This window comes from Peromyscus maniculatus, chromosome 6, assembly GCF_049852395.1.
Source record: "Peromyscus maniculatus bairdii isolate BWxNUB_F1_BW_parent chromosome 6, HU_Pman_BW_mat_3.1, whole genome shotgun sequence".
NCBI classification, from domain to species: domain Eukaryota; kingdom Metazoa; phylum Chordata; class Mammalia; order Rodentia; family Cricetidae; genus Peromyscus; species Peromyscus maniculatus.
The window spans coordinates 105,520,734-105,664,912 of record NC_134857.1 but is presented as its reverse complement, the minus strand read 5'-3'; the positions used below and the strand labels follow the sequence as shown (position 1 = coordinate 105,664,912).

The following is a 144,179-nucleotide window of genomic DNA, read 5'->3' as shown; positions in this document are numbered from 1 at the left end:
TTTCTTGACTCACTTAGAAAAGAAACTTGGGAAGACACCCACCTTTATATCCTTTTTCTCTGGTATTAAAAATATGTATCATTATATCTGTCTCTTTTTTTATATATGGTTTTTCGAGACAGGGTTTCTTTGTGTAGCTTTGCGCCTTTCCTGGAACTCGCTTTGGAGACCAGGCTGGCCTCGAACTCACAGAGATCCACCTGCCTCTGCCTCCCCAGTGCTGGGATTAAAGGCGTGTGCCACCAACAGCCGGCTTTTATTTTTTAATCTTTATTTTAGTGTGTGTGTGTGTGGGGGGGGTGCATGTGCATGTACAATTTGGTGTAGGTATAGTGGAGGCCAGAAGAGGGTATCAGATCCTATGGATCTGGAATTAAAGGCACGTTTGAGCTGCCACATATGGGTTTTGGGACCTAAACTCCAGACTTTTATAAGGACAGCAACTGCTTTTAACTGCTGAGCCATCTCTTTAAGCGCTGGAACTGGATTTAAATCCAGCCTCATATCTATTCATTAGTCATGGGATGTACATTAAATAATGACTCAAAATATGTATGATAATTTTGTGATCATATTTCTATCTAAGTTGCTAAATCCATATTAAAAAATAAAAGTTCTTAGGCCATAGATAGCACACAATAAATTCTAGCAAACAAGAGCTAATAACCATAATATTAGCAGAAGAAAATATCATTTATGTTTCTGTATCTAGTTAATCATTGATATTTTCATCACTACTAGTTTTATACATGTGTACTAAGATATCATTATGGAAATTATTAACTAATCTTACACCAATTTCTATAAAAATTCTTCTTTCAACGTGTATCAGCTCATCATAAGAAGACCTCCAGACAATGAATCAAGAAACAGAAATGTTGGTGAAAGTACATTTGCCAAGCATATCTCAAAAATTTAAGTATAAACACAGCTCGGCTGACTAAATTCTAATGCTAACAGTGAAGCAAACCCAGAGACATATAAAAACATTTGTGTGAAAATATACATTAACCCAGTAAAAATAAAAACAAATTGTTAACAGAAAATATGGGTAAGGATTATAGTTTCCAAGTATTGGGAGTATAAAAAGCTTTAGCACATCCCATTAAAACGCCCATCTCAAATTAAAATGTAAGGTGCTGTTTCTAAAACTTAGTTTATCTTACTGATTGCTGAACAATTAATATTATAATAAGTCCCATAATACATCAGAAGAATCAAATACAGGTACATAGTCAAAAAAAGAATCAAATGAAGTTACATAGTCAAATAAAGTTACACAACAAAAAAAAGATTGTTAAATACAAAAGAAACCTCCTTGCACTGGTTAAGATTTCTGTGTGTTGTTTTTATATATCAATAAATATAAAGATAAAATACCATCTGCTAAGTTAATCTGAATTAACCAAATTTTGAAACAAAAAATGTAAATTTATATTATGCAAACATTTGATAAAACAGTATTTATGTCTATACCTTGATCCGGATCTATCTACATATCATCTATCTATATCTATACATGATTCCATATATATATATACATATACATATGGATACATGTATTCATATAGAAATAGATATATCCTATCACTTAATAATTAAAACATAAAGAACACAATAAACGAGTAAAGCACACATAAAGAAATATAATTAGTAAATAAGAAAACTTCAAATTTCTAACATAGAATCTGAGAATAAGGTGTTTTCTTTGCTTATTAAAAAATTACATAAGCATATATTATAAACATGGTAGCTTGGGAGATTATAAAAGACCTACATTTTGTTGGATTTAAGTCCTGGGTCTTTCAGATATATCTGGTCTTATGTAAACTATTAGCCTGCCTCAACTTAATTTTGCGAATCTAGCCATAAAGTTTTTCTTTGGGGGATTATGGTAAGAAACTAACAACATAATTTTAGTCTTATCAGTAGCTGCCCGTATTCAGCATATAACTGAGATTCACACATTACACTTTGTAAAAATAAATGGATATTGCTATGTATTGAATCTATGTGTTCACTCAAAAGGCATTATATCAGAACTTGTGTTTTCTATAAACTAGACAATCTACAACTCCATAAAAAATCAATAGAATAATGTCTATGACCTAAATGAACTCATGATCTCATAGCACCCTTTTCTCAGTCCTCAGGCACCAACTGAGCTTCCTGACATCTTTAGATTTCCTATGGGGCTCCACATAGTACCCCTAATGTATCCAGGGGAAACATGACAAATAAGTTTCTCCTACTACATGGTTTCACTTCTTCTTTTGTCACATTTTTCTCTGTCAGGATTGTCTTGCAAAATGAATGGCTGTCTTGGTTTACAGCCAGTCTCAAAGCTTAACTGAAAAAAAAATATGAAAATGTAACAAAAGATAAAGTGATTGCTATGGGGAATGTTTCTGAGCAAGAAACTGTCTAAGCATATGTTCGTATATTTAGGGTAGATTCCTAAAGCTAGAGGTCTGCAGACCTGAGTTCAATCCTTTGGACCCACAGGCATAAGGGAAAAGAGACTCCTTCAAGTTGTCCTCTGGTCCCCATGTATGCACCACGTATGGCATGCATAAGCATACACATACCTAAACAAACAACTAACAAATAAATGTAGCAAAATTATCTGAATTTAAAATTACAATAACTATTTTATTACTGCACCCTGAATGTACCAACTGATTATAAATGGATCAACAATCATGAAAAATGTAAGATCAGTAAGAAAAAACATAATTCATTTAAATATTGCAAAAGAGAACATTGTTGATAATAATGTATAACCATATAATATTTTAATTTGTTATTAAAAATAACTTCAAATCCAGCAATACCTCCTATAAAAACTTTGACTTAAAATTTATCCTGAATAGGTAGTACTTTATATGAAAGCATATTCAATATAGAACTAAGCACAGCAGAGAAAAATTAGGCAACTTATACATCCATCAACTGAGAACTTACTAAGCACTGTTGTATGCAACCACTTGAACTTTTTGTAACCAGTTTGAAAGATATTCATGAATGGGATATATATATATATATATATATATATATATATATATATATATATATATATATACTATGTTTAGGTTTGTTCTTATTTGTCCATTTTCGGTAGCATTAGGGGGCAGCTTATTACACCTTATCAGCTTTAGTTAGAAAAATACAGAAAATGTAAAACACAGACATGGGCTTAACTATGATCCAATAAACATAAAATATGAAATGTAAAACTGATTACTTCACGTGCCACCTGCCTCTAAGGGTTAACCGAAAACCGCTTGAGAAGTTTGTAGACATCACTGGAGTGCAACATTGGGGATATTCAAATACATGTCTCTTGAGAGGGCTTTATGTGTATGTGCAGGCATATCAAAATGAGATCAAACCTTTGGAATGACGGAGATATGATGACTTCCAGACTTCATTCAACAAGAGTGATGATGGCTCTACTAAAAGTGCATAGTATACATAGCAGCAGTGCCAATGCAGACCTAGATTAAGGTTGCTAAAGTAATTAAAATAATATCAAATAATTCAGAATGTTTTTATAATTGTTGTTAAGAAATCAAAGGAAAAATAAGACAGCAAAAATTTAATTAATTTGTTCTTTGACAATTTCATATATATATGTATGTCATCATTGGTGTTGAAAGAATTAGTCTTAATTTCTAAAGCAAATTTACATTACTCAAATTAATGCTCACATTTAAATTGTATAAAACAGCCTCCCATTACCAGATATCAGGCTCTGATGAATCATTATTGATATGAATGTTAAAAGAGGCACAAGAATATCAAATGATATAAAACTGCCAAGGTAACATACTTTAAATAACATGCTAAACTTGCATGACTTCAGGCTATCTTTTCAATTGCATGAATTTCAATAATTATAACTAAGAAGCAATGTTCCAAGAGAGGATAAGTCTGGCTGTGGAAGATAATAGCAGACAAATAAACCATAACAATAAAGGGTGGTTTATCACTCAGGATGTCAGGCAGCATACATAAAAATGGGAAAGTATGTTGACATATCAAAGCAACAAACACCATCAGTACAACTCTTAGAAAGTTCCTTATGCATCCTAGTTTGTAAAAAGGTTGCTTATCACGTTTTACATGGTTAATCCACACTTCTATACTATAGTTATGACTAACAGTAACAACTGAAGATATTAAGACGCATGTTTTCTCACAGTGGATGTAAGAAAGGGTAACGTTCAGAAGCTTTTCTTCCTTTACCAGGGCAGGCTGGCTCAAGATTCTGAATATTCTCAATGCCTATCTCTGATGGAAACACTAAAAATTGCAGTGGGATTAGTGTTAGAAGTACCAGTCCCACTTTTAGAGCTTAGATGGTAGGAGAAAGAAAATAATGGGTATTGTTTAGGAAACACACTTGTTACAGTTATCTTCAAAAGGAAAGGTTTATGCTTTAATGTCCATTCTCAGATGGGGGAATAAAATGTACTATTCAAAGGTCATTTTCCAGTTGCATAGTTTATTGTCAGAAGTTGTGTGTGCTCATAAGTAAGGATTTCTAAATGACCACCTCTGTGGGACAGTGAGGACACTGTATGTTGCCTTTTAATCTAGGCCACCTTTACCCTCTTTCTCTATATGGTTCCTGAACGTCATCTTTGAGTACAGTTATCCATCTGATCACATGATCTGGACATTCTCAAACTTAAGTGATAGAGACATTTGGACCAAAAAGTATAACATGCACTGTAATGTTGGGTTCGAGGATTGCCTCTTTGGAAAAACATAATACTCCTCTTGGGAGCATCTGCTTCATTCTTCAATACCAACCTACAGCTTTGTAGAGGAAAGTTTCCCCACTCCCGGCCAGCCCTGAGGTCCAGATGAATCTCTCCCACCCACGGTCCCACAGTCGTTTATAAAATAATTACTCAGGTTTAATATTAATTATAAATTGTATGGTCTACGGCTCAGGCTTCTTGTTAGCTAGATCTTGGAACATAATTCAATTCATTTCTATTAATATGTGTATCACCACATATTCCGTGACTTTACCTGTGTCCCATTACATGTTGCTCCCCATTCTGCCTTTCTTCTCTCGCTATCTTTTGGATTTTCCTGCCTGGCTCCATCCTGCCCTGCCATCGGCCAATGCAGCTTTATTTATTACCCAACGGGAGCCACACATATTCACAGTATACAGAAAGACATCTTACAGCACTGCTTAGTGGATACGAATTTTCTTCAGAGCTGAAGAGATGACCAGGGTTCTATTCCCAGATAAACTACATGGTGGTTTATGACCATCTGTAACTCCAGTTCCTGGATATCTGATGTACTTTTCTCATCTCTGCTGTCACCAGGCAGGGATGTGGTGCTATACTTACAGGTAACACACTTGTACACATAATTTTTTTTTTTAAAAAAGAAGTTTATCCAGTCTTTTTAAAGTATAACATACATGTGATGGTTTGAATAAGATGGGTTCCATGGGCTATTATATTTGAAAGCTTAGGCACTAGGGAGTAGAACTCTTGGGATGGGATTTGAGGTTTCAAAGACCCATGCCAGGTCACCCCTCCTCTCTCTCTCTGCCTACAGATCAGGAGGTAGCTCTCAACTCCTTCTCCAGCACCATAGCTGCCATGCCTGTCACCATACTCCCACCATGATGATAATTGATTAAGTCTCTGATACTGTAAGCAAGCCCTGAATTAAATTCTCTTTTATAAGAATTGTTTTGGTCATGGTGTCTCTTCACAACAACATAACCATGACTAAGACAAAATGTGAAGGTCCCTAATCACTTAAATCTTGGGCAATTCTAGTAATACATAAATGGAAAACAAAATACTGACATGAGTTTATGTCAGTTTCCACTGACGTAATATATTATATGCCATTATATTAGCTGTATGTTATTTTTTTCTCTTATGTAACTGCCCAGGAATGGCAGGTAGACTGGGCTCCATACCACCCAGAGACTGACTGCCTCCTCAAGGATATCATACTCATCTGCATAGTGAAAGTTAATGACCATGCCTTATGCCCACTAGTGGAAAGGATGAGGAATACAGAGGTTCACTTGTGTCAGAAGGACTAGTCTAGAGGTGACTTGCTTTCATCACATCATGAGAATTCAGTCATGAGTTTACTATGACCTTCAGAGCAGTGAGAAAGAATATCCTGTGGCCAAGTTGCCCACCTTGGTTTTGACTTTTTATTTTTGTGGAGGAAGGCCAGGACCCATTTCAACAGACAGTCTTAGACACACCCCTTATAAATGCTGACATTTCAAGTTTATTTCACATATCTGAATGTAGGAAAGCAACTCACCATGAATATATGTTTGAGAAAGAAACAACAATGGATTCAATAATGGATTATTGCTGAATTTATAACCATTTTTCTTAGATGTGATAACACTCTTATGAATAAGCCCTAAGAAAATTTGGATGGTTATTGTTCATTTACAACATACAAGATCTCAAATCACTTAGGAAACAAACCTTTGGGCATGTCTGTAAGGGAGTTTCTAGATTGAATTAGTTGAAATGGAAAGACCTTCCCTAAATGCAGGTGATACCATTGCATTGAATGTGCATTGACTGTATAGGAAAGCATAACAAGCTGAGCACCACCGTTCATCTCCCCTTGCATTCAAGCTGTGCTTTGTTTGACCATTACTTTCTGGATTAATCAAGAACTGTATAGAGAAAGAAAAACTAGAACAAAAAGATATGCAAAATACAGAGGAAAGAAATTTAATAGTTCAGACAAGTCAGGTGATAGGAAAGTAGCTCTAATTGTCAAAGAAGTTAGCACTATTAAAGAAAATGCCCATCCCTACACTGAGATACTGGGAAAGGCTTTCTGAGGGCCAGACTCCATTCATTAAATCCTACCTTGTAAAAGTATTAATTCATTAGAAAGGAAAGAGGGAACCTGAGAAATGGATCCCTGCTGTTATACAAAGATCCAGGGCAGTCTGAAATGGGAACACAGCCCAATACGACTGAAGTTGAGTGAGGACAACGACATCTCAAGTTGGCAGCAGTGATGTCAATATGGTCCTAGTTTTACATTCATGATGCATGAAAGAATGAGAAGTAGTACTCATAGATACTGTTTCAGAAGGCCACTGTGTCCGACAGACATGTGGTAGGACCAGATTCTGCATGAAGGCCTGGAGGGACCACTGGATTAAACCATGAAGCCGAAACAAAGTTTTAATGGAGGCCCCACCCAGAATGCTGGAAATGCCAGAACCATGAGACATCTCACAATGAAAGCTGAGGTACAGAGTGGAATTGGCTGTGTGTCCTGTGCTTGGCAGAGCTGGAGGGGTGGACCTAACTAACTCAAGATCTTTACAGCCCACACGATTCCATCATGAACCCCAGATGACTGATGGGGAGCTATAAGATTTGGTATTTCACCTGCTGAGTTACAGTCTTGCATTGCTTCATTCTTTCTATTCTTTGCTGCCACTCCTCCATTTAAAACTGGAAATGTTTATTTACTCTGCTCCATTGACTGTCGAAGTTATACAATCTTGTTTTGACCTTTACAGGACCTTGCACTACAGAGATTGCCTGAGTTTGGGAAGAGAATATGCGCTTAGACTTTTGAACAGTTTAAGAACTCTTAGAGACTACTGAAACTTTGAAGTTGAAGTGCACACATTGTGAATCATGAGACCACCACTAGTCTACAACGACAGGGGAGGAAGGATATGACTTAAAAGTGATGTGATTGTGAATTTCAGAAATGGTGAACTTACAATATTTAATATTGTTAATTTGATTTGATTGAGAATAAACGCATGGGGGTATTTGGGGGAATAATTAATGGAAGAAAGATAGCCTTCCCTCAGAGAGGTAGCCCAGATATGAAGAAGTCCAAGGAGAAAAGCAGACCTTCTTATCTGCTTCCACTTCTTCCTTGTGGGTACATCTGTCTCTCCTGCTGCTGCTGTACAAGTTTGCATTCCCACCAACAGTGGAGGAGTGTTCCCCTTAATCGACTCTTTCAAAGGAGAATAGTTTAATACCATTCTTGAATATTTTTATGCTAGATTGTCAAGGAAAGGGAGGTACACTCAGACATTAAATCTTTCTATTACAAATGGCAAATACACAGTGATTGGTGGACACATTTCACCATAATAATTACCTTCTGCTCGATTTTACTGATGTAAGCTATGAAGTCATGTGATTTTCTCTGAATTAACCAATTTCCTTCCACTGAGTGGAGTCTTGTGGTGAGTGACTGTCCTCTCAGCTAAGCAACCACCATCTCTACTTCAGCTGTACCCTTTTGCAAAATGATCTTCCCAGCTGGTTTTGTTAACTTGTTACATCTTCTGATGGAGTGAGTATACTCTCACTTGAGTATCCAGCCACTCCCTACCACCAGTAGCACACAATCCTGCCTTAACTGCACATGGCCTGGAGGATGGGGGAGAGTACACACTCCAGGAAAGATTAGGGGATGGGGCTTCCATCTGTGTTGCTAAGTGAAAGCCATCATCCCTGCTGGGTAAAGACTTTCCAGGTTTGGTCTATGACAGGGAGTGCACCCATAATAAACCACTCCTCATCTATACTCTAAACTCTTTGGTTCCCCTCAGTAATCTTTCAGCAGAATATTGCCTCAATTTGTCATGAGGAACCTTAGGAGGAGAGTTAGACTGCTTATATCTCCCCTTGGGAAGGAATTTTAGAATTGCATGTTTATTGCTTATCTATTTTAATACGTTATTCATAACACATAGAACCTTTTTGAAGTATATAGTAGCCTCAGGTATTTTAAATGCTATTTTATTAATTCTTTGAGAATTTCATACAATGTATCTTGATCATACTCACCTTTGTCTTCCAACTCCTTCCATATGCATTCTTTACTCCTCCCTCCATCACTCAGCCAACTTTGACTTTTCTTTATATATACCCCCATCCCAAACCAATCTAGTTTGTTTTGCTCAACTAGTCTTGGATGTGGAGCCTGACTGGGAGTGTGCTCAATCTACCAGATGGTCAGATCATTAAAGATCATTGACTCTTCCTCTTCCAGCAGCTATGAGATGCTGATGGTATCTCAGCCAGTGCTAGGGTTTCATCTTGTTTTCACCCCCCAATGCTGAGGTTTTTATTATCTTCAGCTTGGTCTTATATATGTTGTCACAATGACTTTGAGTTTCTGTATGTAATTGCCCTGTCCTGTTGTTTCTAGAAAGCATTGTTTCTTCAATGTTGACACACATGTTCTGGATCTTACAATATTTCTGTTTCCTCTTCCACAAACATTCCTGAGTTTCAGGAGGTATGTGATATGGATATCCCATTTATAGCTGAGCACTCTAAAATTTCTTCTCTTTGTGTTGAACAGTTGTGGGTCTCTGTTAATTGACATGTACTGTAGGGGAAGCTTCTCTGATGAGGGCTGGAAGACACATTGATTATCCCAAAGTATTATTTAAAACATTCCTTCAAATAGTATAAATTACTTTTTAAATGTTTTCATTATTCAAATTATGTTCCAGCCTCTTTGGAGAGTCCACATTCCAATGGACAATAGGGCTACATTGCTCCTGATCTCACATGACTTCTGAAAATTCAGAATCTCTGTTTTGTATATACAAGGATGTGCCTATAGGCAGACTTGAAGTTCAGCAGGAAAAACCTATAGTTTTGTTGTATTTCAAGATGCTCTAGAAACCTTGGAAAAAATTCTGAGTAAAATTTTAGGGGGAGAAGAGAACTATCTGGATGTTTTTCAGTTCCCACCTTTTCTCTACACTTTTCATCACATTGGCCTCAGAATGAATTACCAGATAGAGGCTACAGTGAGCTATTATGATTCAAAAGATTCTCAAGCAAAAGATGGCTCATTTTAAAGGTTGCATCATTTGCTATTGTGGGTTTTAAAGGCTTTAAAAGTCACAAATGAAGATTGATTGATAGTTCAAAATAATAATAGTTACAAGCAGGATTTTAGGAAGGTGGGGCTAGCTGGATTGACAAGTTGGTAAGGAAACATTTGAGTGGGGATGCCTTTCCTTATCCCTTAAGTCTAACCACATCGACTAGTATTTCGTCTAGAGTGGCGCTGGCTTCCTCTTCTGGGAGAGCCACCTGACTTCCCTAAGGTGTGTCTGCGATGCATCACCACCACTCATCCTAAATCAGCTACAGGGAGAATAAAACTCCACTGGCTCCCAAGAGATCCTTCCAAAGCTCTGCACAGAAAGAAGATCCTGTGACTGGAGAGCTCTTTCAGTAAGTCTATGGGAATCCTGGCTAGGGGTCATATTGAATGTCAAGTTAAAAGAGTCAGAAAAGAAAGACTCATTCATGACCTTATAATTCAAGGAAGTACCTGGATCCATTTAGGGACGAGAATGGGCAGAGAAGAATAAATTATTTGTGAAGAACTGTTTTCTTTTGATATTGTAGAGAAGTTGTTTTACAGGTCAGAAATAACTATAAACAGAAATATCTGTGTTTTTTTTTTTTTTAAGGTTAGGGATACAGCCTTAATCAAGAAAATAGATTCCATCAATCAAGTCTTTTGTAAATGTACATGTCATATCACTAAGATGGGGTTTATATAAAACAAAAGATGTGGTAATTATAAAGACAGTTCATTTTACAGTGGCTGCTGACATGGTGGAGTCCTGGGAGGCAGAACCTCATAAATAGAATAAGGTATAGGCAATTCAGAGAGGTAACAGGGACCAAGACTCAAGCATCTGTTGAATCTGTTCTCCAGAGCTCTGAGAAGCTGCCTTGAGCACGTGGGAGTAGTGTCTGTAGCCTAGAGACCCTGGGAAGCAGGCTGTCATGGGTTTTGTACTAGAGTCACAGTTCATACTGGTGAAAATACTTCTGGTGGGGAGGAGCCTGTAGGCCCTGGCCAGCTCATCCTTTCCTCAAATTGTTCCATTTTCAGTACATGCTATACTTATTCTTGAGAATTACAAGTGGTAAAAAGAGGAAAGTATGTCAGTTAAAGCTAACTTGAAGTTAGTATTGTTAATATAAAAATTTGGAGAGGGCGGATAAATGCCTTCTTGATCCAGAATGGTTACTCTTCTTTCAGAGGACCAGAATTTGATTCTGTGTACCCACATCAGGTAGGTCAGAACTGCTGGTAACTCCAGCTCCTGGGGATCTGATGCGCTATTCTGACCTCCGTGGATATGGACACACATGAGTACAGACATATATGCATAAATAAAAATAAATCTGATTTCTATAGATTAAATTTGAGTGAGTTCGGAAGACGAGTCTAAAGCTAGTCATCAGATCTAGACTAGCGTGCTCAGCATGGCTTCTGAAGCAGTTCTCATTGCCGTGATAGGACCATGGCTTCTGAAGCAGTACTCATCGCCGTTATAGGACACAGGGCTCTTTCTGCAGGGAATAATGGGATACATGAAAGGGGACTGATGGATAAATAGCTGTACTTTTGAAAGTGCCATGCTAGCATCTGACAATCGATTGGAGTACTAGAATTTATACCATTACTTCTACTTCCATCTTTATTTTTCTTTGTCATTTTAATGTAAGTTATAACTTAATGTCTACATAAGTAAAAATGGGTAACCAAATTGTGTGCTTATTAAAATTCAAACTCTGGATCTTAGACTTAGGATTAGTATTCTTAAGCACCTTTTTGTTTGGAGATATGGCTCAGTGGGAGAACACTTGTCTAGCATGCACATTTAAACCATACATCTTATTCAATATAGGACTAACATCTAACTATCATGCTATATATTAAGTATATTATACACTGAATCGAGAATATAAGCTCAAAATCAGGATGTATATGACATAAAATATTGAATGATCTTTCCATACATTCCTTCCCTAAACATCATTCTCTCTGTTTTAAGCTCAGTGCTCTGTTAGAATCTGATCCTAAGAAAACTATTAAAGATAATTTTTTCTAATGTAATTTAGGGAGAATAACAAGAACTGGAAAAAGACAAATTTAAAACGAAGTAGAAATAAACATAGATATATGGATCAATGTTATAATAAAGTCAGAAAATGGCTTCTGAATGGATGAGTAGTTAGTTGGGGTTTGAAAAGAAATATGCATGTGCCAAAGCAGTAAGAGGAGAAAATTCTAAGAATTTTTTCTTAGAAAAAAATTTCTTAGCAAAGAAACAAATTGACAAAAAGTAAAATCAGGCAGAGGAGCTACGTGTGGTGCCAGTTGAGTATTGTCTAAATGTTCCCAGCATGGTCATTAAAGATTCTAATACTTATTAGAACAATTTTAGGAGGGTAGAAACTTGTAATAGAATTTATTTTTTCCAATTTATACAAAATTACCATTAATGTGAGTGGAGGTTCTGGTGAAAGTTTCTGTCTTCTTTTAAATGATGTAGCAAATTGGTATTTTAACTGTGCTTTATTTATGAGATTTTTTTATTACATAATTCTTCATTAATCCTTTGGGAATTTCACATCATAAACCCCGATTCCCCTCACCTCCACATCCCTCCATATCCACCCCTCACCACTGTAGCATCACTTCCCCCAAAGGAAACCCTCTAAAATTAATTAAAAACAAAACAAAACAAAGCAAGCAAACAAACCACCTCCCTCCTCCATCTTTCCAACACCTCTTTATTTGTCCTAGTGGCACATGGAGCTGCAGTGTGTCATGCATTACACCCTTTTATCCAATCGGCCCCACTCACCAATGTTCTTTGCAATGAGTAATTGGCCTGATTCAAGAACTCTGGCACACCTGTCATCACTGGATCCTCACTGAAACGCCCCCAGATGTCCTGCTGTTGCCCATCATCATGGAGATCTTGTGGTTATTGTTCTGCAGGACCAGTTCTTTCACATGCTCCAGCAGGTCACAGATAGGGTAGATGTTAGGGTGGACCACCAAGGATGTGTGTCTGGGTGGTAGCTGAGCTGGTCAGTCTGGGTCACTGGGATCACACCGCTCATGCAAGAGGTTTAGACAGCTCTCCTAGGCCCATGCCATTGGGGCTAGCTCTCCATGTACATGATGAGAGATGCAGCCATCTCTTTGGAGTGTGTGTTGGGGCCATCTCTCTTGCTGCAGTGTCCAGCAAGGGGCAAGGCCAGCTATCCCAGGGCCAGTGAAGGATAGGGCCTGGTCAGCACAGCCCTTGGATTTCAACATACATGGTTCTTATGACCTTTTGTGGTAACATGGGCTATGGACTGCTGTGGGATGTTCTGTATGTCCCGTGGGAGCCCCTCTTGGGTTCTTTGTGGCGTTACCCAGCAGGTCCGCATAGAGGATGATTAGGACCATGGGCCTGAGTGCAGGTGTCTGAGATGGTCTGCACTTGGCTGTGCTGGGGGATGGTCTGTATGTCAAGTTGTTCTGATTGATCAATAAATAAAACCTGATCGGCTGTGGCTAGGCAGGAAGGATAGGCGGGACTAACAGAGAGGAGAAATAAAAGGACAGGAAGGCAGAAGGACTGCCTGCCAGATGCCGCCATGACCAGCAGCATGTGAAGACGCCGGTAAGCCACCAGCCACGTGGCAAGGTGTAGATTTATGGAAATGGACTAATTTAAGCTATAAGAACAGTTAGCAAGAAGCCTGCCACGGCCATACAGTTTGTAAGCAATATAAGTCTCTGTGTTTGCTTGGTTGGGTCTGAGCGGCTGTGGGACTGGCGGGTGACAGAGATTTGTCCTGACTGTGGGCATGGCAGAAAAACTCAAGCAACAATGGACATCAATGCAGACCCCAGCTGCAGCAGGACCATGGACACAGATATGGCCCTAGGCAGCAGCTTGGGCCCTGGATGCCACCATGGCCCCAGGTGGCAGCACAGGTCACCCAGATTAGTTTGGCCCTGGTGGTAGCATGGCCCTTGGACGCCAACATGGTCTCAGGTGACTGACCAGACCCCAGGGATATACATGGCCCTCAGTAGTAACAAGAGCCAGGGACATCAATGCAGACCCTGGGTGTGATAGGGTCACAGACTATGACATGGCCATCGGCTGCAGCCCTGGCCTGGATGACACCATGGCATTGTGTGACAGCACAGACAACTTAGATCAGTATGTCCCCTGATCCACACAGCCCTCAGACACCAGCATGGCCACAGGTTGTGTCCTAGACCCTGAGTATCTGTGTGGTCTTAGTAGCAACATGGGCTACAGACATCAACACAGATCCTGACTGTGGTAGGACCACGGACTATGGGATATTTTTTTCCTGAGTAAGTTTCTAATGATGACTAGAGAATTTTCTTGACAACTTAATTTTCCATCTTCTCTGAAATCAAACCAAATACAGCTTGTAACAAAGCTAAGAAAGCCTGGAGGATGCAGAGAAATACAAATAGTCCTTATCAGCTTTCCATATTAAGTTACCGGCTCCACTTGGATGAAGATGGAATTTGGCTTACTTCTCCAACAGATCACGGCAGCCCTGCATCATGGAAGCAGATGGAGAAGAACGTACCCATCTATTTATCCTACCTTCCCTTTGGTTTGTTATAACCATAGATGTTTTAGTAGCAATGAAGAGGACTGGCAGACATTTCCACAGTGAACAAAATTGTTACAGAATTTTAACAAAATCTTTCCAAAATCATTCATACAAAAACAATGAGTTTTTAAAATCTTCTGTTATATTTTATAACTGTGTCTCTCTGTGTGTATATACATGGGTGTGCCTGTTAAAACACATCTTTAGTGGTGTAGAATAACATAATAGGGAAGAAATTAATCCTCATTTGGAGCCAAACTGCCTTGTCTAAAATATGCTTCATTTGCTGTGGGCAAGTTGTTTAATCTCCCTGGATATCAGTTTCCTTTGAAGTACAATGCAGATTAAAATAAATTGTGCCCCATAGGATGTTGGTGAAGACAAAATGATTGCTGAACTGGTACCTATCAGCAGAGGAAAACCAAACTATTGGTGTAAATGTCTATAACTAACCCCCATGCCCTGCAAAATCTGGTGTGTGTGTTTGTAAAACCTAAACATTAGTGTTTTATCATCTTCCATTTTTCCTGGAGTTACTACAACCACAGATGTTAAACCACAAAGCCTATTCCAAATTTTTTTTTAGGATTCTAACTGTGGTAATTTTGTTAATTTCTGTTTTTATTGCACAGTTTGTCTGAGCTCTTTCCAGTAAAGCATTCATAGGGAGCAGTCAGTCGAAATCTTTTCCTGGTTTCAGTGATTAAGAGATAGCATTTCTGTGATCTGGCAACATTAGAATGAGAGGCAGCACAAAACAACACTACCAAAGGACAATGTTTTTTAAGTAACTCAAGCGAAGAGTGATTTAGGAATTTAATGACAAATAATTAAATTTAATTTTTAAGAGAGGAAGCCAACAGAAGAAGTAGGAGAGAGATAAGAGAGACTAACAGGGAGTGAATTCTACCCAAGGGCAGCACATACGTCCTTCTTAAATCTTGATGGTGCTGACAGAGGATTGATCTCCACAATATATAAAGAACTCAAGAAACTAGACATCAAAGTGCTGAACAGTCCAATTAAAAAATGGGCTAAAGAGCTAAACAGAGAATTCACAAAACAAGAACTACAAATGGCTGAAAGACATTTAAAGAAATGCTCAACATCCTTAATCATCAGAGAAATGCAAATCAAAACGACTCTGAGATACCACCTTACACCTGTTAGAATGGCTAAGATCAAAAACACCAATGACAACCAATGTTGGAGAGGATGTGGAGCAAAGGGAACACTCCTCCACTGTTGGTGGGAATGTAAACTTGTACAACCACTATGGAAATCAGTATGGCGGTTTCTCAGAAAATTAGGAATCAAACTACCTCAAGACCCAGCCATCCCACTCTTGGGCATATACCCAAAGAATGCTGATACATACCATAAAGATACATGCTCAGCTATGTTCATAGCAGCACTATTTGTAATAGCCAGAACCTGGAAACAACCTAGATGCCCATCAACGGAAGAATGGATGAAAAAAATGTGGTACATATACACAATGGAGTACTACTCAGCAGAGAAAAACAATGAAAGCATGAAATTTGCAGGCAAATGGATGGAACTAGAAAAAATCATCCTGAGTGAGGTAACCCAAACCCAGAAAGACAGTTATGGTATGTACTCACTCATTGGTGGATTCTAGATATAAAATGAACAATCAGACCACAACCCATAGAACCATAGAGGCTATATATATAGCATGGAGGTCCCTAGGACGACTGTGGCATATAATAAATTTCAGTTTTACTCAATTATTGAAAAAAAAATAGCCAAATGAATGGAAACACATGAACTATGAACCAAAGACTGAGGGGCTCCCAGCTGGATCAGGCCCTCTGAATAGGTGAGACAGTTGATTGGCTTGATCAGTTTGGGAGGCATCTAGGCAGTGGGACCAAGTCCTGTGCTCATTCCATGAGTTGGCTGTTTGAAACCAGGAACTTATGCAGGGACACTTGGCTCAGTCTGAGAGGAAGGGACTGGACCTCCCTGGACTGAGTTTACCAAGTCGATCACAGTCCTCGGAGGAGGACTTGTCCTGGAGGAGGTGGGAATGGAGGGTGGGCTGGGGGTAAGGGGAGGGCGTGGGAGGGGGGAGAATAGGGGAACCCATGGCTGATATGTAGAACTGAATGGTATTGTAAAATAAAAAATATATATCACAAAAAAAAGAACACAAAAATAAAAAAAAATAATAATAAAAAAAAAAAAATCTTGATGGTGCATGATCAAAGACAGATGATATGATAGACCATAAAAAGGTCTCAATAAATTTAGTAAGATTAAAATCATACCTAGTATCCTTTTTAGTTACAGTGGTATATAATCAATAACAGAAGGGAAAAAAATCAGAAAATTTTAATCGCACAACACTTTACCAAACAGCCAAAGATTCAAAAAAGAGTTGTTTTTCAATCTAGAGACAATGGTGAAACATATCTAAGCAACACAAGACTTACTGAAAGTTTCCATAAGACAATACCTCAAATAAACAAAAAGGACCAATCTCAAAGTTAGAAGGAAAAAAAGAGAAATAATTAAGATAAGAGAGGAAGTAAATGAAAGAGAGACTAGAAATAATAATTAAAAAAAAAAGAGTTTCTCTGAGAAGGTGAAAACATTGACATGCCTTTATCTAGGCCAAGAAAAAAAAGGATGAAGACAAAAATAAAATCAGAGACAAAACAAGATATAAAAACTAATAATAAAATAGTTGCAAATGGGGCTGGGATGAAGGCTTAGTGGTTAAGAATACTGACTGTTCTTCCAGAGATCCCTTGATGGAGTCTGAACACCCACATGGCAGCTAATAACTGTCTGTAGATCCAGTCCCAGGCAATTCTGGATTCGGGTCCTTGGCCATGCAGGCAAAACATACATACACACAAAATTTAATAAAAATAATGATAAGTGATTACCATGAATAATGCTGCATCTTCAAATTAGATAATCTAGGAAAAAAGACAATTCACAAATGCCTAAAAGTAAGATAAAATCCATAAGAAACAGAAAATCTAAACACACTGATCATAAATAAGACCAAATCAATACTCATAAATTTCCCATCAGGAAACAAAAATAAATATAAGCAAACAAACAAAGGTCTAATGATTTCAATGGAGAATTCTAACAAACTAATATTTAGAGAGTATTTGCCAATGCTCAAACTAATCTAAACATTGAAAAGAAATAAACATTTCCAAATTCATTTTGCAAGCACAGCAGCCCCTGAATACCAATATCAGAGAAGCTGCTACCAAAAATTAATCATAGACCAATATTCCTAATAAAACACATATGTAAATATCCCCAACAAAATATCAGGAAACTAAATGCAACATCATATAAATGATTATACATCTTAATCAAGTAAGAGTTATTTCTGCTTTATTAAAAATGGTTTAATATAAACAAAATGTGAGTCACTATATCAACAGGAAGACATCATTGAAGGAGTGAGCTAAATCCTTGCAGCTCTGCATTGGTCCATGAGGGTGAAGGGGACAGAAGCGGGGAATAGGGCTGAATATGGCTGTTGGTACCAAGGGAAAACAGCCCTCCAAGAGGCAGACTTTGGTGAATCAAATCAACTTTATTTCAGAGTGTAAGGAATATATAGGATTGGAGAGCCTGGGGACAAACCCTAATTTACGTTAAGTGGCATGCATCAATCACAAGGCTTTGTATGTGGCAGTAGGCTCCAATAACAAAGCTCCTAGCACAAGTCAGGGTTTATTTCAGCCTATAGTTTAAGAGGACATAGTTTCCCACAGTGGGGAGTTATGGGAAAAGGAGCATGAGGAAGCTGGTCAGATTGCACCTGCCATCAGGAAGCAGAGATAAAGACATGCTGGGTCTCAGCTAGCTCTCTCTTTTTCTTCCTGTCTGGGACCCTCCTCTGTGGGGTGGTGGTGATATCTATTTCTAGGGTGGAACTTCCCATCTCAGTGAAATCTTTCTGGAAATGCCCTCACAGACAGGCCCAGAAGTATGTGTCCTAGGTGATTCTAGTTAATTATCAAGATTAAACATCATGGAGAATATCTTCACATATCTTCGTCTCTCACACATAAAAGGCAACTATGTAAATTGATCAGGACATCCATTATACATCACTAAATCTGAAAAGAAATCCACATGACAAATAATCATGTAAGAAAGAAGAATGCCCAACATACTATAGGAATTCAAATGACGAACATTTGATTTAGATGGTGGGTGCATAAGGATTCTTCCAGAGAAGGTGACCTTTGTAGATCTTTAAATTGGGAACTTGGAGTCTGAGCAAAGAAGGAATTGTTAGAATTAGCTATGAAGAAAATGTTGGGTCTTAGTCTAGAAATAAAATAATGGTCCCAGTGGTTCCAGCATCCCATCACACAGTACAATTTGGGTTTCAAGATGAGGAAGATGTGAGAATGAAAACCAAAGATGTGTTAGCTGTCCATCAATCTGTGGACTGGCCATACAGTACTGAAAAAAAGACATCATTGGTGCTGTGGACCCTTCTCACCCGCTCACCCTTCTGCTGGTGTGTTATTTTCATTCTTCCTGCTCCAGAGACTTCAGGCTCCACAGTGCTTCATACATATTGCACTCTTGGCAATGTTTCCCTTTGGCATTCTTGGTGATGTACAACAACTCAGGCAACACATAGAACCAGAGCCAAATTATGTTTTTTTTCTATGTTGATTTACCTTTCTGTACTACATGGATGCTTTACACACTTATAGTTACTTCTCTCCTGGTTGGACATATGAATTCACTAAAGTCAAGCTTATTATGTACCCAACATTTTGTTGGTTCTCCCTAAATGTTAAATATTAATCAAAGAAGATGAAATGTAAAAAACACAAGATGACAGTTATAAGGCTGGCCCTCAACTGTATTTGGGCTGTGCTGCAAAGGTCAGTTAAAAGATGTGGACACTTCTCATCAAAATACAACATGAAAATGTTTCTAGGAGGGCAGGAGATGCTCAAAAGCAACAAAGAGTTTTCAATCTAATTATTTAAAAATATACAAGAAAGTAGTTTTCGCATGCCCTTCATCCTCCCACTGAGAATATGAGATGTATTTCACTTATAATTTGGATTTTCATCAGTTCCGTGACCATATTAAACTGACACTTTTTTACATTGTTGGAAGTTATTTTTTTCTACAGGTAATGAATAGTACATGGTGATAAAATATTATACATATATCTGTATGTATGTATGTATATGTATCTTGATTATTTTTGCTTTTCTGAAGCCCCATTGTTCATTTCACTGACTCCTTGACTAAACGCCTCTGTTTGCATTCCGCTTCACACAAAGGCATTTTTAGGGACAAACCTCTCACAAAGAAGTATTGATGGGCCAGGAATCAGACTTTAAACAAATGAACATTTCATGATAACACAGCCTAATTGTTAAAGCCCTTCTTACTGAAAAGAATGAAAATTTCATTAGTCATCACAGTAGCTCAGCTCAAAGCCTCCCTCCTCTTCCCTACAATGCACAGAAAGAGCCAGAAAGAACAGCAGCTTTAAGCTCAGCACGGAACTTTTAGAAGCTTTGGTTTTTCTTTCAGCTCTACATGCACCTATGTATGTTTTGGTAACAACTGCACCATAACTGTGGTTATAATCTTAAGTATAATTTTAAGGATTTGTAATGGTTTAACAGTTTTAGAACCATGTGTGCAGCTAGTTACAAGCAGCCTGGAGTTCCAGCTGATGAAGGTCTTGTACTTTAGGTTTCTTCTGTGAAAATTTTAGAGATTTTTAGGTCCATCTAATGTTATACAAATTTAAAGAAATATATTTTGCATCGATGGCCATATTGCCACAGCAGTTTTTGATTTTAGTATCTTTTTCTGCATGCAACAAAGTTATATATGATTGATCTGTTAAATGAAAAAAAAATGAAGGGGAGGATTTCACAGGGACCATCTGTAGAGAAAACCCTACCAGACAACTAAGAGCTGCTGGGAGAGGCAATGAGGATAAGATTTGTAACTGATTATTTAATTCCGAGTGGTCAGCCCTGAAATTACATATACAAGCAAACTTGAATGGACTCAGTAGGTTGTATTCATATATTTATGTGTGTGTGTGTGTGTGTGTGTGTGTGTGTGTGTGTGTGTGTGTGTGTGTGTATGCAACAATAACAATTAAAGGAAAAGAGGCCATGGATTTATGAGGGAGTGAAGTTGGGAATATATGAAAGGGGCTGGAGGGAGAAAAGTGAAGGAAGGAAATGATGTAGTTATATTTTAATTTTTAAAAGAAAATGTATTTAAAAACCAAAAGAGGAAAGATACAGGAAGTAACTATTCAGGATGGAAAGCCTTGATGTTAATTAGCTAAAGTTGTTGAATATATTATGCAATCAAACAGCAGGAACTACTGTATGAGATTAGTAAAATGGTGAAGGAAGAACAGACAAGGCCTGGGAACACATGACACCCTGCAGCTTTCCACATCAGCAGGTATGCTCATTGATCTTAGAAGTATATGTGATAGAGACAGCACATGACTCACTTAACAGGTTGGGGCTCAAGATAATCTTTTAAGGTTTTTCTTCCTGACACAAGAAGTTTTAGTTGTTACCTGTGATTCTAGATAAACCATCTCACTCTTCTGCTCAAAGTCATTCTAACTCACAATCTTGTTCTGAAAAAAAAAAAAAAGCTGAAGTCCTTAAGCAGCCCACCATCAGTTCTAAATTGTTTCTGTTCCATTCATTCCCTTTCAGACTCAGCCTCTTCCATTAACTTGTTCACAGACTGTTTCTCAAACACAGCAAGCAAACCACTGTCTCAGAATCTTTGCAGTTATGAGCCTCTCTGCTTAGAATGCTCTGTTCCAGAATTCTGAATGTCCACTCTCCCTTTTTTGATGACTGAATTTAAATGACCTACAAGGCAGTTGGCAAAGCTGTAGTAAGGAGCAAATCTGGACCCATTGCCTAGTTCTGTATGGCTTTCATGCAAAAATAGTGTTTATGGTATAAATGGAAAAAGGAAAATCCAAGGCAAAATCACATTCTGGGACACACGAAACTCAAACTTCGGTATTCATAAATACAATTTTATTGGAATACAGCGGCCTGTATTTGCCTTGATTTTTTCCAGTATTAAGATATACCTTAGATTGGACAGTTTATAAGCAATAGAAATCTATTTCTTATGGTTCTGGAGACTGGGCAGACTCTATGTCTGAAGTTTTATACCTCATAGATGAGATGGTGCCTTGTTACTATAATGAAACCCAGGGGAAAAGGCGGAAGGATCATGAAGGTTCTATTATAAAGGCAAAATACATCACTCATGAGGATGGAACCATTATGACCCAACTACAGCACCAACGGTTCTATCTTTTAGTGCCATTATATTGATGGTTTTGGTAAACATTTGAATTCTGTCATGGAAAATGCTTACATTCAAACCATATCACCATTTGTGGGAAGGCAGGAATCCTGGGGACTGAGAAGAGCTAACACAAATAAACTCAGGAGGGGACAGACATGGCCAGCTCAGGCAGCAGCAGTGTTACAGTTGGAGAAGTGGGGGGGAAAAAGAGAAAGCTATAAAATCATGGAAATGTTCTAGTGTATAAGTTCAATTCTTTAGCTCTTTAGTTGAAACAAAGTTCCAAATAATATTTCCATTTCAAAATCCAAGAGTTTAACTAATGTTCTCAAATATTCACAACCATCCAGGTCTACCTAATTATGGAACTCATTTATTTATTCATTCAACAGATATTTATGAACAACTACCAGAAACAAACCCTCAAAAAATCCTTGTAATCACGTGCCTGATAGGTCCTAATGCAAGCAGGGAAAGATCATGTCTGTCTGAACAAAGAGAGAACGTTTTGTGGTGGGGTGGACCGTTGAGCTAGGGGACAGATATGATATGACACAATAGACACTGGAAGCAGCAGCGTGAGTAAAGGCAGGAGGAAGATCCTCCATGTAAGAGTGTGCTGTTTGTAATTCCCATTTTTAAATTTAAGAGACCATTACCAATGACTAAATTCTGCTTTTTCACCATGTTGTTCTCACTCCTTTGCAAGAAATTCTATTGGAAGTATGCAAGATACATCCTAGGCCTTGCACACACACTGAGAAGGAGGGAAGATGGTTTCCATGAGCCTTACCATGTAGCCATGAGTCTTCTGCTTGGAGGAGTACCAGCCTGGCCTGGGACCATCTCCAGAACTCCAAGGTTTCTAAGAGTGCCAGAGATATGGGTCATGTAGTAGCTTGGTACCTTGATAGAATCAATAAAAACAAGAAGTAATGCAAGAGAAATGGGAGCAGGCTGGCTTGTATTAATTTGTGTAAACTGCTGTCAGTGGGTAACATAATTTGCATGAGATGGCCTACTTGTGACACACCTGGATTCAAAATGAGTTATGAGCTTCATCTATTTCCTTTTACATAACTGACTTTACCTACCGACTCTTTTATGGAGGATCGTTCACAAATATTTAGTTAATACTTTCTGAGACACAGGCTCACTATATAGGCCTAGCTGGCCTGAAACTATGAGATCTGCTTACCCTTGTCTCGAGAGTGCCCCCATTATAGACATATATCACCATATCTGGAGTGGTTCATAAATCCTATCACTAGTCTCCATGAAGCCTCCTATTCAGAAGTATTTTCCAAAGTTAGCTGTGCACTTCTTCCATGATATAAAAAGCTTGTTTCAGAGTTATTGTACCACTTCAGGTTTATGAATTCAATACCAAGCAAATTATAGGAACATAAAGTTCTGGTTTTTTATATGTGAGTGGGGCTGAGACATCTACCACTGGATGCAAATAACAGATGTATGAGGTATCACAGTATCAATCTCCTTTATAGTCTGTCTCAGGAGAAGAGATAGATGGGCTTACTGGCTAGGCATAATTAACCAAATGATTAACCCATACAGGATTGAAATGTGGATACCTTTGGACAAAAAAGAGACTTTAAGACTTAAGCATTTGGTTCTGTCTGTGGCCTCAGCATTCTTTTCTTTATTGGTCAGAGATTTTTTTTTTTTATTAAGGATCTGTCTGTTACATCAGGTGTGTTGGAAGTCAGGGAACAAATAGAACAAAATCAGAGATCTTGCATCTCTGAACCATGGCAAAGTAACCAATAACTACAATGATAGGGAAATGGCATGGGGCAGAGAAATTTCAAGCCCAGGCTATGTGTATCAGAGACGACTTCCTAGAAGAAATGCTATACACCCTGAGCCACAAATGTGATGGAAGTAGTGAGCTAATAGACAAAAATGGACCTGTAGTCATGAAAAGGTAGATCTTTTTAGGAAAGCCGTACTTCAATAATGAGAGTGGAGGCCCTGATAATCATTCCAAACTATGTTATTCTCTAATAATCTTTCAAAATGTCCTCTAACCATTACATATAACAATTAAGATAACATGTGGCTATGTATATGACATGTGACTATGTATAATCCACTATATATGGAAGCAGAGAAAACTGGAATCTTGTAGGTTGATCAACAAGTCTCTGCACAGGGCAGCTAGATGAATCACATGGAAAAGTAATGTCTTTGTTTCTGACAATGCAGGGAGAAACGGCAGATTTAATTCTGAGAATATTAAATTTATGATTCCTATAGGCAAGGACTTGGATACAACCATGAGAAGATTCTCATTTGGAGATAAATATTTGTGATCTATCAGAAGACACCCGCTGAAAGCACACCTACACAACCAGCTTACACAGAATCTGAAAGGTCTCACTTGTAAGCCAATTCTAATCAGTTCATAAACTGAGAAATAAACCATGGGGGATGATTTTCAGTTCTGAAAAATCACATTTTTTCAAGCATCGTAAACGACAAAACTATGGGAAAAGCACCTAAATGACAAGACAACTCTACAGGTCTCTACATCTTGTGTTCATATTCAGCTTATTGCTGGGGAAGACTGTGTTGCTGGTTTTCTTTGGGTCTTTAAGAGATGGCTCAGTGGTTAAGAGCACCGACTGCTCTTCCAGAGGTCCTGAGTTCAATTCCTAGCAACCACATGGTAGCTCACAACCACCTGTAATGAGATCTGGTGCCCTCTTCTGACCTGCAGGGACACATGCAGGCCGAGCACTGTATACATGATAAATAAATAAATCTTAAAAAGAAAAGAAAAGAAAAAAGAGTATAAACCACACATAGCAGACCATGTGCTCTAACAAAATGGAATGTGTCTTACCACATAGTTTTACATGGACAATTGCCTTCCACTTCCAATTTGAGTTATTTTACTCTGGTGGACAAAGCTTAACAATGGACACATATTTTCCTCTAAAGGATCATCCTGTGACTATAGAGAGAGGACCACAAGTTCCTTGGGTGCATTTTGTTTGGCTGCTTTAAAATTCAAACAATGTTTTAAAGAGAATTTTAATTAACAGGTGTTTTATTTAGTTATAATATAACCTTTGGCATGAATCATCTTTCACTCTACCCACTTTTGATGTTTTTGTTAAAGTCCAGAGATTTTCTGCAAGTATTTGGTAAGTTGCTTATACTTTCTAGGGCTAAAGCCACACACACAAGGTAGAGAAGTAGAAAATGGGTGAATGAAAGGAACAATGCATTTTAAATGTTAGAAGGCTGAATTTTTTTTTTTTTTTTTTTGGTTTTTTTCAAGACAGGGTTTCTCTGTGTAGCTTTGCGCCTTTCCTGGAACTTGCTTTGGAGACCAGGCTGGCCTCGAACTCACAGAGATCCGCCTGCCTCTGCCTCCCGAGTGCTGGGATTAAAGGCGTGCGCCGCCGCCGCCGCCGCCGCCGCCGCCGCCACCACCACCCGGCTTTTTTTTTTTTTGGTTTAGAAGGCTGAATATTTTTATCAACCTTTAGGAAAAAGTACTTAATAATAGAAAATTGAATACCTATTTTGCCAGGTGGCAGAGGGAACTACTCAGTAAAAGGAAAAATATGAACAAATAAAAACACTTTTAGGAATGTGAGGCAGTATGCTAGCAACTTAACATTTTTTCCCCAAGAGTAGAAAAGCTTCGAATACCATGTTAAGGGCCTTAACATACCTGAGACAGCAGGGACTCAGAGATGTAATACCACAGAAAAACATTGCAACTTTCAGAAAGAACACCTTGTTCATAATGGCACTATGCAGTTGAGGGAAGTTAGGTTAAAAAAAAAAATGAGAATTAAGTCATTTTGATGGCACTGATATTTTACCCCAATTCAGAGCCTGCAATGATAGTGAAATCTCCATTCATTGCAGTTTTGAGCCATGCTCTTCTGATTTTGTGAATCTCCTAGTAAATATGACCCTCGCTGTTTGTAGTGTCTCACTCTCTCCGTCTGTGGCTGTGGTTATTCTTTCTCCTTATACTCAAACCAGCAAAATGGGCAATTCCAATAAAGATGCACCTGAGTAAACAATGCGCCATGTATTTTGCCAGTTATTTTTCTGTTGTTCCTTACTGGATTAGCTATGAATCCTTTCTTCCTCTAGCATATTGTGTCATGTGGCCTTTACTGGATGAACTAACCCTGTGAGCAAATGTAGACTGAGATTGGGCAGTGAGCTGAGAGAAAAGGCTGCCATTTAAATAGCATAGACAAGATAAAAATCAATTTTAAGTTCCCAAAATTTATCTTGGATGCCAAAAGATACATATCATTTGGATATTTTCTGGCTTAGATGAAAAAGTCCCATTCCCAGGATCATAAACCATCTTTATGGGGTTTAAACATTACTGTGGCTAAGACAGAAGCAAGATGAGCAGAAATTTTAAAAAAATATGGATCAAAAGAAAGGAAATTTTGTTTATAGTTAGAGCATAGCTCAGTAATAGTTCATGTCTTTATGTTTGAGACTTGGGCCTCAGTCTTACTCTCAAAAGAGTAAAAAAAAAATGGATAGGGAGAAAAGTCATTCTGCAAACATAGCACAAAGATATTTACTAAACCTTCAGACAAAAAACAAAACTCTATGCTCCAGATAGCATTGTATGTGGCTTTGTACCCATCTCAGGACTCCCTTCACCAAGGCAAATAAAGAAAGGTGTTTATCTTCCAAATTGTTTGTTTGAGCTCCCAATTTTTGATAGCAACTAGTCTAAATATGAGTCAGAGAAAGGACAGGAAAAGACACTGAATATAGAGAGCATTGGGTAAAATTCAGGAAGTATGAAAACTAGCTCTTATCCAATTAAGTGACTGGACTTAGAACAGTGATGTTTTCTGTGTACTGGTCTTCTCCTCTCTCAAATGTAGCAGCTGGATCACACCAGAAGCCTCTATTATTCCAATTGCAAGTAGAAGGTGAGATGATGTCTGAATATGGTGGGGAATGTGGAAAATAAGGTTTGAGGGACAAAACTACAATGTCACTCTGGCTGTGTTGCTGGGTATCACTGAGGTAATTATAACCCTGTGACCTCCTTGGCAGTATCGAAGATGTAATCTTTCAGTGTTCTTCATCATTCAGAAGAATATATATATAATATTCCTGTGTTTGTCTAGAAGATAGGATAAATAATTTTTCCCGTTGAGAACAAATTGCTCCATTTTGAAATTTAAAAGGCTCTCATTTAAAACAGGAAAAGAAATTTAAATCTCATACCTTGAATGCTCTTTCAGATAAATAATAAATCATTACAATGGTAAGGTACAAATAAATTAGATAAAAATAACTAGTCATTTTTATATTTAGTCATTATTTCATCACATGTTATAAATTCTCTGGTCTTTGTCCATAGGCAAATAGATGATCAATTTTAAATATAGAATTGACTGGAGTAGGCCACACCCAGACATCTGGAGGACAAAAAGTTATGTGTAGATGTGTTGACTGTGAAAGCATTTTTGGAAAAGGTTAGCAATTAGATTAGTGAATCATATGAAGAATCTATCCAAAAGAATAAGAAGGAAGACTGAACTTTATTTTGAACTAAGACAAGGTCCTATAGTGTCTTTTGGTTTTCTAGATTGTAGGTTTAGAAAAGGAGAGAGCCACGCTCCAAGTCCAAAGCAAGCTATAATTTTTAGTTGAACTGGGACTACATAAAGACCGTTTGTGTTAAGTGTCTGTAGAGAAGAGCAGAAACAAACATTTAGGAAGACTTTTGAAATTTTATCCTGTTAGATATATGATATACCAATAGATCAATTTACTTTTTTTCTTGGGACATTTTTTTCTGGATGATTTGTCCTTTTTCTTCAGATGTCTCATTTGTCCAGTATTCTTCAGATTCCTTAGCCTTCATTCTCCTGAAAGACAAAAGCAAAAACTCTTCCCCAATCCTAACTTTGAGGAGGTTCCCAATGTAGCATGAATCTTAACAGGTCTTATTAATAAAATCAAACCTGAGGCCAGTTATTGGGGTGAATGCTGGAAGATTGGAGAAGCAGAACAAGCCATAGCTACCCTCACCTTGCCAATTCCTCAGATGATCCTGTTTCCTCAGACTGGATGCCTCTGAGTTCTCATCCAAACAGATCTTAGCTGAACTGGGCTGCTCAAAAGCCTAAACGCTTAACTAGCTCTAGTTCCTGCTCCTCACGCTTTATATACCTTTCTGCTTTCTGCCATCACTTCCTGGGATTAAAGGCTCACTTTCTGGGATTAAAGGTGTGAGTGACCATGCCTGGCTATTTCCTGTGTGGCTTTAAACTCACAGAGATCTGGATGGATCTCTACCTCCTAAGTGATAGTATTAAAGGTGTGTGTGCCACCATTTTCTGGCCTCTAAATCTAGTGGCTGTTCTGTTCTCTGACCCCAGATAAGTTTATTATGGTGTACAATATTTTGGGGAACACAATACCAACACAGTTCCCTTTTGGCAAGTTATATCTGACCAAATGAAAAGCAATTTTTAGTTGTATACGTTAATTTAAATTGAAGGGTCATGCTGGTTGATGAGCTATCACCTCTTGTAGATTTTAGGAAGCTGCTTACAATGCATCTCCTGTTTACTTAGGTAATATTATATCCTTCTGGAGTCTTTGATGTAGTTGAAGACTAGATAGTCATGATTATAGTTTTTCTTGGTTATCATAAAAGATAAATTATATATAAAACTTTAGACTCAAATATAAGATAGATGATAAAATACTTTCTTTAATTTTGTCAAATGCAAATAGATTGATATTGTAACTGTAATTATTGCTTGATAACTGTTTGTTATATATAATATTATATGTAATATTACTATATTAAAGCTAAAACCTCCCTTTTTGATTAGATAGAAAAGGGGAAGTGCTGGTGGATGTCTTTCTGTATGCTGTGAATATATGTTGTTTCCATTAGTTAATAAATAAGCTACTTTGCCCTATGGGAAATCCATAGGAGAGAGACAGGAAAGAGAAAGGCAGAATCTGGAGAGACTGCAGCCTGCCATAGGCCATACAGTTTGTAAATAATATCTAGCCTCTGAGTGATTATTTTATTTTATAAGTGGCCATGGGACTGTCGGGCCAGCAGGGCTAGGCAGGACAAGAGGAACTCGCAACTTGAGAAAACTTATGGCTACAATAATAGGCACTTTTGTAAAAATTGCTGAAATGAGAGGCACACATTACCCTATGTGTGTATGTGTGTATGAATATGTCTATGATATATGGGAATACTGGTGTGTGAGTGTGAGTGTGCCCATGCACATATGTCTGTAACCCAGAGGAGGAGGAGGATTCATGTCCTGTTCTTTCACATTCTCCCTTATTCCTTTGAGATAAGATCGCCCACTTAACCTGGAACTAGGCTGGCAGCCAACAACCTCCATCTATCCTGTTTTGGTCCCCACAGCACTGGGGTTAGAAGCCTTTAAGTTTCTATGCTAAGAATTTTACATGGATGCTGAGAATTTTAATTTAGGACCTTGTGTTTTCTCGGTGTTCTGACCCACGGAGCCATGTCCTCAGCTTTCCTTAGACTTTTAAAAACTAAAACTGAAACACTTACAGAGTTGGTGAAATCAGTGACCATGGAGAACCAAATTGTTCAATGATAACATTTAGTCATATGTTTCCTTTCAAGCTTTGTAGGGAAATGAATGGGGTGCTGAATTAAAACAAAATCTATCCCTGCTGAGGAGTACAGTTCTATGGTTTTTCATCATTATGGTTCAAGGTATATCTATGTAATGTACATTATATGCATGAACTGTCATGTGCTGTTTGAGCTCATTGAGAATCTGGCTCTGAAAGTAGGATTGTCTCCTGGGCCCATTCAGATCCAAGCATGTTTATGTCAAGTGTCCCCTAGACTTCCTGTGTGGGGATGAGATGATCACCCTAACTGTGGAACAGAGAAGTAAAAGAAGTACAAAACAGCCCAAGAATAAAAACACCAAGCCCTTGAAAATGGCTAGAACCAAAACCGTTTGCAACAGACGTTAATGTTGCTTATGATATAAAAATGTCTACCATGGGGAAAAGAAGTTGGAAGTTCTCCCATAGGAAACTCATTCATGGAGAGAGAGCTCAACTAGGGACTCTAGTTAACTGACTCAAGTTTCTCAGTTGGTTTCTGCTGAATATTTTTAGGACCATGATTTGAAAATATTATAATGAGGACCGTTGGGGTCCTGCTGTTAGTTATTTGGCAGCGCTCTTACCCTGCGAGGAAATGTCATGAACCATGATAGAATCCACTAACAAGAGTTTTATTAAGATAGGAGAGAGAGAGACAGATGTGCTCAGGCCTGTGAAAAAGACACGTGCATAAGGAGGGGAGCCAGGAATATGGCGCCAGCTTATAAAAGCTGGGCCCGTGCATGTGTACACAGGCTCATGTGGCTACTCCAAGCATGCACCTAGATCACATGGTTGTGCTGCGTGTGTTACACAACTATGCAAAGCCACAGGGTCCTGGTCACACAAGACGTTTTGACCTGGAAATGGCTAGGCGGAAGTGTCTAGGTCTGCTGGGCTTGCGCAACCATGCCCAACCGTGGGGGTGTGTTGTGAATCTATCATCCCTGACTCTTTTTTTTTTTTTTTTTTTTTTTTTAAGAAAAAATGGCAGTTGAGTGCGTATGGGTCATTCCTCTCAAAGACTGCTTCTGGCTGAATGGTGGGCGTCGGTTAGCTCTTGGGGGAAATGGGGAGGGTAGCTTGTGAAGTCCTGGGATGATGGTGGGGGTCCTGGAATGCATTTCTGTCATCCCCTTGTTCTACAGCTGTCCACCCTTTGTGGTGTGGCTGAGAACCTTTTGTCTGATAAGATACTGGGGACATAGAAAAAGCTTAGAGAAAAAAGAATCATTATTCTGTCCTTAATTATGACATGAGCCTGATACCAGTGTCCCTAAAAAGTGGGTGGGCCCTCTGTGCATATCTCTCTTTCCTTTCTGCTCCTTCCTTCCGTCTGCCCCCCCTCTCTCCCTCTCTCTTCCCCGCTCCCAATAAAGCTCTAAAAAGGTAACCGTGGCTGTGATTCTTCAAATCAGCACTCTCTTCCACCAGCAAGGTTGCTGCAGGCAGAGGCCAGCCACGAGCAGCGTGCCATTTAACCAACACCTGCCCCTCTATAGTCCTCTCCCAGGGTCCATGAAAGAATCTATAACCAGCTGATAATCTAATCTTAGACGATATGAAAAGAGTCTATGTACACGAAACTCTTTAGTCCATTCAATTTATTCTTCCGAGTCAGTTCTCTCTATATACAGTTTCTATTCTGCTCTCTTACTTAGCTCTTTTCTTGCTTGATTTCTCTCTACATTGTTCTACTGTTCCCTCTAAGTTCTATCTTAATTCCTTCATCTAGTTCTGCCCTATCTAGGTTTTCATCTATCTGGTTCTTGCCCATCTTAACTCCTCTCCCATCCCCTCCTTTCTCATCTAGTTCTTCCTCATCTTCTTCTTTCCCATCTGGCTCTTCCTCATCTTCCATTTTGTTCTTCTAGTTCTCTCTTCTAGTCCTCCAATCTAGTTCTCCTCCAATCTATTTCTCCTCAAGTCTCTGAGATTTACAGTTGTATACCTATGCAATAGCAATGCTCTGGTTAAAGCAAAGTGACTAGGCTTGAATTCTCTCAGGGTTAAAAGGAGGGGCTATAAGATCCACACAAAAGAGCAGTAATTGTCAGCCATCATCTGCAACCCCAAATGGAAGTGACTAATAGGGAAATGAATCAACTAAGGGCTAAATTCAGTTAATGTCTAAGCAAAGGGGATTTTATGTGCTCAAACTATATTCTTAGAAGTGGTTAGGTAAAGTGTTAAGAGTCCACCAGTGACGAGTGAAAATAAAACTGCCATATTTTCCTTTGTTCCCTTATCTGTCCAATCTTGGCTACTGCCATTTTCTGGCAGGGCAGGAGAGTACACTACATAGCTGAGTGACAGCTTGATGTACCCATTGATTGATTGTTTCTCTCAGTGTTTGTGCTAGTGGTGTTATATTTAGGAAGTGATCTCCTGTGCCAATGCATTCAAGACTGCTTCCTACTTTCTCTTTTATCAGGTTCAGAGTAACTGGATTTATGTTGAGGTCTTTGATCCATTTGGACTTAAGTTTTGTGCACGGTGACAGATATGGATCTATTTGCAGCCTTCTACATGTTGACATCCAGTTATGCCAGCACCATTTGTTGAAGATGCTTTCTTTTTTCCACTGTACAGTTTTGCCTTCTTTTTCAAGAATTATATGTTCATAGGTGTGCGGATTAATATCAGGGTCTTCAATTTTATTCCATTGGTCCACATGTCTGGTTTTATGGCAGTACCAAGCTGTTTTTATTACTGTAGCTCTATAGTAGAGCTTGAGGTCAGGGATCATGATGCCTCCAGAGGTTGTTTTATTGTACAGGATTCTTTTGGCTATCCTGTGTTTTTTGTTTTTCCATATGAAGTTGAGTATTGTTCTTTCCAGGTCTGTAAAGAATTGTGTTAGTATTTTGATGGGGAGTGCATTGAATCTGTAGCTTGGTTTTGGTAAGATTGCCATTTTTACTATGTTAATCCTGCCTATCCATGAGCATGGGAGATCTTTCCATTTTCTGACATCTTCTTCAATTTCTTTTTTCAGGGACTTAAAGTTCTTGTCATATAGGTCCTCCACTTGCTTAGCTAGAGTTACTCCAAGGTATTTTATATCATTTGTGGCTATTGTAAAAGGTGATGTAACTCTGATTTCCTTCTCAGCCTAAGGGCTACTGATTTTTTTGAGTTCATCTTGTATCCTGCTACATTGCTGAAGGTGTTTATAAGCTGTATGAGTTTCTTGGTTGAGTTTTTGGGGTCACTCATGTATACTATCATGTCATCAGCAAATAGCGAAAAGTTGACTTCTTCCTTTCCAATTTGTATCCCTTTGATCTTCTTATGTTGTCTTATTGTTCTGGCTAGAACTGCAAATACTATATTGAATACGTATGGGGGAGAGCAGACGGCCTTGCCTTGTTCCTGATTTTAGTGGAATCACTTTTAGTTTCTCTCCATTTAATTTGATGTTGGCTGTTGGCTTGCTGTAAATTGTTTTTATTATGTTTAGGTATGTTCCCTGTATTTCTGATCTCTCCAAGACCTTTATCATGAAGGGGTGTTAGATTTTTGTCAAATGCCTTTTCAGGAGCATTATTTGTAATAGGCAGAACCTGGAAATAACCTAGATGCCCTTCAACTGAAGAATGGATAAATAAAATGTGGTACATATACACAATGGAGTATTACTCAGCAGAGAAAAACAATGACATCATGAGGTTTGCAGGCAAATGGATGGATCTAGAAAAAATCATCCTGAGTGAGGTAACCCAGACTCAGAAAGACAAACATTGTATGTACTCCCTCATAGGTGGATACTGGATGTAAAACAAAGGATGACTAGACTGCTACTCACAACTTCAGGGAGGCTACCTAGTAAAGAGGACCCTAAGAAAGACACAGGGATTGCCCATCAACAGAGAAATGGTTGAGATCTACATGAGCAAACTGGGTGTGAGGGGGATAATGAAGGGCAAGGGTCAAGAGAAAGAGAGCTTAGGGGAGCGGGAGGTCCCACCTGGATTAGGAACAGAGAGGGAGAACAAAGAAAAAGAGACCATGATAAAAGAAGACCCCATGGGAATAAGAAGAAGCAAAGTGCTAGAGAGGCCCACAGAAATCCACAAAGATACCTCCACAATAGACTACTGGCAATGGTTGAGAGAAAGCCTGAACTGACCTACTCTGGTGGTAGGATGGCCAAATACCCTAACTGTTGTGGTAGAACTCTCATCCAATGACTGATGGAAGCAGATGCAGAGATCCCTGGCCAGGCCCTAGGTGGAGCTCCAGGAGTCCAATCAGCAAGAAAGATTAGGGATTGTATGAGCAAGAATTGTTGAGACCATGATTGGAAAAAGCACAGGGACAAATGGCCAAACTAGTGGAAACACATGAACTATGAACCAATAGTTGAGGAGCCCCCAACTGGATCAGGCCCTCTGGATAAGTGAGACAGTTGATTAGCTTGAACTGTTTGGGAGGCCCCCAGGCAGTGGGACTGGGCCCTGTCCTTAGTGCATGAGCTGGCTCTTTGGAACCTGGGGCCTATGCAGGGACACTTTACTCAGCCTGGGTGAAGGGAGGAGGGGCCTGGACCGACCTCAACTGAATCTACCAGGCTGAGCTGAATCCCCAGGGGAGTCCTTGCCCTGGAAGAGATGGGAATGGAGGGTGGGCTGGGCAGAGGGCAGGGTGGGCAGGAGGAGGGAGGACAGGGGAATGCGTGGCTGATATGTAAAATTAAATTTAAAAAAAAAACCTTTACTTTTAAGTTAATTGTTAAAGATCTCTAGATCTAAAACTAGAGATAAGACTTTGGAAAGGAGAAGGTTAAGCTTAATTAGCTCATCTGCCAGGCCTTCTCAAACAGATAGTTTGGATGCTTAAGTCTATTCTTAGAGATTCTGGGAAATATCTCAGATATGAATCTTTCCTCCATCTGGAGATGGTCCTGGCTGGATGTTGCTAATGATGATAATTACAGAAAGGCCTGACATTAGGGAGTTTGTGTGTGTTGGAGCAGAGTTGGAGAAAGTTATACAAATGCTTTAATTGTATAGGGGAAATTGTGCCCAATGAATAATGGAAAAGTTACAATAGCACATGAGAAATTCATAGGAGGAAATGGCTAATAATCAAAAGCCAATGTCACCAAGACTCTTTGAGCCTTGGCCTCAACCTCTGCAAGAGTTCTTAACTCTTCAAGGTATAGCTTTGTTATAATCAGCTGAATTCCTACTTCATATATTTTTGCAGCTTGTAGGATTATTACCTTTATATTAATATTTTTCCTTCTTTTCAGCCTCACCTGAAATGATGTTCTGCTCTGTGTAGGACTCCACTAACTGCAAACTCCAGCTGACTGCCTAAATCACTCATATATAATATACTATGATGTACTTTTAGAATTCTGTCATATGTCATATATATGCATGCTGCATATATCATTTATATGACATTGGCTAAAAGCTATGCATTCCTGTGTCAGTAGCAGTGGGGTAAGTCTTCCAAACTGGTTGGACCTCATTTCTCCCTGTTGCCTTTTAGTTGTGATTAGACATCTTATGCTGCAAAGATGAAAGAACTATAGATACGAACATCTCTGCAGTTACCACTTCGGTGTTAAATATCTCTAGCATACTTTTTTGCTTCTTTCTTTACTAAAGTAACTATATTTTATTAATAGGTTAAATTTATGTGTTTTGTTTTCACATGCAATATTATGTTACATAATGTATAACGTATAACAACATTATTTGTTCTTTCACATTACTGGTGGGAAACTTGGCATCTTTGGTCAATTCCAGGCCCACTGGTACTTACCTCTTATTCTCTGAGCCAGTAAATCATGCTCTGACCTAGACCATCACCATTGTATCCTAGTAAGATACACATACTATTTTTTATCAGGCTACCATAAAAGATTCTGTAAGTAATTAGTGAAATATTGTTTCCAAAGTTGTCTAGATTTCACTAAGGACTAGTGTAGCTGGAGAGCTTCTTTCTGTGCAGGTCCCACCAAGCCCCGCAGTCCCACAACCCAAGTATAAAATAATCACTTAGATGCTTATATTACTTATAAACTGTATGGCCATGGTAGGCTTTTTGTTATCTACTTCTTCTAACTTGAATTAACCCATTTCTATTAATCTATAAGTTGCCACGTGGCTTGTGGCTTACTGGTACCTTACATCTTGTTTGTCATGGCGGTGGCTGGCCGGTCTCTCTCCCTCAGCCTTGCACTTCCCAGAATTCTCCTCTCTCCTGTCCCGCCTATACTTCCTGCCTGGCCACTCGCCAATCAGTGTTTTATTTATATAGAGCGATATTCACAGTACTTCCCCTTTTCTTCTTTTTCAAAAGGAAGGTTTTAACTTTAACATAGTAAAATTACATATAACAAAACAATTACCAAGCAAGAATTTTAGTTACAATATTAAAGAAGATATCCTATCTAGCTTATATTTGTGAGTTTAAGGTTTTATATCTAACTTATCTTTTATCATAACTAAGGAAAATTGTAACTATCTAGCTTCAACTATATCAAAGACCTCAGAAGGATATAATATTACCTGAGAAACAGGAGAAAGATGCAAGCAACTTTTGGGAGTCTTGCAGGGTAGACAGAGACAGCTGACAGCCTGGACAGTCATCCAAAGTTCTCTTGTAAAGTTGGGGCATCTGTTTTCAGCCCACAGGGCTAGAGTCTCTCAGTCATTTTTTTCTGTGTCCTGTAGAATGCCTGGCAGTTTCCTCTGTAAGGCAGGAACCTAAAAGACCATTTTGCCAAGCAAAGTTCAGTGGTCACCTTTCCATGGGTCCTGCATGTCCAGTCCATCAAGGAGTCCAGGCAAGAACACTTTCTTGCCCAAAAGGCTATTTTTGTCAAGGCAAAGATAAACTCCATATGGAGTGTCTTGGATGCCCATCCTCCTCTCTGAAGTAAATTGGTGCTGCCAGGAGCAGACATGTCTTACTGTCCAGAAAGTCTAAATTTTTAAAAAATATTTTAAGTGCCATATTTTGTAGGTCTTTGAAGTGTTTGAAGATTACCTGTCTATCTGAAATGTATCTGTGTATATCTAGAAAACTTAACTAACATGGTACAAGTTTGACTATCATAGAAGACTAATTATTAATCTGTATTTTTAATTATCCACTACAATCTAAATGAGTTACATAAACATAATACCTCAAACGAGAATAGAAATATATATACAGTATAACAAAATTAAGTTTAAACTTGCATCAATAAACTAAAATCTATACCAATGTAAAACATTTTAAACATAAACTAAAATCTATACCAATGTAAAACATTTTAAACAAGTTGTTGCTTTTTTTTTTTTTTTTTTTTTTTTGAGACAGGGTTTCTCTGTGTAGCTTTGCGCCTTTCCTGGAGCTCACTTGGTAGCCCAGGCTGGCCTCGAACTCACAGAGATCCGCCTGGCTCTGCCTCCCGAGTGCTGGGATTAAAGGCGTGCGCCACCAACACCCGGCCAAGTTGTTGCTTTTTAAAATTATCCTATCGTCTGTATATCCTATATATCTATATCATATCCCCCCTTATTTTTTTGAAAGAGATCGCATTTATAATCAACCTGTTTTAAATAAAAATATTGGTTTTTCTCTGTCCCACACCAGAGGGCTCTTCTGATTCGGGACACAAGAATCTTAACCTTTTTTTTTTTTTTTTTTTTTTTTTAGTAATGTGTCTGGGTTTAGAGGGAGAGTGAGCCAATTCAATCTCCAAAACCAGCTTGGTATATTTGGGAATTTGGGCATAGCTTCTCTTACTACTTCTTACGGGAAGGGGGCACTGTATCATATGGGGACACAAAGAAAATTTTGGGATTATGGAGTAGTCTGTGAAGGTGTATTGTCTGAGCCAGTTGTCTTGAAACGGTTCTGGATGTTGGATCATCTGGGCCTTGGTATCATTGGAGACCTTTCAGGGGGTCTTGGCTGGGCAAACCTGATGTATCTTAATCTGGAACAAATCCATAGCCTCTGGCTTTCTGTGGAAACAAAAGCAGAGCCTCTTTTCTAAAGCAACATATCCTTATATCCAAATTTTGAAGTCAAGTTACCTTTAAAATTTACATTTTGGCATAACTCAATAGGTTTTACAATCAAATGTTTTTCTTCAGTTACAAATATCAAAGAGAGCATAATCCAGATTTTCTGTGTGATAGCCATCTTTTCCATACATTGTAAACTATTTCATCTGAATCAGTCTTATTGTGAACCTATTCCTTTAAACTGCAGTATTCTAAGACTGAAATGGTGCTGTGGCTGCTGGCTCCGCCCACTTCAGCTTTCTAACATGGCGGTGGTACGTTTTCTGCCAGCTCTGGGAGCCATCAGAAATAGTGGATCTAAGTTTCTAACAAAGCAGTGTGCAGCCCAGAAACCTCTTTTTTGTTTTGTACTAGCAAAGGCTAAATCCACCAGACAGCATAATGCAACCCTTGTAGATACCTCATTTCCGCTATACTATAGGTCAAGAGCAACGCCAGGAACCCGCCAGTAGCTCAAATGTGTATTTTGCGGCATCTAGCTGCCCATATGAGACATGAAGCAGGAACCTAGTTTTGGCTCTGTTTAGAATTGGTTATTAAAAATTCTCAGGTTTAAGGTGGAAATTCCAGCAGATATATATATATATATATATATATATATATATATATATATATATATGTACACATACATATATATATACACATACATATATATTCTTAGAACATATTAAGTATTAGATTCAGGTTCTTTAGGATAGGACACCTTTTGGAATGATCTTTGTAACATACCATTTACCTACGCTCTACACTTCTCTAGATTTTAGTATATGTTTCTTGTTTGATATTGTTTGCATTGATTGTAGTTCCATCTTATCTAGGTCATTATCCCTCATTATTCCTGGACAATATTTGATAACCATTCCTTTGTATATAATCTTGTATTAAGTTAGAACCTTCTTATTTAGACAAAAAGGGGGAGATGTAGTAAGTAGCCATTCCAGCTTTGGTCTGGAAGTTCCAACCCCCATTGAGGCTTCGGTAACTATCACGCTACAAGGCAGGGCCAAGGGAGGGCCCTGAAGACCCAAGATCAGGACACGCCACCCTCTCTTGTTTCCTGGACCTGGACACTAGAGGTAGACGAAGGGGAGTTCTCCTGAGAACACCACTGGACTGTGCTTTGTCTTTTCCAGAACCTGCCACCTACCTATCCCTTCATTTGTAAGTTACCCACTAAATAAATCTTCCTTTTAACTGCATGGAGTAGCCTTAATAATTTCACCAATAGACTAGTTTATTAAATAATAAACTATATAAATGAGAATTAATATTAGTGGTCCTTCATATATTCAGTGCTCTTAAGCTTCCTTAAGAAAGCATGAACACAGTTTGTAATATTTTCTGTCAAAAGGGAAGGATGTCAATATATAAACATAGTTCCACATATGTGTTCAAGCACCTGTTGAGCAGAAACTAGCTTGGGATGAATAGCTCTAAAACACAGAGATTTTAAAATTTGGAAATTAGCAGAGACTGTATAAAATTGCAAAGAATAAGTCATTATGATATGCTCAGAATATACTAAATGTACTTAGTAATAAAATGCAGAAAAGTCTCCTAAAGCTGAAGGTATTATTTCCAAAGACAACTAAAGAGACAGATGCATAACAGGACTGGACTCATCTTCTAGCCCAGCAAAACCCAAGGCATGTGCCAAGGATCATTTTTAGAAAATGTAGTACGGGGTTTCGGTTCTTGGGAATGCACAATTTAGTAGAGCTGCCAACTCTTCATCATTTTATACTGTATTGTATATCCTTGTGGCAAATCTACACCATTCTGAAACATCCAGATTCATGGGTTATACAAAGATATGGTATGTTCCAACATACACAGGAAAGTTAAAATAACTGTGGGAAACCAATTCACAATACAATGCAAAGTCAAAGAAAGAAAAGTAATGCAAGAGAACCTTTTAAAATCTATTGTAGAAAAATGTTATGTTAGGATAGAAAAACCATCACATTAGAATAATGTGTCCAAATACTACATCCTTATACTCCTCAAAACTATCAGATTCCCTCCAAATATTATATCCTTATACTTAGTCCTAAAATAGCAGATTCTCTTTAATGATTTTATATTCACCTTTTGAAATATACATTTACTCAAGAACAGGAATAGCTTCACATCTAGGACTTATACTCAAATATAGTACCATCTCTTTCTCTGTGAATGAGTTTCCTTACTAGCAGGAGTATCTACAACTAAACTTAGCAATATTCTTAAATACAGTACACTTATTGTTCCTTGGTAAGTAAACATATTTGGTAAGGCTTGTCAATGGACACTTAAACTTCTAAGTAGTCATGGCTTTCTAATCACTTACTTCAGTAATTACAACATACACAGTTCAGAACAACGAATGCACTTAACTCATGAGGGCTTTGCCAAGCAGGGCTTTGATTAAGTATTCTATGATCTTTTTTATTGTTGCTACTCCTACATACCAACTCCATGCACATAAATGTAATTCTGGATGTCTGTGATCTATGTTGCTTATAAAAACCAGTGAATCTTCCCACAGAGAAGTGTGCATCTTGGAAAATGACAGTTGCAGGCAGGATAAAAGACAGGCTTATTGTAAGCAGACAAGATCTCCTTGACTGAGCTTCCAAATACTCTTGAGTTAATAAGAAGGGTACATCTTCTGTCAGGTAATATAAATTACTACTTCCAAACAAATGCTATAATCAGACATTTCTTTCCCACCCATCTGTTCCAAAATACCTGTCAGCTGCTTCCCAAATAATTGACTCAGAAGCTTAATATTACTTATAAATGATTGGCCAATAGCTCAATTTTGTTACTAGCTAACTCTTACATTTAAATTAACCCATTTATATTAACCTATGTATTGCCACAGGGTTCATGGCTTGTTACCTCAGTTTTTACATGCCCTACTTGTTCAGTGACTGGGTGGCATCTCCTGCAACTCCCCTGACTCTGCCCTTCTTCCGATCATTCTCAGTTTGGCTTTCCCACCTAATTTCCTGCCCAGCTACTGGCCTGTCATCTTTTTATTAACCAATGAGAGTAATACATATTCATAGTGTAGAAAAGAATTATTCCATAACAAAATGTTCTTTAATCTATTGCTTATTTTATGTCTCAAATATTTGTAATAAATGTATTTAATAATTGAGTATCTCACTTCACGTTTATATTCAAAAATACTAGTTTTCTATTTCATACAAAGTTCATATACAACAGTAAAAATGGGTTTAGTTTGAATATATATGTATTTAATTTCATAATGGCTTTCCTTTTAAGATTTATTTTTATTATTTTAACTTATATGTCTCTGTGTGATAAATGCTACATGTGTAGTAGAGTCTGTGGATGAAAGAAGGTGCTAGATTCCCTGGAGTTTTGGTCCCAGGTAGTTGTGAGGTACCTGATATAGGGGCTGGGAATTGTTCTTGGATTCTCTGGTACAGGACCAAGCACTCTTATCTGCTGAGCCATCTCTGTAGCCCTAATTTCATAAATATTTTCAAATATAACTACCTAAAACAATGTTATTATTCAACTATGTTTTATATGTCCTATAATTCCATTCCTCAAAATAGGCTTAGAGTTCCTTTTTAGAACTCTTTCTAGAACCATACTAATGAATAAAACATGCTAGTTATATACGATGTTTCTAGTAGTCATTACTTTTTGATTAAAAAACAGCCTTATTCAACATAACTATTTATCCAGTTTTTTTTTTTTTGAGTTGGCTCAGAATGGAATCAATTGCTAACAACCAAATTCACAGACAGAAAAGAGACTTTTTAGAAAAGAGATTCTTCTGAGAATCATATCACAGGCTCTGATGGCCAAAATTCTCAAAGATTAGATTTGGCTTTAATTTAAAACTAAATATTAAAATAATGAAGCATTTTCAGGTACTTTCACTAAGTAATGAAATCAAATCTGACTTTATCTACTGTCTTTCTCACAATTATTATGGACACTCATTTCGTATTATTTTAAGGACTCTGTCTTAGTTGGGCTTTCTATTGTTGTGAAGAGACACCATTACCATACCAACAATTATAAAGGAAAAAAAAATTAATTGGAGTGGCTTACAGTTTCAGAGGTTTACTCCATTATCATCATGGCGGGACATGGCAGTGTGCAAGTAGGCAGACATAGCATTAAGGAAGGAGCTGAGCGTTCTACATCTTGGTCTGAAGGCAGCAGAAGGAGATTGTGTGCCACCAAGGCATAGATTGAGCATATGAGACCTCAAAGCCTACCCCCACCGTGACAAATTTCCTCCAAAAAGGCCACACCTACTCTAACAAAGCCACATTTCCTAATAGTGCTGCTTCCTATGGGGGCCATTTTCTTTCAAACCACCACATTCTACTCCCTGGCCCCCACAGGCTTGTAGCCATATCACAATGCAAAAATGCATTCAGTCCAACTCCAAAAGTCACCACAGTCTATAACTGTCTCAAACCTATTTAGAAGTCTGAAGTTCAAAGTCTGTTTTGAGATTCATGCAATCTTTTAACTGTGATCACCTGTAAAATCAAAATCAAAAAGTAGATCACATATTTTTTATGTGCCACAACACACAATGACACAGAATATACATTACCATTCCTAAATGTAGGAAAAGGAGCATACTGAGGAAATACTGGACCAAAGCAAGACCAAAAAGCAGCTGGACAAACTCCAAACCCTGCATTTCCATGCCTGGTGTCAAAATGCTCTTCCGATCTCCAACTTCTTTCAGCTTTGTTGACTGCCAACATATCTCTTTCTCTTGAGCTGTTTCCATTCTCTGTTAGCAGTTCTCCTTGGCAGATATCCCGTGACTCTAGCATCTCCAACATCTTGGGGTCTCTAGAGCAATCCAAGCTACACCTTCACAGCTTCACACAAGGCCTCCATGCAGGAACACCTCTGTCACATGCCTGGCCTCATTGGCTTTCCTTAGTTTCAGAGGAAGTTTCCATAATCCCTTTCTTCTATCCTTGACTCTAAATTCAGAATCACATGACTAAAGCTGACAAATTCTGCTGCTTACTGAGGCTGGAACATGGTCCCATCGTAAATGGAGGCTTTTCTCTGTTCCATTCTGTCCTGCAGCCATTTGCAAATAATCACTCAGAGGCTTATATTAATTATAAATGTTTGAATGATGGCTCAGGCTTATTACTAGCTAGCTCTTACATTTAAATTAACCCATAATTCTTATCTATGTTTAGCCATGTAACTTGTGGCTTGTTGCCTCATTTTCTATACATCTTACTTCCTCAGCAACTGATAGGAGTCTTCCTGTTTATGCTCTTCATCTCCACTTTGATTATACTGCCTAACATTACCCTGTTTGGCTATTGGCCAAAACAGCTTTATTTATCAATCAGTGTGAGCAACACATATTCACAGCATACAGAAAGACCATCCCACAGCACCCCCTGTTCAATTACACCTTCATCAGCTTTTGTTTTTGATGGTTTCCTTCACTGCCTAAGCTTGGCTGTACTGAAACTGGATCTGTAGGCCAGGTTGGCCTCCAAATCAGAGATCCCTCTGCCTCTGTCTTTTGAGTGCTAGAATTTAAAGGCATATAGCACCATTTCTGGACCTACGCTGTTTTTGGTTCCTTTTCACAAGTTGTATGCTTAGCTGGATCGGGACTTGCCCTGAGGTCACTACTCCTTTTATTCCATGTATTAATATGTTTATCTCCTGGAATATAGGACTCAGTTCCATTCTACTTCCTGGTGCCCCTTTTCTCCCCAAATATTACATTTTGTATTTTTCCTTGCTCAGCTTGCTCCTTTTCATTATAAATATCCATTAGAGTTAACACTAAAAACCACACAACAGAGTCTATACTACAGTGTTTTGAGATCTCCTCTGCCAATGAAATTAATCAAAAACTCTTTATTTTAGCCTCAGGCAGACTCTTAGGACAAGGTCAACATTCAGCTACATTGTTTACCAAAATATCACAAAATCATAGGCAATACACTAAAATTCTTCTCCTCTGAAATCTCTTCAGCTAGGCCCCCACAGTTCAAATCACATTCAGCACTACTGTCTTCCATGATCCTGCTAGTATGGCCCATTAAAGAGCACTCAAAGCATCCACTGGTTTTCTAACCCAAACTCCCAAAGTCCAAATTCCTCCAGACAAAAGCATGGCCAGGCCTATAACAACAATACCTCAGTCCCTGGTATCAGCTTCTGTCTTAGTTAGTGTTTCTATGGCTTTGAAGAGCCACCATGACCATGGCAACGCTTATAAAGAAAAACATTTAATTGGTGGTGCTAGCTTACTGTTTCAGATGTTCAGTTTATTATCATCATGGCCAGAAATAATGGCATGCAGACAGACAAGGTGCCAGAGAAGGAGCTGAGAGTTCTACATCCTGATCTGTAGGGAACAGAAGGAGATTGTGTTCCACACTGGGCATAGCTTGAGCATATGAGACCTCAAAGCCTACCCCCACAGTGACACACTTCCTCCAACAAGACCACACTTACTCCAACAATGTCATCCCTCCTAATAGTGCCACTCATTTTGGAACAGTCCTCTTTAGTCTTTAGGAGGAGCAATCCAGGCTCAATATGAGGTGAAAAGAGAGCTCACAGACTCTCCCAGAGATGAGATCCCATTCCCAGTGCTCGAAGTCCCCATTATATTCTGAAGCCTCGGTCAGCAGGGCAGGCAAGTTTCCAAGTCTCTAGTTTGTAACTTGAAGATCTGCTGTCCTCTGCCTGGAGGTTCTGCTCTAGTCACCTTTGATGACCCAAAGTGGTTCAGCAGTTGCTACAACAAAAGGAATATAAAATTGACAAAGATGACTGCCCCCTGCAGGTGCAGGTCCAGACCTTGGACCTGCCTGTGGTGATCAACATTCAGGTGTCTAGTGAGCCAGGTAGCTACAAGGAGCTAGTCAGTGGCTTTCCTGCTGGCCTTAAGCTGAATTAAGAGGAGCTGCTAGACAAGTTGGAGATCTGAAGAGACGTTTGATATCAGACATGGAGATGTAGAGTTTGGAGTTTGCCCAGCTGGTTTTTGGTCTTGCTTTGGTCCAGTATTTTCTCACTAAGCTCCCATACCTACTTTTTTGGAATGTAATGTATATCCTGTGTTATTATACATTGGAAGTTTGTCATCTTTTTTTAATTTTGATTTTACAGTGGATTATAGTTAAGAGATTGCATGAATCTCAGAACAGAGTTGAACTTCAGACTTTTAAAGACGTTTGAGACTGTTAAAGACTATGGTGACTTTTGAAGTTGGACTGAATGCATTTTTGCATTGTGATATGACTACAAGCCTATGAGGGCCAGGGAGTAGTACGTGATGGTTTGAAAGAAAATGGTCCCCATCGGGAATAACACTATTAGGAAATGTGGCTTTGTTAGAGTAGGTGTGGCCTTTTTGGAGAAAATTTGTCACTGTGGGGGTAGGCTTTGAGGTCTCATATGCTTAAGCTATGCCCAGTGTGGCACATAATCTCCTTCTGCTGCCTGCAGACCAAGATGCAGAAAACTCAGCTCCTTCCTTAGCACTATGTCTGCCTACTTGCACACTGCCGTGTCCCACCATGATGATAATGGACTAAACTTCTGAAGCTGCAAGCCACTCCAATTAAATTTTTTCTTTTATAAGAGTTGGTGTGGTAATGGTGTCTCTTCACAGCAATAGAAACACTAAGACAGACTTCTTTCCAGATTACTTATTTTCCAACATTTACAACAGAATCATGATTCTGTTTACTGTGATATGCCAAGCCTAGGAATGGACTTCAGCTGGTGAAAACACACAATGACAATAACTTTCCTCTACTTGACTGAATGCTCTTATTTTCTCATTTGTCTACTGAAAAATAAGAAGAAATCTACTGAGAAACTTCTAATCCAGGTATTCCTTATGTAGCAACACGAGCGCCAAAGGATAAAGTATTGGTTTACATCTGCTCTGTGTGTTCTGGCTTGTTACCATGTATGCAGCCAAGGCAAACAAACTGGAACCACAAAGGCAGACGATAGAAAAGGCATTAATCCAGATGGCTTCTCTGAGTCCCTGAATGGAGGTACCAACCTCCAAGCTTCTTCCTATATGAGACAAAGATCCTATTGTTTTTGATATTATATAACAGAAATACAATATCCATAGATGAAAGCATCCTTACTGGTATGAGTGACAGGTATCAAGCTGCAGCTCCCGGAAGACCATAAAAATGTATTTTGATAATCTTTAAAGACATTGAGTTCATAGCTATCAAAAGCAGAAGTTTCCCCAGAAACAGATCTTACATAGATTCACTGCATTTGACTAAAGATGCCTTTCCTGGTATCAGTGATTGTTAACATTACATTATGACTTACATAACACAATTTTAGTATTTTCCTGTGTATTTTACCTAGTTTGCTTAAACATTTTACATTGCTATAATGAGCCATATATCCATAATATTTTATGGATTCTTCCTTGTTTTTAGAAAGTTTAAAGTCTGTTGTCTTCTAATGGATTAAGAGATGTTACTATTGGTGTTCACGAGGAATTCATATCCAAATTACAGACTACTAATTTAGGAGAAATTTCTAGCCAAAGAATTTTAAGTACATGAAGGAGGGGGAGAGTGGTGTGGGAAAGCCATCAAAATGCCAGATATCTCAAAGATAGCTAAGATTTTAAAAAATATGTTTTACAGCCTTATTTTATTTCTATCACACAGCACATGCTTAGATATTCCTCATCCTTGCTAAAGAGAGCACTGAGCAGTGGAATACAGTCAGTTCAGACTATAGCTCACGTAATATTAACCAAATGCTAACGAGCTTCCATTTTGTTCATTCTTTTTATGTCCAACTGGTGGAAAGAATGATACTATATGAATTTTGACCACACTGTGAGATATGTGAACACATATATTTCTGGGGAATTTTAGTGGAAGAACTGAGTCTACTTGCCTTTTCCTCAGTTTTGGTTATCAGTGCTATCTATATGTTTCTTGTTTTTATCATCATAGCCTTTTTATTCCTTAAAACTTCATGGAACATTAAAATGTCTAAGATTGAAATAACCTACTTAGTCACCCTAACTCGAGCTGCACATGACATCATTTGAGATTTGTCCTATGGCAAGAAGATAATATTCTCTAGGTAGTATGTGGTCTAGATGCTTTTCATTTTTTTCATCCATTTCCTCCATGTTTTAGCAGATGATGACCCAGCTAGGGTTCTAAGCAATAAAGATGTAACAGAGAATGCCCATATCCTTCTTGTGAAGATGGGATCTTAAAGGGAGCTCTTATTATCTTAAAAATAAGCCAGTTACAAAATTTTGCGAGTGTTACTTTCTCAAATATTCCATGGCTTTGTTCCCTCATTATTTAGTGTTTAACTTGACTATGTTGTGTCTGTGCATAAAAACTGATCTGCACAGTTCTGTATCTGTTCTCACCATTGCTCATTTGCTTGAGGAAAAAGAGCAGTACATTGTCATATTTTCTTTAAAAGGAATTTGTAAGTAAGTGAATGCAGGTAGTATTTGGTACCTAGTTGATTTGTGGAAAGTAGACGCCTCTGATATTACAGGAATTCAGTGTATAAATTTCCAGCAATACAAACCAAATGAGATTCTATAACACTTCATGGTCATGTGGTGGTAGATGTATAATTAACATTACATGTCTATATATATATATGTATATATATATATATATATTTATAAACACTTGAGATCGAATTGTAGAGAGATGTAGAGAATGGTTCCAAAGGTTTTAGAAGGTCCACTCAGTATACTGGGAATTTTCACAACTTAAATATTCACAGTTTAAACATAGCTGAGTAGCAGTAATCTTTTGTGATTGTACAGCATCATTTTTTTTTTTTAAAATTCAGCTTTCAGGTAAAGTATGTGGGAAGTGCATCAAGGAAACATTTTCTAGAAATGTTATTAAAATCCATTTACGTTAGAAAACAGCAGTTAAGCAATGCACTTCACTTTCATTTTTAAATCTACTGAGAAAGAGTAACATTTTGACTGTTAGTAGTAACATCCCAAAACACTTTAGGTTAACTATATCCAAAGTTACAATTAATGATTAATCAGTTTATAAAACAATGGTTTGGCTACTGGTGATAAATTAGAAGTGAATATATTCCCCACCCTGTAACTGGAAGGTTTCTCCGGTGCTTCCTGGCCCTATGGTCTCACAGCTGCTTATAAAATAATCACTCAGAGGCTTAAGATTATTTATAAACTGTGTGCCCTATGGAAGACTTTATGTTAGCTAGCTCTTTTTTTATTTTTATTTTTATATTTTATTTTACAATACTATTCAGTTCTACATAATAGCCACAGATTCCCTTGTTCTCTCCCTTCCTGCCCCCCTCCCCTTCCCCCCAGCCTACGCCCCATTCCTCCCTCCTCCAGATCAAGGTCTCCCCCGAGGACTGGGATCGACCTGATAGACTCAGTCCAGGCACGTCCAGTCCCCTCCTCCCAGATTGAGCCAAGCGTCCCTGCATAAGTCCCAGGTTTCAAACAGCTAACTCATGCAATGAGCCCAGGACCTGGTACCACTGCCTAGATACCTCCCAAACAGATCAAGCCAATCGACTGTCTCACCTATTCAAAGGGCATGATTCAGTTGGGGGCCCCTCAGCCTTTGGTTCATAGTTCATGTGTTTCCATTCATTTGGTTATTTGTCCCTGTGCTTTATCCAACCTTGGTTTCAACAATTCTTGCTCATATAGACCCTCCTCTTTCTCACTAATTCGACTCCCAGCGCTCCACCCGGGGCCTAGCCGTGGATGTCTGCATCCAGATTCCTCAGTCCTTGGATGGGGTTTCTGGCACAACTATTAGGGTGTTTGGCCATCCCATCACCAGAGTAGGTCAGTCCCAGCTGTCTCTCAACCATTGCCAGCAGTCTTTTGTGGGGGTATCTTTGTGGATTTCTGTGGGCCTCTTTAGCTCTTTGTTTCTTCCTTTTCTCATGTGGTTTTCATTTACCATAGTCTCCTATTCCTTGTTCTCCCTCTCTTTTCTTGATCCAGCTAGGATCTCCCGCTCTCTTTCCCTCGACCCTCGCCCTTCATTGCTCCCACTCATGTCCAGGCTGTTCATGTAGATCTCATCCATTTCTCCGTGTCTTTCTTGGGGTCCCGTTTTCCAGGTAGCCTCACTGGTGATGTGAGTAGCAGTCCAGTCATCCTTGTTCCACATCTAGCATCTTCCTATGAGTGAGTACATACCATATTTGTCTTTCTGAGTCTGGGTTACCTCACTCAGGATGATTTTTTTCTAGATCCATCCATTTGTCTGCAAACCTCATGATGTCATTGTTTTCTCTGCTGAGTAGTATTCCATTGTGTATATGTGCCACAATTTATTTATCCATTCTTCAGTTGAAGGGCATCTAGGTTGTTTCCAGGTTTTGGCCATTACAAACAATGCTGATATGAACATAGCTGAGCAAGTGTTCTTGTGGTATGATTGAGCATTTCTTGGGTATATGCCCAGGAGTGGTATAGCTGAATCTTGGAGGAGATTGATTCCCAATTTTCTAAGAAAGCGCCATATTGATTTCCAAAGTGGTTGTACAAGTTTGCATTCCCACCAGCAGTGGAGGAGAGTTTCCCTAGTTCCATATCCTCTCCAGCATAAAGTGTCTTCAGTGTTTTTGATCTTAGCCATTCTGACTGGCATAAGGTGGTATCTCAGAGTTGTTTTGATTTGCATTTCCCTGATGATTAGGGATGTTGAGCAATTCCTTAAATGTCTTTCAGCCATTTGAGTTTCCTCTGTTGAGAATTCCCTGTTTAGTTCTAAAGCCCATTTCTCAATTGGACTGTTGGTCATTTTGATGTCTAATTTCTTGAGTTCCTTATATATTCTGGATATCAGTCCTCTGTCACATGTGGTGAAGATCTTTTCCCATTCTTGTTGACCATATCCTTTGCTCTACAAAAGCTTCTCAGTTTCAATAGGACCCATTGATTGATTGTTTGTCTCAGTGTCTGTGCTACTGGTGTTATATTTAGGAAGTGATCTCCTATGCCAATGTTAACTAGCTCTTTTATCTTAAATTAACCCATTTCTATTAATCTATGTTTTGTCATGTGACCATGGCATTACCAATCTGCCAGCATCATGCTTCTCCTTGGGCGGCAGCTGGCGTCTCTCCCTTCTTTCATATATCTGCTTAGATTTTCTGCCTGCCTCTAAGCTGCCTTGCCAGAGGCCAATGAAACTTTATTTATCAGCCAATCAGAGCAACGCATATTCACAGCATACAGAAAGACATTCCACAGCACTTCCCCTTTTTTGTCTAATCAAAAAGGAAGGTTTCAAGTTTAACGTAGTAATATTACATATAATAGAACAGCTATCAAGCAGGAATTGAACTTTGCAAGACGAGATGGGTCTTCAGGTTTCTCAGAAAAAACTCCTAGACATTCTATCAGATATGGGGAGAAGCGACTGATGAACTTTGCCAGAATGGGAAGAATAGCCCTTAAAATTTCTTTCATCACTGAAAACTATGCCAGAGACTCTAGGACTATAGGCTGAAAATGGATGCCTCAATGTTGCAGAGGAACTTACAAAGCACTGGCTGTTTACTTAGGTAATATTATATCCTTCTGAGGTTTTTTGATGTAGTTGGAGACTAGCTAGTTATAATAATAGCTTTCTTTAGTCATGATAAAAGATAAATTAGATATAAAACTTCAGACTCACAAAATAGGAAAGATGATAGAATATTTTCTAATTCTGACAAATATAAATAGACCAGATATTGTAACTGTAATTCCTGTTTGATAACTGCTTTGTATATATAATTTTACTATCTTAAAATTAAAATTGATTAGATAGAAAAAGGGAAGTGCTGTGGAATGTCTTTCGGTATTCTGTGAATATGTTTTGCTCTGATTGATTGATAAATAAAGCTGCATTGGCCTATGGCAGGGCCGGATGGAGCCAGGCAGGGAAATCCAAGAGAGAGAGTGAAAGAAAAAAGGCAGAGGTAGAAGAGGTGCAAGCCCACAGCCCAAGGAGCAGATGCCAGCAGACTGGTAATGCCATAGCCATGTGGCAAAACATAGATTGATAGAAATGGGTTAATTTAAGATAATAGAGCTTGCTAGCAAGAAATATAAGCCATTGGCCATACAGTTTGTAATTAATATAAGCCTCTGAGTGATTATTTTATAAATGGCTGCAGGACTGTGGGGCTGGGTGGGACCTGAGAAACCCTCATCTACATCATCCCCATGGAATGGATGTTTTTCCTCAGAAATAGGAACACATTTTTAGAAATGGCATTTGACAATTTGCATTCATAAAATACTGGAGATTTTAGAACATGTTCTTATAATTTCCTTCACTTAATATTTATAACACATTTGTGAAGTAGAAATCCTGTCATCATTTTTGCAAGCTCCAAGGCTGAGCTATTGCTAAGTTGTGTGGGACAGGGTTAAGTGCACACAAATTAGTAGAAGTAAGAAGCATAATTCCAAGGCTCATTTCATAGAAATACCTGCTCTGGTGTATTAGTCTGTTTAATGGGAGCCTATTGAGTAGAAGGCATCCTAACAAAAGAAGAAGAATGGTGGGTGTGATGTTTTCTTTTGTCTACTTGATACAGTGTAGAATCATCTCAGAAAAGACTCTTCATAAATGATCATCACAGTCAGATTGACCTGTAGGCATAGGGCTGTAGGGGTTGTCATGATAACATCAATGTATATGAGAAAACCCAAGCCTACTGTTGGTGGTCCCATTCCTAAGCAGTAAAACATAACTGTAAATGTAGAGAGGATAGTTAGCATTAAGGAAACATGCATGAATAAATTCATTGTTCCTCTTGTATTGATCGTGAGGGTGAGTTGCTGCTTCTAGTTCTTCCCTTGACTTCCCTATTATGGTTAGCTAAAACTTGAACTGTAAAAAAGTATCAACCTTTTCTTCCTTAGAATTACTTTCATCATGGTGTTTTACCACAGCAACAGAAAAGTAGGTAGGTGTTTTGTGGCATTGGATTTCTTTTGTGTAGTGGTGATTCACTTCTAAAGAGTGAGGAAAGGCAGAAAACAGGAAATGCTGAAAAGGAGAGGACTGAATGAATGAAGAGAAATGCAGAAATAATTTTTATTCTTTAATTATGGATGTTTCTTGTTAACATTTATAATGTTAATGAAAACTGCATAAATGCTGCCAGATAACTGAAAAGTACTTCAGCATCAAATCTCAATCTTCTTTTGTATCAATGGAGGCAGAGTTTATAATCCATAATGAAAAGAATATAATATTGTTTCTGGTTTCCTCTTCATTTTACAGGCTTTAATATTAGATATGTATTGTCATCAAACTTCATCATGTTCCTGTGACGAAGTTAAAACTATCAAATCCAAATTAAAGTTAAATCTAAGGTATTTCAAAGACTCTTGTAATCACAACTTATACTACTAACTTAGCAACTGTTCTTTCCAAGAATTATTAGAACAAACTGAATGTTTATAATCTAAGTGTCTCAGTTATCACCTATGTAACATAAAAGTAAATGATTATGAATTTTAGCTGATGGTTAAATATGTATTGAGAGCTTTTATTTTTAATAGTTCAAAATTTTTGAATATTTTTAAGCTTACAGGAAATCTGTAAAAGCACCACAGAGAATTCTGACAGGTCCCACACCCACTGCCTCTTATTACTTAAATTATGTAGAACAAATGTTGACTAATCACTACTAATTTATCATTTTAACTAAAAGCATCACTTATTCAGATTCTCTTACCTTTAACCCAACATCCTTTTTAGTTATAGGAACCATCTAAGGCAAATGAGTTAGTCATCATGTCTCCTCTGTACTGTGAAAGTTTATTATGATTTATTTTTGATGACCTTGGCATATTTGAGAAGTAGTAGCATGATGTCCACCAGAGCATCCTTATATTGGATGTGACTTGTTGCTTTTCCCATGATTATACTAGGTTATAAGAGGAAGAGTATGTGTATGTGTATCTTTTTATCTCTATATATGTATACACTCATATACTATACATATATACACCCATATAGATACACAGAGAAAGAGAGGAAGAGAGAGACAGAGAGAGAGGAGAGAAAAGACAGAGGTATCTCTTTTCAAGTATATATTTCTGTATTTTTTTTCTAATTTGTTGTACCTGGCAGGGTGTCCTAATAATTGAAAACACTTTCAAATCTCCTCAGAAATCATTGATGACATTGGCTCTTCTTTAGATAACTGAGGAGATAGTCCTTCAATTCTGGAAACCTCTAAGCTACTCTTAAGCAAATATATTTTTATTTTTAGTTAAAATATAGTTATATCATTTCTCTCTCCCTCTCTTGAATCTCTCTCATGTCTCCCTCCAAAATTCATAGTCTCTTTTCTTTAATTATTATTGTCACATATGTACGGATACATATATATATGTATATGTATATGTATATATATGTAATTATGTAAATACAACCTGCTGAGACCATTTAGTATTGCTTGTATGCATATGTCTTTAGGAATGACCACTTGGGATTGGATAACCAATTGGGGAGCTTATTCCCAGGGAAGACTAATTTTCTCTCTCTCTCTCAACAGCCATTAATCAGCTTGGTTTTGGATGTTTCCTTTTACCTTTAGTTGAAGACAATGAGGCTTGTGGCATTCAACATGCATGGTAGAGTGATGATATCTCTGGTACAATGCAGGATCTGCACCTGCTCACTTGACATTCAAGTATTGACAGTAACTTTCTGCCCTCCATGGCCATATGCTTATTCTTCCCCTGAGTCAAGGGGAATTTACAGCACAGAGTCCCATAAATGGATAGTCACAGACTTGTCAGCACAGAACTGTTTTCCAGATATGTTGACAGCAGCTTGTATTGGGAACTTCATGCATTTCCCTGGAGTCTAAGCAGACCTTACTTCACAGTGGAGGACACTGGAGTCACACCTTTTGCCAATGATGCTTGAGGCACACTTGTGTCTAAGAGGGACAGAAGAAGGACATAACCCACTATGCTGTACTTCTTTTGGTATTTCATCCTTTCTGTTCTTCTGGAACTCCTGCGGCTTATATCAGTAATTCAATGTATTCTTAGGTCTTTTAATTTTTACATATACATAAGTATTTCTTCTGTCATGAATTTCTCAGAACTACCTTCAAATTTACTGCTTTCACAACTGGACTATGGATGTTTATTTTTAAGATGTCTATTTTTATGTTCAAAAAAATTTTTTTGAGAGAAATTGCTTCCAAATTCTTATGACTTTTAGGGGTCTATGGGGACTTACTGTCCATGAACTCCAAAGGAGGTAGCCCATTCCTGAGTGGGTTTTTCTTTATCAGCCTGCTGTGGTCTAGTAGGGGCACTGCTGTCTTGTTATAAGATAAATCCATTTAAATTCTTTTTATCCAATGGGATATAAATATTTTAGAAAGCTTCTACAGTAGTAGGTTTCTATGACTTTTAAAAAATGTCTTCAGTGTTAGTCATCCCTCCCCATATTCTTTCTTCTACCCTGCCCTCCCATCTCTCATCTCATTTAACTTTTTATGTCACATTTTCTCCTTTTAACCTGTCTTAGTTACTCTTCTATTGCCATGACAAAACACTATGACCAAGACAATTTTAAAAAGAAATCATTTCATTGGTTTTCATGATTCTGGAGGGTTAGAGTCCATGACCATCATGGCTGGGAGCATGGCAGCAGATCTGGAGGAGCGGCTGAGAACTTACATCTGGTCCACAAGCACAAGACAGTGAGAAAGTTCTAACTCAGAATGGCATGGGCTTTTCAAGTTTCAAGTTTCAAAGCTCATACCTAGTGACACACCTCCCCCCCAAAAGACCATACCTCCTAATCCTTCCCAAACAATTCCACAAAGTGAGGACTGAACATTCAAATATATGAGCCTTGGGGGCATTCTCATTCAAATCACAAGCCCTCCATCCTGCTATATTTTATCTATCTTCCTTAAATTCCTGCCCTCTACGGACTTTTTATAATTTTCTGACCTCTGTGATCATTCCAATTGGACAACCATATATAAAAAGTCAAAGCTAGCCGGGCGGTGGTGGCGCACGCCTTTAATCCCAGCACTTGGGAGGCAGAGCCAGGCGGATCTCTGTGAGTTCGAGGCCAGCCTGGGCTACCAAGTGAGTTCCAGGAAAGGCTCAAAGCTACACAGAGAAACCCTGTCTCAAAAAAAAAAAAAAAAAAAAAAAGTCAAAGCTAAAATCCACAAATAAGAGAAAGCACACAGCATTTGTCTTTCTAAATCTGGGAGAGCTCATTCAGAATTATTTTTTTCCAGGTACTTCCATTTACATGTGCATTTTCTATATTTTCTTAATAGCTGAATAATCTTCCATCCTGTAAATATTGCATACCACATTTTCATTATCCAGCCATCAGTTGATGGTTATCTAGGATGTTTCTATTTCCAAGTTCTTGTGAAGAGAATATAAATGAACATAGATGAGTAGATATCTCTATAGTAAGATAAGGAGTCATTTGGGTATATTCTCAAGAGTGATATAGCTAGATCATATAGCAGTTATGCTTCTAGCTTTTTGAGGAAACTCCACATTGATTTTCAGTAATAGTACCAGTTTCCATTCTCACCATCAGTGAATAAGTGTTTCTCTTTCTTCACATTCATTCTAGAATTTGTCAGCATTTGTTGTTTTTTTTGTTTTTTTTTTGTTTGTTTTATTATGTTGTGTTTTGTTTATTATCATAGCCATTCTGGCTATATTTGGGTCATATGACACAGTGAAATCACACTGGTACTCAACTGGAACCCTTATCTTGTTTGGCTAGATTTCATAGTGCTGGAACACTGGCAAAGAGAAGCTTGAAAGCTACAACAACCAACCTGGCAAAACCTTTCAGTGTTTTAACAGTGAAAAAAATGTCATGGGAGTAACCAACTGCTTTCTGCTCCAAACATTGAAACTCATATCTCAGACCATTATTGAGACCAACAACTTGTGTCTAGATCGGTCATAGTCCCAACAGGACAGCCTACTACTATAACTTTGCTAAATGGGTATGGTATTAAGCCAACTCCTAATGACTTATTATTATGCCAGTAATAATAAGGAATAGTGATAGCCTGGATGTCTTACCTTAAATACAGAGGAAGAGAAAGCAAGTGCTTCAGCATGCAGGATGTATAAGCCAAAGTACAGGGACCAACAAGCCTGTAGTATACAGTACAGCAGCATATACAAGCTAGACCCTGGCTCAGCAAGGTAGAAGGAGAAAACCAACTCTCAAAGATGTCCTCTGATCTCTCTCTGATCACACACACACACACACACACACACACACACACACACACACACACCGCACAAGCATTCCACAGTTTCTCAATCTCTTCACCTTGACTAGCTGTGGATCTCTGTGTTAATTGCCATCTATTACAAAAAGAAGCTTCTCTGATGAGAGTTCAGAGATGTACTTATAGGTATAATAATGTCATTAGGAGTTGGTTTAATACCATATCCATTTAGCAATATATTCTCTAGTCTGCTAGCTATTTAATGATTTACCTATAGTCGCATAGCACACAGTATTCATCCAGGAGGCCTGCTAACCAATATCATACAGAGGAAGATGTCCAGTCTTGGTTCCCAAGAACACTATACTCCTAGATTGGCCTTTGTTGCATGCCAGAATGTATGACAACTCACAATATCTGCATCCCTGGAGCTATTTGCTTAATATGTAGGATTATTGATAAAGGGGTGTTGGAATGTATAGCCACCCATACTTCTTCCCACAGTTGAACTTAAATCTGTTCTACTGTGCTCTGTACTGCATGGCCATCACTACAGTGGTGAGCAACATAAAACTATGCCATTTTAGTTAGTTAAAGAGATTCTCATGTAGTCCAGACTGGTCCCAAAGTTAGTATGTGTATCATGACCTTTTACTTCTGATTCTCCTGCCACTAGTTACTAGTGCTGATTATAAATGTACATCATTGGATCTGTCTGTACTATACCATTTTTATTCTCTGTGTGAAATTTGTGGTGGTATTGTGTTCTCCAAAATATTGTGTACCCTAATAAACTTATCTGGGGTCAGAGAACGGAACAGGCACAATATTAAACATAAAGGACATGGAGTGGTATCACATGCCTTTAATCCTAGCATTCCAGAGGCAGAAATCCCTCTGGATCTCTGTGAGTTCAAGGCCACATTGGAAACAGCCAGGCATGGTGACTCACACCTTTAATCCCAGAAAGTGATGGCAGAAAGCAGAAAGATATGTAAGGCGTGAGGACCAGAAACTAGAAGCATTTGGCTGGTTAAGCTTTCAGGCTTTTGAGCAGCAGTTCAGCTGAGATTCATTCTCGATGAGGACTCAGTGGCTTCCAATCTGAGGAAACAGGATCAGCTGAGGAACTGGCACAGAGAGGTAGCTGTGGCTTGTTCTGCTTCTCTGATCTTCCAGCATTCACCCCAATAACTGGCCTCAGGTTTGATTTTATTAATAAGAACTTTTAAGATTCCTACTACAGAAATTATTTCTTTATTTCCTTATTTCTTTTTTATTAAGGAATTTTTTATTCATTTTACATACCAACCACAGATGCCTCTCTCTTCCCTCCTCCCGCCCAGCCTTCTCCCCCAACCAATCCCCCATTCTCTCCTCCAACAAAGTAAGGCCTCCTATTAGGAGTCAGCAGAGCCTGGTGCATTCATTAGAGGCAGGTTCAAGCCCCTCCCCCTGCATCAAGGCTGTTCAAAGTGTCCCACCATAGGCAATGGGCTCCAAAAAGCCAGCTCATGCAGGGTGGATGGATCCTGATCCTACTGCCAGGGGCCCCTTAAGCAGATCAACTACACAACTGTCTTGCTTATGCAGAGGTCCTAGTCCAAGTCCCATGGAGGCTCCACAGCTGTTGGTCTAAAGTTCATGAGTTCCCACTAGTTTGGTTTGGTTGTCTCTGTAGGAGCTCCAGGAGTCCAGTCGAAGAGAGAGAAGAGGGATTCTATACTATACCATTTTATACTTGATTGTGGAAGAAACTATCTTTAAAGACTTTAAGGCTATATTTGTAGAGCATACTGGTTATAAGTAAATAAACATGCAGTTCTATACTTATATCCCTGAGAGTGTTTCAATACCTCAATAAAACTTTTTAAGTCATGTGACATTTGCTATGAGATGCCCAAAACTCACATAGGTTTTTGAGTACATTTTTTTCCCAAGAGATCTTTATTTAAATTCTACTAACCCCTTCTAAAATCTTATTTTCTTAAAATGTTAACATATCATATGTGGATCTAGACATCTTACTGCCTACTTTTTCTTCCATATATTTTGTAAGTAGGTTTGTCTGTGTTATTTCTACTTGAAAACAGGAAAAGAGTGATTTTTTATCAGATAATACAACTCTGTGTCATACTATGGGTAATAATGGAAGAGTTTATTAAAAGAGAAAAAAGAAACTAGATCAATTTTTCTATTCCTTTTAGTCAAAAGTGACCTATTGAAGTTTTACTCATCATTCATAACTGTTTGACTGTCAAGTGTTTGCGTAGCCTTCCTAGATGTCCTTACCCAGTTCTGACCTCTTCTGTATCACTTCCATGCTTTTGTCTTACCTGAAGGATGAATCTACAATTTGCTCTTTTGGTTCTGAGTTCCTGGGGCAGAGAATCAGGCTATACTCCCATCTGAAGCAGGACTACAGGTCCTGCACCTATGAGCACTCAGTCATTCATTAGGACCAAAGTGGTGAAAATTACGATGGAAAAAAAGCAATAGTTTTCAATTTTGAGATATAAAAGTTAACTTTTTAGTTTTAAAACTAAGTTTTTTTTTTAAGTAGTGGGCTAGTGTGTTTGCTGAGGAAGAACTAACCATAAGCTATTTATTCTCTCACAAAGTACTCTTCAGTTCTTGACAAACTTTCTCTGTTCCTGCCTTGAAATAAGTAGAGTCTCTTCCATGACCCCTTATACAAAGTCTTGCCTCCCCTTCCTTTCTTCGGATGATGTGCCTCATATTTAAATAACTTAAATAATCTAATCCTATATACTCATGTACTTTCATAAATGTTTTTAAGCTACTTCTCTCTACAAATAAGGGCAGGATCTGTAAAATCTCATGACAAATTTTGAGGAGATAAATTGTGTACAGTTCTTACCAAACTTTACATAAATTGGTCAGCTAACCAATACTAGCTGAATAAAATAAACCTAAAGATTGTCTTTAAGAAATGCATGGGCATGGGCTATATGAAAAGATAGCACAGGAGGAGTTCAGCGTTTTTTTTTTTTTTTTTTTTTTTTTTTTTTTTTTTTGGTTTTTCGAGACAGGGTTTCTCTGTATAGCTTTGCGCCTTTCCTGGAACTCACTTGGTAGCCCAGGCTGGCCTAGAACTCACAGAGATCCGCCTGCCTCTGCCTCCTGAGTGCTGGGATTAAAGGCGTGCACCACCACCGCCCGGCCCCAGCGTTTTTAAAGAACCGAAAAGAACAAGTTCTGTTCTAATGTGCTGCCTCCTGGAACTGAAAAAAAAAAAATCATTAAATTTGATCTTTAGGTTGGGGTTTTAGTACAATGGTAGAGCACTTGCCTAGCATGTATGAGGCCCTAGGTGCTGTGGATTATTCTCATTGTTAACAACAACAACAACAAAAAACCAAACTGATCGGCCAATAGGAGAGCAAGAGGAGATTGGGTGAGATGGCCTGATGCAGAGAGAATGATGGGAGGAGGGAGGGAGGAGTCAGGAGAGTGGGGACAGAGGCCAGACAGCCACCAAGGAAGCAGGACATGTAGAAGATGAGGTAATAAGCCATGAGCCACATGGCAAAGTACAAATAGAAATATGGGTTGTTTTAAGTGTTAGAGTTAGCCAGTAACAAGCCTGGGCATTTATAATTCATGTTCAGCCTCTCACTCAGTTATTTGGGACTGGGCAGTCCAGACAGGAATGTCCATTTACACTTAGGTTCAATCCTCAGTATTACTAAGAAAAAAAAAAAGTCCTACAAAGCTGATTAATTTTCCCACTGTTAGAATTAGAGATAGATAGCACCAAGTTAATATCTGTTAAATGCCAAGGACAAGGAACTTTGTCTTGCTTAATATATGTTTTATTTTTGGTAATCCTCACAATAACTATGAAACTGATATTGCCACATTATTTTTTAAGATTCATTCCTTCTTCTTCTTCTTCTTCTTCTTCTTCTTCTTCTTCTTCTTCTTCTTCTTCTTCTTCTTCTTCTTCTTCTTCTTCTCCTCCGCCTCCTCCTCCTCCTCCTCCTCCTCCTCCTCCTCCTCCTCCTCCTCCTCCTCCTCTTCTTCCTTCTTCTTCTTCTTCTTATTATTTTGGTGTAGAGCATGTGCACATGATTGCCAGTGCCAATGGATTCCCCTAAAACTGGAGAGACAGGTGGCTGTGAGCCAACCAACTTGGTTGCTGGGATTCGAACTTAGGTCCTCTTCAAGAGCAGGGCACACTTTTAACCTCTGAGCTCTCTCTCCAGCACCACATCATACCTATTTCATGGGTAAAGAAATCAAGACCCACAGCAGTTCAAAACGTAGCTAACACACAGTGAGACTCAGTAGTTTTGTCTCAAAGTTAATAGTTAATGATTATCAGTTAAGCTGTTATTTCTCACAAGTATTGATATTTTCCCCTGAAATCATTTGGGTCCAAGAATCTCTAGAATTATAACAAGCATTTTAAATTAAATTGTATGAATTAATGAATGTGGTATGCAGCAATAACAAGGTAATTTTATTTTTCCTTGGCTGAAACTTCCTTCACAGATATGTTATCTACTACAACATTCCGCAGCCTGAGCAGTATGGACACTTCCTGTTAATCTGAATAGGAAATTGAAGGGTGGATTACATATGAAAACTATGCACTCTGCTTTGAAGGGAAGTAACAAGTGTTATTCATTTTATCTAACCATCCTGTCAGTATTGAGTGCCATTGACTGGAGTGTTTTAAAATGAAGAGAGTGAGGTTTACTTCTATGATTTCCTTTATTGCTTCAAAATTCATAAACATAATTCAATTCTAATTTATGCAAAGGCATACTACACTTAAGTCGTGGAATGTCCTTTCAGTGCTGGGCTGTGATAAACATGGCAAATAACAGCCAGATCATATATACAAAATTCATGGACACAGCTACACATATTATTCAGCAATGCATTTTTCAACATCTGTTCGGCACACAATTTACAGTATTTATCAGTTAATATGATTTTATTAAGCACATGGATGTGACATAAATTATAGAAAATATATAAAATCATAATTATTTCTTGACTAAATTTCTAATGTCAATGTTTAACCAAGAATTTATGCATACCTTATTAGGGCAATTACTTGCAACTGGAGCATGACTTTTGAGAAAATCAAGCTTTTAATGAAAATGCTTATATTCTCTATTGATTATCCTATAAGTTTGATACTTGTTTCCAATTTTTCTAGTGCAATTTAAATAATTAATTAATTAAATGTACACCATATTAATCTCCTTAGGTCAAGTACAAAGATTTCTGACTTACAAACAAGAAAAATGTGTTATCTCTCCTTTGAAATATGTATTTGAAAGTCTCTTCATTAGAGCAAAGTTTTGGGCTTATGACTTTTGGGCACTACGGTTGTTAAATAGACTGTTAATATGAACAATGAATAATAGATTTTTCTTATATCATTACACAAATTTCCATTTTTTTTTTTTTTGAGGGCAAAGTCCCAAATCGGAATCTCAAGTTGGAGAAAGGAAATAACATTAATGGCACCCTGCTTTTTATCTCTGAACATTAAACACCTAATTTTCACGGCAGCATTTTAGGTTCTGGAATTTATGTCTGACCTGATTTGTGCTTTTCAGAGAGTTATACCATATTCAGTTCAGTTCATGTACGTCTACGTGTCTATGCACACGTATGTATGGATGGCATCGTCTGTGTGTGCGCGCGTGTGTGAACGTAAAAGATTACCTAACAGGTTCCAAACTAAAGCAGGCAAACCTTCCCTCGATTATTTTTTTTGAAGCCTGTAGCGTGCTATTGACCCTCAAAGGGCTTGGCCACCAGTGTCTGGGGCTCCGGAGGCCACACGCTCCTTGGGAAATGTTGCTTCCTGACCTGGAAGCCAACTTGGCAGACAAGCCTGCTAGCAAACACTGTCCGTCAGAATAAGGAAGCCAGACCCAACCAGGCAAAACTTTAAAAGGCCCTTTCATGAGAAGCCCCAGTTGGCTTTTTCCAGTCACCGGAGGCCCGCGTTTTTCTGCGCTGGGCCACGTGTGCGCAGGCGTGCGGCAGCCAGCGAGCGCTCAGACCCACCACTCTCCTCACCAAGCGACTCTCTCAGGCGCGCCGCCGACAGGAAGTGGAGGGGGCGAGCGCCGGCGCCCCGCAGGCACCGCTCCTCTCCAGCTTCTGAGGGGGAAAGAGAAAAAGAAAAAAAAAAAAAAAGGCGGGAGGACGAGGAGCAGCCGGGGCGGGCGCAAGGCGCGCCTCGAGGTGGGAAGACCTTGCGGCGGCAGGTGCAGCCCCGCAGCCGCAGCATCTCCGCTCGCCGTCGGGGCGCGCGCGCGCACCGGGCGTCCCCGGGCCGAGGTCGGGAGAGGTTCGCGCGGCGGCCCCGGGGGCGCGCGCGCGGGCTTGAGCGCGCTCCGGCTCCCTAGCGGCGCGCCGGCTGGGGAGGGGAGGGGAGGGGAGGGAAGGGGAGGGGGCGGGGCGCGCGGGGCTCTGCGGCGGCGGCGGAGGAGGAGCAGGCGCGCTGCGGCCCGAGGGCACGGTGGAGCATCGCTCGCACGCCCCGGAGCGCCCGTCTTAAGCCCGGCTGGCGCGCGCTGCAGCCTCCCTCAGGGCTAGCCTCGGCAGGCAGGGGCAGGCGCTCGCTCGCACTGCACTCCCAAGTCCGGCGCGGCGCGGCGGGCGGCCGAAGGACGCGGTAAGCGGCGGCGGGCGTCTGCAGGGACCCACGGGGCACGGAGGGCTCGGGATCCCCCGGACGGGTGCGCTGCCCGAGGTGAGTGAGTGAGTGAGTGAGTGAGTGAGTGAGGGAGGGAGGGAGGGAGGGAGGGAGGGACGGCCCCAGGCTGAGGCGGCCGGACGCGTGGCTCTGTGGAGAGAGAGAGAGAGAGAGCGCTCAGGTTTGTCCCCACTGAAGTGGTGTCCCCGCGGCGGCAGCGGCGGCCGGAGCGGGTGAAGGGGACGCCTCTCCAGCCGCAGGACCTTGCGCCGGGACCCGGGGCAGGATCTCCGGGTCCCCGCGGAAGGTGCCCGACGGGGGTGCCTTGGGGAAGGGGGCGGCCCCCGGCTGCGCGCACAGGCGCGGGACCTTTCGGTGACCGCAGCGGTGGACGGAGACTGTGCGGTCGCGCGTGGCCCCGCGGGGGGAGGCGGACGGGAGTGCGGGGCCGGTTCAGGAGGTGAGAAAGCTGCGGGAGGGAGGGTGGGAGGGAGGGCACGGAGGGTTTGGCGGCTGTGGAGGAGCGGCTGGGCTCGGGATGGATGCTGCGGGGTTGCAGGAGGAGAGGCATCGCCGGGCTCGCACGGATGCAGTGCGTCCGGGCAAAAGGACGCTCAGAGGTGTCTCCAGTCAGGACCTGATCCGTGTGCTCCAAGGCATTGAGTGTGCAGGGTTAGGAAGTTGGAGACTTAGAATTTGTCACTCTGCCACACTTAGGGGCAGGATGGCTGCGGTGCCTGTGTTGGGACCAGCCCTCAGCATCTTGTCGGGTGCTGAAGGACGTGAAGGGACAGAGGCAGAAAAGTGCTCCCAGTTCCGAAAATTAATGAAGGTGGAAACTCTGGGTTGCGGTCACAAGGGAAGAAAAGGGTGACTTTCTTAATCCTCACCTTATCTGGAAACCACTATTGTGGTCCAGTGTCAGGACTAGTCACAGGCTTCTGTTTCACGTGATTGCCTTCAGAAAAGGTTCAAAGAAAAGCACTAAGGTTTTTGGTCATCTTAGGCTGTCACCTTGTACAACTGTTGTTTGTTTGCGTTTTCAAAACTAATGACAAGAATGTGTGGCAGTTTGCCTGGATGCCAAATATGCCACTAGTTCTATCTGTAATCCCACGTTCCCCCAAACAAATTCCTTCATTCCTTCTTGGATGTAGACTTCCCTAACCCATGTGCCCAGACACCCCCCCCCGCCCCCCAAAAAAGCACTGTTTAAAAAAGGTTAGAAAGTCTTCCTTAATTATTCTAATAGCATTACCAGTCACACATTGTCCCTAGGCTTTTTTTTTAAATTATTAATTAACTGAAAAAAATCATACCCTGAAGTGTATGGTAAGGAAGAGCAGAACTTTATGTTAATCAAATTAAATGTGAGTTTGCAGTTTAACTTTTCCTGAAGAAACTATTTCTTGGCAGCTTGAGGTGCTTGATCTGACCATGTCAACAACTCTTAAGTCTTCCAGATAGTGTTAGAGAGAACTACGGATTTACATGCCACCAGCAAGGTTAAGTGCACATCTAGTGTGGTGTGATCTAGAGTTACAGGAACATTTTTAAACTGTGAGGAAGCAGTGTCAACGTTTAGAACAACAGCCCAGCTTTGTTGGGCATATCTGAACAACTGGGCATTCTATTGGCCAGTCTTCTGCTTTTTTCTGCCACAGAGATCTGAGCTCTTTGAGTCTAAGTTTACAGTTTTGTGTTTGTACTGATACCTAGAATACTTGTTATAATAAACAAATTCAATAAATACATTTCATGACAAGATTTTGTAAGTTTTTTTTTGATGAGTTGTTTGATAGTTAACATTTCTAGTCATTTAAACTGGGATATTTCAAGGTACCCGCGTGAGCAGTCTTGAGTTTAGTTAGCATTTAAATATTGCTGTAAAACTTACCCTCAATTTTCAGACTCTGTTTTAAAATAATTTATGGACCTGCATCTCAAACAATCCAGATTTCTTTATTAATTAATTCTTAGTACACCTGAAAATTGCTGACACACACAAACCATTTTTGCCTGCTTATGCAATATATATTATACCGACAACATGTGAGTTGGTGCTTACTTTTTGGGTAGTTCATCCTATATTAATCACCAAAAAAGCTAGCCATTAAAATAAGCAGTTTATAAACCTTCTTCAGAATTTTTGGATATGCTTTTTTTGTGTGTGGTGCCTGGGTTATAAGTATGAATCTATAAAGGATTCAAAAATGCCATTTGTTGAGGTGTAGGGAACTATTTTTGTTTATAGTTTATGGTCTCTGCCTGCCTGGTTGAAGTACTAGAATGGAGACAGAGGTACCATTCTTCATGTGCTTTTGTCTGGGTCTCCTTTCTGTTATCAGCTATCACTTTCTGCTGTCAGGCTGGGAGCGGGTCCTGATGCTGTATCCATCTGTTTTCTTTTTCTTTTTTTCTGCCCTAGTGAAGTGATGTATCCATTGCCATGTACAAAGCCTGTAGATTCTGTGACAATTTTTGTTCATGTGCTCTTTGCTGTACTATGGGCTGAAAGGTTGTGATTCTTAGAAGAGTGACTGTATATGCAAGGTTTTAATGTGTTTATATACAGAAAATTTTGTATGAGAGATCCTTAAAAGAGTGTCTTCACTTTAGACAATTTGGCTTTTTTTTTTTTTTAATTGAATCAGACCCTTTAAAAATGTTTACTTTTCTTATGTGGGCTTAGGTTGTTTATGTACCTCTTTCTGTCAGTGAAACTCATGAACCTGGTGTAGTGTTAATAGTCCCCTATCCTGGAAGCTAAGTAAAAGTGTAATTTGATAATCCTGCTAACCATACTGGATGCTTGTTCAATTATTTAAATGTTACTTTGCATACCTGTCTGAGGAGGAGCTACATAATCAAATCAGTTTGAGGAAAGTCTATTAGTCTTTAAAATTGTGTTAGTCATATATTCTTAATCTGAAGCATTTCATGAACATATATTCTTTCCTCTAACAGGTATTTATTAACAGCATATCAGTTGCCAGTCTCTGTGCACTGAGATTATGCAAACAATTCTAAGGTAGTTTCTGGGTCTAAGAGGGAAACTTGGTGCTGTGTGATCTAGAGCTGTAGGAACTTTTTTTTTTTTTTTTAAATTATGGGAAAGCACAGTGTCTTGGCATTTAAACAACAGCTCAATACACTATAACATGTTTTTCACATCTGAGACAAAACAAGAAACTAATATTAATGAAATAGAAGAGCACTTCTGTTTGAGTGCTGAGGTAGAAGTGTGATCCCAGTGCCTGAGTAGGGATTTGTGAATGGCTAGTTATCAATTCAAGAAGACTTTCAAGGATTCCTGGAAGGTGACATAAAATCAAGGTTAGCAGAAATAAGATCCTGGATGTTTGTTTACCATCCTGAGGGTTATCTCCCTCTATGCAGAGTTGCTTTTAAAAGAGGTGTGATGTGCTGCTGAGAGGTCAGCTTTTACAGCAGTCTAGAAGGATGGCTCTCAGAAATCTGAGACAGGAACAGCTTTTATGTATTGGGATGACCTTGATAAGAGGACTTAATATACAAGTGTTACTTGAGTGAAGAAGAGGGAGTACCAAGGTAACTTAAGTGGTAGAATCTATAAGAGCAGGAGATGGGTGTGCAGGTGGAATACAGAAATTTAAGAGACTGAGATTTGAGAAGTCAAGGTGTCAGGTTCAGGTTGGGGCACACAGAACCTGAAGTGGTGTGGAAAGTTCATTAGAGATGTGTATGCAGTAAGTCATGTCACAAAGTTTTGTGAAGAGAGGGCCTAGGTTAGATAGTAAGTAGCTAGATTAGTGGATGGATGCAGGGATGACAGTTGTAGCATGTTGCATAATTTTAAACATTGAAAGTTGATGGGCTTACCAGGAAAGGTACCAAGAGTTAGTAGGAAAATAGACAACTGGGGAAATCCTAGAATTTCCAACTGGATTGAGAAATAGAGACGGACAAAAAATGAGACCTTGGAAAGCAAGAGGGCGGGACAGAATGAGGGGAAAGGAGAGACTTTCAAGAAGTGAGCCATTGGGTGGTGAATGGAGGAGCGTTAGACAGTCCTGCTCTACCTTCACTCAGGTAAATCCTGTGTCCTGGGGATGGCAGTTCATTTTCTAGCCTTAGTCTGCAAAACAGGGAACAAAGCAAGTGTTTTACAAGGCTTCTGTGAGATCAAAGATGATAGATAGGCTTAAGTACAGCATTTAGAAGGTTACCTGTTTGTTGCTAATATGTAGGAGCAGCTTTAATGAAAACAGACCTTGGATTTGTGATTAGAAGACTCAGAGTGAATTTTAGTTCCCAAAGTGCAAGCTGGCAGGGTCTAGAGGTTATTTCAAAAACATTTATGAGGTGATCCAATTGTAGTGCTTTGCTTGGGAAGCCAATGGATTAGCAGATATTGAAAAATGTGAAGGGAGCAGAGAAGCCAGCTCATCCAAGTCCTAGAAGAGAGGATAGGAGTTTGCCTCCAGAGTTCTAGGGGGATGCTGAGTTCCCAGAACAGCCTCTGCTCCAGCTGAACTGTGTTTAAACATCAACTATCCCTCAAACCGATGTTATCTTGGTATTCTAAGTATGCTTTGGACGATCTCACAAGGTATTGATTGTTCATTTTAATAGAGTCTGAAACATAAACAAAACTGAAGATAGATATCAAAACTTAAACTATTTCCATCAGTTGCTGAGAGAAGCCTCTCTGAGGCATCAATCTATGAGTATAGCAGAATATCATTAGGAATCATTTTCATTGACTTTTGTTCCCATTCCTTTTTGACTCTATCCTAGGTCTCTGGGGTATCCCACCTCTGGGTCCTGGCACTCAGGGGTGAGCTCCCCCTCAGGGTATGGGTCTCCACCAGTGCCAGTCATTAGTTGGTCACTCCCACAATTTCTGAGCCATCTTTCCCCCAGCCCATCTTGTAGGCAGTACAATTTGTAAGGGTTTGTGGCCAGGTTGGTGTCCCAGTACTTCCCCTAGAAGTATTGCCTGGTTACAGGAGATAACTTGTTCAGGTTCAATATCCCCTATTTTTAGGAGTCTTAGCTAGGGTCTCCCTCATAGATTCCTGGGAATTTCCATTGCTCTAGGTTTCTCACTCATCCTGGGGATGCACCCAGCTTCCAGTTTTCTCTCCCAGAACTCTCCCCCACCCCAACCTGATCTCTCCTGTTCCCATTCCCAACCCTTTTTTCCAGCCCTCTCCCCTCTTCCATTGGCAATGTCTGTTCTATTTCCCCATCACAGTGAGATTCATGAGTCCCTACCTTGAGCCCTCTTTGTTACTTAGCTTCTCTGGGTCTGTGGGTTGTAGCATGGTTCTCCTTTACTTACAGCTAATATCCACTGATGAGTGAGTGAGTACATACCAGCTATTGATGGAAACAGATGCAGAGACCCACAGCCAAACATTAGGCAGATCTTGGGGAATCCTGCTGAAGAGAAGGAGGAAGGATTGGAGGACCCAGTGGGGGTGTCAAGGGCACCACAAGAACACCCACAGAGCCAGCTAACCTGGGTTGATAGAAGCTCACAGTGATTAAACAGACAACCAGGGAGCCTGCATGGGGACTGACCTATGTCCTCTGCATATATGTGACAGCAGTGTAGCTTGGTCTTCATTGTGGGACTTTTAACAGTGGGAGCAGGGTCTTTTTCTGACCGTGTTGCCTGCTTTTGGGACCCATTCCTCCTATTGGATTTCCTCATCCAGTCTTAATTGAAGAGGAGGTGCCTAGTCTCACTGCAACTTGATATACTATGGCTGGCTGATATCCATGGGAGGCCTGCCTGTATCTGAGGAGAAACAAGTAGAGGAGGAGTGGAATAGAGGGGGCTGGGAAGAAGGGAGGGAGGAACAACTTTGATTGGAATGTAAAAATAAAACAAACAAACAAAACTTAACAAACTAATGTTGTATTAAATGTTTCAGAAGACATTTCCCAGTTATCCAGGGCCTTCAACTCAGTGTTGTGAAGAAGTTATGATCAACCTGTACAGCAATGAAAGGGTGATCATGGAGTTTATTTTCTTTCTCCTCCTCTCCTGAAGTTTATTATAGTAATGTATAAATATCCTAACTAGAATATTTTGCGAGTAAAATAATGTTAACATATATGAATTGTTTGGCAACCAACCCATACCTGGACACTGTACATGTTGTTTATATATTAGTTGAAAGGCATTATTGTGATTGGTTGGTTATATGTAATTGTGTTTAGCTCAAGTGAGTAAGTCTATTAGTCCATCACATCTATGGCTAATTCACACTTTTTTGTATAGCCCTCCCAGTAGTACATAGCTTTAGGACACGTAAGAATTTACTGAAAAAATGAAATTCAATGTTTAACAATTTAAATGTGAAATGCAATTTGTTATACTGATGGCTTTGAGAGACTGTAGCAATACTTTCTGTTATCAGTATCTCTCTTTGGCAGAGTTGGCTTTTTGTGATTTTTTTTTTCCACTCTGTTTACTTATAGTGCATGGTCCTATTACGTGCAAAGCATAGAGAGCTGTGTGATTTCAGTTTAAGATTTTTGTTCTGTTCCACGCTGTGTGTGCATAAATCCCAGTGTTTCACATTGGATATTTATTGTCTTTCTCAATACCCTCTTAGAGAGACTGCAAGGCCAAGTTAAAATTTGTCTAGAGTGTTACATGTAGATAGGTACTAAGCATTGTATAATAGCCAGAACAAAAAGGCTACTTTTGAATTTATGAGTTGTAGGGTATCTAGTAAGTTTCAGGTTTGAAATCAGCTGCTGGTTTCAGCCTAGAAAGTTGCCTAAGTTTTAAAGTATTTTATTATATAGGAAGACTGCATGGGAGGAATATTTTGGAGATCTTCATTATGGCCTTCGATTATTTATGTCAACTTGTAATGCTTAAAATGTTTTCAAGATTCTAAGTCATATTTTATCATTAAGCATTGAGTATACCTTGTTTTAGTGGGAAGAAATTATGGAACTAGTATTTCTCCAAGTGAGAAAAAATGCAAGTGTGTGCCCAAGTATTGGAAAAGTAAAATTATTTGTACAAATTTGCTACAGTATCTGTAAGATGTTCTTTATGTTGCATAAGTTGAATCATATGTATTATAAAACTTCAAAACACCTGAAGAAAATAGGGCCAACATTTAAAATTTGTAAAAACGATTTTAAGGGCTAGGGAGATAGTTTAGGAGGGTAAAAATTTCTTCCACAAGCCTCAGCATATGATTTTGGATCCTCAAAATGAACCTACAGTTAGACGTGGGAGCATATCTGTAATCCCATGATTCCTATGGTGAGATGGGAAGTAGAGACAAGAGAATCCCTGGATACTCACAGGCTCTCAAGCCTGGTGTGCACAGTTACAAAAATAAGAGAGTTTGTCTCAAATAAGGTGAAAAGTGAGGGTTGAAACTCCAGGTTTTTCTCTGAGCTCCACACATGTGCCCAAACTACTAGAACGCAGGCACACATACATTACACTACATATATGCATAACACACAGTTTTAAAATTATATAGTTGATATTTTTCTATATTAATTACACACCTTATTGTATCATATACTTTTTTTCAGCTGATGGTTTAAAAGCATCTCATTTTAAATAAACTAAACTAAAGGACTTTGTTATTCAAAGCAACATCAAAGAACATCCATGGGAAGAATCCTCTTTTGAATAACCTATTTTGCAAATTCAAAGCTTTTTATTCTGCTTAAGTAGACACACAGCAGCAAAAACATGTGGACACACCTCTATAATTGAATGTAATTCAACCATCAGATGTTTTTTTACAGTCTTTTTGTGTAGCACAACTGATCTCAGATTTGTAATCCTCTAGTCTCAGCTTCCAGAATACTGTGTGTCCCCACACCTAGCTCGTTTATAAAGTTTAAACACCATTTCAAATGGGCTTTCTATTATTCTGCACCATTGCCATAATAATATTGATAATGTAGAAGAGTGTATCAAGAGGATTTTTTTTTTAATTTCTAACAATGACATAAATGAGTATGTGCTGATTCTTAGTATTCTGAAAGATCTGCCCTACACTGCAGGCATTGTACAACTTTACCTAAGAAACTTGGTCTGTGTGCTTTCCATAGCTTTATCCATTGTCCAGTTGGTCTCTCTCCTGAGTAGGGTTTACAGCAAACTAGTCCAACAGGTTTGCCTGTTTATTTGACAGAGCTGGGGGAAGCAGGGAAAGTTATGGATAAAGGCTAGGCTGCGGGCTGTTTTAAGGAAATTAATGCTAATCACTAACTCCGTTTTCTCCTGACTTTGAAAGTATGTTGAAGACATTTATAAGAATATGTCATAATAGAGATAAGATTAGGATAATGGAATCTAGAAGGGGAAATGAGATGCAGTGAATAAGAACAAAGCGAGGACAACAGAGGAGGAGAAAACTTTGTTGGAACAACAAGAAAACATTCAAAGAAAAGCAGCCATGCTTCAGTGTTAGATTCTGTGCTATTCTTTCTGTGAGCTGGCTGTGTCACAGCAAGAAACCAGAGTATTGATCTGAGGGTGAATGTAATTAAAGCAAAGGCTTGCCTGTGGCATTGGCATCCAACATGGGACCTCTCATCCCAGAGCTGAGCTATACTAGGGATACTTATGGGTAGGATATAGTTACTTTCTCTGACTCTAACCTTATCTTAGAAATGATAGTTATCTTTTAGAAAATAATAAGTTATTCACACAGATTTTTGTTTTATTTTGGAGGGTTTCATGTATCTCAAGCTAGCTGAAACTCACTGTGTTGCAGAGGATGACATTGAACTGCTGATTCTCCAGTTTCCATCTACAGAGAGCTAGAATTAAAGGATTGTGTATAACCATGCCAAACTAGCTTTTTCCCCCTTATCTGTAGTTCCCAAAACTGTGTGTTCTATCATTGTATTCGTGATCTGCCTCAGATCTCTGGCTAGGAGGCAGTAGAATATTACTATAAGATGATATAAAGTCTCCAAGTTTTCAATTCACTTATTGAGATGACCAGTATAGTCCCTAAGACTTCAAAGTTAGGACCTCAGTTTCTTGCTGAGAGCCACGTGCTGGAGGTATACCAGATACCTCATTTTCTGAAATCCTTCCATAGTCCTGTGGAAATTACCTAATAAACATCCCACGCCCCATAGTGTCCATCCCTTTCTTTCCCTCTTGATGGAGTCTTCCACCCCTACTCTGTGACAGTGTTCTTCAACTGCTTTTCTGGTTATTCCTCTGTCTTTTCTGGGCATTCTTTAGAACATTTTTAAAAAATTCTCAAACTTTGACTCTTTTTCTTCATTCCTTTGGTGAGGGTTATATTGTTGTGCTTGTATACTAGATTTCTGTTTATGAATATATGGTCTGTCATCCCAGCTATGACATTTTTAATGTACTATCTCAAAGGCTTAAGAGTTCAAACTCACCTTGCAAACTATGTCTGGCACCCCTGTCTGCATCAGCCAAGTGACAGACCTTGGGGTTACCTCTGAGTTTATCCTTCTTTTGTCTCGCTTATTTAGTCTGGCCTACTCTTCTATGCTTGTTCTCTTAATAGAGCCCTCCCTTCGCACTGCTTGGAACTCTCATTCACCTTGTGCTGTCTCTGGGTAGTCTTCTCACTCTCAACCTTAACTTTATTACCCTCTCTCGCCTTTGCCTTTGGATCCCTTTTCATCTCTGCTTACTTGCTGCTTACCCTTCATCTTCTTTAGGGGCCATTTAACTGTGCCCCTTATCTGAAAACACCACGTCTTTAGCCAACCTTCATGCCTACACACTGTCTAGCTGTACCCTGAATACCTTTACTAGTCTTACACCCAATAAGGTGACAGCATGTATCCCTTGAGGCATTTGCTTCAGGCCATTTCAGTTCTAAAGTGCCCTAGCTTTCTATGGAGAGGTGGATAACAAGGAGATAAATGAAGTAAGGAGAATGGGTTAGTAGAGAGAATGGGTTAGTAGAGAGAGGAAGAGAGACACAGAGAGAGATATTTTGGGGGTATAACCAAGGACTTTTTGTGCCCGACAAGAGTTCTACCACTGAGCTACATCCCCAGTCTTTATTCTCTCATTTCAGATATCCACCTACCCAGCTTTTGACATTCACATCACACCTCGGATTATTGTATCCTTGCATCTCTAAACTTTTCTTTGGCTTTAGCCTTTGCATATATTGATGTGAGTTTAACATTTACTTCTGTCTACCTTCTCCCTCTAAGGAGAGCACGCATCCATATACCACCTTGGATAAACAGTTCTCACCAAAGATAACGATATTCAAACATCACTAAATGTTATTTTTAGCTCCTCACAAGGTAGTGTAAGTAGAGAATTTTCCTAGGTTTCTGTACATCTGTTGATACTTTTGCTGTTTTCTCTCAAGCTTGATCATTCAAGCTTGAAATGTTTTTTTTTTTTTTTTTTTTTTTTTTTTTTTTTTTTTTTTTTTTTTTTTGATTTTGGGATTGTCTGTGGAGAGACCATAAGGGTTACCAAGACTCTGTTCCACATAGTCGGCCACAGTAGGAAGGTCTGATCTGAAGACAAGTCATGTTGCAGAACCCTTTAAAGATCACATCCATGTAGGAGTGTTTTATTTGAATTTACCTAATATTTTATCTAATAGATAAAAGTGCATTCCCAAGTCATTCTGAGGGAGACTAATACAAGAAATAGCCATAGCAGTAATTAATTGTACTTAGTGTTTGTTTCAGATTTGTGTTTGATCGTGAGTGTGCCCAGTGTCGTGAAATAGTAGTTGGGGGTGTGTTACATATACTAGAAAGAAGAGTTGGACACCTTCTAATTCCCTCACCTGGATGTTTTACGATAGCTGCAGAGGTTGAAAATGCTACCCAGGTGGGGTGTTTTTGTTTTTTCCCTCTCTTCCTTTATTTTAAGCTTCTTCCTTGGTAATTACGTAAATTCTTGTTCAAAATGACTCCCCTTCCATTTCTTTCTGGACAGAGTAGTAGGAGAAGGGATGAGATTAAGGATATAGTTTAAGATTAAGACAAATTTTAATATATTTTAGCCCAGGAATAAAAAGAGAGAAAAGCATGAAATATGAAGACTATTAAAATCTATACACATTACCTGACTACGAATCAGGAAGTTCCCATAGGAACTCAAAACGTTCTAGGTTATTGCCATTGTTCTTAGTTGCCTCCTATAGATAGATGACAGGACCCTATTGCTAAAGACACAACATAGTTTGATTACAGGATGTAGAGAAATCAAGCTGGAAGTGACTCGGAAACTCTCCCTCCAGTGTAGCTTAAGTAGTTCTAGAAGGTACTGTGCAGGCTCCTAAGAGAAAAGACATCAGTAGTTCCATACTGGCCCCTTCAGCAACCTGCAAAGGAAGATGTGGGCACTGATACAGTAGTGGGAAGACTGGCAACTGGGTTAAGCTCTCTTGATTGGATTCGAGGCCAGTTCCACAGGAGGGAATTCATGCTTGATACTGTAAATGTAGTTAAGACCTATAGTTAGGGAGGTTATAGGACCCAGGGGGATCTTACTATTTTTGTTTTGATAAATGGTCATTTTGTTGCACTGCTTTCTAAATACTTTTATGTTCATAAATGTGTGCCACTCTCAATCTTGGGCAGAGAAGCTTCTTATTGCAGTGGGTAATGGTTAATGCAGAGAGCCGTAGCTGTTCAAAGTGCTGAGAATAATGACTGCAAATGCTTAGCCATGGTTGGGGTATCTATATTAACTTCTCACCCATAAGGCTCAGGGAACAGGGTGGAAGAGGGAAGCAAGCAGAGGTAGAGAATGGGAAAGAACGCTGAGAAATTTCCTTTGGTCATGATATGTCTGTGACACATATGAACTTCCGGCAGCTGTGGCTACCAGTGTAAGACCTACTCAACATAAAGCCAGACAAAATTCCAGAATGGATGAAGGAGGGGCTACCACAGACCATAGCTGAAGAGCTCTTGGAAGTTGATGGCTATTGTGTAAGGAGTAACTTTTCTTTTGGGAAGGGGAGTGGCCACTGGTAGGTTGCTTATGCCCAGTGGATAGCTGCACACCTGAGTACATATAGGCAATAGTAATTGAACTTAGTGGTTTTAAACCACAGAAGTGTCATGTGCCAGTAAAGGCATCGAGGGCTGTGTATTACTTAGACCAGTTATCTTTTAAGTAAGTGCATTTTGGAATGTTGTTACAGTGTTTTAAACTGTGAACAAAACATAGACACAAGCCCTTCTGGATATCTTTGCTTCGTTCCTTTCTCCTTACCCTGTGTATCCTTTTGGAGATAAAGTTCTTCTCTTTCTTCAGGAGTTCTTATTGCCAGATCCTACTGATGGGTTTACAGGTGGGTGGTAAGGCTAAGAACATGGTGTCTGAGACCTTTATAGTAGTTAATGCAGCCTTTATGGACCTGAACACTTTATGATATATATATATATATATATATATATATATATATATATATATATCATAAATATATAAATACTAAAATTCTTTCACTAAACTTTATTTCTCTCTATATATCTATATCTATATAGATGTATATATGAAGGATTTTAGTTTACTTGCCTAAATGCAATCTGGTTCCTATTACAACTCCTACTGTCTTCACCAAAGGTGAATCTTTGTGAACTAGGAATGTTAATTTCTTAGTGATCTGAGAAATTTAAGAGGTAATCCAGCCACTTATTCAACAAACAGCCAGGTGCATGGTAGAAATCTACCTTTGAATGAAAAGTATTGTAGGTTTTTTTTTTTAATAGTATAAGTATTGGAGGGCTTTTCAGTATAAATGTTTAAGTTTAGTACTAAGGCTTTTCTGCTGTTTTGATTTGTGTATCCCAGAATTCAAGAACATAATTGACCTGCTATCTGACATGCTGTAGTGACAACTTTGGAAAGTCTTTACCTGTCTCGGTCATGATATACTAGAGAGGATCAGGAAACCTGAGTGATCGTTTTGACTTTGCCAGTGACTAGCTATGGCTTGCTTGTGATGGTAGATAACTACTCATTAGGAACATTGTCCCTTTGTCAAAGGAAAGAATTTGAACTCAGATATATATATATATATATATATATATATATATTTTTTTTTTTTTTTTTTTTTTTTTTTCGAGACAGGGTTTCTCTGTGTAGTTTTGCGCCTTTCCTGGGACTCACTTGGTAGCCCAGGCTGGCCTCAAACTCACAGAGATCCGCCTGCCTCTGCCTCCCAAGTGCTGGGATTAAAGGTGTGCGCCACCACCACCCGGCAGTGAACTCAGTTATATTTAGTACTTAAATTAGGACTCCAATTGTTTTTTAGATGAAAACACTTTTAATCGTATTTTGTGTTACTTTACATAAAATATATTAGTTTTTGTGTTTAAGTATATTTATATTAGTTTTGCAGAAGCAGTAATGACATCAGGGATATACAAAAGATTTATATATCCGCAATGAACAAACGTCAAAACTAATATAAATATACTTAAACACACTGTGCCTCATGAAGAACCTACCCAAGTCTTTGGTCCCGGGGAACTCGCAGTTTTGCTGTTTTTTAATCTAATGGTCTGCAAAGAGCTTCTCATAGTGCTTGTGCCTGAATTTTGTGACAGTAGACAAGTTTATTATTAGTTTACTAGTGAAGACTTCCACAGGATACAGAAGTACATAGAATTGTGGTTTTAGGTTAATATTTGGCTGGACTACTCTTTTTAAAACTCAAAAACAATTTTGAGACATTATATGAATGTTTAGTTTGTGACTTTCAATAATGCCATTATATTTAGTGATAGCAAATAAAGGATATTTTTAACAAGTAGAGGAAGTCCTATGCATTCCAATACATTTCTATAACATTAAGAATTCTAAGTAATTGCTAATTGAATAGAGTTGCATTGTGAGAGATCAAAATTTAACCTAGATTTCTTTCAGATTTAAATGCTGTATTCCACTAAAATAAATAAAGTTATAAATATATAGAGTTCCAGGCTAGACTGGGCTAATGTGTGAAAACCTGTCTCAAAACAATAATCGCATGGACTATTAGAATGAAAAACAGCAAAGTTATATTAATCCTTAGGAGGCAAAGACTTGGCTAGGTTCTTCATAAGACAGTGAATTTCTCTGATGCTCCTTTATTAAACAGTGACTTTTATGCATCTTATTGTATGTCAACAAAATCTCAATAAAAGAGTTGCAAAGTGTTATAGCACAGTATTTTAAAACATATAGCATGGTTTAAAAAATAAACGCTTGTCAGAAGTTTTAAACCTTAGAAAATCTCAGTTGGATAACTTAGGATCTCTTCTTTTTGTTTAAGGATGAAGTCAGAGTCAAAACAAAGAATTTCTGTATTTTCTGGATGCTGATCAAATGATGCAGAGGCATGGACATAATTAGTACCAAGCTGGTCAAGTCTTGGCAGAATTATAGAAAAAGAAACCTAAGTCTTTTAGGAGAGAGAGAGAGAGAGAGAGAGAGAGAGAGAGAGAGAGAGAGAGAGAGAGAGCGAGAGCGCATTTTATAGCTAGGATGTGATAAACACTGAAAGTGATTTAATCACACCATTTTCTTTAGTAAAAGGAACATTGTTTTACAACTATACATTTTTATCACTATCATTGATTCTCAGAAAATGGCTCTTGAGTCAGTAATTTCAGCATCACCTGTGAATTCGCTAAAATACCAGATTCCGTGGCTCATCTCAGATCTACCTTGTGAGGGCACACCCAGCAGTCTGTTTGCATAAACCTTCCATTTGCTTATGATGCTGGCTACTTTTGAGGCTCATTAGTCTGTGATACTAGATGCCTAGTTGGTTCATATTCTCATATGGTGAAAATTTGTGATCATTTTGAGGATGAACAACTTGGCTTAGGTTTTAAGATTTTTTTTGATCAACAGTTCCTTGATTAATTTTATAACTTAAACTCATGATATAGTGATTTCAGTAACTAATTGGCTGTGTAAATGAAGTCAGGTATTCTTAGTTCAGTTAATACGTACTCATTAATTCATCTAAAAATTGAGACAGATGATTGTCACTTTTTTAGACTTTGCTCTGATGCTCTCTCACAGTTACCCATTTGGGGTAGTAGTTCTCAATTTTATCACCTGGATAGCAATTGTGGAACAAAAATGTTAACTTGACCTCAACTGGGTATGGTGACACATGCCTTTAATCCCAGCACTCTGTAGGCAGAGGCAGGCAGATCTCTGTGAGTTCAAGGCCAGTTTGGTCTACAAAATGGGACCCAGGACAGCCAGGGCTGTTACACAGAGAAATCTTGTCTAGAAAAAAGCAAAAACTAAAGACCAACAAAACAAAACAAAAACAAACAAACAAAAAACCTGGACCTGGTCTCTTGATTGTGGCAACAATGAAGTTTTAAAGCATCTTTAGGTTTTAAAAGCTAGAGATGTTTTAGAGCTAAACTGTAGCCGGGTGCTTAAAGATTGGTTCCTTATCAAGTCAATTAAAACATTACATATTAAGTCCATTAGGTACTCACATTATTTTCAGCACATTGTCGTTTGCATATTTGTGATTGAAAAGTAATCTGCTTCCTTGCAGGTTTGCATTGCTGACTGCTTGACCATGATCTTGTCGTGACTATTTTAGGACTGTTAGAGTGTTGGCTAAATCTTGACCTATGTGGACAGTTACTTTATATGAATACCAGCAGTCCCATGTCCCTAGAGAGCTTGTTTCAGAAAGAAATAAATTGGGGATTCTCACTCCTGATCTGTCAAAGCCTAATTTGTATTTTAACATGTGCGATGAAGTTCGCGTCAATTGAAGAGTCTCTGTAACCTAATTTGGAAATCAACTTGAATTCATTTCTTATTTTTAAATTTAGTACTCCATTGATTTGATCACACTGTTTTATGATCATACCACCTGAATCTCCTTAAACTTAGCCTTTTTACTTCCTTTCCTCTTTTTCATGCCCCTCCCCCAGTAAGTTATTTTCCTAGCTCTTTCTAAACTTGTACTTAAATCTAGTTTTGAGCAGGTTTTATAATAGGATGTTCAAGTCCTTCCTATTTGATAGTCTCACTTGGCAGGTTAGATAATTAGTCTCAAAGAAATAAAATATTTGGCTTCATTTACAAAGATACTAATGACAGGATTTATGTATCGTGCTTTCTTTGACTTTTCTATTTCATTATAAGTCATTTAAAATTTCTATACTTCAGAAATGAGCTAACTGAAAAAGCGATCTTGGACTCTCAAATATACTTCCAAGCCAAAATCTTAATTATTCATCGGCAACTATTTTAATTATATTTCTAAGTTGATCTTGATATATTTTACTAGGAAATTCCATTTAGTAATACACTACCAACATAAATTAATGTAGGATTTGTGAAATGAATTAGATGAGAGGGAAAACCCAGTCCTGAAAGGAATGACAGTGAACAGGATGGCCGCATGTTCACTACAAGCGTAGTCCTAAAAGCTTTATTCATGTAGAGATGGTAGGTAATTTTAGCAGGAAGAAGCTTGTAAATGTTTTGAGATTGTTCAGCTGCTTCTTCTGTGTTCCTAAGGATTGAGACTGTACAGTGTGCTTTTCTGAATTCTCCAAAGAGATATGCTTTACCTCAGGTCTTGCTAGTTTACACCACAGTTTCTTCCGTGTATCACTTGTATAACTCTGCACTGAAGTGTTAGGTGCTAGATTCTTACCAGTTAGTGTGGTGGTGAATGACAAAGAAATCTTCAGCTGGTTTTTTAAAGTACACATTCTTTTCTACCCAAGTCACAGGGTATTTGCTGAAGAGACCTTGGAATCTGCATTTTTGCTTAACATTTGAAGTGAGTCTTTTGGGTCCTAAAATTTGAAGATCATTTCATAGATGATTAAATTTTGTGTTTTATTATTTCTTAGGATATAAAATTATATTTATTACTATTACTCATCATCATTTTCATTTTGAGACAGGGTCTCATTCTGTACCTAGGCTAGCTAGGAGTTCATAGTGATCCCCCTGCCTCAGCCTCCTGAATGCTAGTGTTACAAACTATCAAATCCAACTTTGAAGTTTTAAATAGCTAAATTTATCATGATTAGGCATAAATGGGTTTGGGGTCCCGGGTGCAGTGTTTGTTGATAGCTATTTTGTCCTATTTTTGTGTCTTCTCTCTAGCCTTGCTTTTGTTTTTCCTTCTGCTTGATGGTTGAGGAGAAACTCTTATGTGGACAGGGGCCAGCTATTACTGATAAAGGAGAAGGGTTGAGTTTCTCATTACAGCTTTGCCACCCGTAGTGCAGATGTTAGGAAGAGGATAACGGTGGCTGATTAGAGTGAGGAGTGTGAGTGCGCCTAGCTTGGGATGTTCAAAAGCATCAGCCATTCTGCATTCCTTATGACCTTTTTTGAAGGTATTGCTAATGGTTAATATCGTTTTGTATTTCATTTATATAAAGCAAGATCTGCCTGTTTGTAGTACTCCCAAACAGCTATATCAGTCTCACTTCCTATAATGGAATATGTTAATTATTGCTTAATATATAAGCAATAATACCATATGAAAATAATGTTTTCATCATGACTTTTCAAATTAGTTGTTAGTCACAGGTAATTTTTTTTCTTTTAAAAGTGATTGTGTTAGAAATTTTGACTAGAAATTTCTGACGGGGAGACTCAAATGAATTATTTTTTAAATTTGTAAAATAGGCCAGGCGGTAGTGGTGCACGCCTTTAATCCTAGCACTTGGGAGGCAGAGCCAGGAGGATCTCTGTGAGTTCGAGGCCAGTCTGGTCTACAGGTTGAGATCCAGGACAGGCACCAAAACTACAAGAGAAACCCTGTCTTGAAAAACAAACAAACAAAAAAACCCAAAAAACAAAAAACAAAATTTGTAAAATAGACTACATTATTCCTTTTCATTCAGAATTTTTGTCTCATATCTGTAGGTAAACTGCATACCTGAAGATTATGTGCAAACCTGAAAATTTTGTGCAAACAAGCACAGAAATGTTTTTTGTTGTTGTTTTGTTTTCTGAGTAAATCAAAACCAAAAACTTAGTAAAGTGGTAGATTTTGAAAATCTCCTTATCTAGCCACTAACTTCTAATGGTTATCCTGAATTTTGTTAGTGGATGATAGTCCAGTTAGTTCACAGTACTGGGCATACTTTATCATTTTAATTTTATGTTATTTTTGTGTGTATAGGTGTCTTGCCTGCATCTTTGTCTATGTACCACATGCATGCATGGTGTATAGAAAGTTAGGAGAGGATGTCAGATTCCCTGGAACCAGAGTTACAGATGCTTGTGAGCTGCCGTGTGGGGGCTAGGAATCAAACCTGGGTCCTTTGGAAGTTCAAGCAGTGCACTTAACCACTGGGCTATCTCCAGATCCCCCTCCCTTCCCCACCTCTTTTTCTTTAAGGTGGGAAAAAAAACCCTGAAAGCTAACTGAAAACAGGGGAGCATACTTTTCTAAATGGTGTGTTCTCTTCCAACCCTATGCTGAGAATTCTGCTCCTAGTCTGTGAAAGGATTTTTACTTTTAGTGGCTATTTGCAAACTTCTAGTCATAATTTACTTTAGGACACCAGGTATTGCTTTCATGGGAAAGTAGTAGCTATAGAAGTACAGCTGCGTTTGACCGTGTGTGTGTGTGTGTGTGTGTGTGTGTGTGTGTGTGTGTGTGTGTGTGTGTATGTGTGTCTGTGTGTGTCTGTGTCTGAATTGGGTGCATGAATGCATGTGTGTGAACTTTTGACCTTTCATTATATAGTGGAATAAAGTGGATTAATTTCTTAGGTGTTAGCTTTTGTCAGGGTTTTTACCTTTTCAGGCTTGTTTCATAAAGTAGAAGTAACTGTCTTAGTGTAAGTGAAGTAAAGCTTTCAAGTCTCAGGAGCAGAAAAAGGAACTCTAAGGTCAAAGCTATGAGGTGAGCCACTTGCTTGATTTGCTCAGGAATTTCGCATTTGTAGTGTTGAAATGCCCATCCCTTGGGAAATCCCTTAGTTCTGGGAAGACCATGGTGATTCATCACCCTGGTGCTATAGGCAGAGATGGTACAGTGGCTCAGATCAGGTAGTTTAGCTGCTCATAAACAGTAATCTGGCATAAACATGGAGGAATGGCATTTCTGGCTCCAATCACCTTTGTGGCTACAACTTTCTGGGTCTACTCTTTGGAATGCATGGCCTGGAGTGTTAATAATTGCCACAGTCTCACACCAGCTATGAGGCACGTAAGAGTGACTATTAGGGCAAAAATTATGCACACAGCATTTCTCCTCCTGTAACCAGAGCTTTTAGGGCTGAAGCCTGGGCTCAGCCACCAGTCCCCATATACCAGTTAAAGAGACAGAAATTTGTAGCACGAATTTTTAGGAGGTCTTAATATAAACAAACCTAGAGCCAGATATTGGGGTGAATGCTGGACGATCAGAGAAGCAGAACAAGCCACAGCTTCCTCACCTCACCAATTCCTCAGCTGATCCTGTTTCCTCAGACTGGAAGCTTCTGAGTCCTCATCCAAATGGATCTCAGCTGAACTATGCTGCTCAAAAGCCTAAAAGCTTAACCAGCTCTAGTTCCTCGTTCTCATGCCTTAAATACCTTTCTGTTTTCTGCTATCACTTCCTGAGACTAAAGGCTCTTGGTACCATTCCTGGCTGTTTGCAGTGTGTCCTTGAACTCACAGAGATCCAGGCGGTCTCTGCTTCTGGAATGCTAGGATTAAAGGCGTGTGTGCCACCATTTTCTGGCCTCTATATCTAGTGGCTGTTCTGTTCTCTGACCCCAGATAAGTTTATTAGGGTGCACAATATTTGGGGTAACACAATGTCACCGCAGAAATTAAAAGTAGAGATATGTTCATTGTGGCCATGTTGAGAAGAGGAACTAAAAAAGGGGTTAAATGACCCTAAGTCCTTTTTGAGGAAACTTATTGGAGCATTAGGTTTAGAGGAGGAAGTTCTTACTTAACATCATCTCTGATCACGTCTTGAAAAGTAATCTCAGACAGAATTCTTTGCTGGAGGGGTTGTGGGGGTTTCAGATGGTTAGTTCCATTCCAGGGGCAGGCTGTCAGTCCTAGACAACAATTACCCTCATTTTATTTTGGAGGGGTCTTTATTTTATACAAGAATAAAGTGACCCAAGGATAACACCTTAAGCCAAAATAAAGGAGAGAGACCAAACTGTGGCAAGAATGTTAGCCTTTCATCCTGCTTCAGTACCTGTGTGCCCCAGTGAGGAGGAGTCTCTGCTTTTTAACTAGAGGTTTCTAGGCTCCTGCCTTACTCCATCTCCTTCTCCTGTAGGAGAACTTATTTATGTGACTGAAACTAGATGCTGGCAATGTTCTCTTTCATCTTTTTGGCCATGAACCAAGTTGAAGGAGAGGACGTTACCCTTGAACAGAAGCCACAGTCACCTTCTCATGCCTTAGCATCTAGCATATCACAGAATTTCTTTAGTGCATTTAGTGCTGTTGTGATTGAGTGTAATGGTAGTTCTCTTAGTTGTTTATAACAGTGCTGTGATTATTGGGGTTACCTAAGGAAGAAAAATGGAACCTGCAAACTCAAGGAAAAACTCTTAATTGTCAGTAGCAGTGTGACTACTGGCTAGGGAACCTGCTCTCCACTGCCTCACTGCCTTAGGAGTTCTCGTCAGAAATATTTATTCAGGTGAGGCTGGGGTTTTTGACTGTGCCATGGAAAATAATTTCAGGACAAGTCAGTCTGAAGCAGAATTGGAATTTATCAGAAAGAAATTTTAACATGATTTAAGCACAAGGTTTAGTAGGTACCAGAGAAAGGATAAGACAAGCTGAAGTGTGGGTGTGGGCTTCTGGAGAGAGCTGTTCAAGTGCCTTTAAAATAACTATGTATCATTTGAGTGGCTTCTGAAGTTGACAGTACTGCTTTACAGCCCCATTCAAACCTGCTCTGGTGTAATTGTTTGTTTGTTGTTTCACCTAGTGTTAAACAAGTCACTATTCTTTGCAATATAAAATACCAAGTGCTGTCATGTGTCACACATTGGAATTGGTGGGTCATAGTTAATCTAAAATCCTCAGACAGTGGTCTAGAACCATCAGTTCTAGTGTATGAACAAACCAATACCTACTCTAGTGTTTTGAGGAACAGAAAATGTGTAAATGCTTATAGAGAAGAGGTTTAGTGTCACATCATGTTTTGTCAATAAAACTTCTACCTAGAAAGTCATTTTTAAATGAATTTTAAATTATTATTTCTTAGTGTCTCTTACACCCAAGGCGGGGGTGGGAGGGTGTGGGGTAGTGGTGATGGGGTAGTGGTGATGATGGTGGTGGTGGTGGTGGGGTGGTGCAGGAGTAGATGAAGGGAATGGAGAGGGGGGAAATACTTTCCCAGACTAAAGCAGGGAGTGGGAAAGCAACAAGTAGAGAGAGTGGAGGCCACATTGTCCTTCCTCACTGTCTGGGACTGAGCCCCAGGTTTCCCTAGCCCTGGGCTCCCCATTCACTTGAAATGTTAAGATGAGGCCCAGGGCACCTGACCTTCCTACTAATATATTACATCATCACTTTTTAAGTGGATATGGTGGTCGAGGGTGGTGGGTAGTTCAGTGGCATATCATCCTGCTTTTGGTACACCCCTCCAGGCAGTTCTGGCCTTGAGATGGTGTGCAGGTGGTCTTCCTTGGTGAAAGCTTTGTGGCACAGGTGGCACTCATAGGGCAGGTCCACAGTGTGTAGGCACATGTGGTTCTTGAGGTCTTCTTAGCTCTGCAGGAAGCCAGCTGGGCAATGTAGGCATGAGTATAGGGACACTCTCCTGTGGATCTTCAGCTTGTCGATCTTCAGCTTGTCATTCCTGGTGAAGCGGATACCTCAGACCTCACAGGCAAAGGCCTTCTCGCCAGTGTGGGTTCTCATGTGACATGGTAGTTTACCTGCCCTATGGATTATCTTGTGACAGACTGGGCACTCTTTGGGCATTTGTGAATGGCATTTATGCACCAGCTTGTCTTGGCCATCAGGTCAGGATCAATGGTAAATTCATTTGAGCCCTCTCGGGGCTCATTGCGCTGTGCTAGCTCATAGGCTGGAGGATATACCAGCTCCTCCTCTTCTTCTTCCCTCTCAAAGACCTCATAGTTCTGGTACCAGTCAGGAGGTGAGGCATCACCTGTGGGAGGACCAGCTGTCCCTAAACCCACTGCTCCCACTTGGTAAGTCAAGGGATGGGTGGGTACTATGGATGCATCAGGGACCAGATGCTTTGCTCAGACCCCCTTGGTTTGAAGAAAAGCTTTTCAGGGCTTGCAGCTGTGGCAGGCAACAGGTCAAGCTGGTGGTGGTGGTGGTTGGAGGGGCTCCTGTGGAGGGCTGTCCTCACATTGGGCACATCTGAGGTTGAGGCTATGTTGGTGGCAGTGGCAAAAGCCTCCAGGTACTGTCAGGCTTGTTCACAGTCACCCTCATCTGAGCTAGTGGCTTCTAGCCCACTACTTTGTAGAATTTCCATACAGGCAACAAGGACACGGGATTTCTAGTGGCCAGGTAGCTTGAAATACAGCCAGTGTGTTGGCACTGCTGGTGGTCAGTGTGGCTGTGTAGGTAAATTCCAGCAGGGCACCCAGGGCTTCAGGCCCTACAAAGTCTGGCTCACACTCACACACAGGCTCCTGCTCATCCAGCAGCTGTCCTGCCACCCCTGTTACCAGTTACAGTTACAGTCCCCTCACCCCCATCATGTAGATCTTGTGGAAGTAGTGGCTATAGGCAGCCAGCACAACCATATGGGTGCTGTATTCAAGATCCTGTGTCCTGATGGTGAGGTCTCATAGATGGCCCAGCTGGATCTGCTCATTGAGGCAGCTCAGGAGCTCACTGTGTGGTCTGGGAATGAAATTCCAATCAGGACATCCTCAGGACTCCCCATCAGGGCTCTCCATCTTTTCCTTTCAGCTTTCTGGAGCTGCAGAGTGACAGTTTGGGAAGAAGCCCAAACTTCCCGTCAGTACAGGGCTTGTGGCTTTGCTCTGGTTGTGGTCAGAAGGCTGAGGTCAGTGGCTCACCTCTCACTTTTGGGGGAGGGCTCCTCCTCCACCACCATTTGCCTCCTCCTGCTGCCCTGACCCCCCTGTGACATGGAGAGCCTTACATTCACCTGGCTCTCCCCCTCCAGGGCCTGCCTCACCTGTCCTTCCATCTCCCCTGTCCTCCTGCTTGTTTTCCTCTCATTGTCCCCTCCTCCCCCCCACACCTGCCACCCTCAAACTCTTCCTCCCCTTAACAAGACCCTCTGTCACTTCCTCGTTTTTCACCCCCAGCCACCCCTTCCCTCCTCCCAATAAGGACATAAGCTTACACCTCTTCCAACAGCCAGTTTCCAGCAGGGAGCATGTGGGTCCCTCCATCCCTTTCACCCCCTTCCTCTGAGCTCTTACTGTGCTCCCTGAGCCTTTCCCAGCCTTTTCCTTTCCCTTCTTTCCTTCTGTGTCCCTTCATCTGCTGCGATCCCTCTCCCTCTTTCTTTGTACCACTGTCTCCTCCAGTCCACCTTCACCTATACAGTTGTGAATAACAGTCTTCCTAAAACACAGATGAGTATTAGGATAAGATATTGTATAAAATACCAGAAGATAATGTGCTCAGCTGACTATGAACCAGGAGAATTTCAGCATTTGTTGCTAGCTGTGGTCCTTCCTCTTATTTACACAGTGATGCTTACAGTGCTGGTGTTTAGGTGCTGCCATGATTTTTTCATAATTGATTTTGTATTTAAGTAGAGAGACATGGTAGCTTAAGTAATTTTGTTTTCTCATAGTCACTGTTTTTTATTGGAGGCATGGTAGACATTATTTCTAGAAGTTGTTTTGCCTTGAGAATGTTGATATTTCTAAATAGTAATTTTTTTTTTTTTTTGGTTTTTCGAGACAGGGTTTCTCTGTGTAGCTTTGCGCTTTTCCTGGAGCTCACTTGGTAGCCCAGGCTGGCCTCGAACTCACAGAGATCCACCTGGCTCTGCCTCCCGAGTGCTGGGATTAAAGGCGTGCGCCACCACCGCCCGGCCTAAATAGTAATTTTTAAATCAATGTATAGAGTCAGTAGTTTTAATTTTTTTCTTTAAGGACAGTACTCATTAGCTACCTGTAGCTGAACTATTAATACAATTTGGATTTCAGTTCTCACTCTTCCTAGCCTCATAAAACTGCTCAGTAGTTACTGGTGAGTAGAATGCCCAATAGAAAAACAGGCCCACACATTTTTCATCTCACAGAATATTTTCCTGGACAGTGCTATTCTAGGACATAAGAAGTTCATTGAAGCAAATTGTTTTATGTTATTTCTTTTAAAATTTTAGTAATGATTGAAATAATATACTAAGATAAGGAAGAGTAAGAAACACAGAGGAAGTGTTTGTTTCCATGCTACTGTTATTATTCAATTTATGATCAATTCATGGCTTTGAGTGTGGTTGAAGTACAAACTGATTGTTAGTCCAGCAGAGTAGAAGAGTGGCTGTCTGCCATGGATCCATTATTAAGTAGCTCTTGGGTGTGCACAGGGCGACAGTAAACAACAGTATTGATGGCATATCTGCTTTTGCACAAGTCTCATCCCTAGAATTTATAACGTGTGTCTTGAGGTGTCCATCCGGCTGGCTTGAGGTCGGCACTCTAGCTGAAGGTGGAATGGAGGAAGTGTGGTCTGGGACACACTCATTCACCAACCCTTCTTCAATATACTGTTACTCTTCCTGGACTTTTCTTTTGAAAGTCATTCACTTGGGTGATGCCCTGAATTAACACAGTATATAACAAATAAAATGTTACATAAATACTGACTGCCAGGATATTTAGCATATGTAGTGATTAAAAAAACATACTGAAGATGATTTCACCTGAGGGAAATACATTTTCTACCGAATTATTAAACCACTATTTACTTATAAGTGTGCCCTCTTATTGGAAACCTTTAGTCTCAATGGGATTGTTAACCACTAAATTAAAATGATTTAAGTAGCAATTGTGTACTGATATACCTGAAAATTAAAAATTGTCACTCTTCCTGGAATTAACATTGATGTGTATTAAGAATCAGAATTTTTTAATACTGTTTCATAGATAGTGTTCAAAGAAGTACTATCATTTGTCTTTAGGCCTTGCAGAAGTTATTATCTGGGTTAAAAAGTTTTTATTTACTGATGAAACAATGTATTTCAGATTGGTCTTGATATGCATTGTTTGTCGATCTCTTCCAATTCTGTGCTTAATAATTTTTATTTAAGTGAAGGATGCTTTGGAACAATATTAAGATAATTTTTAAAAGAATTGGATCATCATCTGTTTTGGGAAATAAAATCATTGTGGTTGTTTTGAATGGCTATCTGTTTATACTGTTTTAAGTCATTTTCTGGTTGTCTTCACAGCTATGAAGTCTTACACTACATATTTCATGCTCCTATGGAGTGCTGTTGGAATAGCAAGGGCTGCCAAAATCATCATCGTGCCGCCAATTATGTTTGAAAGCCATTTGTACATTTTCAAGACGCTAGCATCAGCCTTGCACGAGAGAGGACACCACACGGTGTTCCTCCTCTCAGAAGGCAGAGACATTGCCCCATCTAATCACTACAGCCTCCAGCGATACCCAGGGATCTTCAACAGTACCACCTCAGATGCTTTCCTGCAGTCTAAAATGCGGAATATTTTCTCTGGGAGACTGACAGCAGTTGAACTGGTTGACATACTGGACCACTATACTAAGAATTGTGACATGATGGTTGGCAACCGAGCCCTAATCCAGGGTTTGAAAAAAGAAAAGTTTGACCTGCTACTTGTGGACCCCAATGATATGTGTGGATTTGTGATCGCTCATCTTTTAGGAGTTAAATATGCTGTATTTTCTACTGGCCTTTGGTATCCTGCTGAAGTAGGAGCCCCTGCTCCTTTAGCTTATGTCCCAGAGTTTAACTCACTCCTCACAGACCGCATGAACTTCCTGGAAAGGATGAAAAATACTGGCGTTTACCTCATTTCCAGACTGGGGGTTAGCTTTCTGGTTCTTCCCAAATATGAGAGGATAATGCAGAAGTATAACCTGATGCCTGCGAAGTCCATGTATGATTTGGTTCATGGGTCCAGCCTATGGATGTTGTGTACTGATGTAGCACTGGAGTTTCCAAGACCCACGCTGCCTAACGTTGTGTACGTTGGAGGAATCCTAACAAAGCCGGCCAGCCCACTGCCAGAAGTAAGGTTTGCTGAACTTCTTGGTAATTTTTTTAAAAAAAAATATAAGTGTCAGTTTTTATTTCTGAAAGAAAAAGTATTGGTTAGTATTACTTTAAGAGCCCATAGCTGATCAGCCCTCTTTATTTGTGGACCCTTCACCTCCCTGGAAATCATCTGCTTTGGGTGAGCAGATCTATAGTATCAAGAGGCTCTCTGTCCTGTGTAGGCAACAGATTGAATGGAAAATAGATTTTTAAGTAATAACTACAGTCTATGAGAATATACTTAGCTGTTTAGTTTTAATAAGCATAATTTATTTTGTTTTTAATTAAACATTCTGTTCTCCACAAATAGTATGCAGAGCATGGTGTTTGGTAAACGCAGTAAAAATGGAGAGAATAAAGGTACTTCTTTGGGAATTTATAGTGACTAGAACATTTCCAATCTATAGTAAAAGTGAGTACTGATTTCAAAGTAGGAAATCCACTAATTAAAATTAATAACAAATGTAACATTTTAAGAAAAGCATACCCTAGTGCAGTTTCATTTAAAAAACAGAATTAATGATACATTAGAAATATCTGGCTTCTCAAAACTGCACTCTTTTCTTTTTTGCTAGTTTAACCATCAGTCCATTGTTCTTCAGAAATCTTTTTTCTATCATATTTTGTTTTAATTAGCTACCTAAACTAGCAAGGATGATATAATATATCATTATATATATATATACACACACACACACACACACACACACACACACACACATATATATTAAAAAAGTTTTCTAACTTTATGATAACTCAGTACTTTATATCACTTAAACAGTAGTAAAGCTTATATAATTTTATTTTCTCTCATCTGTGAAAATAGCTACCTGTACAAATGGTTCATTTCCACTGTGGGCACTAAATACAAAAAGTCTGCCAGGCCCTCAATGAAGAGAAGACCCAGACTGTCTCCTGTAGGCATTAACATAAAAATGATCACCGGGTAGTATTTTCTTACAGTGAAATCAGGTAACTGGAATGTAGATGTGAGTCTTTTCTGGTAGACCCATTGAAGTGATACTTAAGAAATACCTTGCTATAGTCCATGTGACATGGAAGCACAGGAGTAGTTGGCTTTGTGTCCAGTGCTGGCTTAGCAGCTTGAATTGATGCAGTCACTGGAGTGTCAAGGGCACAGCTGCACTGGCTACTGTAGAAGATGAGAATTAACCTTAACCTATCTCAGCTGTTCATGAAGAGTCACCTTGTGATGTATCGCTCGCCTTCCTAAAGATAGTTAAAGTCAGATTTTAGAAGCAGCTCCTCAAGGATTTAGTAAACAAAGCTGTCTTTACCTCGAGAGGGTCATTTATAATGTCACAGAGATAGCTTTGCTCTTTCTACGGCTTCATCATTTCCCAGTGAGACCAGTGCTCTCTGCCAGCAATATTGGTTTTGGTCTCAGTACTTTTCTCTCTTTATCTACTCAGTCTCTTGATTAGAGAAAGCTCTTCTGATCCCCCCTTTCAGTTTCAGTGGATATTTCTTGAGTTGCATCAACTTGAACAGTGAATTATAGGTATACAAGACTGTTCTATATTTTGTGTGCTTTCTGTCTTTATTAAGATACATAGTATATGTGCATTTTTCTATAGTTTGAATTTAATTTTACTGCCTTGGTTCCCTCTGTTCAACCATATATTAACTAGTTTTAATATTGTGTTTCTTTTTAAACTTAAAATTATTTATTTTACATGTATGGGTGTTTTGGCCTCATATATGTCAGTGTACCACATGCATTAATTACAGATCGTTGTGGTGCTGGGAATCGAATTTGAGTCCTCTGGAGTAGTCAGTGTTCTTCTTTTTTAAGATTTATTTATTTATTATTGCATATACGGTGTCCTACTTGCATGTGCTCCTGCATGGTAGAGTATGGCACCAAATCTCATTACAGGTGGCTGGTTATGAGCCGCCATGTGGTTGCTGGGAATTGAACTCAGGGCCTCTGGAAGAGAGCCATCTTCTCTCAAGCCCTGCAGTCAGTGCTCTTAACCACTAAGCATCTCTAGGTCATCTTGGGTTTTGTTTTGTTTTATGTTTTTTTTTTTTTATAAACCATTTTAGTGGGTTTTATTGAGCCTCACCTAATGTATTAATTGAAAAGTTTTTAGACTTAACTTGGTTAACACTGGCTTGACTAACTTTTTATGAGCTTATCAATTCTTCTCTCATTGAATTTTCTGTAGTGACTCTGGTGAAAGTGTGCTTCTAATTAGCAGCAGCTGCTCGTGTCTGTTGGTTGGGTTACACATACTGTTGAATGTACCTGGTGTGTGTTATACTGTAACATGATTAGTAGCACGGAAGGTTTGGATCTTAAATGCAAGATTAGTCTCATTTTAGTGTACCATCCTTAGTATGGATATTTTGACAAATGTCTATCTTACTCCTTTTGGTTCCCCTTACTCTGTTGAAATTTTATATGCTTAGAGCATATATCTTCCTACTGAGATTTCTCTCATTTATATCTGAGATAACTACACAATAGTGTTTTAAATGTTAATGAATTTCTCAGGTGTTCATACAATTCCAGAACGTGTTTATGACAATAAAACAAGAGGGTCCAGCAAGTAGCTGGTGAGAAATGTTATTCCATAACAACCACCCAGCTGTTAATTGCCTTGGTATTTCATATTGGGAACATATTTCATTTTCTACATGTCTGGAAATGATAGTGAGATTTGAATTTTGCAGCATGGGATGAAGAGATGGAAAAATTTCTAAAAGATGTTTTTAGAAACTTTCATGATGTTTGAGTGTGTAAAAACTATTGTATCTGGACCAGCTCCATTCAGTAATTTTCTGCCTTCAAAATAGAGAATAGACATACATGATGGCCCATCACTTGACAGATAGATAAAAAGAGTTTGAGTGGCTCATTCAAGCCCAGACTCTGGGAGGCACTTGTACCATAAATTTCTGGGCTATTGATTAGTTTGTCAAAATGACTATACCCTTTTAATTCATATTATTCATTACACATGCAGTTGTGTTCAAGACTACAGAGATAGCTGTTTCTTCAGTCTTATTTGATATCAATGATTGTGAGTGCTTAGTACAAGAATCATCAGAAACTATTTGGATTCTTACATTTTAGGGATTCTGGGTTGATCTGGTTGAAATAAAAACAGACACATTATTAATAATACAATGTTGCATTGATGTAGTGTGAGAAATTGTTTACCCTGATAATCTAATAATTCAAGATGCAAGTGAAATGTGGCCTGAGAAACCACCTGGGTTCCTAGGATGGATTCTATTGGTTTATAAGGTGTCTTCACACAGTTATGTTGGTATTTGGAGAACAGAAAGTTGAAGACCATAGTGTTTGAAGAGACTGCCATTTATTTCCATTTGAGCTCAGATGTTCACCACAAAAGGCGAGTCAGGCAGGAAATGGTAGATTTATGTTTTTGTAGTTTTGTGAGTTTATCATAACATTTTGGCATTCTTTTGTAGTAATAAACCAGAAGAAGATTTTGATATTCAAATCTATAAAAAAGTAATTTAGGAACTGTGGGAGTCATCAGTAACTCACCATTCATTCTGCAGCATTTGCAACATTAAATAACCTGTCTGTTGCGTCTGTAAGCATCATGAGCTAAAGGGATTTATTGACATAATACGAGATGCAATTCTATGAACAGATTCCAATTCTGCGACCACATTCCACTGTCTGAAGTTGATATCAAAGGGTTTAGCATAATTTTAAGTCCTCTGCTCCAGCATCAGTACTTAAACCATTATTGTACACTTGAGAATTGTTCAATTAGATATTGATAAAACATTGGCAATGTTAAGGGAAATATTTTTAACTGATATTTCTACCAGTCATAGTTTTTATAATAAATTGCTGTTGGATTCCTATACTTGCTGTATTTTTCACATATCCTCATTCCAAGCCAAACAGTTCTATTTTTAAATTATACTTGCTACTGTCGATGAGCTTGACACATTTATTTCTTAGTGCTCATTTTTTAAATGAAAAAATGGCATACCTTATTTTTTCATTTTATATATTAAATAACATTATAATAAAATGTTGTAATACATTTTGAAACCAAGAAATGGGAAAATTTTCAGGTTACAAAACCCCCAAATTCCTAAATTACTTTTTCTAAATTGGTCAATGTGACAACTGTACTCAGTGACCAGTCATGTTTAATTTCTACTGCACTAATAGTCAATGCAATTAAAAGAAGCTCTAAGTTAACAACTTTCCCAAAGGAATTGCACATATTTGATTCTTTTGAAATGCAAAATGGTTCTCACTACTTCAATACCCAGAGAGTTAAATTCACATATCCACCAAAAAAAAAAAGGAAGGAAGAACTGAAGGAAGGATATAATGGAGTAGAAACTTAGAGAAAGGCTGTATTTAGAGTTTTAGCTTTTTCATTGTTCAGGTATCCTTTCTAACTTTGAGATTAGACCATATCCTTTACCTTCAGAACACATTTTAACAGAGAATAGTGAGTATAGCTTGTGAAAAATCGGGACTACCAAAGCCAAAGCACCCACTCTCTGGCTGTGTTGGTGGAATACTTAATACTAAATTCCAAGATGCTGCCTGACAGTGTTGTAGCAAACAGAGAAGAGGAAAGCATGGGTTTTCAGTAGACGTTGGCCCTTTGTTCGAATGCCTTTGTCACTGTGTCTTCAGCTTTATTAGTGCAAAGACAACAATGCACTTTGGGTAGATGATAACTGTCCATGGCCATACTTAATGGTGGAACTTGATGTTCTTACTTGCTATACTAACTTATCTAACTTTGCTGAAGCATTAATTACTTCCTGCTTTCCACGTGGCAAATAGCAGAATTCATCTTGGGAGAGCTGTGGGAGTGCAGGGCAATGTGTATGTGTCCTGGCTTCATTTTTATTTGGTCTGTCTAGTTTTCTCACTGAAATAGAAGGAAGAAAACAAGTAAATGAGATCCATTGTCCTTTGGTTTTTTGAGACAGGGTTTCTCTGTGTAGCTTTACGCCTTTCCTGGAACTCACTCTGTAGCCCAGGTTGGCGATGAACTCACAAAGATCTGCCTGCCTCTGCCTCCTGAGTGCTGGGATTAAAGGCGTGTGCCACCGCCACCTAGTCTTTAGGCCATCAGGAGTGCCTTCCCAATGTGCAGCAACTGACACATCTCTAGGATAGACCCAAGGATTGAGAGAGTAATGGCATGGTGCTTCAGGGTGCTGTCATCTTTAGCTTCCGTGATATGATCTGTGGTTTTCAGGCTCCTCTCTACTGGCTCTACACATGTTCATTTTCCTGTTTCTATGCTTCCCAGTCCTGAGGGAGTAGAGGTAAATTTCATGCAGATTAATAATGCCTTCATTGTAGCCAGGAATCCTACTCAGATTCTCCATTATATTCAAACTCTGATTACTCTAGTCCAGAAAACTTAGAAACAGTTTTCTTTATCTTCTCATTAACTCTTGGTGTTGGTCAGTCAGAATCCTGTGGCATTCTTGTCCGTACAGTAGTGTAGACAACTTACTAAGTCTTGGATGGTTAGAACACTGTTCAGGTTCCCTAGTGATGCAAAGCTATTGGTCAGGCTGACAAGCTACTCCTTGAGAACTAGTGCTTTAGCTTCAGACAAGCTATGTGGTCTGTGCGTTATTTAATGATTTTATGTTGAAACATTATTTCTGGTAGATACAGATTTTCTTTGCTCTAGGATGCACCAAAATATGTATATATGTATCTAGATGTCAAGAACTAAAAACTATTTATTTCTTGCTTTTTTAAAATATATTGTTTAAACTTGTGACGTTAAATTCCATTTTCTGAAACTAAAATGATGATATTGAATTGTCAACTCTTATGTGAAGACAGAGCTAAGCCATGTTGAACCAATGTCTTTCAACACCTCTCCCTGTCTTCATTACAGCTATTTACTTTTGGCTCTGTGTCATAGTTGTTGGTTGTTTTGTTGGATTCGTTGTGATGTAGTGTTTTTTTAGAAAAGATGTCACTCTATTGCTGGCATAGAACCTACTATGTAGCCCTGGGTAGCCTCAAAGCTGTGATCCTCCTGCCTCAGCCTCTTGAATGCTGGGAAGATAGGCTTGCCAAAATATATTTTGTGAAGCAGCATAGGTAGCTATTTCTCAGAAACATTTTTATTATATTTAAGAAGTCAGTTAATTACTTGGTTAATAGAGTATATATTATGGAAAGTGCCATGAGAAGTAAAAGTGTTATAATGAAAGACAAGCATGTCTTCCTCTTCCCAAAACACTTTTCTAGTTTGAGGAGGACTTCCTCTTAAAGGGGCCCTTGACTTAACTGCAGTGTCTCATATGATTTGTTTTTGACATGGGGACTTGAGAAGAATTATTATGTTCAGGTACAAGAGGAGAACCTAATGTCATTCATAGATACTATTTTTCATTTATTTCCTTCTTTTTTTTAACTCCTTGGAGTGTATCTAAAATATAGTAAAGTAAACTTACTGAAGTACATTGACCTGAATTTATAATTCAGTAAATATAGCAAGTGCTAAAACATACCTTTAGAATGGAGGAGCTTTGTGTATAATTAGAGAAAGTCCATTTTATAATAAAGATTTCATCTACATCTCTCTTTAGGAAAATGCTAGGTTCTATATTTTTAATTATCCAGAAAGAATAATGAATGATGAAAATCAGCTTGCTATTCCAGACTGAATGATTTTATCTCATGTTCATGTGTGGGCATGTGGGCATACATGCACACACTGTGGTGTATGTGTAAGGGGAAGAGGACAACTTGCAAGAGTTGCTTCTTTCTTTGCACTGTGTATATCCCAGTGATTAAGGTCAGATCACCAGGGTGGACAGCAGATGCCATTACCTGCTGAGATGTCTCACCCAAGCCTAGTTTATTTACAATAAAATTGTAAATGAGTCAGTAGTGAGGCTTGAACCATTTTTGTCTGTCTTTGCTTATGATATGTACAAGACAGTTTCTTTATGACTTTTATAAGTGGTGTATATAAGAACTCCCCTGTCTTAGCCCATAGTTACCCTCTCCCCAGCTGATCATCTTCCTCTTTTCTAATTTCTCTTTCTACTTGTCTATCTTTTAAAAGCTTCATCCACTTTAGATAAGATGAGAAAGAGAACATTTTGAGCACCTTACCCACATTCTTATTTTTGGTGGAGTTTTATTGGCAAAGCCAACTTCAATAGTTAGTTCATTAAAGAGCTGGAAGTGATCAAGGGAATGGAAAACCACTGGTTTATAATTTGTGTATTAGTGAAACTTTAATTACATATATGAAACATATATAAACAATAATTAGAAACAGCATTTGTTTATTGAAAACTAAGAATCATTCATTAGTTGCTAGACATCTAGGCTATTTCCAATATCTAGCTATTATGAATAGAGCAGCAATGGACATGGCTGAGCGAGAATCTGTGGTAAAATGTAGAGTCCTTTGGGTATTTGCCTAAGGTTGGTTTAGGTGACTCTTATGGTCAACTGAGTTTTAGCTTTTTGAGGAACCTCCACATTAATTTCCAAGGTGTTTGTACCAGTTTATATTCCCACCAGCATTGATTAAATTCAACAGATGCTATAATATGTTTGATTGATCTTGGCCATTCTGATTGGGGTAAGATGAAATCTCAAAGTGGTTTTGATTTGTATTTCCCTGATGACTAAGGATGTTGAACATTTCTTTAAGTGCTTCTCAGCCATTTGTGTTTCACCTTTTGAGAAGTCTCTCTTGGTTTAGTTCAGTATACCATTTTAAAATTGGATTGTTTTCTTGATGTTCAGTTTTTTTTAGTTCTTTGTGTATTTTAGAGACTAAACTTCTGTCAGATATAAGTTGTAAAGAATCTTTCCCCCTTCTCTAGGCTGCTTTTCTGATCAAATGTTGATGTACTTTGCTGTGTCAAAGTATTTAAACTTCATGATATCCATTTTATTGATTGCTGGTCTTGATGCATGTGTTCCTGGGGTCCTGTTCAGAAAGTCCTTTTCTGTGCCCATGAATTCAAGCCTAGTATCTACATTTTCTCCTGTCAGATTCAGGGTGAACTCAGTGACAGTACATACAGAGTCTGCACAGGGTCAAACCAGGCAAAATCTCAGCACTGAGGACAAGTGGACACCAAGTTCCATTCATAACCAAGAACATACTTGCAGCTGATACCTGCTTGGAAAGAGAAAATCCGTTTCCTCCAATGGGTGCACTGAAATCATACCCATGCCTGGGAAGAGTTGATTAACTTAAAAGAGTCTCCATGTTTTTTATGCTTTTTGTTTTGTTTTGGTGTGTTTCTGTTTTTTGTTTGTTTGGATTTTGTTTTTGTTTGAGAAAGAGAAAGAAGAACATGAAATTGGGTGGATAGGGAAGTTGGGAGGAGTTGGGGAGGAGAAAGAATATGATCAAAGTACATTGTCTAAATATTTTTAAATAAAAATAAATTAATTTTTAAATCCTTTAATTACAAGTTGAAACCACCAAGGGTCAAATAATCAAGAAGACCTCACATTTAGGAAAACATGTATGCACCAAACTCTAGCAGAACCAATTTCATAAGAAGTGTTCTATTGGAATTCAAGATAGAGATTAATTCAAATTCAGTAACAGGTTATTTCAATACCCAACTTTATCAAACAAACAGGTGATCTGGACAAAAATAAACAGAGAAACAATTAAAAGCTATAATATGTCAAATGGACCTAACAGATAATCTACTGAATATTAAACCTCAAACTAAAGAATATATATTCTATTATCAGTCCATATATGTTCCTCTAAAACAGACCATTTATTAGAATATAAAGCAAATCTCAGAAATGTAGAAAAAATGAAATAACTTAATGTATTCTCTCTTACCACAGTGCAATAAAACAAAATCAACCGCAAAAGAATTCCTAGCACAGTGGGTCTTTGTGGGTCATGTCCCCTTTGGAGCCAAATATCAGACATCCAGCATGTCAGATAATACATTATGATTCCTAACCATAGCAAAATCACAGTTATGAAGTAGCAGCGAAATAGTTTTATAGTTGGGGGTCACCTCATGAGGAATTGTCTTAAAGGACTGCAGCTTTAGGAAGGTTGAGTACCACTACTGTAGTAATTGCACACACTCATAGAGATTAAAAAAAAAACACAAGAGAGGATAGACAGACAAAGACAAAAATAAAAATAAATAATTTCATTTTTCTCAGCAAAAAGGAGTGTTTGTGAGTTTTTCTTGAAATGTGATCTTAAAATTTTACAGGATCTGGAGAGTTAGCTCGGTGGTTGAGAGTGAGTACCACTCAGAGAGAATCCAAATGATTCCCAGCACCCACATAGTAAAGTGGCCCAGAACTTCAACTTCAGGGAATCCATTGTCTTCTTCCAGCCCACACATTTCATATACTCACACAGACACACAGATATACAAATATAGAAAATAAAGATCAATCTTAAAAGAGAATTTTAAAACATATCAAACCATATATGCAATTTGGTTTCACCTTTTAAAAAGTTATATGCCTCATCTTTGTGTGATGGAGGCTTTTTGAATAAGATTTTGTAAAATATTCATAGTTTTACCTTTTAAGTAATATTTCAGAATATAGGGAAGTGCTTCAAGCTTTTAAAAACTTAATTTCATTTTGGTAAATTTCTGATGATTATTTTATTTTTATTGTAATTATTTAAATTTAGTTTTAAGTAAGTAATGCTTGCCTATGAAATTTTTGTTTTTTAAAATAGTAATTGATGTGATATATAATTTAGATTCATTTTCTGTTATAAAGATGGTGTTTTTAACAGTTGAGAAGTGATTGCCATTACAAATATGAAAGGTAAAGATAAAAGAGTTAGCTTCTCTACTAGACTACATATGGCTTTCCCCACTTTCAGCTGAATGCCCCAAACCCTACTTTCATTTTTCAAAGTAATAAATGATGTTTTAATGTAAATGATATAGTTCACCCCACTAGATTTGCTTTGTAATAAATTTAAATGCTTTTAAAATTAGGATCTAATGGGGCTCACACTGTGACTTAGCCTACTTGTGATTTCAACAGTGTACGTTCTTAAGTGGGAGTTACAGTCTATTGATCCCACATAAGTTTCAACAGAGCTGAAAAGTACTCCATTAACTTTATTTGCATATTGTATATATAATCTGTACTTACATTGCTAACACCACTTCTTTCCGCTGAATGGGGCCTCACAGTTGTACATCCAGTATCTGAGTAATTTGCTATGGCTTTAAGAAGGCAGTATTAGGCACTACTGGTTGCTACCAGTTGAGGCTTTACACAGCTGTGCACTTAGCATTTAATCATGCAGGGAATTTCTAATGAGAAAATCAGACTGGACAAAGCACACCCAGTCAATCTGATACAATGCCATTTTTGTTTGAGAAACATAAATAAATACTCTTCATACATTAGTGGTTTCATTAATAGGTATTTGTGCTTGGTATGTCAAGCAGACAGATGTTAACAAAATGTCTTAACCTGCTACTAATAATTTATCACTTTTAATCTTTCATAGAAATCATGTTCTCTTTAAAACAAAACCAATTCTTAGTCATATTTCTGTCTTTATTTGACCTTTACCTTCAATATTTTCATCTTCCTTTCAACAGCTTCCTCCCTTACAAGCATGTAAAGTATCTACTGATCTCCTTTCCTCCCCTTTCTGTCACTCCTAGCCAGAGCCATGTAGCCAAAATCCCATTGTAGCAGCCTCTCTCCAGTAGCTTTACAGTGCCCCAGGCTGCCAACTGCTGTACCGTCCACTTCCTTTCATCAAAAACACCATATTTCTAAACCGTGAATGCAGTAAGTTGTAGCAAAAGCAGTGACAACTCAGTTCGTTATTGCAATATGGTAAGAGCTGAGAACAACCTAGCGTATTACCTTTCTAGGAGCAGTAAATATTTTATGCTGAAATTTGAGTGGGAATAACAGTAAGGTGTTAAGTCAGAATAATCAATACCAGCAGTGTAATTAGGCTGCCTAATAAAGGACAGAAGATAAGGGTTCAGGACAGTTGGGTGGAATACTCTAGATTATAGGTGAGATTATCCCTGCAATGACTGGAATTTACCGGAGAAAGTAAATTCTCAGCTCATACAGTTCACATTTCAGTCACTGCATGTGTGACCAGTGGCTCGAACTTTCCCTTTTAGGCTTGAGAAGCAAATAGGACAAACACATGCAATCCTGAGAAGTTAATGTGTTCAGGAAAGGCTGCAGTTGGGGTTTTTCTGGAACTTGGCCTTTGTAGACTAGCTGTGCTTCATTAATCGATAGGCCTGACCTATGTTCTATAAAGAAGAGTGGGAGCCTTAATTCAAGATCCAGGAGTTTGAGCCTCAGGTCTGCCACCAAGAACTACTTTCATTTCCATGAGGCTAGAAAAATGCTGATATGTCAATATTAAAAGCATTAGTTGTAGATCAATTGAATATTTATATTTACAAATTATAGAGCATTATTATAAGAATAAAAGATTACCATAGTGTTCTATGGCAATTAATATTACTGTTTAAAGAAATATATATTATGTACTCAATAAAGACAAGCTGTGTTTTTAAATAACAATTAGTGAAGAATAGTCTAGAGTTTAAGTACATTTCTCCTGCTAAGTACAAATAACAAGCCTTCTTAGGAGTCTTATTTGAATTACAACTAAGAACTAGAAAGTAAATCTAAACAATATTTGAAAGCCTGGAATAAATGTTCAATATCCAGGAACTAAAATTGATAACTTTTTTTCTTTTTTCTCTTTCCATCATTTCTATAGTAATTCATTGAAAGCTCCCATGACACAGCAAGGAACTTTCCCTGTTACTGCTATGGCTGACATTCTAAGTTCATTCTAACCTTTCTCATGCTGAGTAGTTTCTATTTTATTAGAAAGTGCATCTTTCTCAGTAGCTGCATGTTTGGATATTAAATGCTGTCATTTGGAGGTTTTTACTCAGTTTCTTGGCTTCAATATTTCCCATTCATTCTCATTCTATTGTTATCTGTACATTATCTTTTACTGTATGTAGATTTTCTAGCTTCCAATCCATGCTCACGGAGGAGTTCCAAGGTCTGTGCTGAAGGTACTCTTCCAGAGGTTTTGACTTAGATATTTTTTATAGAAGAAAATGCCCAGTCCCTTATATATAAATCATTGGAATAGTTTATCTTTTTGTAAACAATGTTTGCTGAGGGCCTCCATATGAAAAACTGCTAGAAGGCAAGGATGCAGAATAAGATGCCTTAGTGCGTGAAGCTTCCAAGGACTTCACATGTGATCTAAATAGTTTCTAGTACTCTAGGATTCCAACGCTGACCTTATTTGTGAAGATAAACAAGAGAAAATGAAAGGCAGCCATCTCTAGCTCTCTTCGACCTCTTTATCAGACTCTGCTCACTTCAACCATCCATTAATTATCAATAGCTTCACATTTGTTGTTGGACTATAGTACAGATGCCTTAGCTGAGTGAGGAATTAACTAAACCTCTCAAAAAGGTGTGGGGAGAACCCACTATCATCAAGTCTGTGTCCCTGGCTCTCTTTTTTAACATAATGCCACTCATTAAATGTAGAAATGGTGGCCTTCTGGGATTTTATTAAGTTTCAGTGAATTTCTGTCATGAATTTCCCCCTTTTCCCCTTTGTTTTGTTTTCCTACTCTTTTAATGTCTCTTATTTTTCCTTCATAGCATCTGATTTAAACAAAAAGCATCTCTGCATGAACTGAGTGTGAAAATAGACTTTGATTCAGGCCAACATGGCCTTTAGTGGTTTCACTGTTATTAGTTGTCCATCATTGTAAGGTTATTTAACTTTCTTGAACCACAACTCCTTTATCTCTGAAGTAAGGGAAACAATTCTGTTGTAAAATAGAGAAAATGAGTTCTGTTGAGTGGCTGGGTTTATTCGTGTGGGTTTAATGTCATACTAGTGCATTTCCTATGTCGCTGTTAAGATGTCATAGTTTGATGTTTTTCAGATTATTTCATATTATTTATTAATATTTATGTATTTTATATCCTGACCACAGTTTTGCTTCCCTGCTCTTCTCCCAGCCCCTCTCTCCACAACTCCCCCAATCCACTCCTCCTCCTTTTCTCTTCAAAAAAGGGCAGGACTCCCATGGATATCAACAAAACATGGTGTACCAAATTGTAGTAACTTAAGCACCTCCCCTTGTATTAAGGCTGGGCAAGGCAACCTAGCATGAGGAATAGGTTTCAAAGGCCAGCAAAAGAGTCAAGAGATTGCTCCCATTGTTAGGAGTTTCACAAGAAGATCTATGGACTTCTGTACAACTGCCACATATATTGGAGGGCCTAGGTCAGTCCCATGCAGGCTCAGTGGACTCTGAGCTCCTGTGAGCTCCTATTTGATGCTGTGGGTTTTCTTGTAATGTCTTTGATCCCTCTGGCTCCTATAATCCTTTCTCCCTGTCTTCAGCAGGATTCCAGAGCTCTGTCTCATGTTTGGCTGTGGGTCTGTCTGCATCTGATTCCATCAGTTGCTGGATGAAGCCTCTCTGATGACAATTGGCCTAGGCACCAGTCTGTGATTGAGTATATTATTAGACATCTTTACATTGACAGTTTTTTCCTCCCATAGTGTTTGGTTCTATCTGAGGTCTCTGGGCCATCTAGCCATTGGGTCCTGGAGCTCCAGGCAGTGTCAGGGGTGGGCTCACTCTCCTTGTCATGGGTCTCAGATTGCTGATTCCTAGAAGAGAAGAATTCCCAATGGTCCTAATTCCATAGTATTTCTCAGGGGCTATACATTTATAGTTACTCACTCAGTGTATCCTAGCCACATCCAAAATAAATCAAATATTTTTTAAATGTTAAAAACATATAACTTTACTTCAGGGTTATATATTGCCAAATTTTCTTTAGCTTGAAGATTTATCTCAGAAAATATCACCAAAAGGATAGCTACTTACATCTTAAAAACAAAGCTCTAATTATGACATTTTAAACATTGCTCTAAATATCATAGTAATTTCCTTCCAAGAGTTCTGATAAATGTTAGAATATTGTTTAAAGAATCTGTCAGACAAATTTTTGATTTAATAGAGCATAATACTTAAGGTGAATTAATTTGTAATGAATTTTGTCAGTTGAAAATCATGATGAAAAAAAGAACCACACAAGCCCTGCTTTTGGCCAGTGTAGCTTCATAAATAATGTTACTCCAAAACACAGTGTGCTTGGAGTTTATTTCTTCTCTCCCTGTGGTAGATACTGTCCCTCCTGTCTCACTTCAGGATTAGCTGTTTCCATAACCAAAGGTACACTTCCTCTTAGATTGTATAAATCATTGATTCCAATTCTCGGGAGTAATGAGAAAGTTACTTTATAATTTAAAATATTAGACTAAGAAAAATACTTTTTAAAAAAAGAAAAATAATTTCTAGTACCTTCACTTCTCAGTGGATATCAGATAAAGTTTATTCTTACAACATTGTGACTGACTAGCATTGCAGTAGTGTTAAGACCTGTGGTACAGAGCTGGTGAGATTACTCAGCAGGATAGGAACTGGCCTCCAAGCATTAAATCTGAGTTCCATTCCTGGGACTCACATGATAGTAAACTGACTCTTGAAAGATGCCCTCTGACCTCTACACAATCCCACAGCATGCTCAAATCTAAACTCACACACCATAACATACACTAAGGAATTAAAATGTAATGAGATTTTTTTTGAACACTGAGTTGTTTTGATGGATCATGAAGCAAGAGAAGAACTACTACAGTAGACTATAAGCTAATGTATTAAGGTATTAGAGTGAACTCTGAAAAAAGAAAGGTGGAAAATACTACATTATTAGAACCTGAAACATATAAAGTTAAAATCTGGTGTTATTATTAGGTTAAATTTGTCCCTTGCCTGAATTAGTCATTCTTTGTATTTTGACTGAAAGATTCTGTGTTATTATTTCTTGTCTACCCTTCACAATGAAAAATAACACTAACCAGACATACAATCTTAAAGTAGAATTTAAAAGTTGTAAGATGAATTTTAATAGTTTTTTAAGTACATGTAAACTCATATTAAATGAAAGAAATCAACGTTAATGGAAGGAACCATTGGGGCTCCTTATTCTCGTCACATAGTAGAAGTGGGGAGATAGCTCGGTCAGTACAGTGCCCAGTGCACAAGCATGGGGATCTAAATTTGGATCCATCCAAGCTAAAAGCCATCCACAGCAGTGTGTAGGCAGAGACAGGAGAAACCAGTGTAGGCAACCTGTGAGCTGCATTTCAGTTACTCATCCTGTTTCCAAAAGAAGAGGCGACCTGAAAAAGACACCATTCATCAATCCCTGGCCGCCATGAATCACATGTTCACACAGGATCACAGAAAACACAGACACACACAGCAGCATTTCTCTGAATACAAGAGCAAAACAATACTTTTAAACAATTAATTGAACTCTATTTTTCTATGACTTATCCCTTAAGAGCCTTGAGAATAATATATGCCTTTTGAAATAAACATTGTCTTTATCACACACCAACAGAAAGTCAAGCAGTAAACTTACAAACTAAACAGTCTTGACAGAACGGACATGTAAATGGAAGTTCTACCTACTGAATCGATCAGTGCTGAGTTTACTCAGCTGTCTATGTGGGGTAGGTAATTCAACAACATGCAGCTGCCTAGTCAAGTGAAAAGAAAGGAAGCAAAACATCTACAGATTCAAATGGTGATTTAAAAATAGACCTAGTACAGTAGCCTCATGCTGATAGGAAAGCATGAGTAAAGTTCTACACTCTAAATTGTACTCCTGTATACATCCTGCTCTAAGGTAAATAATAGCTATTGATTTATGTGCTTAATGTATTTTGGCCATGACATTACATAAAGTGATTGTAACTCACTCTGCTTTGTTATGTAAACTACAAAACATTGCCATAAGGTTAGACTGTTGCTTTAAAGGATAGGAATAAAACACCTTTTTGTGCTTGTTATTTCAGTAATATTTTATTTTGTATGTTTGCTTACAATCTGACCTTAGAAAATGCCAGGGTAGGACTCTGTTGGTAAGAGTTATAGTTTTTACTGATGTGCTTATATTAAATAATGAAAATGATGTTTGTATACAAGATGAAGACAATGGCTTTGTCAACAAATATGCCCTCGTAGTCAAAAAGATAGAAATCGATTATTAAAATATAACTTGGAATCTAATAATTATTAATGTGTAGCCAGTCATAGGACATATGAATCACTTGAATTGTATTTGAAACAAGAGGCAGGAATATCCTTGGCAAACAGCAGTAAACCCTGCAATTTCAAGAAGTTGTCTGTGAGTTCTCTGCTTTCCTTCTAATGCTAATAAAGAGGGAAGGTATGAGGATTAGAAGAAAATCTTATACCACATGGAAGGCTATTGAGGGGCTTATAGGCAATGTTATTTTAGAGTAAGGCTCTGTTTCATAAACACCCGTATTGCATCAAGTATTGCTGAGATCTGTTCACGTACATAGCATGTACCCAGTAAACATCTATTAGGTGAGTGAATGCATTTGTAATTTTTTTGTCAGTCTCTCAGATAGAGAAACATTGTGAATGTTTATTAAGTTCTTCCTGTGTGCTAGAGGTTTGAAGGGTTTCAGGGACAGAAGAGATAATAATACAGTTCCTCCAAAGAATTCTTGAGGAGAGAATTGGGTGTAAACACACATGAATGAAGAGATAATGTTTTGTCATATTTAATGTACATAATAATAACAATTACATGAGATTCACAGTGGATCTCTAAAGATAATTAGCTCAGAGATACTTCTGACAGATGCACTTAGATTTTACTGTTTTGCAAGATTTACAGGCAGGGACCTAGAATATCATTCATGTGGCCCATTGTTCCTTTGCAGTGTGTTCTGACCATTTCTGTTGCTATGCTTTAAGGTGTTCTTGCTACTTTTGAAAAAAAAACAAAACAAACATGTAATATGATCCTTACAGAGAGGTTTCTACTACTCACACTCTGACACATACATATAACCCTAGCTCTCAGGAGACTGAGGCAAGAAGGCTCTGAATCTAAGACTAGTATGAGCAACAAAGTAAGTTTAAGGCCATTCTGTTTCTCAATTGTAAGATGTTGTCTAGAAATTAAAAGTAAAAGAAAATAAAGAATCCCATGAAGTTTATTAGTGACATAGAACAAAGCTGCCTTTTAGTAGGAAAAAAAATCTGTTTGTTTGTTTGTTTATTTATTACTGGTAATAGGGAATATAGCTTTTAAAAAAAGACAGCATGAACTGTGGGAAATTTACTAAGAAAAAGGTAGCTCCTCATTTGATTGCACTGAAGGAATACACACATTATTTGTGTTGTACAAAACAAAACAGCACTTTGGCTCCAGTTATTTGTGAGTTTAAAAAGTGCAGTGCATAGAACTGATAATCTTTGTTGCAACAGCACCTAGAAAATAGTTCCTGCCTTAATGAGCAAAATAGTTTCCCAGCAGTAGTATTTATCACTTAGGGGTCCATGGGAGAGTTATACCTTACAAAAAATGATATGAGTAGTTTTTTGTTTTTAGTTTTGTGTTTGATTTTTTTGTTTTGTTTTGTTTTTTTGCTCTAAAGGTGGTAGAGAACTAGCACCAGCCCAGCTGCTTTCACGGAAGGCCATTTCATTAAGCCAGATATTCTGGATAGGCATTAGCTTTAATTCTCCCCCAAAACTCTAAGGTGAGAAAATATCTACATAAGGATTTCTATTAAGACTTGCCTTCCATCATGCCATGACATGGGAAATGCCCAGAAAGTATTTTATTGTTTCAAGTATATTTAAGTAAAATTACTATTTAGATAGCTTCCTGTTATCCAGTTGTTTAGGAAGTTTTCAGGCCAACTTCTTGTCACAACTGTAACCTGGAAATGTAGGTCTGCTACCATTGTGCACAGCCTTTACAAACTATCCAGAGTTTGAGATGTAGCAGAATTCTTTGCAGTTTAGGAGCTTGACTATTAATTTAAGGAAAAGAAACATCTTCCTGTCCATAGGATTTATTCTGATCTCTTCATTCTAAGAAGACACAAGTAGAAGCAGATATATTACTTCAATGTTCATCCTTTTTTTAATCATGTTGGCAGCTGTAGAGATTTCATAAAATACATCAGATTTAATACATGTGAGTCTTCAGGGAAGTGTCATCTGAGATATAAAATTTGTATCAACTATTCATTCCCAAAAACCTTTAGTAATAGCTTCTGAATTTATTTTTTATGCTTATGTGTGCATGAGTTATTATTTATTTATTCTTATTTACACTAAATAATAATAGCTGGTGTCCACTGAGCATTTTTATATACCTATTCCAAGAAGTTAGGATAGATTGGCTTGTTTAAGCCTCATAGCTTTCTCTATCAGGCAAGAACTGCTATGACTTCATTTTGCAGATGAGGAACGTTAGGCTCATGGAATCCAAGTAACTTTTCCAAAGTGATGGTAGAGGACAGAACTTAAAACTTATACTGTTGAGTCTTAGACATTACTCTCCCTTCACTCTGTCATTATTCTTATTATATTTTTGTTAATCATTTCCCCACTTGCCTTGCCTTCCTCCAAACCTTTCCATGTACCCCTCCTTGTTCTTTCAAATTCATGACCTCTTCATTTTAATTGTTATTACATACATGTGTGTGGGTGTGGGTGTGTGTTCCTAAATACATTAATACAACCTGCTCAGTCTTTATAATATTGCCTATCTGTATATGTTTTCTGAACTGACAATTTGTTATTGGATAGCCAGTTGGTGTCCCGTTCCCTGGGGAAGACTGTTTGTACCACATTCCTTTGTTTTTGTATGTTAATCCACTGACCACAGAGAACATTTTATGACTCTTAACAGATTGTCTCATGTGTAAGGTAGTTTTGTTTTAATTTTTAAATTTTTTTTTATGTCTTGAGTATTTCGCCTGTGTGTGTGCATGTGCACCAAATGCATGTCTGGTGTCCATGCAGTTCAGAAGAGGGTGTCAGATATCCTGGAATAGGAGACAGCATGTACATGCTGGGAACCAAACTTGGGTACTGTGCAAGAGCAACAAATGATGTTAACGGCTGGACCATCTCAGAGGATTCCCTTAACAGGATAGTTAGTGGGTGTCAGTTCAGTCTTGTTTGCCTCTCGGCTTGTTTTCTCATTCCTCATTGCTGACTGGTTTGTGATTTTCCTTCTTGAGTTCCTTTATTCTTCATTACATAGGATGGAATGCCATTACTACGTATTTGAACTACTTTGAGCAGATCAAAGTGATAAAATAACATTTATATGCATGGAGGATGATGTATGTCTTTCCTGTGATGAGTATGTAATATTTAAATGGTTTACACAAATTATTATATAGCAACAGTCTATATAAAATAGTCTGTTCCTCCTCCTCTTTCTCATTCCCCTCCTCGTAGCTAAGTCAGATCCAGTGTTCATAATTATTGCTGTTCAGACTTCCTGTATCAATTTAAGGGAAAGACATTACTTTTTAAGTATTGCCATTATGGCCCCAAAATGAGTTTTACTTACATATAATCTAGTTCAATTTTTCATGAATTTTAAGAAAATACTTAGGAACAAATTTTTAAACTCCAGTAGCAGTGTAGAAGATAAAATAATATTTATGGACTAAAGCAGGAAGAAAACAAAGACAAAAAACCCAAGCAATCAACCAAATACAGCCAGTAAATAGAAAAAGGATATAAATGCATCAGTAGGAAATGGTGCTTACTCACTAGAGTGCTGTCTGAGAGTTCTTCCTGTACAGCATTGCTCTCTCTTCAACGTTGCCAATAGTAGGGAGTGTGTGCCTCTGAGGAACATCCATGGATTTCTTGTCACTGGGTGCATGAATTGGCCAGTTTTTGTAACTTTATTCTAATAAGAAAACTTAAATAGCCTTTGCATTGTAGAGTATATGGCTACACTGGCATTTTAGAATAAGGGCAGTTTGACATGAATATAAGTGATATACATCTTTTTCTAATGATCTCCTGTTAGTTAGTCTTGCTTTGATTTCTTTAGTACTAACCTGAATAATTTTAACTTTTCTTTTCAATTAATTATGCAGGGATTATCATGTACATCTTCTGCTTCATTTGTTGCTGCACGTTACTGGTATAATATAAAGGTTATCTTATAGCAATCCAAATGATCCAGAAATTAATATTGATAATTTTCTTTCAGTACACATCAAAGAAGAACGAATTTGCTAAACTACCCAGTTTAGGCCTAAGAAAACCATACACTATTAAGCATTCTTCATGTTCCTGTCATACACATACACAGTGCTAAAATTAAGTTGCTATATATAATCAAAGTATATTTATGTCATGTCAAGGGCTTTCTGAGTCCCAGATGATGTGGCAGGACAAAGTGAGTGCGGACTTGGTTACATCCTCTTTACTTTCCCTAGAGGGCTGCTTTTATCTGCAGTATCTTAATAACTGTGGTTATCCCTCCATTGGAAACCTCATTTTTCCTTTTCCTCACTGGAATGAGCATTGAATAACCATGCTAATGTTAATTAACTTCAGCTTTCTAGAAAACATGGTCCTTTTTGGGCTGCAGTATTTTCAGCTAAATGTTGGACTGCTAAGGAAGTAGAAGAAATGAATATGGCCAAGCAGCTAGCTTCCTTTCTCCTACAGTGATACATACCTCTGTATTTTATGTAAAATAAAACTTATTTTACCATAATCTTATTCATGATTAAAATGGTTCTTCTTAGAATGGCCTTATAGTAGCATATGTCCCATGGGACATTTTTTTTATCTTCACTTTGAAAACTGATTTATATGCAGTTATTTAAATTCAGTGAACAGTGATTTTATTCAGTGAGTAATGGTGTAAAAATGTGAACTATTCATTTAAAGCAGTAATGTTTTGGACCAGTGGGTTTTTATACCACACCTGATTGGTATGCAGTGATTTTCCCAAGATGAGTTCACAGCAGAGGTTCTGCTCAGGATCTGAGGTGTTAGCTTCATTGATTTCCTCTGCCCAGGGGGCCAAAGGATCTGCAGTGACTAGCTGTGTCGTTACACTCACTGCCTTTGGAATTGTGTTATGCCAAAGTAGCCTATAATCTCACCTGCATGGTGTCCTCTGAGACCATCGTAGTCTACATGGGAATTTTTCAACATCCAAATCCTTCTTTTATATGCGATGTATTTTTAAAGTTCGTATTTTTGAAACATTCACTACCTCTTACAAATATATTGATGTCATTTTTTACATTAAAATATGTGCCCTTAACTATTAACGAAAAGCTTATCTAATATTATGATCACATTTTCTAGTTCTATTACTGTTGTCCTGGTGGTATTTTCTACTTCTGTTGTTAGATTTTTAAATCTATTTTGAAGATTATTCAGTTTTCAGGAATTGTCAGGTAAGGGATCGAGTTGAATGAAGTAATTATAAATTCAAGGATTATTTTAAACTTCTCATTCTCTATAAACTGCTTTTTAAATTATCATGCTCCTTTCTTTCTTTGGCAGAGCAAGGCGTTTCTCATGAATGTGTTCATTTTCTTTGTGTTCTACAGTTTTTCCTACTGTTAACCACTGGACAGACTTACTTTCCTTCACGAAATAGTCCTATTTCAAATCTACCATCCCTTCTATTTAGAACCTTACCTTTTCCTACCCGAAACTGACCTCTCTCAATACTCCTAACTTGGTTCACCCTGGGGAAGGCGCATCCCCATTTATTCCTTCTTTTGTGGACTATGGCTATGACAGAATGTGATGAGACATTGAAATCTCTACCCATATACCTTCTTATTGTAGCTATTGATTTCGAGGGACATGGCACATATTCTTTTTCTTCTAATTTTGCATTCTAGTGGATAGTTTTCCTGAAATAGGGTATATCGTGAAAGTTTGCAAACGTTTAGTCCTAAAACGACTTTGCAAGTTTTGTTTGACCTAACTTGTCTTGATTATGAATATTTAAAATGTTCTTCTAGAACATTTCTAAAGCTGTTTTTCTCTAGTCGTGTTTCTCTGTTATCAATGTAAAAGTTTCACAATGCTATTTAATTCCATGGAAAGTTTGACTCAATTTCAAGATCAGAAACAATGAGATAGATAAATACATAGGTACATAGATACATACATAGATATAAAAGATATTATTCTTCTTTTGAAATGCTCTAATTGGAATCCTTGAGCTTGCTGCAAGCATGCCTCAGTTTCACAGGTTCCCTGATGCTCCCTGTTAAGGAAGGACTTTGTCCAGTGATGCAACAGATTGGTCACTGGTGCCCAGGAAAGGCAGGAGAGAGAACATGAATTTGATGCCTAGAGATTCATCTGTTGACTGTTTTTTGAATTATTAATGTAAATAATACCTAAATGCTGAAATATAACTTAACTTTTCCTAAATTACCAGATATAGCAGTGTTATTTGGGAAAATTGATATCTGAAAAAGTACAAATAGATCTTTAAAATAAACTCTTTAATAAGTTGGTAGTGTTATAAATAATTTTACAAAATTAATAAAGTTCAGTAAAAGACTAGAGAAAATATAAGGCATATGACACATTTTGGATGAGTGTTTAATTGACTCAATATAAATTATAGGAAATTTATTATTCTTGATGCCTTGAAATTCAAGAAAAATATAGTTTACTAAAGAGTATGATGTATGTAAATAATGTATAAGTAGTTCATATATAGACAGTTCCATAGATACATGTAGTAAAGAAAAAAATGAATATACATGATTAATCATGGCAAGATTAGATAAGGACTGGTACAGTAGGCAGCATGTGAGCTGACCTCGAGTAACTTGTTGAATTTGGATAGATGAAAATGCTGTCATGGGCACAGAAGCTATGAGCAAAGCCCCTGAGTTGGCAAGGATGGAATACAATGAGAGAGTGGACTACAGTTAGAATAAGGAGTAAAGACTGTGTGAGCCTTGGATGAACTATCAAAATTTTGTGTTCCCATGAAGTAAAAAGGAGGTATGCGAAGTGAACTTTCATGAGAGGGCTCAGAAACTAAGTTAAGGTTATAGGTGAGAGACCACATCATTTTTGTCTGCTCAAAGATAATTTGTCACATAGACTTCTACTTCCCCTACAGTATTAAGAGAATGATTGGTCTTTGACTATAAGAAGAGCAGATTAATTCACATTTTAGTGCTATAGAATTAGCTGTGTAGTATATATTGTCATTGGATGTTCTTGCTAGCCATTTTCCTAGAGTACCCAGCATTGCTGGTTGGGGTTACAGTGATGTTGGATAATTGGACTTCATTCTTCATTTATATAGTCATTACTGAATCCAGATCGAATTCTTTCCTTAACCTGATTGTCTTGTTATTTTCCCAATAGAGTTTTCTCTATGTAAAGTTATACATGGAAGATTATATAGTCTAGGAGGCTGTTATTGTGATTCTGCATGTTTCTGCCCAAGGCACAAATGCTTTCCCTGAGATGAGCAGCTACTTGTCCTGAGGTCAATATATCCATTACCTTTTGTGTCATTAACATTATTGTATAAGAGTATTTATCCAAATGAGGATCAAGAGGGAGGCCATGTATTGCACAGTCACTCATGCCAAAAAAGTGGACCAAAGACTTCTCCAGCCTTCTTTGGTTTATATACTGTTCAGCTGAGTCACAAACACTGGTGCTACTGGAAATAGCCACGGTCTTTGTCTATCAGAAGATGTACTATTTCATAAAGCATTTGAGAGCAACTGACTTAAGTGTCATCATCAACCTGGGAAGATCTATTTGGTGATTTACCTTGGAAATTATATGTTAGACAAGTTTTAAACAAATTTTCCTTTTCTGTTTTGCTCTATACTGGTTTATAATTTAGAAACACCAAATACTATTATCATAATATTAATTTCTACTATTTATGATTAAATTCTTATGCTCCCAGTGCTTTTTTTTTTACTATTTTATTTAATTTAATTCACTCTAAACGTGTTTTTAATGAGTTCTAGAAATATTTAGCCTACATCTGGAATTGATTGTCATCAAATTATTTCTCTGGCAGTGTCACTCTGAAATCAGAAAAAAACTAGGTTACCTCATATTTAATGTAAATGAACTTTCTAAAATTTAAAATTTATTATTTCCAGGGAATCCATTGGCTAGAATACAAATAATACAGCAAAGGCAGTGTTAATTCTCTGTTAGTGAAGACCAGGAATCTGAGCTGGACTTTGAACTCCCAGGCAGGAAACTATATCTTGCTCTTTTATATTCCTGGCATGTAGTCCCTTACACATAAAAGGTAGCCAATAAAAGTTTGTTTAACTGTGATTGCATCATTGGTGAAATGAATATGCCTGCAGATCAAATAAAGGCACTGTATCTTTCCCTTTGGACTAGAAGTCTTATGCATGTCCATTTTTGTTGCAGCATCCTTTTTCCATTTACCCTCACAGGAGATTAAGGAGTATATATTTCAGGCTGCACAACTGTACTCTGCACTCATTCAGGAAGAAAGGTGCCTCTTCTCCATCTTGGTCCCTTCCCTCTCGTGCACATGCTAATTTCAAGTCAGTTTCCAGATCTCTTGCCTTCTCACATCTCTTGAGTCTTCACTTACTTCTGTAACCTAAGGAAGATTTACAAATCATTTTGAGAGACTTTTTTTCTTTTCTGGTTAGTTTCCTCTGTTTGTTTGGTGTCTGCTCTTTTTTTATGCTGTGTGTTTTTGCATAGTACTCCAGCAGCTTGCTGTGCTCATATCCTTGGGATGTCCAAATTGCTTGTGTGCAGTTTGTTGAAGGTCTGAAGAACCTTGAAAATTTAACTCTCTTCAAAGGGTTTCAAATTTTGCTTACTTCTAATTGTAACTGTGCTGCTAAAAGTCAAAAGCCTGATGGAAAGGGAAAACAGATACTTCAGCATGTTGGTGGGAATGAATGTGTCTTTCAGGAGTTTTTCATTCTCTCGAATGTTCAGTGTTAGACTCAGCCCTCACCTTGACATTGATCTCTCTATTACATCTTAAGGTTAGTTGTTGATAAACTTCAGGATGAACTTGGAAAGCATTTGAATTTTCTAGAAAATCTGCCGACTTGATATTGCATGAAAACATTGTACTGTTTTTCCTTTATGTATTATAATTAGCTTTGTTCTGAAGAATGTAAAATACCATAACAAACAATATTTTAGAAATACTGTTTTGTCTTGCCACCATGTGGGTGATGGGAATTGAACCTGGGTCCTCTGGAGGAGCAGTCAGTGCTCTTAACCACTGAGCCATCTCTCCAGCCCTGGGATACATGTCTTTTCATCCCATAATTTATGTATTCTTTATTCAACATCTTGTCTAGGAAAAAGAACAGGCCTGTGTTTAGCTGACAAAGTACTTTTTTAAATATTTGATCCCATTTAATCTCAATGTCCTGTGATGTATTGCCTGCACTTGTGGAGATGAGGAAGATAGGCTTCCAGTGATTTGATTAACGTCACACAGCAAGTGGTGGAATTGGACTCTGAGGAAAATCTTTTTCCAAACCATGAAAGCAGTGTTCAGTTCATGTTTATTTTGAGTAGTAACTTTTACATTTTCATTTTTTTCTTTTCGTGTGTGTGTGTGTGTGTGTGTGTGTGTGTGTGTGTGTGTGTGTTATATATACTGATGTGTGGCGTGTATACTGTGTGTGATGTATATACTGCCTTTTGTTTTTTTGAGACAGGGTCTCTTACTGAGTTTAGAGCTCACTATCTGGGCCAGGCTGACTGCCTCTTCCCCTAGTACCGGGGTCCCAGATGGGGCCTGGCACATCTGACTTTTGCATGGGTGCTGAGACTCTGCACTCAGTTCCTCATACTTATCCAGCAAGCACTTTACCCTATGCGACGTACCTAGCTCTAACTTCTATGTTTTAATTGATGTATTTTATTTAGTTAAGTCTTGTTTAACTACTTTAGCAATACTCAAAGATCATGTGATGCCCGGAGCTGTTTTTAAAAGATTTTGTATCAAAATATTTGCTATTATTCGACTTGCTGAATTTTACCATATAAATATTTCAATTATTTACAGCCCACCTGACCTAAGCAGAACATTCTTTATACCAGACATGGTAAAATACAGAAAAAAAGCCCTATTGATGTTGGGGTTGGGAACAACAAAAGTGGCCTCAGCACCCTCCCCCTTGTCTTCTCTCGCCATCTCTGTGTAGGACTCACTCACAGTCCAGGCATTCTTCCCCTCCGAATGCAGGGCACTGACAAAGGAGGCAGTGTCACTGCTTCCTTGCCTGTGCTGGCCCTCTCTCGAGGCTCCCAGTTGGGGGCAGAGAAGGGGTGCCAGAAGGACATACCTAGAACTAGCTACTGCAACCCAGTCTCTTCCCAGCCATGAGGCATGAAGCTCCTTTCTAAGCCTGGAAGAGTCTGATACCCTCAGAACAAAACCTCAATGAGGGTGGAGGCAGAACTGTGCCTCCCAGTCTTCAGTTAGTCTTTTATTGTTTGGGGAGCAGTTATCTGGGGGGTTTTAAATGATCTAAAATTAATAGGAGGCTTCTGTTTATTTTTGTGTACAGAGCTGAACTTTATTCAGTGATGATCTCTCAAAGGTTGAAGAGCTAGTTAGATTTTTATATTGTCCCTGATTTCTAAACATCCATCATGTAAAGGTATTACCTAAAGATACTGAAATTGATATACTTGTGGGTCATCACTTTTCTGTATTTAATTTCTGTTTTACTTAGTCTCCTGCCATAGAGCCCAGCTTCTGTACTCCTTCACGCTGAAAAACACAGGGCAGAGTGGGTGGGCTAGTCGGAGGACACCTTATGCAATTACCAGCTTTCTGCTTCCTATGACCAAGTCAAATCATTTGGTATAAAACGATCCAGAGAAAGGAATCTGTCAGCTAGAAAACAAATCATTATTTAGTCATGTTGTGGCATTTTAATGTACCAAATATGGTTATGATAAATGTAAAACATACATATTTTCCTTATTACATTACTGCAAAAGACAGCCCTGCAAGGAGGGGTGGGGGGAGAACACATCTGGCAATTAAGTTGTGTAGAAATAAAATTATTTACCCACATATAGTTTGGGAACATCTGACATCTGTGTTTCTATGTTCGTATAGACTACTTGATTCACTGTTTTGATCATTGGCCTTCGTTTACATTTAGATGATTGGAGAGTTATTCCCCTGGGGTTTGGATTCCCCTGAACCCTTAGGAATGAGTATTAACCTTGGACATAATGATGTTCGAAGCCAAACCTCTCTGCTCTGTCCCTGCCATGCCACCTGGTGGTATAAAGTACAATGCTGTGCTGACATCTGAATATAAAGGAATGGATGTGATTTCTAAATGTACATTTTTGATGAAATCAGAATATATATTCTGTGCATATGTGCATACATACCCACAATGCACACAAGAAGTAACGTTGTTAGTGTAAGTTTTGACTTTAAAAAGTAATTTAAATATATCAAATGTACAAATAACCTAATCACAATATAAAATATAATGAGAGGAATTGAACCATGCAAATACTTAAAGTACATGATAAAGTAACACTAAATAAACATCAGAATTATCAGGGATGACAGATAAGTGGAACAGAGGAGAATTTAGAAAGCAACTGAGATGGTGACAATTTGAATCACTGAAGAGATGGAGTATTCAATACATAGTACTGAGAAAGCTGACTCCTGAGGTGATTAAAAATAATGGTGGGGACAAGCATGGTAGTGTACATGGAAAGGTAAGGGATGATGGTTGCTTAAGGATAGTCAGGGCTACATGGCTAATATCAGAGTATCAGGAACTACGTAGTAAGATCCTCTCTCAAAACAAATGAATTGCTAGTGATAGAACTCCGCCTCATTATTCTAGATGCATGGAAATTAAATTCTGTTGCTAAATTCTAAATGCATGGAAAGGTGATATACTAATGAGCTCACACTGCTGAATTACTGAAAGGAAATATCACTTGAGTGATAATCTTACAATGGGAAAAGATTGCTGAATAACCCAGAGGCCACTGAAGTGATTGTATCCTTTCTGAAAAAAAGAAGTTGAAAAAAAATTGTAAAAGTTTAATGCTTAGTAAGTGAACATTAAATAAGTTCTGTAAATGTTTAAAGTTAAATGGATTAAATTGTGGTATATTGTGTTTAATAGAATGCTTATAGATGATATGAAAACATTTTGCGTTTGTGGTCCTCTTAAGTAAGGTGAAGCGTTTTTCTGGAACGTTTGTGCAATTTAGCAATCTTTGGGGGCGGTTTTCTTAAGTCATTTATGGATATTTCTGTTTATTTGGTTTTTGTGTTAATCCTTGTTATATGTTGGAAATTCCTTCTAGTTTAATTATTGTTTTGTTGCTTCCATTCTTTGTAGTCTAGTCTGATCTTTAGTGAGCTGTGCCTGTTCCTTTTGTGATTTCTGGTGTCCCTGACTCAGGAAGACCTTCCAGAGTATGACAAAAGCATTCTTTTGTGTCTACAGATCAACCACCTGTTTAATTCAATTTAACATTTTTTATCCTTCTGTGATTCATGCTTTGTGGAAGTGTAGAGCCTCATATTTTCACTAGACCTATACTTGTATAACTCCTTTACTCTCTCATGAGAAGTCCTAGCTCACATCTGACAGCAGTCTGTCTCTATCAGCTGTCTTCATTGCTCTGTCATAATTGCTCTAGACTCTGGGGACATATTAATACTTAGAAAAGTGAACTGCCTGTGCTTTTCAAAGTTTCTTCATCATTTTGTTCATTTTCATTTTTATTTTTTAGTTTCAAGACAGGGTTTCTCTGTGTAGTTTTGGTGCCTGTCCTGGATCTTGCTCTGTAGACCAGGCTGACGTCGAACCCATAGAGATCCACCTGGCTCTCACAAATGCTGGGATTAAAGGCGTGAGCCACTGCCACCTGGCACATTTTCATTTTTTAAATGATTGTTTGTGTGGTGTGTGTGCGCGTGCGTGCGTGCGTGTACATGTGAAGATCGGTGTCAGGCATCAGGTCTCTTCTTCAGTCATGCCTCACCTTGTTATTTGAAGCAGGGTCTCTTGTGACTTGGCTAGAAAGGCTTCTTTATACACTTTCCCACCACTGGTATTATAGGCATGCACTGCTATGCCTAGCTATGGATTTCAACATAGGTCTTTGTATTAGCACAGCAGGGAGTTTACCAGTTGGCATCTCTCCAGCCTCCTATTTTGTTTTCTGAAGCTTTAACTTTCTTTTAATGTCTCATAAATTCCCTTGGAAAATGTACTGTTGATATAATACATTCAGGTTTTTTTTTTTAAATAAAAATTGGCATCATCCTAACAATATTTGCAATTCAAGCATACTATTACTCTATCTTTATTCTTTTTTTTTTTTTTTTTTTTTTTGGTTTTTCGAGACAGGGTTTCTCTGTGTAGCTTTGCGCCTTTCCTGGGACTCACTTGGTAGTCCAGGCTGGCCTCGAACTCACAGAGATCCACCTGGCTCTGCCTCCCGAGTGCTGGGATTAAAGGCGTGCGCCACCACCGCCCGGCTCTATCTTTATTCTTACCTTCCTTTTGTCCTTTATTAAAGTTTTCACATGTGTTTCTTAAGGTTTGTGTTTATTAAAGTTTTCTTCAAGTGTGTTTTACACATTTCAGTTTAGTTTCTTCTTCTATATCTATGGATGCTGTTGGTGTTAAAAATAAATAAAGTTTTAGTCTTTTTTTTTCTAATTTAGTATTTTCTTTGCAGGAGTTAGGAAGTTTCTAAATACTTTTATGTTTTATAATACTAAGTTTCTGCACTAAGGGTTTTTTAATATTACACATCTTTATCTTGAAATTAATTTTAGTAAAGAACTACAAAATGATTTGGACTATATCATTGATGAGTTCTTAAATTCTGGAAGGTAGTATATATGTATAATGACATCTAGGGCTTCCCAGCCCATTGGAGATAGAGGCATCATTTCATGAATTTCTATTTTCAAAGTCTTTACTATGGACTTAGAAGCCTTAATATCATCATAACCTCTAGCTCACATGTGTTCATGTTTTCGGGGTGAGTTTTTAGCCAAATCCAAAACTCAATCCTTTCAGTGTTCCTACTGTACATCTGTCAGTTAAATATTCTGTGCACTTGTGAAGATTGGAAACCCTATAGAGAAGGAGGATTTCATCAAGGAGAAGCCAGGTATTCACTCTCTCCCCATTTGTACTCTGGACATTCCCTCATCTATTTTACCTCCATCCCAGTTGAATACCAACTTGAAGCCACACTGCCCCTTGTAAGCCAAGTGAAGTGTTATCTACTGAAAATACTGACTACTTTTCATGTAGGCAACCATGCTGATTACAACTTTTTCTACTTGCTTGCCTGTTAGTGAAAACTAAACAAAAAATTCTTACCATGGTTAATAATTATTGTAGTAAAAGGGAGAAAAAAATGTAGATGTGTGGGTTTCATTTTACATCATGCGGAATAAAATCTGGAGAAACTTTCATTGCATGGAGTTCACTAAAACTCTATGACCTTTCAAGTCTATGTGAAAGAACACTTAAATGATACCATTACTGTAAGGCCACCTGCCTCTGAGTAAACTTTTTGCTAATCTCATTGATCTTAAAATTGAGTGGTAAGTGGTAAATTGCCTAAAGGCAAGACATAGGGAAAAGATGACACATTTCACGCATTCTCCATGTAGCATTTTTAGCATTGTGTTAGGCATATCTGCCTTAGTGTTGTGTGTAAAATTTAAACTGTGAATAGATTTTTTTTCTCCTTCTTACTTAGAATCAACAGATATCATGCTCATATTTTCAGCATGTGAAATAAGGCTTAGTAATGTAGCAAAAGATAAATTAGTGGTTCTGATCCTAAGTTGAGACAGCCTCTGTTTCTTTTATACACTTATAAATCAAATTTCTTAGAAAATAATGTTTAAGATTTGTGTCTACCCAATCATCACAGTGTGTTTTCTTCACTGACTACAGGATCTACCATCTTACCATCATCGCTCTCTGTCTTGCAGTTTTTGGATTCTCTTAAGTCATTTGAGATATCAGCTGTGGTCCTACCTTTCTGTCTCTAGGAGTGAAATGTCATAAAGCCTCTTTATACAAGTATCATTAAATAAAAAAAAGACATGTAGGTCACATGTTCCCTTTATGAGCCATGGTACCAACATGCCATGATTCTTACCATGTAGTGCTCTTTGGCTGTGGTCAGTGTGTGCTCTAGAAAGTGGTATGAAACTGTAACCCACATTGACAGAAGACAACAATCCACTGATACTGAACAGAAAGGCAGGAGCTGTGCAGTGGCCTTGACAGCAGGCTCTGCACCACAAACACTCCTACAAAACTAGGTCACACCCTTGTTTTTATGACTACCTATGGGATACAGTCAGTAGACAGCAGGGTTGTCCTTAGGAGAGTCTTACATGCCCTCAAATGCACTGGACCTGTTAGTGTTCACACTGAACAGCTTCCATGTCTTTGAGAAAGATTCATTCACATAGACGACCCACCAGTAACATAAGACTTGTGCTTTTAGAACCCAGCTGCTGGGAGTGGTGCCTATGTACAGGACTGCTTTCATTTTTAGTACAAATTATCCATCCCAGCAAAAGTCTGGAGGATTCATTGAGGAGTTTGGTTGTAGGGTTTGTCACATGGTCTAACTGAATCTTTTGCTCATATTCTTACATCTCTCTCTAACTATGGTTTAACTATTAGAACTTTTAGGGTCTTATACTATTAGCTATTGGTTTATTTGGGTTGTTACTCACTGACCTTAAGGAAGACAGACAAACAAACAACATATGCCATCCTAGTTTGATGAGCATTGTCAGAAGAAGTATTTTTTCATTTCATTTATTTTAGGTGTGTGAGTGTTTTCCCTACATGTGCATGCCTGTTAACGAGCAGAGGTCAGAAGTGAGTGCGATATCCCCAGAAAATATAGCTATGGACAGTTGTAAGTTGTGTGTGGGTTTTGGGAACTGAACCCAGGTTCTCTGTAAAAGGGACAAGTGCTCTTAATGGCTAAACAATCTCTCTGCCCCCTGAAATAAATCTTTTAAAGTAGCTTGCTGTTTTTAGTAGAAAATGCCATATACTATCTCCTTTTGTTTTCTTGTTTAAGGAAATTACCTGAAGATTTTTTCAAAGCATATTTTGATGCTCCTGACTGAACTGTATTGGTCTTCTTAAACTTGCCTTCCATGTTTCTATTCTAGGATCTGCAGAGTTGGGTAAATGGTGCTCAGGAACATGGCTTTGTCCTGGTGTCTTTTGGAGCTGGTGTCAAGTATCTGTCAGAAGACATTGCTTACAAACTGGCTGGAGCTCTGGGGAGATTGCCTCAAAAAGTGATTTGGAGGTAAGATCGTGGTAATTTAGGTTGGTTTTTTGCTGTTGAGTCCAAATTTCTTTTTATTTAATATTCACACCATGGAACATTGGAGCATGGAACATTGATTCACTGGCTAGATTAGATGATCTTGAGGTTTCATTTTGTTTTTAATGCATTGAAATCAATAATTAATTCATAAAGGTCTGTGATTGATTAAAAATAACTACATAGAAAGAATATATGATGCGGAATGATATAGTCTATGTTGGATACAGTTTTATTTTTCCTTCAGATTAAGCCCTCATTTTTTCTTGTTTAAAAAATTTAGTTGTAATTTCATGCCTGACTCTATATTTCTTCAAATCAGTTTGGAATAAGGTACATAATGATGAATGAGTGAATAATTTAAATACTTCATTAATTTAGGTACTTTGTACTCTCATTGTATTCTCTTGCCTTTATTGGTTGTAGATATAACCAACTGTCTTATTAAATAAGAAACACAGAACCAATGCAAAGAAGAAAGCCAAGAGGTCAGAGCTAAGAGCTAAAAACCTTATCCTTCCTTTCACGGTGGTCCTACCTCTCTGAAAGAGAGCTACTTCCTGTGTTTTTGTCTTTATAAAGACTTTCTGTTCTGCCTTCTCATTGGTTGTAAACCCCACCATATGACCGCCTTGTCACTGCCTGTCTATATAGACGTCCAGGTCTTCTCTGGTTGGTATTGAGATTAAAGGCGTGTGTCTCCAATGCTGGCTGTATCCTTAAACACAGAGATCTACCTAGCTCTGCCTACCAAGTGCTGTGATTAAAGGCGTGCACCACCACCGCCCAGCTTTCCTATGGCTTGCTAATAGCTCTGACCCACGGGCAACTTTATTTATTAACATACAAATAACATTTTAGTACAAATAAATTATCACCATAATTGGTATTTCCAGACTTAATATGAGAGACTGAGCTTCTGAAACTCGTTAAATTATCAGATAATTAATACTGGTTAAGATAGACTCTAAGATACGTCTCGGCTTCCTAAAGGCACTGCAGCGAGTTGTCAGACCTGCATACTTTGTTGAGCAAGAATTTGTTTGCATTTACCACTATTTTGGAGGTCTAGGGATATCATAGTGAACACAACTCTGCAATAAGGAAAAAGGATCTCCCAAGCTATTATTGAATTGTCTAGGTTTTTACCTTCATAACATTGTGTGAGGCTGGGCTAGGGAATGATCAATAACTGTGTTCTGAGCAGATCTTTCCCCTTCTGACTGTAGTTCCATTGAGATCTCTCCATCAAGCTTTAGCCCAGAGCTTCCTTATGCTTTATTGAGGACAGTTCTGTTTGGTAACATCAGACTCTTGTCATCCTCTTAGCTCTGAGACACGTTTGAGGTTCACCACAGAGGGAACAGCTTAACTCTGTGCTTTGCTCTGCCAGTCTCTCTGGTTTGAAGCATACTTCCCGCTGTCTTTCAGTGTTGGCACTGGATGGGAAGGATGGTGGCTAGTGACAGCCCGGTGGTAGTCGTTTCTCTTCTCCCTGGGTACTTGAATGGAATTAAATTCAGCAAACATTCATTTGGGTCCCCCCCATCTCTTATGTATGTCTCTTAGAAGAGCAAATGGAAAATAGACTATGAGAAAATTCTATCATATCTGTCTATCTGTGGAATATTTTATTATATTTGGAATATTGTAGAATACTTTATTATAAAGAAAGTGAAGCACATTTTTATTGATACAAAACCAAAATTTCAGTAATTTATCATGTAACATAACACTTGTAAGTCTACAAAATTAACCCATGTCCTAAGTCTTTATTTTGGAAAGACCCATTGTCTGGTATTCATTTTAGGTTTTCTGGAACTAAACCAAAGAATCTAGGAAACAACACGAAGCTCATAGAATGGTTGCCTCAGAATGACCTGCTTGGTAAGTCAGTGGCTGCACTTAATTAACTGATATTCAGTAACCATAATGTTAGCTCTTAAATGCTTTGGAAAATGTGTGCATGGTTTCCGGTAGACTCATTCTTAATTTAGTCCTTCAATTCCTAAAATTCAGACCAGTGATTAAGAATTTTATTTGTTGGAAAATCAATGGTAAAATGTAACCACTGGAATCTATAATTAAAAAATTTAAACAATCATCCAATTTCAATTTTCCATAAAATACACATTAAATTGTATAAGTTATTAGTAGTAAATAATGCTATAGTTGATTAGGTTAATTGGTAAAAGTAGTAAAATTTAAACATAAAAAGCATACACTGATGTTATAGTCATTTACAGATTTATGTAAGCCCTAGATAATTGGGAGTTATTTGATTGTCTGAAACCAAAGAAAAGCCAAAACCAGGGAAATAATTGATTTAAGTTTAATTTGATCAATTGCTTTAATTCTTCCTAAATTACTAAGAATTTTAATAAACATTTGCTTTAAATTTTTATTTGTTGTGATTTTGGTCTTCAACACAAAATTAAAATAATATTGATTATGTGCTTATCTTTGAAGTATGCCTAAGTATAAAGTATTTTACTTTGTTTAATGAGTACAGACAGTAAAATAAACAATTTTTTCATTAAATTTCTGAGATACCCAGTGTACTATCATCCCCTTAATGTGTATTAAGGAAATAATAAGAAAGCTGTTGATCTCAGTAGTATTAGAAACCATTTATATAATAATATTAATGCCAAATATAAAATAAAATGACATTTTAAAATAATTAATCTTAAAACACTAGTAACAACCTTTAAATGCTTTAAAATTAAAATTTAAGATTATACTTATTTTAAAATATGCTTTCTGGATGCTACAGTGGCCCTACAAGTCAGACATTTTATTTTATTTTCCATTCTTATTGTTGTTGTTTTTAAAGATAGTCTATCATCTAACCCAAATTTTTCTTGCACTCAACTGTGTAGCTTTGAAGTTTTACTTCTACATCCTAAGTGCTGGAATTTTAGGAATAGTTAAATAATTGTGTGTGTGTGTGTGTGTGTGTGTGTGTGTGTGTGTGTGTGTGTGTGTGTGTATTGAACCCAGGACCTCACACCTGATCAGTAAGCACTATTCACAGTGCCCTGCACCTTCGCACTATATCTTCAGGTCATAGAGCAAGCAATTTCAGTTTTTCAATATAAAATGGTGAATAGCTTTTATATATGGGTCCTCTCTACCTAGCTCATTCTAAATGTAGTAAATAAAACTGAGCAAAAATAAACACAAGAATTTTCTTTTCCCAATTTTTTTTCTTTATTATTCTGGCTGTTACTGTAATCTCTGAATCCATCCAAGGTAGGGGAAAAAAAAGAAGAATCCCATAGAAAAGTTGGCCATTAGCTAACTCAGTACAACAATATGACACTTTCACCTAGAAATATTTGAGTTTTAAATGTGGGACTGTAGCAAATTGCAGCTTTTTAGTGGTATGTGAGGAAGACTTCTTCAAGACTCCCCCAGGTTCTTCTTGTCTCAGTATTCTGACTTTTCCAAGATTAGTGCTTTGCTATTACTCTGAGTATCACCTCTGCAGGGGTTGTGATGACTTCCATAATCAAAGATTCATCCAGGACAAAAAGTAGGCAACAAATCACTGTCCTCTCCCTTCACCCCATAGAGTCACCCTTTTCTTCAGATGCCAGCTCTACTTGATTTTTCAATGCTGGACTTGGTAGTACAGGTTTTGTTAAACTAAGGAGTTCTGGTGCCAAGAAATGCTTTTCAACCTGATCCTTTATTTAATCTGAGATCAGGAGTAGACACTATCTATACAACAGAGATGTACTGAGAGCTCATTGATACTGCAGTTGGTACACAGTTCTGTACCTGGTGAGATTAGTATTTCTGCAACCAATAATTATATATTGCTAAAAACACATTTCCTAAACACACTGTTTATTTTTCTTGCACTTCTTATGCAAGTTTTTCATTCCTCTTATTAAATACAGGCCATTTACCTAGGGGGTATACCTCATTAAAATTTTAACAAGCTAGCCTTTCTGCTCCCATGATGGCTAAATATTATATGATATGATATATATCTTTTACAGTTGATGCCCTCATTGACTTTCTCCTTATTATTAGCAATTAGTTTGTGTTGCTAGTTATGTTTGAGAGAACGTTGCCATATATTTTATGATTAATGTTGTATGTTTAAATTACCTAAAAAGGACTTTCAGTTGATACATGTAACAGACATTTTAATTAATGTAAATAATGGATCAGTGAAATTACCACTTTAAAAATTCACTTTCTGAAATGCATGTTTACTGTATAGTGTTAAGCTCTGGATAAATCTAGAGTAGTGATGTAAGTTGTTTCCTTTTTATCTTTTAGGTCATTCAAACATCAAAGCCTTCCTAAGCCATGGTGGTTTGAACAGCATTTTTGAAACTATGTATCATGGTGTCCCTGTAGTGGGAATTCCACTTTTTGGAGACCATTATGATACTATGACTCGAGTACAGGCAAAAGGCATGGGGATCTTGTTAGAATGGAAAACAGTTACTGAAGGAGAGTTGTATGATGCGCTGGTGAAGGTTATCAATAATCCAAGGTAAGGCTTCAGCTAATATAAGGCAGATGACATTATGTATATAAACATTTATCACATATTTACATATATACACTTAGACACATATTTATTTACACAGTATATTGGCAGGAAATTGTCTCTAAGTCCACCATGGAGATATCCCTTACATTACTGTTATGTGTGTTTTCTAAAATTTTGAAGTTAAATGTATCAGCCATTTAGTCATCCAAGTTGTAACCCTGAGGTTTTTGCCACCAAGATTTTTCAGAAAAACTAAGGAGGGATCTATTGTCAGATCTCTCTAGTGTGTCATATTTGTATCTTTTATACTCATTTGTATCCTTGATACTCATTGCACTAGTTATATTTGCCATGGCTGTGACCAAATACTTGAGAAGATGTGACTTGGAGGAGGAAGAATTTATTTTGGTCTGTGGTTGGAAGGTATATCGTGCTGACCCAGGGGAAGGCCTGATAGCAGTCCAGCTGTGGTCACATGGGCTTCCTGACATCTTGATAGGAAAGCCAAGAGTGGAGAATACTGGCACCATTCTGGCTTTCTTTTTCCTCATTCTGAGTCCCCAGTCATGGAACAATGTTATTATATTCCTATTTTTCCTCCTCAGTTCTCTCCTGCAACTGATCTTACATACATACTCAAAAATACGTTTCTTAGGGAATTCTAAACCCACTCAAGTTGACAGTGATCAGTCATCACCCTTGCTGATACCTTGTATTAGAACTTCTGCTATTCTTAGTATAGAAATGAGGCACTTGAAGCTCCAAGAGCTTCAGTAATTTGCCTACGGTCGCATAGCTATTCAAATATGAACTGAAGACAGACTTAGCTGATTCCTAACAGAGCTCTTCATCCTGACTGGCAATCACGTGCTGCTGGCTTTCCCAGCACTAGCCATTGCTGAGATGTGTTTGCTCATGTGAATGATGAATTAGAATCTTTATTTTGCCTTTTAAATTCTTGATGTGTCCTGAGTTAACCCACTTCACAAATAAGTCTCAGTGGGCAGCTGCCCTGGGTAGATTTAAACAAAGCAGCGATTTTCTTCATTTGAAGACATGATGTTTAGTTTATCGTGTGCTTCAGATGACATTAAGTAGCTGAGGAGAGTAATTTCTGTTTTTACCTGGGGGAGATGGCTAAACCCTGAGTTGAGAATTGTTGCTATATCCGAAGGAATGCCACATAAGAAAATGTTTTCTTAAAAAAAATTATTTGAAGCTTACTTACAAAAATTTTTAAACATCCAAGGTTCATTATGCTGCTTTTCGTGGGCACAGAGATGGTACTCATCTGTGGCCCCTTAAAATTACAAATGTCTCGGTCACAAATGTGGTACCTGGAGCAGTATGCTCTGTGCCTCAGGCTTCTGCATACTACTCTTTCTATAATCTGTAGTTTTCCTTGTTAGACATCATGAATTTCAAGATATGCTGTTTGGAAAATATTTTCATATAGGCCTGCAAAATCTGAAGGAAGGGTTTGATGTAGGCAAGTTGGAGAGCTGCTAACATTGGATCATTATATACAAACATTTACAGAAAGTGGTTCGGCAAGGTGGTTTGTGTGTTTGTTTTGTGGCACTGAAGGTTGAACCCAGGGGCTTGCACATGCCGGGCAAGCACTCTTCCATGAGCTGTATTCCCAGTTCAGCTTAACAGTGTTCTCTGAGGTGTGAGCCAGCATGAATTAGAAAAAGATCAGGCTGTACTCATTACATTGCAATGAAATCTTAACTGCAGAATCTTGAAGGATATAATAGGTATAAAAATGCCTTGCATAATATAGAACTAGCAATGATATGTGCCATTCCTTAAAAGTCAGTATGCAAACTGGAGCAAATTACTTCAGATGTATGGCAGATATTCCACATTTATAGTGAAATCATTATTTAAAAGACTAATTATCCTCATTATCATTATATTCAAGATATTCTAGTTTAAGGCAAGTAACCACTCTTGCTAAAGAAAGTTTTGTTGTTTGGGGTTAATTTTTTTAACATAAAACCTTCGTGATATTATTATAATCCTACTTCCTTTACCTGGTCCCTTAGTACCTAGTCCCTTGGTTTTGTTTAATGAAAACCCACTACTTTGTGTGGAAGAATCCTTATAAGTCTGGAAACACTATCATTCTAGAGAAAGCAATAAACAAAGGTGAACTGATCTTTATAATTTCAATTATCTAACACAAAGTCAACTTTTACTATGAGATATTTTTTCATAAATTCATGAAATATAATGTGATTTCATTACTTTCAAGAAGGAGAAATATCTAGGATATTCTTCATTTTCTATTTGAAGGATAATTGTTTACCCATATGCATATATTTATACACACTCACACACACATATATGTGTGCGTGTGTGTGTGTGTGTATATATATATATGTATATATATACATATATATATATACATATGTGTGTGTGTATATGTATATATATATGTATATACACACACACACACACACACACACACGCACACATATATATATTAGTAAAATAGAGTAAGAGGAAATCCATTTTCTCTTGCCATCAGCTAGAAAGCATGATACAATGTAAAGCAAGATATGGATGCGCTCTCAATATTTGGGTGAACACTTTAGGTCATTTACATCTAGATTCATTATAGAAGAAATCCTGATGACATTGTAAATGTACCTTTAAAAGCTACATCCTCCTGTCACATTGAAATGAAAAGGCCTACAAGTGATTGTCTTGGGTTGCTACCTACCTCAGTCCTAAATTCCTATTCAATTCCCCGATTTGTTGCCATGCCTATTATAAGCAAAATATGTAGGGCTACAGCTACATCACAAAAGGAACATCACATCAACTCATGCAGCACTGTAGCCTTTTAGATAGGCAATAACATCTTAGAGCTCCTCCCACTCTCTGGATCCTCCTTTCATCACATCCCGTACGGGCCACACTATGGCTAGTGCTCTGCACCTTGGGGTGCTTACTGTTCATTGGATCTGCCATAGTCTGGCAGGTTGCAAGAATTACAGTTGCTTCTGACTTCTTTACTTACTTTCACAATGAATCCAGGATCTTGCCAACTCCTACCAACTTTTTCACTCTACCATTTGCCCCCATCTGGTTGAGCCTACTCTCACCTTTTACTGCTCATGTGGTCTTTTTCATGTACCCCTTACCATCACTATCTTCTTCTCTAGTATACTAGCCATTTCTATGTCTATTGGCTATTTGGTTCTATGATTTAAGCTACATAATTTATCATTCAGTACAGGCTTGAGAAATTTGACCAGATATCCCTTGTTTTGCATACTGCTTGTGAATGGATTTACCCTTGGAATGCACCTGCTCTCTCAGCTTTCTTATTCTTTACATTCCACCTTTAGCATGCCAGGTCTTCACATATGCCTAAAATTTTGTAAGGCACTAAGAGCCATACATATCCTTTGTGATATTTTTATTTTTTTGAAGTAGAACTTATTTTTTTTTGTCTAAACAGTATAATCTTCTGTCAGGGCCCTGTACTCAAACAGACTGTCAGAGTGTCCCTCGAATGTATAATTATGCAATTTAAATTAAAATAAAATGTTTACATTTTATCACTTTACCTGTTTTTTAACTAACCACTTAAGAAAGTTTTTGTAGTCATGTACATGCTTGCCTACATTCATGTTTATATTACATATAGTGTCATACATCATATCATAGTGCTCCTCAAACCCCTTTTCTTCTGCTTAAAATAACATTCTCACACCATCGTTTATTTTGGCTTTAATGTGACTAAATGACACTACTTTTTTAAGAACTGGTATGAAAAACATCAGCGTTTTTCTCTGTCATTTTCATAGAACTTGAAAATGTCTCTTTTTTGAAAAGATACGTTGGTTAACAGCATTTGGCAATTTCTGATGAGTAATGTGTGTGATGTGGTGTGGGAAAAGCTTGGGTCAGGAAATATACATCTGCCTCTCATCATGGAATCTTTTCAAGATGCTGGGTCTCTGGGTTTGCTTTTCCTCACTAGCTTGAAACTTACAGAGATACTATAAGTATTCAAAACATTTAACCCAGTTCCTGGAGCACACTTAGGTACTTAAAGAAGAATATCAGTCATTTCACACATTTCTAAATTGAGATAACCATCAGTAGAGAACGTGTGTGTACATGATTATATCATGTTTTTTTGTTTTTCCCCCCACTGCAGCTATCGGCAGAGGGCTCAGAAGTTATCAGAAATTCATAAGGATCAACCTGGCCACCCTGTCAATCGGACTACCTATTGGATAGACTACATTCTTCGCCATGATGGAGCCCATCACCTCCGTTCAGCTGTTCATCAGATTTCTTTCTGTCAGTATTTTCTACTGGATATTGCCTTTGTGCTTTTGCTTGGTGCTGCCTTGTTCTACTTCATTTTGTCCTGTGTGACAAAATTTATCTATAGAAAAATCAAAAGTCTGTGGTCTAGAAATAAGCATAGCACAGTAAATGGACATTACCAAAATGGAATCCCCAATGGCAAATACAAAGGAAATGGTCATATTAAACATGAAAAGAAGGTAAAATGAGCTAACAGCCCAGGAAATGGGAACAAATCTGTTCGGTCATTGAGTTTGAATTGCTATACTTTAGTCTAACAGCTACTAAAACTAAATGTCAGCAAACAATTCTAATACTCCCTCATCAGACCTTACTAATGAAATGCCATGGATAAGATATCTGTAAAGAGCACAACCCTAAATGCAAAAAATGTATTTTATTCAAATACTGATGCAGAAAGTTGGCACTGAACCATTTAGAAGCCTTAATTATTTAAATCAATTAAGTGATTGTGTCAGACCTTAGTTTTAAATGTTACATGTCTATTATAGGTGAGGAATGGTGTCTTTTTTCTTAGTAAGATGTGTGTATGTGTGTTTCCTATTCCTATATCAGTGAGTTTTGGCTTGTATTTGTTGAAAGTACAACATATTCAGGAATGGAGTAGGAAGACAGGACCCAAATGTTTCTCTGCCAGTGTTTAACATATGTGAACTTTGAATTCTACCTTCAAAGACTGATTCCCTCAAAATTCAAAGGGGGCAAGTGAAAAGATGGGTGGCACAATTTTTGTATTGTTGTTTATTATAGATTTTTTTATTTGTTTGTTTTGTATATGTCCTTCCTAATGACTATGGATTCTTGTGGAGGAAAACATGTAATGAAGTAAATGAATGAATTGTTTTTCACATTTTGCTTATGTTTTCTCCTACCAATAATTTTCCCCTGGAAGAATTTTCTAATTTTCTTGTCTTGTTTTGGTAAATAACATGTTAACGTATAGTTAAGACAAAGCAAGAAAGCTTACTTTTGTTCAGAGTACTAAAGATTATTGCTCACATGGCAATTGGAAGCAGGGCCATTGTTTGAATGTTTATGTGACTGTTGGATATTCCATAATTTAAGTTTTGAATATTCAGGTGTCACCATTCTAAAATTTTAACTTTAAAATACCACCTTTCATTCCTGATGTTGTCTGGGTCACACAATCTAGTATATAGGTGCCAACATGATTCTTTTAAGCAGAACATTTATGAATCTCCTGATTGGTACCTGCTTTGTCTGCAGGGGTTTGAAGTTTTGTCAGTAAATCAGACTCGACATGCTACACAGAAGTGACAGGAATTGTGCCACCCATTGTGCAGATGAGTTCCATTCCCTCACTCCATCAACCCAGCTCAGCAGCCTTTGATGTCACTGTGTCTGACATGGGACAGTGACAGTATTCATTTGGAACAGGGAGATGAGTCACAACCTTCACAAAATCAGGACCTCCCTGATGAGCCACTTACTAGATGACAGCTATAGGCCTATTCCATGTCACTCTGTTTACTGAGCATTTGCACTACACATGCGGAGTATGTGCTTTATTTATTTGTGGTTGGAAATCCCACATTTGACACTTGAGAGTAGAGAAATGAAATATTAATGTCATTCACTAACATGGAAGAGTTGTGAGAAATCTAGAATGCTGTAAATCCTTGTCATACACTATGACATACAACTTTATGACACTCCCACCAGGAGCCACTCTCAGATACTTAGAAGTAATATCATCAATAGTTTTCTAATGCACAATGCATCAAATGTACTGCTTTCTGAATACTTGAAGAAATGGTATATATACAAACCTGTTAGTTACACCTTTTCACAATCTTATCACAATGTTGCCATTAAGAGGAAAGAAGTCAGGCAGTGAATGGTGGGATGGTAGCAGGACATAGAGTGTATGAATGAGTTGATTCTACATTTTGGCATTTGATGAAGTTGACAATAGGCACTAACTGGATGATTAAGCATAAGTTAATTTCTACTGTGATTTAAAAAAAGACTTAAAACAATAAACAAAATTGAAAATAGAGAAATGTTGTTGGAATAAAATTTTTATTCAGATTTTTATTTCACAGTATTATATATAGGTATATTTAGATTATAAACATGTTTCTAAGACCTCCTTACTTTTGTATGTGTATATGAGTGTGAAAACAATGTATTAAATGCAATAATGTATTTAATAAAAATTAAATGCAGGGATTTATCTTTTCAAGTATATCAATATGGATCTTTAAACTCTATCCCAGAATATTAAGAACAATTTTTAATTATCATTGTTTCTTTTTTATTTTATCTTATTTTTTATTGTTGTTGTTCTCCTCTACCCAACCCCTACCCTAGACTCCCAGAAGGCCTATTAGCCAGTTTTAGTAAACAGGGTGATTTAACATTTTTTATACTTAGGCTAAATTCTCTCTAATAAAGTAAAATTTTCAAAAAGGCATTTATTCACTTACTCTTAAGAAAGAGTCTCTATAACAGAAAGTGCTTCCATAGCTGGTTTTATCAAATTAAAATTGTTTTTTTTTTCTCTTCTAAATCAGTAACTTTGTAATATCTTACCAATAGCAGAAGGCAAGAAATTTGATGACCCAAATTGGAAAGAGTTCATGTTTGAATTAGAAGCAGCACTATTATTGAACTATAAAGAAACTAGACACTTCCCTCAAATCTCAGCCCCTCACTACATCCTAAATTACTACTAAAATTGAACGACTCCACTTCAATAAAAAAGTTTAAGAATGGTAGACCCTTGAGGCTGGTGTATTACTCATAATGAGGACTTGGGTTTGGTCTTAAGAAATTCTCATTCTACCCTATCTCCACAAAGAAGAAGAAAAGTATGTTGAAAAACAACCGTGAGTAATAATTTAGCAGTTTGTTTTATTGGGAGTATAACATTTATTTTTTTCAATCTTTCTGCTGAAAGTAATTCCACAAGTTTATAAATTTCACATTTGACAGTGTTTGTCATTATGAATAATAATACAAAGGATAAAACTTCCAAATCTTGTCAGATAAAGTGGGCAATTACAGAAATTCTGTTGCTGAAACCTCCTTAAAATATGCCTTTGAGAATTTCTTACTCAAGTGTTCAAGAAGACCACTGGATCCAGCTTTTCAAGAAGTGTGTTATGTGTAAATATGCTGTTTGTATTTTTGGTAGACTTAGATATACTTTCCTTACACATTTTAGTAAGAAGTTATTGAATTTCATACAGTTAAACCTTCCACACCATTGTTTAGCTGAAAATTCTCCAAACTGTTCTAGGTTTCCATCCACTTGGGTGTTTGTGGAATGGATTTAGTGATGTTGGTAACAGGTGGTAGCACAGGTGTAGGTAATCTTGTTTTTTAAGTTATGGAAACTAAAAGGCACATAATAGTTTTATCACACCGTTTCCTTGGGGTGATCAGATATGTTCTAAGAAAGAATTCACATTGTTACCTGAAAATCTAAATAGTCTAATAAAACAAGAGTTCTTAATTAGAGTATAATTACTGTTTGCAATGATGAAGTCACAACATGAAAAATCATACTGTGATTTTAAATAAAAGTATGTTAATCAATATAAGTCCAATACCAACATTTATCTCATGGAGTTGAACACTTCTCTTCTGATATTACAAAAGATTTTCATTTGTAAGCCAATACAGAATTTCCCACTGATTTGTAGAGAATTAGTATTATTATATTCCAACTTCTACAATCATTTTATTTTACTTTTTCAGATCTTATTTTGTGTAAGTGATAATTCTCCATTGCAATGAACAGAATTGACTTAGATTTTCACTGAATAAGTGTTAGTTACCTCGTTTCAAATGATAGTTTCTGTTGAACCATGATTCCTTAGTCCCAATATTAGGATCAGATTTATGTTTAAAATAAAAATAAAATTTAAAAATTCCCACAACCAAGAAGAGTTTTGTTATTATTGATATCCTTCACACAAATAGAAAATGTTACGTAGCATAGAATGTAAGTGTCTGCAGTAGAGCCTCTAACCTATTGGTAACATGCATTCTATATTTTCATGAAAATTCTGCTTCAGTTTTTCTCAGTTTTGTCTAAAAGTACGTGCAGTTCCTTGCTTTTAGTCATACATGGGACCTTTTGCACTTAAAGACATTGGTAAATTGCAAGTAACATTTAAGTCGGCAATGATTTATGCTGAGGTTCCTCTGATGGCAGTCACCAAGCTGTTGCAAAGGAAAGCTGTAGCCAACAGCCCTACCCAGCTCTGATGTCTGTGAACCACATTAGTGACCAACATGGTACAGTAACCCTCAGGGTGCAATAGTGGCATGTATACCTTATTGGTAACCAAAAGCTCTCTAATTATACTTAAGATATGCTCAACAAAAGGGAACACATGCCTGGTACTGGAGCTTAGCTAACTACTCAGTGCTAATGAAGTCATGGTTATTGGAGGAGAATCGGCAGCCACTAATTCACTAACCTGGCATAATCCCCTAATAACAGTCTATAAGCATTTGTCCTTAAATCCAAAGATAAGTGTAGTCTTCACCCTTGACTGTCACTTTTGTTCCTGCTCTAGAATCCCCTTCACAGCCAATCTAATTGCTCCTGTGAGTTCACAGTAGAAGTACATCTAAGTGTGATCAGCATGGGATACCTCGTGTTGCTCAAGTTCTGCTATCTCCTAGAAGATCTTAGATTTTATTGTGGATTAAATATCCATTTGCATTCGTATCAGAACCACAGAAATACATTTGGAGATTTATCGCAATTAAAAGCTTTGTATATTTCAACTCAGGTTTGAACATCAACCTGTGTATTTACGCACATTAAAACAGCATTTTGCCCTCATTAACTGGACCTTTCTATTTCTCAGATATACCAAGGTCATCTACCATGCTGGCTTTTGCCATCCACCTCTCTTGACAACAGTTATGTCCTTTTATCTTAGTCTGTCTGATCATTTACACTAATAGCTGTCTTTAAGATTGTGTTCTCAAGGTATTGTAATATTGAACCATGGTGTTTTATTGTTTTCTATTTTTTCTTACTAATATAAGGATTTTATTGAAACATTCTCCATTTACATTGCAATTTTTGATGTGTTCATCAACTTTGTTTCTTCTAAGACAGTTAAGTTCCTCCTGGCTAGTTTTTCATATAACTTTTATCCAAGTCTTTAACCTAGAGTCCATTCATTTTCTACAACCTATCTTTTTAATATTTTTTAAATTTTATATCACAAGTGATAATTAGAAAAAAGGGAGTCCACAGATGTGAAAGAAGAAATGTGAGAAAGTAACTGGGGGAGGAAATAGTATGGCAATATAGTGTATGCAAATACAACACTAAAAACAAAACAGTAATCCCCATTCATTTTGATACCATTTTAAACATATTAACATAGCTTAAGCTCTTAAGCTGGATGTCATCTTTAACATTTATTTTAGATTACAGATAATCAAATCTTATTTCTTAATTTATAACACTACCAAATAATATTCCTTTGTCAGTATTGTTATCCATTTGCTCCCACTGCTATAAGTACAGCCTTTATTAAAACACAAGCAAACATTGTTTTCTGTGTTTCTAAAGTGCCAGGCACTGTATGTGATACTAGGGGTGTGAGGGTGAGGAACCATAGTCCCTGGCTTCAAGAGGACAATCCCAGCAAATAGGCAGTTTCAATAAGCAATGGATTAGTTGTTGTAATATGAGGATAGACAGTGAACTATTGAAATAGAAAGAAAGTGAAGGGAGTTTCCACATGGGAATTGTTTGAGGTGAATCATGGGGAAATAATGGAAATTCACAAAGTTGAAAATGGGTGGAGGTGATCTTTGAATAGCATGCCCTACAGTCAAAGGCACTGAGTTATGGAAGAGTGTTAGGTATTGTAACCTGCAGGTTGTTTGGTCTGACTGGAGAAGGCATGGTGATGAGGAAGTGACCATTCTACTAAGACAAAAGCCTGCTTTCTCACGCTCTCTTCAACATGCCTTTTGGCTTTGTATTTTTACTGTGCAGCCCAGTCTCCCCTGCACTAGCTATTCAGTAACTTTCCCTAGGTGGCCCATTTATGGTGCCTATATCCCATGCCTGATCATGTCATGAAATGTTTAATGACTGTTAATACCAAGTTTCTTGAATTACAGGCCATCTGAGATCATACAAATACCTTCTATTCAATCTGCACTGGATCAACAGAAGGACAGTACTCAAGTTTACTTGTGTTGGGTTTAGGAAAACTGCAAAATAGCATTACATACAGCTTCTTAGCCAGTGTGAAAAATGATGAGAGATTTTTGTTTCTTCATTTGAAAATATGAAGTTTTGGTGATGAAAAGATTCAGCAAAAGCAATTTGTATAAGGTCTCATGTAGCCCTGGCTGGCCTCAAACTGGTTAGGTAGCTGAAAAGAACCTTGAATCCCCCCCCACCCCCAACCCTGCCTTTACTTCCTGAGTCCTCAGACTACAGGTATGTACCAGTACTACAGATTTTATATGGTGCTAGAGACCAAAAAGGGTCTCATATGTGCTTGGCAAATACTCTACCCACCGAGGTACATTCCCAAACCCAAAATATAATTTATTAAACTTTTTTTTTCACTTAACATGTTCATAACAAAATGCCTGGGAAAATTGACTGCCACCAGGTTCAAGAATAACAGCCACATAAGGAGGGCATGGTGGTTCATACCTGCAGTCTCAGCACCTGGGTAACTGATGTAGGAAGATCAAGCCACATCTGCCTGGTCTGAATAGAAAGACTCTCCCTTAAAAATCAAAACAAAAGACTGTCAAGATGGTTTGGTTGGTAAAGGGACTTGTGCAAGCCTCTTGATAACTTGAGTTCAATCCCTGGAACCCACATACAGGTGAGAATAGAAAACTGACTCCACTATGGACCTCTAACTTCCATACACATGCCAATGGCACATGCACCTCCACACTCATATCATGTTCACAAACAATTTTCTTTTTGGTTTTTCAAGACAGGTTTTCCCTTTGTCGTCCTGGATGTCCAGAAACATGCTGTGTAGACCAGGCTGGCCTGGAACTCTCAGAGATCTAACTGTCTTTGCCTCCTGAGTGCAGGGATTAAAGGCGTGGGCTACTTCATCACAATAAGAAAAACAAAAAAACAGAAAGTTAACAGTCAAATGAAAGATTACAGCTTCCTAGATAGTCAGGAAGTAAAGGGCAATGTGTGAATTGCTACATAATGTCATTAGGGTAAAGACAAATTATCATAGTAATGACTTCCTATACAGAAAATAAACCTTAATAGGATTGGACATATAATAATACTTAAATATTTTAAAAACTAATCCCACATGCTATCCAATACACATTTGTTTCTTCCTACAACTTTTGGGTTGCTCTTCACAGTCATTATTCTGGTTTTTGTTAATCTCTTTCAGAAAAGTATATATCTAAATATCAAAGCCAAGTCCTAAGTCACAGGTGCCTCTCAAAGCCTCCTGAAAGAGTGGAGGAGGAAGGAAAGACAAAACAAGCTCAGCCCTGCTGGAGAAGCCAAGTGCAGTGGCCAAGGGTTGAGGAGGCAAACCTGGCGTGTGACTGCTCAGGAAGTAGCTCTCAGATTCAGTAGTTTTTCAGTAGATGCAAAACACAGGCTGAGAGATAAAGCTAAGGAAATTTGGATTCAGTTGTCTGTAACTCATTGAGCCTGTTACATCCTTAGAGCCAATCATCGGGACACTTCCTCATTGGGAATGAAAGAGCACTTTTGTCTTGACTCTGATACATTTTGGAGAGGAAATGAAAGAGGCTGTTTCACTAGAAGTTGGTGATAGGATAATAAATGTAACAGCAATGGAAACCCCATACAAAATGACATTTGTAAATTATGTGTGATCACATAACCTACCCAAAACTACATTAACATGAGTGTTTCCAAGGTTTTAGATGGCAGATATGCTGCTAGGCCTAGGAAGATGGGGTAATGGAGCAACCCCAGGTGAAAACACTAGCTTTATGCCTATGCAATGAAAAGGTGCTTAAAGGATCATCATGAAGACAGTGTTCATTACATCCTTTACTCTTCCTGCAAGAGTTTTGATCACCTGTGTTTATATAAGAGAACAAAGTTTCCATTCCTTGACAAATCTTTTTTAACCATCTAAAATAAATTCAAGAAAATACAAATAACTATTGCTTAAACATGAAACACCATTGGCTTATTTTCAGGCCTGCTTTGTAGAATTTAAGATAAGTGGTTCAAAACTAGGTGAGTAATTCCATTATGTTGACAGCTGTTTGGCCAAGATTTATTGAAGGCTGAAACTTAATACACTATTATGATTGAATTTGGATAAGGGCTTTTAAAGATCTTCTAACAGTATGTGCACCTTTTGCTGAAGTTAGTGTCTTGTTTCCTTGGAGTTGTCAAAGCCTTTGACCTTTTGTATATTCCTCCTTGACCATCACCTTCATGCAAATTCTGGTACTTCTTGTAGACCAGAATCTTCATTTCTGAAAATTTATGCTAGATCTCCATTCCTATCTTGGCCTCCTATTATTCCAGCACCTATCGTGTCCACTTACTGATGCCTAGTCCAATAAACCTAATTTAACTCAATCTTAAAATTCTGAGTTTCCTTTTGGAGGAGGGGATGGGGGGTGGGTTGGGGGGAAGGCTAGGGGGAGCGGGAGGTGGGATGAGAGAGAGAACTGTGGCTGGTATGTAAAATGAATTAAAAAAATTAAATATAAAATAGATTCTGAGTGTCTTGGATAATCTGGGCTTTTGTCCCTTAGGTAATTCTATTGTCTATATCGACAAACCTTGCCTTTACTGTCCTTCCATAGTCCTGTGTCAAAAGACAGATCATAGATCAACCCAGCCACCTCTCAGATCTAGCCAGTACCTGAACTCATAAGCAATGTTGGAAAAATTCAAAGAACATTGACAGGTTCTACTGAAAGGCAAGTTTGTATCTGAGAGTAGCTTTGGGGTAAAACACTTGACTTGTGTGACAGAGACTCTGTGTACTTTGCTCAGAACCACAGTAAAAACCAAGCGAAACAGAAATTAAGTTGCTTATCTTTGTTGGGTGATGCAAGTGCAAGATTTTAACTGTTCCATTGTAGCATACTTTCTTGTTTTCCTGAAATACTTCAAATCTTCACAATTTGTCTTCAGGTTTTATTTTTATTTGTCACCTCCATTGATTTCTGCAAATGATCTATTACCTTGCTGAAAATGATAATGTCAATATGCTATATTCATTCTGCCACTTCTAATACATTTGTATCTACACACATTTCTCTTCTTTATTAAGGTAATCTAACAACAGCAAAATAACACAATGTATATTAGTTTCCAGTACACAAATCTCTCACTATTGAGATTCCACTTTGGAATTCTTTACTTTTTTTATAGTCATGAAACTATCTATGAGAGAGGAGTGATCTAGAAGGGATTTTGATCAGGACCTCTGGAATTGAAATTGATAATTGGGATTCAGTTTCAGATAAAGCAGAATTTAAACCATGGTAGGAAGACAAATAGCTGGCACTAAACACTCAACAATACCAGTAAATACTTCACAATACTGTTAAACTTTTTTTTTTCATCTTGGTTCCCCCAACCCTTTCATCTCTGTGGCATTCTGTCTCTTTATTTATTTATTTGTTTGTTTGTTTACTTAGGTTTTTTGAGACAGGGTTTTTCTGTGTATCTTTGGAACCTGTCCTGGAACTCGCTCTGTAGACCAGGCTGGCCTCAGAATCACAGAGATTCACCTGCCTCTGCCTTCCAAGTGCTGGGCCACCACCTCTGGCTGGCATTCTGTCTCTTAACCTCGTGTGTGTGTGTGTGTGTGTGTGTGTGTGTGTGTGTGTGTGTGTGTGTGTGTGCAGCTGCACATGTGCCACAGGTGCATGTGAATGTCAGAGGAAAATTGACCATCAGTCCTTGTCTTCCACTTTCTTTTGGACTTTCCCACCCAATTTCTACTTTAGTTTGAGTGGCCACTCCTGCGTAGTGAATGACAAGCCCTCTTATTGTTCATCTTTCACTTGCTATCTGCTCCCTCCCTTCTAGAAGGGGAAATTGACTCTCTCACCTACAGATTTCTTTGTCTAAACACAGTTGATCATTCTATCTCTTCTTATTCAGTCTTTATGCAGCTCCTTCTTTACAGGGGGTACAAGCTAAGCTAGTGTGTAAGGCTTATTCTGTGGTGCTTGACTATGTCCTCAACCTTCTTTCCTCTCATGGCACCTTTCCATAAACTAGATACAACTATTTTCAATTTCTCATCCACAATGTGCTCTTCAGGGATAACAAGAGAAAGCTTTAACTTCCCTTTTCTGGAAATCTCACTGCCTTGGGTCTTTCCTTCGCTCCTCTCATGTTGCTCCCTTACCCTTTCCTAAGCTGAAGCTTTCCTCAGTGGACCCACAGCTCTAAACATCACCTTTCAGAGAATGACTTCTTGGTCTTTTACGTCCCCTACTGTGCTCATGGCTATTCATCATGGTTCACTGTGTATTTACTTCTCAGCTAATGACCTGTGTTATTGACTTTTTCATCTGCCTTCCTAGCACAGAGCACAGATGTGAGACATATAAAATATACATAAAATTATTAGCTGAATGAAAAAAGGGAAGTATTTTATTTATTTTATTGTGTTACTGATTCCATGTCAGCACATGGTAGGATATGTGTGATAACTTAGCATATAAGTAAGTCTCAATCTGTGTGTGATGAAAAGAAGACCCCCTAGCTAGCTTTCCCTTGCTCTCAGTGCTTGTGCGCTTGCATTTCTCCATCATGGGCTTTGAGTTGCTGCCATCTGGAATGAGTTGGTCTGGTTCATTGATGTGCAGTTTGTGTCTGGCACAGGACAGACTTTCAACAGAAGCTGGAGGATTTATTGCCCAATTAAGTGATTTCCTCTCAAGGAAATTTGGGAGAAGGGAGGGCTAGGTTCTACTTTCCTAGGTTCCTTGCCATCTTGATCCTTAAAAGATAACTTTGTTTCTGAGGCTCTTCAGTCCTCAATTGCCTTTCTTCTTGGCTTCCCAGTAATATATGGATATTACATATTAAAACTGAGTACACTGGTTTTTTATACTTATTTTCACACACATTCTAAGAACTGTACACACAGTAATATATACATGCACATATTCATGTGTACATAAGGATGTGAACTGTAGGTCAATAAAGATGCTATTATAAAATACAAATCTATATGAACACATAATTTACCCCAATTTTAAAGTCAAAACAATCACAGCATACATACCTGTAAAAATCAGCCAATGAATAGTCTTTAATCAATGTTGCCACATTTGAGGGCTTGTTATATTTGATGAGGTAATATTGGCATGTTGCCCATGAGTTTCTAAATAGTGTAGGATTTACCAGGAACTTATAAGTAGGCAATTTTTCCTCCTACCTTAATGGACTTTGATTTTTTTTATGCCTTTAGAACTTGGACACTAGGCATTTTAATTCATGTGCTTGTTGCTCTCACTTTATAGGATAAACTATACAAATTAGAAGAACTTCATGATAATAGAAAGATAGTTTCTTTTTTCTGTAGCTATAAGTTTTCCTGTGTCCCACCCAGTCTGCAGCTGCTCAGACCCAAATAAACACACAGAGCCTTATATTAATTATAAACTGTGTGGCCATTACCTCAGGCTTATTACTGATTAGCTCTTACATTTAATTTAACCCATAATTCTTATTTATGTTTAGCTACATGGCTTGGTAGCTCAGCCATATCTGAATGGAATGGCAGAAGTCATAAAGCCAGCACAGCTGCTTGACAAAGATCCAGTAAAGCTGAGCCACATGATGGCTGTCATGCCACCTTTGGTTTTCATCTCCCCTGGTTACATCCTTGGAGCACTCTTAATATTTGTACAAATTTGAGGATGTTGGATTGGTGGAAAATTCCTTATGAATTGTTTATGCCTTCTCCCAGGAATGCTGCTTCTAAGCTCACCCAGGAAAGTCCTGAACATACTGTTCGCCCCCTACACAGACTTTGAGGGAGATATCCTTATCTACTTGAAGGTCTTCCTTATGCCTTGGAGGTTATGATACATAAAGAAGAAGCCAGAGGTCTCTTTATGGGGCTATGAGACATTCTTGAAACATTTGTCCCTATACTTACACTGAAACAAGATATTCAAAACAAAGTAAATTCAAAAAGGTCAACAAAATTTGGTGGGCTAGAGGAATTGTCCTCAGTTCAGATTACAAGCCTCTTCCCACTGTACACTCAGACAATTACGTGGCATACAACTCTGCCCTACATGGAGACATATTGATAGGTAAAGTATGGAGTGGAAAGATGATAAAAGTACGAGATGTTAGGATCTCCCTCACTTAGAAGTTAGCTCATGTAGAGCCACTATAATGTCATATGACCAAGGAACAACAGAATGCCAGGATTAGACATATAGACAAATTCTATAAGGATATAAATGTGAATATTGATTGTATTATGCCAAAATTTGAATAATAACTGCAGCAGCTTTAGCCTGAGGATTTTTCCTGAGCACTCTGACTACTAAAAGTTAATAATACACTGCTTGGGACATGGCAAAATGCCCAGGGTGGTTGAAGATTTTGTTTTGGTCTAGTGTCCTTGAAGTAACCAAAACAACCAGCCTGAGCACAGGCTGTCATATGCCTCTAGATTCTCAAAAATTGGGTTATGGGGTTAATGAGTAAGAATGATAACTCTGTTTATTAATGATGTCAAAACTTGGAAGAAAATGATTGGAAATGATAACTCTGTTCTGTCATAGTTTATTAATGATGACTGAAAGATGAGCAAAAGGAAGTGAAATACATGTCCAAAAACAAAAATGATATGATCTATGTTTTGGAACATCATGAATGTATCCTTGCTAACTAAGTTCTGTATAAATAAAGAAACACTCTGGCTGCTGCAAGTCAGTCAGGCTGCAAGATTCTCCCGACCACCATGGCCTGGCTTACTTCCTTCTCCGCCGACTCCCTACACCCTCTGCAGGACACATCCACCTCCAGGGATGACTCCTGGCAGCTTGATACCTTTTTTCAGTTCTGCCTTGTCATCTTGCTTCCTTGATGTCTGGCTGCCAACTCCTGACTCAGCCTTCTTCCCAGAATTCTCCTTGTCTGCTTGTCCCACACATACTTCCTGCCTGGCTACTGGCCTATCAGCATTTTATTTATCAAACAATCAGAGCAGCACATGTTCACAGCATATAGAAAGGCATTCCACAGCATTTTTCAGTAATCTTCCCCAGGGTTATGGTAAATTTAAATAGATAAAAAAATACATTGAGTCATTTGGCAACAAGATAAATAGATATTCATATAATGAAAATTGTAACTTCCAATATTCAAAGGCTAAATGTTAAACATAAGCCAGGCCTTATGCAGAAATGACATTTACATCTTCATTTATTTTTAGATGCTAGGCATGGGTGATTAGCTTTGCATCAAATTGAAAAACATACCTAGAAGATTCTTTATGAATGAAACACTTATCTTGGGTTTTTCTTCCACTATTTCATCATCTATTGTATCATAAGATTTTGTGATGCTGGTTTCTGTACAGTTTCTTTAAACTGGTTTGAAAGATATGAGAAAATGTTAGTCTACACTTGGTAAAGAATCTCTAGGTAAGCAAATTATACATCTAAATTGTCAAGTTAACTCTAGTATCATCATACCAATACTGGAACAGAAGTTTTAATTTTATGTTCTCAGTTGTGAATACAATAAAAAGTTTACCTATATCCACAGGCTAATATTTCATTTCCTTCAGTCTTCTTGCTTAATCCTTGCATGGGTATGTGATTTAGTCTTCTCACTAGGATAATTCACACATTTTTCATTGAAAGAAACATCTATTAAACCCCACTCTGAGCTGACACAAGACTAGGTATTTTGGGTACAAAACAAGTAAAACATTGTCTTTGTTAACAAAAATCCACTGTTTAATGATACATTTGGCAAGTGGTTCTTGGTTACAGACAGTAACCAGAGGTGAATTTCCAGTGTTTTGACATTCCTAAGTGAAGTCTTGGTCAACTCAAATAAAAAAGCCATAGTGACAACAAAAATACTAAAATTGTCATAATCCAAGTAGTAGCCAATAATCGGCAAACTCTTAACATAATTTTGATAAAATATGAAATATCATATTATATGAATAAAAAGAAACCCACTAGGAATTAAGAACA

At 38.0% G+C, this 144,179-nt stretch overlaps 1 protein-coding gene and 1 pseudogene across 4 annotated transcripts; one reads left to right on the top strand and one right to left on the bottom strand.

Annotated features, from left to right (window-relative positions):
* Window positions 1-62,291: 62,291 nt before the first annotated feature.
* On the top strand, window positions 62,292-133,880 carry Ugt8 (UDP glycosyltransferase 8). Of its 4 annotated transcripts, none has more exons than XM_006970411.4 (6): window positions 62,292-62,513; window positions 87,893-88,716; window positions 120,942-121,084; window positions 122,913-122,989; window positions 125,399-125,618; window positions 129,799-133,879. In XM_006970411.4, exons 2-6 carry the CDS (start codon window positions 87,895-87,897, stop codon window positions 130,160-130,162), a joined length of 1,626 nt encoding a protein of 541 aa, XP_006970473.1. In that variant the 5' UTR covers window positions 62,292-62,513; window positions 87,893-87,894; the 3' UTR covers window positions 130,163-133,879. The 4 variants fall into 4 exon arrangements, with proteins under 4 accessions (XP_006970473.1, XP_042135766.1, XP_076431040.1 ...); XM_042279832.2 differs by having other exon boundaries at window positions 62,303-62,591; window positions 129,799-133,880; XM_076574925.1 differs by lacking the exon at window positions 62,292-62,513 and adding an exon at window positions 62,860-62,994 and having other exon boundaries at window positions 129,799-132,788.
* Window positions 84,043-85,399, bottom strand: LOC102927255 (zinc finger and BTB domain-containing protein 7B pseudogene; annotated as a pseudogene).
* Window positions 133,881-144,179: the final 10,299 nt, after the last annotated feature.

Bases quoted from the DNA above. Each gene is read 5' to 3' on its own strand.
- Ugt8 (XM_042279832.2), top strand. From the start codon at position 87,895: ATGAAGTCTTACACTACATATTTCATGCTCCTATGGAGTGCTGTTGGA. The intron at 121,085-122,912 runs GTAAGATCGTGG...TATTCATTTTAG, and splicing joins CCTCAAAAAGTGATTTGGAG to GTTTTCTGGAACTAAACCAA. The intron at 125,619-129,798 runs GTAAGGCTTCAG...CCCCCACTGCAG, and splicing joins AAGGTTATCAATAATCCAAG to CTATCGGCAGAGGGCTCAGA.